General features: G+C 39.4%; 12 protein-coding genes across 26 annotated transcripts; 4 read left to right on the forward strand and 8 right to left on the reverse strand.

The window, feature by feature from the left end:
• Window positions 1–4,086: 4,086 nt before the first annotated feature.
• On the reverse strand, window positions 4,087–5,633 carry LOC135594899 (NAC domain-containing protein 79-like). Its single transcript, XM_065085407.1, has 4 exons — window positions 5,521–5,633; window positions 5,248–5,417; window positions 4,878–5,158; window positions 4,087–4,791 (listed from the first exon to the last, which is right to left on the reverse strand). Exons 1-4 carry the CDS (start codon window positions 5,571–5,573, stop codon window positions 4,240–4,242), a joined length of 1,056 nt encoding a protein of 351 aa, XP_064941479.1. The 5' UTR covers window positions 5,574–5,633; the 3' UTR covers window positions 4,087–4,239.
• Window positions 5,634–9,398: 3,765 nt separating this feature from the next.
• On the forward strand, window positions 9,399–15,647 carry LOC135595248 (protein NCA1-like). 2 transcript variants are annotated; one of them, XM_065085915.1, is made up of 8 exons: window positions 9,399–9,582; window positions 12,153–12,421; window positions 12,507–12,738; window positions 13,121–13,266; window positions 13,858–13,945; window positions 14,051–14,197; window positions 15,065–15,214; window positions 15,298–15,647. In XM_065085915.1, the coding sequence occupies exons 2-8, from the start codon at window positions 12,162–12,164 to the stop codon at window positions 15,370–15,372; spliced, it is 1,098 nt and encodes a 365-aa protein (XP_064941987.1). In that variant the 5' UTR covers window positions 9,399–9,582; window positions 12,153–12,161; the 3' UTR covers window positions 15,373–15,647. The 2 variants fall into 2 exon arrangements, with proteins under 2 accessions (XP_064941987.1, XP_064941988.1); XM_065085916.1 differs by having other exon boundaries at window positions 9,446–9,742.
• A 3,076-nt stretch (window positions 15,648–18,723) lies between these two features.
• Window positions 18,724–23,582, forward strand: LOC104000027 (zinc finger CCCH domain-containing protein 53). 4 transcript variants are annotated; one of them, XM_065085913.1, is made up of 10 exons: window positions 18,724–19,272; window positions 19,352–19,837; window positions 19,987–21,077; window positions 21,157–21,330; window positions 21,409–21,588; window positions 21,707–21,801; window positions 21,886–22,173; window positions 22,261–22,390; window positions 22,461–22,685; window positions 22,777–23,582. In XM_065085913.1, the coding sequence occupies exons 3-10, from the start codon at window positions 20,041–20,043 to the stop codon at window positions 22,808–22,810; spliced, it is 2,163 nt and encodes a 720-aa protein (XP_064941985.1). In that variant the 5' UTR covers window positions 18,724–19,272; window positions 19,352–19,837; window positions 19,987–20,040; the 3' UTR covers window positions 22,811–23,582. The 4 variants fall into 4 exon arrangements, with proteins under 4 accessions (XP_064941985.1, XP_064941984.1, XP_064941986.1 ...); XM_065085912.1 differs by having other exon boundaries at window positions 18,725–19,272; window positions 21,409–21,594; XM_065085914.1 differs by lacking the exon at window positions 18,724–19,272 and having other exon boundaries at window positions 19,452–19,837; window positions 21,409–21,594; window positions 22,461–23,582.
• Window positions 23,583–26,081: 2,499 nt separating this feature from the next.
• Window positions 26,082–35,247, reverse strand: LOC104000026 (probable NOT transcription complex subunit VIP2). Of its 7 annotated transcripts, XM_009421959.3 has the most exons (15): window positions 35,149–35,245; window positions 34,940–35,060; window positions 33,966–34,105; window positions 31,855–31,960; window positions 31,604–31,782; window positions 31,032–31,392; window positions 30,297–30,503; window positions 30,113–30,214; window positions 28,268–28,353; window positions 27,998–28,177; window positions 27,459–27,890; window positions 27,328–27,380; window positions 27,201–27,242; window positions 26,577–26,721; window positions 26,082–26,494 (listed from the first exon to the last, which is right to left on the reverse strand). In XM_009421959.3, the coding sequence occupies exons 3-15, from the start codon at window positions 34,035–34,037 to the stop codon at window positions 26,420–26,422; spliced, it is 2,040 nt and encodes a 679-aa protein (XP_009420234.2). In that variant the 5' UTR covers window positions 34,038–34,105; window positions 34,940–35,060; window positions 35,149–35,245; the 3' UTR covers window positions 26,082–26,419. The 7 variants fall into 7 exon arrangements, with proteins under 7 accessions (XP_009420234.2, XP_018675322.2, XP_009420232.2 ...); XM_018819777.2 differs by lacking the exon at window positions 34,940–35,060 and having other exon boundaries at window positions 30,297–30,500; window positions 35,149–35,247; XM_009421957.3 differs by lacking the exon at window positions 34,940–35,060 and having other exon boundaries at window positions 35,149–35,247.
• A 1,889-nt stretch (window positions 35,248–37,136) lies between these two features.
• Window positions 37,137–39,425, forward strand: LOC104000025 (L-ascorbate oxidase homolog). The gene is made up of 3 exons (XM_009421954.3): window positions 37,137–37,610; window positions 37,692–38,804; window positions 38,900–39,425. The coding sequence occupies exons 1-3, from the start codon at window positions 37,366–37,368 to the stop codon at window positions 39,195–39,197; spliced, it is 1,656 nt and encodes a 551-aa protein (XP_009420229.1). The 5' UTR covers window positions 37,137–37,365; the 3' UTR covers window positions 39,198–39,425.
• A 274-nt stretch (window positions 39,426–39,699) lies between these two features.
• On the reverse strand, window positions 39,700–46,320 carry LOC135595249 (probable galacturonosyltransferase 7). The gene is made up of 10 exons (XM_065085920.1): window positions 46,036–46,320; window positions 45,636–45,655; window positions 45,480–45,536; window positions 45,333–45,389; window positions 44,246–44,441; window positions 43,465–43,520; window positions 42,879–43,174; window positions 41,477–41,834; window positions 40,842–41,384; window positions 39,700–40,415 (listed from the first exon to the last, which is right to left on the reverse strand). Exons 1-10 carry the CDS (start codon window positions 46,178–46,180, stop codon window positions 40,131–40,133), a joined length of 2,013 nt encoding a protein of 670 aa, XP_064941992.1. The 5' UTR covers window positions 46,181–46,320; the 3' UTR covers window positions 39,700–40,130.
• Window positions 46,321–49,242: 2,922 nt separating this feature from the next.
• LOC135595250 (mediator of RNA polymerase II transcription subunit 33A-like) lies at window positions 49,243–66,677 on the reverse strand. Its single transcript, XM_065085921.1, has 12 exons — window positions 66,282–66,677; window positions 66,077–66,190; window positions 63,286–63,639; window positions 61,966–62,282; window positions 61,763–61,854; window positions 61,321–61,672; window positions 58,059–58,266; window positions 56,752–56,866; window positions 56,283–56,450; window positions 54,746–55,415; window positions 53,142–53,348; window positions 49,243–51,212 (listed from the first exon to the last, which is right to left on the reverse strand). Exons 1-12 carry the CDS (start codon window positions 66,566–66,568, stop codon window positions 50,119–50,121), a joined length of 3,978 nt encoding a protein of 1,325 aa, XP_064941993.1. The 5' UTR covers window positions 66,569–66,677; the 3' UTR covers window positions 49,243–50,118.
• Window positions 66,678–69,193: 2,516 nt separating this feature from the next.
• On the reverse strand, window positions 69,194–70,059 carry LOC135595251 (probable calcium-binding protein CML27). Its single transcript, XM_065085922.1, has one exon. It carries the CDS (start codon window positions 69,916–69,918, stop codon window positions 69,328–69,330), a length of 591 nt encoding a protein of 196 aa, XP_064941994.1. The 5' UTR covers window positions 69,919–70,059; the 3' UTR covers window positions 69,194–69,327.
• An 11,701-nt stretch (window positions 70,060–81,760) lies between these two features.
• On the reverse strand, window positions 81,761–87,031 carry LOC135581830 (putative zinc transporter At3g08650). Of its 2 annotated transcripts, none has more exons than XM_065085925.1 (6): window positions 86,705–87,031; window positions 85,479–86,137; window positions 83,559–83,843; window positions 83,145–83,273; window positions 82,884–82,981; window positions 81,761–82,736 (listed from the first exon to the last, which is right to left on the reverse strand). In XM_065085925.1, exons 2-6 carry the CDS (start codon window positions 85,944–85,946, stop codon window positions 81,923–81,925), a joined length of 1,794 nt encoding a protein of 597 aa, XP_064941997.1. In that variant the 5' UTR covers window positions 85,947–86,137; window positions 86,705–87,031; the 3' UTR covers window positions 81,761–81,922. The 2 variants fall into 2 exon arrangements, with proteins under 2 accessions (XP_064941997.1, XP_064941996.1); XM_065085924.1 differs by having other exon boundaries at window positions 85,479–86,289.
• A 479-nt stretch (window positions 87,032–87,510) lies between these two features.
• Window positions 87,511–98,173, forward strand: LOC135595252 (protein transport protein SEC23 E-like). Its single transcript, XM_065085923.1, has 12 exons — window positions 87,511–88,453; window positions 88,558–88,731; window positions 89,164–89,325; window positions 91,550–91,692; window positions 92,601–92,676; window positions 92,811–92,983; window positions 93,069–93,147; window positions 95,483–95,560; window positions 95,908–96,069; window positions 96,153–96,416; window positions 97,475–97,579; window positions 97,826–98,173. Exons 1-12 carry the CDS (start codon window positions 87,665–87,667, stop codon window positions 97,970–97,972), a joined length of 2,352 nt encoding a protein of 783 aa, XP_064941995.1. The 5' UTR covers window positions 87,511–87,664; the 3' UTR covers window positions 97,973–98,173.
• Window positions 98,174–98,465: 292 nt separating this feature from the next.
• Window positions 98,466–101,873, reverse strand: LOC135586932 (uncharacterized). Of its 3 annotated transcripts, none has more exons than XM_065085926.1 (4): window positions 101,743–101,873; window positions 101,480–101,597; window positions 99,170–99,261; window positions 98,466–98,912 (listed from the first exon to the last, which is right to left on the reverse strand). In XM_065085926.1, exons 1-4 carry the CDS (start codon window positions 101,837–101,839, stop codon window positions 98,848–98,850), a joined length of 372 nt encoding a protein of 123 aa, XP_064941998.1. In that variant the 5' UTR covers window positions 101,840–101,873; the 3' UTR covers window positions 98,466–98,847. The 3 variants fall into 3 exon arrangements, 2 of the variants coding, with proteins under 2 accessions (XP_064941998.1, XP_064941999.1); XM_065085927.1 differs by having other exon boundaries at window positions 101,730–101,871; XR_010480318.1 differs by having other exon boundaries at window positions 98,778–98,912; window positions 101,404–101,597; window positions 101,730–101,873.
• Window positions 101,874–102,363: 490 nt separating this feature from the next.
• On the reverse strand, window positions 102,364–105,488 carry LOC135595253 (uncharacterized). 2 transcript variants are annotated; one of them, XM_065085928.1, is made up of 3 exons: window positions 105,020–105,487; window positions 104,278–104,412; window positions 102,364–104,166 (listed from the first exon to the last, which is right to left on the reverse strand). In XM_065085928.1, exons 1-3 carry the CDS (start codon window positions 105,434–105,436, stop codon window positions 102,550–102,552), a joined length of 2,169 nt encoding a protein of 722 aa, XP_064942000.1. In that variant the 5' UTR covers window positions 105,437–105,487; the 3' UTR covers window positions 102,364–102,549. The 2 variants fall into 2 exon arrangements, with proteins under 2 accessions (XP_064942000.1, XP_064942001.1); XM_065085929.1 differs by lacking the exon at window positions 104,278–104,412 and having other exon boundaries at window positions 105,020–105,488.
• Window positions 105,489–124,761: the final 19,273 nt, after the last annotated feature.

A 124,761-nucleotide genomic window follows, 5' to 3' on the forward strand; every position in this document is an offset into this window, starting at 1 on the left:
CAGAAAGTGTTTTTAATGGCAATGATAAAGCCTTCGAGCAGGAATGACAAGATCATAACAAAAATTTGAACGAAACATCAGTTTGTGAAACAGTTACGTGATGCATGACATGCAATCAGACACTGAACATGGTAGAATCAAATATGGGGGACTCCGAGTAAATTGGAAAACTCATGATCATCCCTTCCCACATGTTATGATAAACAACTTCTCCAAGGCTTCTATAAATAATAAAGAGCCATGAATCTGAACATTACAAACATACCCAGAAAGTGTTTTTAATGGCAATGATAAAGCCTTTGAGCAGGAATGACAAGATCATAACAAAAATTTGAACAAAACATCAGTTTGTGAAACAGTTACGTGATGCATGACATGCAATCAGACAATGAACATGGTAGAATCAAATATGGGGGACTCCAAACAGAAGTGCTCGCTTCATGTTTTCCAAGTCACGCCAGAGGTGTGTGCATTCTGGTACCAGGAGAAATATGGCAAAAACAAATTTTATACATTAAAAGAGATAACCCAATACTACTCTATTTGGATAACAATCATATTTTGAGAAATGTACTCAATAAGAAAAACCGATCCAAATCGAGTGAATCATTCATTCAAGACTAAGTCTATAAAACAAAAAAAAAAGAAGTAAAATTTAGTGCAACAATAAGCACATGCACTTCAAACAGCTTCTCTAACTGGAACAATCCATTACTATTCATCTGCAACAAAAAAAAAAAGGGAGATTTTTCATTCACGCCCTACAGTTCTTGAAGTTATGGTTTACATTTCCTGAATTGGCATTTCTATTTGACACCCTGTGTTTGCCTATAAAATTTCCATCAACATTAGTCTTTTGGAACTTATATAACCTAAGTTAAAATAATTAATAGGTGAAAGTACCTTAAAAAGATTAAAAAAAAAAAGATATCAATCAGTCCAGCAGTATTGTCTCCCTTGTGGTTGTCAATGACAATGTTATGAAGGAACTCATGAATTTTGACGAACTAATAATAAGGCCACTCTTTGCAATCTAGGTGACCGAGGTTTGAGTTTCGGAGTTAGTTTCTCTACTTATTCTAATATATCGACCTTCCCCGGAAGGCTGGTGCATTCCGTCGAGGCACTGAATGACGCAGCAAAACCTAAAAGCCCCAATGCCTCAACTCCTCATGCATTTCTAGCCATCAACACCATGAGTTATAACACTCATTTCAGGGAGAGAAACCAGGAGCTTGTTCTGACACCAAAAATTCTGTCAAGAATCAACCTTTTTCCCCCTAAAGCAGGAAAGAAAATCTGTTGCTCGCTAGTAAAACCAGATATGGCTTCAATTCGATAAAGAACTCCAGATTTAGAAGAACATGACAAAGCACATTCTTGGTTCTTCGGTCGAATTAACAATCACCGATACATGCCAAAACCCTACTCCTTCAAACGGATTACTAAAGATAGGTTGGGATAATTACCGTGTCCGAGGATCTTGGATGTGCCAGGGCATCGACGTCTCCTTGGATCGTCGAAGAGCATCCGCAGCCAACAAGAGCGCCCAAAGCCGGATGCCACCCTTCCCGCGTCCATCGCCGCCCGCTTCGAAGGAGCCTCCGCCACCCGCGCCACTTCGCTCGGCCCATGGGCGCTCTAAGACACCTCTGTTTCGGATCCACCGACGTCTCACTTAAACAGGCTGATATGCCGATACTCGATCAGGCCCACTTCGGGTCTTAAAATTTATAGCCGTTGAGCTATCGTGGGTCCCTGTTGACGATCTGCTGGGACCCATATGTGGGTCCCCATTGCCCCAGTCAGCATGAAGGTACGTAGGCTCATCTTCACTATTATGAATAGAAAGATTTTCTTTTTACTATTAATAGTCTTAGATTTCGGATTACTAACTTTAACATTGAATGGATCGGATCGAGAAATCCCTACCAACAGTGGCATTTCAGGAACTTAATATTTCACCTTGAAAACACGTTAAATAAGCCTACATATATGAGTCCGATAATATCGAACTAATCAAAACGTCAATGATATTTTTCATCATCAATAACATAATATAAATTACTTCTAAATATTTATATATAGAGTGTGTTTTTCTCATGTTTCTTTTGTTTTTCATATTAGTTTTTTCTTATTTCCTAAGTAAAAAATAATTTTTGATAGATACGTGTAATATTATTACGTTCTTCCTTTCTCTTTTAATGGAACTCGAGTGCAGTCATTGTTCTGACGAAGTCAACGAGACTTTTAAGTTCCTTCCATTATTTCTTTCTGCACTCCTCAAAAGAAACAAAGACTCCACCGAAAGAAGTTATCTTGATCTTATCTCTTACACTAAGTTTTCTTAGTAGATGACAAAGAAACATCCCACGGGAGGGATCTTAAACGAATCTGACACGTTGTAGCAAATCTAACAGCTGTTGCCGAGATCCGAGGACACAGTCAACGCGTTTTTCCTAGGAAACGCAGTCGCAACACTTGGCAAAGCCGCACACTGAAACATGCTGTTACCGTCCCCACCACCGTAGATCTCATCTCCAATACTAAAGGAAACATGATGTTACAGTCCCCACAAGTGTAGATCTCATCTCCAAGTCTAACGATGGAGGAAAATTTCCTCATGTCGGCATCTGATCCGTTTCTTGGCGACTTTGGGATCACACAGATGTAGCACATCATTTTTTTATCTTGGAATTTGGCTGGTTAACAAATGCCAATCGAACTCTTCGATAGACCAAGCAACGCTCTACAATTTGGGTTCCAAGAGTCTTCATGCTGACTCACATCACTAAAAGAACAAGGAGAGAGGATCAAAGAGGTAGAGAGAAGACAGTTTCAGAGAACTCCTAGTCAGCCAACCTTGTTCACCTGATCAGACTGACCCCGCTCTATCCACACAGCACCCCAACACACATCACAATCCCATCACTCTTTTATGTTTTGGGTTCTTTTGCCTGCACTACAGAATTTGGTAGGTTGGTGAGTGCTCCTGATCACTGTTCACGCGGATGGTGAGACAGAGACATGGAAGAAAAGATGAGGATGAACTCAGATGAACCACCGGCACATAACGGAAGCTAAGATTCGTTTGGCTTTGTCTAGGTCTTGTTAGGTGTCAGTCCCTCATTTGAAGTCTAAGGTTCCGTCGTTCCTGCAAAAAACAATGATGCTGGAGAAAAGGACCATGAATGAGGACCACCGGACCTCCGGTTGTGGCTTGCAAGACTCATCCATGTACGTAAGCCCATCTCAGCGCGGATCTCTTGCAGCTCAGATTGTAAACTTCCATGGAGCAGTGTAGAGAGGTTGATCTCGGAGGGTGCCGTTGCGTGATCGTTTCTTGTACGCATGGCAACGTGTGCAACAATGCTTCTGTGGTCGATTCATACACCCGTGGACAGAAACCAAGGTGAGTGTCTTCTTCGTGAAGTCGCATAAAATGAGGGAAGATTGCTTCAGGGATAACTCAAAAAAGTACCAATCAGTTCTGATCTAATTATGGATGGAAAGAGCCACAAATGATTGGTCGATTGAAGGCCCCCTTCATGGAAAAAATCCCTCAAGGAAGGCAGCGAATCCATTCACTTCAGCTCATTTTTGTTATGAGGAGATTTACCAACATCACCACCTGCTTATTTGATGCATGAAAATGCATGCACAGCGTCACAGTTATTGCATGCTTTTACTGTTATCGAGAAAGGAAAAATAGCAGCTAAGTACATCGAGTCAGTGAAAGCCGAGGTGGAGTCACGATGGGCACGAGTTATGCATGGGGTTAAAAGGTACGTGAGGAGTAGGTTACTGTTTGGCGAGAATATTCCTCACTGTTTCTTCCCCGGTTTTTGATGCATGAAAGGTGGGCTGTGGCGGAAACGGCGGTTCTCCTCTTCACACCAAGTCTTCGGAAGGAACGGAAACGCTTTGCTTCGGGTGAAATGGAACGTAAGTTATCAGCCGAAGCAAATCTTGTGTTCTTTTCTGATCGGTATCTGAATTGATTCGAGAGAGGTGTGTGTGTGATGAAAGCAACAAGTAGATCCGTAAAAACAAAGGCCAGTTGATCCATGACAGAATTCCAGATAGTTGATATGACAGAATTAACATATGTTGGATGGCTCCAACAAAAGAATCGATGCTTTTACATCAGTCCTCACAATTCTCGTTCCCTCAGAATGAGTTTTGATCTCTCTGCATGATGGTGGAGCGATCAATCGAGATGCATTAATCTCAGTTGCATCAGTACTTCCAAATGTTCTCCAGATCGAGAACTGGTCGAGTCGAGGAAGGGACATCGAGGTCATCGTACACCCTCGAAGCCACCGAGGAGATCTCCGTGTTGTGGTCGGTGCTCAGCCCCGTTTCCTGAGAAGGGCAGCCCACCGACTGGTTTGAGCACTGCTCCATGTTGTAAAGCCTCCTGATGGCACACGGCGCATCAGTTCCCGTGGCTGCAAAAGCTCTCAGCATCAATGCTTCGTCCTCTCGGTGCAGATAGTTCAAGTAGCAGGAGCTCTGAGGAGGGGCCGGTGCGAAGAACGTAGGATTCGCGGGTGGATTCGTAGGAACTTGATGGCTCATCACCTGTTGGTTCTCCATGCCCATCATAGATGAGAAGCTTGCCGGAATATTCCTGAAGTCGAAGCTCTCCTCTTTGCTGCTGAAACTTGAACCGGGCCTTGTTGCACAACCGTAGAGGGGATCGATGAAAGGATCGTTTCCAAAAGACTTGATCCTGTCCAAGACAGGCACCACATCCTTGTGGAGAATCCTGCACACAACCCAGTCGTCCTGCGATCGTAGAGTTCAGATTCTTCATGCAAAGAGATAACTCTGCTGCAGGACATACACAGAAATGAAGAAGAACAGTACAGTACCTTCGCATACTTGGGGAGATGGGAGAGACATGAAGTGCCTTCGAGCCTGTACTCATGCATCACCCAGCTGGTCTTCTCTCCTTTGGGAGCCCTTCCTCTGTAGAACACAAGGGTCTTCTTCATGCCCACGAGAACTCCTCTCCCCTTAAAGATCTCCTTATCTTTTCCCGTGGCTTTCCAAAAGCCGGCCTCGGTGGCTCTGTTGGTCCTCGTGCCGGTCGGGTACTTCCTGTCCCTTTGGCAGAAGAAGTACCATTCTTTCGCTCCCATCTTTGCCCTGCCTGCGAAAAGAAGAAAGCTGGAGAACTCAACACACCAAAACAGGGGTTCAACCAGCAAAGGATCAAGGAGAAAGAGAAGGCGAGCTCACCTGGAAGATCCCACGGCTCGCACCTGTTCAAATCCACGTCCCCTATGGCTCTCGCAGAGAAGCCATGGTCGACGACCTTGGGTGAGAGGTAGTGGGTTATGATCTCTTCGTCTGTGGGGTGGAATCTGAAGCCGGGGGGCAAGTCCATGCACTCCTCCATCGCTGTACCTCTAACAACCAAGAAGACCAGAAGTGCTTGAGGATCTAAGAAAGAAGAGAAAAGAAGGGAGAGAGATGCACTTAAATAGAGGAGTTCCTGCAAGCCCAGAATACCTGATGCACAAGGCACTCCCCGCTCCCAAAGGGATGGTGTTGCCATTTTGCATGGTTGGTCAAAGTACGTAACTCCGGTACACTGATGAATCAATCCCTGGCAATCTTAATGATCGCTAGCCAAGGACACAATTGGTTGAGAGATATAATTGCTGTGATCAAGGAGATGGGAGGAGGAGTACTCGGTGCCGTATCTCTGACCATTGGAGGTGAAGAACATCTGGTAGCAAGTCATTGTTCAAAGCTTGGGGAAAACATATGCCACCAAAAGAGCTGTCAAAAGCTGTGAAAGAAATCGGCTCTTCTTCCTGCTCATGATCTGCATTTCTTCCTAAATTCTGAGTAAAATTTTGCATGTATTTGTTTGTAGCTTATAATAATACTATTAAAACGAGCAAGCGGCCAACATCAACTGTTCTTCGAGAGTTGACTTTGTCTCACCGTCCACCGTAATGATCAAAGCCAACCCTTTCACGCTGATGCCGCTCATGATGTCAATTCCCTTCTGTTTACCGAGCCCAATCTACGAGGTCAAACGATTCACCTACACACACTTATCCACGAGGTCCAACGAATCTAGCCGTCCGATTGGTGTCTCCTTCATGGATTCTCGAGTGATTGTGAGGACAGTGTTGGTGTTCTTTCAAACACCCCTTTCAGAATTAGCATGCAACAAATGCAGCCATATTGAATTGCAAGAATAGTTACATCCGTAAGTAACATCTTCATGGATAACGAATCAATTGTTCATCTCAATAGTCCCTAAACCATCCAGTCAAATCTCAAACATGATCATATTTATCAAGATAAGGCTCATTACAAATTATATATATATATATATATATATATATATATATATATATATATATATATATATATATAAAAGATTGAGAATCAAGATTATAAATCTAGTTAACTATTTGGGTACTTGAATTCGGGTTCAAACCATATTATTTGAGCACTTGATTAAACTTACTAAACTTCTATTTAAGATAATTCCAAAGATCGAAAAAAATGCATGAACTATCGAAAAGTAACTCAAATAATTTTTAATTTTTAATTTTTAAAATTAATTTAAATAATTTAGATAAATACGAATACTTACAAAAGACAAAAAAAAAAAAAAAAAAAAAAAAAGAGGAATACATTAGCATCTCTACATACGACAAAACTTCTAATCGAAAGGTCTGAGTTAGGTGAACCTCCTCTAAAAGTACATGCCGAAGCTAATGCTTCCTCCAATCTGTGGCCTTTTCCATTACCTACCACCATCTTTTGCTTTCAGCATCGGCCACGGATCATCTCCACTCGTGCTTGTTTCTAATTATCAATTACAACACACTATTCCAAGAATCCTGATGGATCAAATCACCACTGTTGGATGCCAATTTTGCGATCACGAGTGAGTTTTGAACGGTGTTCCTAAGTAAATGACATTCATGATTCGAAAAATCTTTATACCCTAGCGAAGGTATCATAATGACTCGATCCAATCTTGAATACCCAAAGTCATTTACGCAAATGCTTGGATAGTAGAAGTAGGCATCTGGTCAGGTTGGGTTCGAGCCTCGTCTTCTGAGTATGGTCTTCTCCCTTATCGAGTTGTCTGTTTCTTCATCGTCGAGTTCATGCACACAGACCAAAGTTGGATGGGGGATTTCTCGACTTGATCCCTCCGAAGTTTAAGTTAGTGTCGAGTGGAGTTAGGGGGAGTTAAGTACTCGAAGTCCTTCCCCTTTAACGTTGGTTAAATGGTCGATTTTTATACCTACAAACGAAGATCAGTCGTACATGGTCTGTTAATGGTTGTCGAATTTACGATACGTGGCGTTGACTTATACGACGCCAAACAATATGAGAGGTCCCATTCAGATTTGAGGTGTCGCATCGTGTCAGTTTGGAGCTCTTTTATTGACACTATCATAGTCGTTGATCGTTACCACGTTGACGGTGCTGGAATATGCCGTATCAATTCATTTATAATAAGCAAACATCATTTACGTACTTGATTTTGTTGCAAGTATGCCGTAGTCTTCTTATTTTTTTTCACTACCTTTTATTTTTTCTCTCACTTCTCTTATTCGTCATTTATGTGCACAACAAAAAAAGGGAATATGACAAGAATTTACGGTCTCATACTCTTTATGTAGTATTTCTTTTATGTTTCTTAGTTTTAAAATTTTAATTGAAATATATGAGGTAATTAATTGTCTATCATTCCACTAAAATATATATTTTTATATATCAGCATGTAGCACGAATCTCCAAATCCAATAACGAAGATGACTCTCGTTATTAAATCTTCTTCTATGAGAGAAGTCAATAAAAAGAAAGAAAATGTTGTTCCCTTCGATAAACAATGAGCTTACTAAGCTTTGTCGCTTGTAGTTTTTTCTTTCTTTTTTCTTCTGACATCATCAACATTATTTTAGTCAATATGTTTATGTATAACTTAAGGTAATAAATATTTAAATATAGATACCATCTTATTTTAAAAGTCTCTCTTTGGATTTTATTTTTCTAATTGGTTGGAGCAATATCCATAGGCTTATAATGTTTTTGATGTCTCCATCAAGATGAAGACAACATAAGTTTATCAAAAGAATAAAGGACTCAAGACCTAATAAAAATCAACTCATCTAGAAAAAAATTATATGATATTGAATAGGTATCTTTAGTGGTTTAGAAAAAACGGACGATATTTTTATTGACAACCCTCCTTACTATTTATAATTTTTATTTTAAAAATCTTTAATATTTTGAATATATTTATTTACAAATAAATATAAATATATTTTTTCTTCTATTCTCTTTTCTTCTTCTTCTTTTTATGTAACGAGCAACAAGTAATGTATAAACAATATCGAACTGACGTTGAGCGAGGTCTTTATTCATCTTCATCGAGTGTTAGAAGACGAGGGAAGAGAAAGGAGTGACAAATAACATCAAACCGACATTAAATGATGCTCTTATTCATTTATAAATAATATAAAGTATTATATTAAAAAATTATATGATATTGAATAGATATCTTTAGTGGTTTAGAAAAAACGGGCGATATTTTTATTGACAACCCTCCTTACTATTTATAATTTTTATTTTAAAAATCTTTAATATTTTGAATATATTTATTTACAAATAAATATAAATGTATTTTTTCTTCTATTCTCTTTTCTTCTTCTTCTTTTTATGCAACGAGCAACAAGTAATGTATAAACAATATCGAACTGACGTTGAGCGATGTCTTTATTCATCTTCATCAAGTGTTAGAAGACCAGGGAAGAGAAAGGAGTGACAAATAACATCAAACTGACATTAAATGATGCTCTTATTCATCAAGTGTTATAAGTCAGAGGGAAGAGGAAGAAGGAAACGGAGATGAGGTGAGGGGAGCATCACAGTGAGGTAGAGGGGGAGTAGATGGATAAGATTGATAATTAAGAGATTATAAATAGTAAAATAATATTTTTATCTAACAAACTCCTCAAAATAATATAAAGCATATTGAAAGATGAATCAGATTACCATTTCTCAAAATATTATAAAATTCAAAGATGATTCATCAATGAACATTTCAACTATTATAACAAATGAGAATCACCCTTTGAAAAATATAAAAAATGACATCTCCCAAAAAATATCTCTGAGAATTTATTAATCATCAAACTACTATATATAATATTTATTTTTTAAAAAATTTTGTTGGAAGGAAAAAAAAAATTTTTTATTACGATGAAGAAAAAAATTAATAAAATAACATCAAAATGGTAAATACATTAAATTATATAATATAAAAAATTCCAAGGTAATAAATAAGAATTCCTATAAATCCGGATCGAAATGGACCGAATCAAAATGTTGGGCTCGGCCGAACCCAATCTCATCACGACCCAAAATATCTCCCACAATCGAACCCTAACATCCAAAGAAATTTGTGTGGCTCCGCTTCAAACCCCATCCCCGATCCCTCATCTCCACAACAGCTCGGCCTCGTTGTTTCCCCTCGCCACCCGCGACCGCGGCGACGACTTCCTTCCCGCTGCCATCGCGCCATCGGATATAGTATCCTTCCTCCTCCTCTTCTTTTTTGTTGTCCTTTTGTGTACTCGAGGAATTTGGATCGCTGAGATTAGAGTTTGCAGCTGAGGGTGCTCCTTTTGACGTGTACTTTGCATGAGGCTGTGTCGGATCAAGAAACGACCAAGTCTTGATTTTTGCTCGAGTACTTCTCTCGGGCTATTTGTTATGTGCTGTTGATAATTTTGTATTGATAGGGATTATTAGATCGGTCTGCTTATTTCGATTCCGATGTCGATTGTTCTTCAAAGTTCTTCTCGTTGGAGCAGTTCTTTTACTCTTGGTTATGGCCTAATTAAGGTTTTAGTTAATTTGTAGTTGATTTGGGAGCTCTAAAGAGGGAAAATAACATAACCAGGTTTTTTTCCCCCTAATTGTGCTGGTTGCTTTATTTATGAGAGTAAAAAACCCTAGAAAAACTTAAATACCTAGAGAAATGTTGGATGTCTAAGAGGGAATTAAAAGAAAATCTACGAAGCAGTTTTATTAATCTTTTTTGATACTTGGTTATATTAGGTGAGGTATATTCCCTTATGCCTACGATTAGGTGTTTGTCGAATTTGATTTTGTAGACGACTTTTATGAATTTTAGCTCGGCCACTTATCCTTATATTATGTCACCGCTTTTCGATTTTTAGTATCCTGATTTTTCTCCTCTTATTCTATCATTTAATTCCTACATCATTCTCTATAAATGAACAAAACTGGTGTGCCCTTTGAATTTCTATTTAATGGTAAACTACTTATAGTGAAGCCCAAACATAAATTCTTACATTGATATAATAAACTATTAGATAATCTCACAGAAACATAACTTCTTGCTTTCATCTTCAATCCATCCACCTTGATACTTCATTAAAAGCCCCAAATAATCCAACTTGTCCCACCGATATGTTAGATGCCTACTCCATTTCTCAAGCCACACAATACCTTGACCCGAACCACCTAATTTTTCATCATCATGTTTCATATCAATAATGCGATGTTCTGGAGAATAAATATGTATCTATTGATTCTTGAGAATGCCAACAAACTTCTAGTAAGACATTACATGAAGATGTTTTGGTTTATTAAAGTCCAAGTCATTGAGATTTCCATTGACTTACTGCTACCTTCACCTCTCACAGCAACAGAAGCAGAGGGCGAGCTTCATCTTTAACGTAGAAAATCAATAATGATGCTAGTGCTCAAGGCAATCATGGAAATATGGTGGATGGAGTAAGCACAGAGCAGACAATATAGGCTAGCAGTGGTTTGGTGTTATTGTTCGAGGGTGAAGTTTGAGGACAGAGTAAAATGGTATCATTATGTTTAGTTGCTTTTAGTAATCGAGTCCTTAAAAGATCATTTCAGGAATATGAACCATCATCAAAAGGCGAGTTCTGTTGCAATTTTTAGGTGTTCGTACATTGCGTTGGAATTTCATTTAGGTAGTGTTTCTTTTTTTTTTGGGAATCGGTAATGCAGATTTCATATCCAAAAATCCTTAAATCTGCTGTATGTCATGATTATTTTGTTTCTGGGTGGTTAATCCTTCCTAAACCAAGAGATGTATATCTGTTTGGACCTGGGGACTGGGGATTGCTACCCAATCCTGGTTCACATCATTTTTATCTTATTTGCCTTATTTTTTGGGGTCTGGAGGGAAGGGCGTTCGGGTGTTGGGATTTAGGCAGCAACAAGTGGACATAAAGAGGAGAGAAAATGTGCATATAACAGTTGAAAAAGAAAACATTAAGTGTCTCTACTTATAATGAATAATTGTAGCTTTCATATCTATCATTACATACCTATTTGAAGAGAGAGATAAAAACTTATTATATGGCATGTGCCTTCTTTTTTAATGTTTCTGATTTGAGTGCATAAGCATAGGATAGAGGCAGCTGACTTGCCATGACAAGCTTGATTTTCTTTATTTTTTGATCTAGAATTTTCTGAAAACACAGGAACCAAAATCTGATTAATTTGGATGGTTGTAGATTGTAATTTGGATCAAAGCATAGAATTGTTTGATTTAGCTTGTTGGTGTTTTTAATTATGCTTAGTTAAACTATCTACAATTTGGTTTCTTTTATACATTAGTTAGTGATATATCCCTTAAACGCCCTGGAACCATCATAATTTCCCTCGTTTGGAGTACATATGGAGGTTTCTTGTCTAGTTTCTTTTATGTATAACCCCAAAAGAATAGGTGTTTGTAATTTGTTTTTGCTTTTTTAACGGTTATATAGCTCACTCCAACATCTCAAGGGTTAAGTATGAAATTTCCATTATTATGCAGGAAATGAAGCGATATTTCACTTGTACACTTACTCATACATAATATATATGCATATATGCATATATGCATACATGTACTTCATACATACACACATACATATGCACGTATACAACCTCCCACAAATTCTGCAGTACACTGCATTTACTTTTTATATGCAAGGATTTTATAGTCCTTTTTTATCAAATGCATGGATAAAGATTCTTGTCATGTTCCATCTCTCACGTCTAGGAGCAGTTTGTTTTTGCGCTAACACCATATGTTTTTCTTGGTCCAGTTGAGCAATATGAGTTCTCTTTGTCCATTTGCTAAAGGCGCTTCAGTTGGTGGTGCCTGTCCAATGAAATCTGTGAATAATGAAAAACAGCAGGCGGAAAATGAAAACAAGGGTGACGAAGAAAGCAATCCTTCTGATACAGTATCTCCTAAGTGTCCCTATGGCTTCGATTCCCATACTTTTAAACTGGGACCTCTGAGCTGCATGATTTGCCAAAGCTTGCTTTATCAAAGTAGCAAGTGTATCCCCTGCTCCCACAAATTTTGCAGGTGAGTGGTGGATACAGGTGAGAAATTTCATGTGCTTTACTCATTGAAGGATTTTATGGTTTCTTACTTTCTGACCAACTTACAGAGTATGCATATCCCGCTTTAAGGATTGCCCGCTGTGTGGTGCTGACATAGAGAAGATTGAGCCTGACACAGATCTTCAGGTTGTTGTTGATCGTTTCATTGATGGGCATGCAAGAATCAAGAGGTCGCATGGCAATGCAGATGCAACGGAAGTAAAAGATGTACCTAAGACTGTAATCTATGGTGATGTTTCTATGGAGCGAGGTGCTTTTCTAGTGCAACAAGCTATGAGGGTGAGTGGAAAATATCGTTGGCTATATAACTGTGTGTTCCAGGGCTATAGGTTCCTTTACATTGCATCATGCTTAATTAAAGTTGGTCATTTCAATTTTTCTACCCTTTTTCCTAGCATACCGAAATGCACCTAATTGCTTGGTCTTAAAACTATGTTGCCCTAGTTTTGCCCTTGCTAGGAATTTGATAGCCGTTGTAGGGGTTTCACATCCAGTTGGAGGTTGTAAAATCCTTTCAGGACCTTGTGTAAAACGATTTACAGGAAAATTTCTGAATGATAAATTGATGATTTCTTTATTAATGCTTAATGTTTTTAGATGTCACAAGGAATTATATTTTATCTGGTGAAGTGTGTAACTTTATGGCACACATCATCTGCAGGCCTTCCGTGGAAAAAATATAGAGAGTGCTAAGTCAAGACTAAGTATCTGTGCAGAGGATATCAGGGATCAGTTGCAGACATCAGGTGATACACCCGACTTATGTTCACAGCTTGGAGCTGTCCTAGGACTGCTAGGGGATTGCTGGTGTGTTTTTCTATGCCCTTAGCTTGTCTATTCTGTATTTTGCAAGTGTGCACTGTAGGAACGGTTTTTGACATATCAGAAACTTTTTGTTTGTTCATGATGAAGTCTTATTTATGGTATTTTATGATGCATTTTCAAGTATAATAATTGACGATCTAGTTTTGGAACTTTTTTCTTCCGAAGTTACATTACATGTATGCATGTTATTCATAATTATGTTTAGCGAGGCTTTAGTGAGCAGAAATGGTGTGTGGGTGGTGGTGTCATCAAATGGATATGCAATCCTATCTAGATCATTTAGATATATATGATTAAGAGAACTGTAATTCGAGTACAAGCATATGGGACTACCAAGAAGGAAATTGTTGTCACGGAGACCACTCAAACTTAGTGTAAACAAGGAATGATGTGGTGAACTCAATTATGTTTGCTTTGCTTTTTTTCCAAAACAAATTATTATTTGTTTGACAATCTTTGACCTCGGAATTGTGTTTGCGACTTCCATCTTCTCCTCATACTAAATCCACTTGGCATGTAACCACAAGTCATGCATTGCTGATCAACATCTGTAACATATCCTTGGGCCTGCAGTCGAGCAATGGGGGATGCTAGTTCAGCTGTTGGTTACTATGAAGAGAGTGTGGAATTCCTCTCAAAGCTGCCTGCCAAAGATCTTGAGGTTGTTATTTCTAGTTTTGATTAAATGTTGAGTAACTGAAAATATCATATATGAATCCCGGCTTGATGTTTATTTGAGCATTTGAAACAAGCTTCTTTTTTGTAGTTGGTGCATACACTGTCTGTTTCCTTAAATAAAATAGGAGATCTTAGATACTATGATGGAGACCTGCAATCGGCAAGAAGTTACTATGCAAAGTCTTTGGATGTTCGTCGAAATGCAGTCAAAGAGCACACAAATTTGTCTTCCCAGGTTAGCAATTATTTTGTTGGCTTAGGCTCTCCTCTTTTGTCTTGCTTTGAGGAACTAACACGTGCATGCATGCATAGGTAATTTAAATAATTATTTCTGTTCTTTCAGATTAAAGCCATCTAAATTGTGACTTACTGTCAAACATTATGAAAGTAGACAAGAGTAGACGTTTTTATACTGAACTTGATTATTTTTCTGTTTAACATTAGTTAGCAGGATTGGGAAATGCGGTTGTCATTGATAGTATGGGATTCCAGTTTGATGGAATCTTCTGAATCAGACTGTGGGATCTTTTTTTCTTTTTTATTTTATGCATCTGGATATCGGCCATGATAAATCATAGATTAGTTGGAAATTGGCCAGAAGAAATTGGCTCACAATCATCGTGATCGACTTGAATTGGACCATCCGTGAGTATCGTTTGGAGTTTGGACTGCCTTGATTGATGGGAACTCGTCTGAGATCAGTTACGTCAGTCAATTCTGATACATCCTGCTAATCCTTTTAAAAACCAGGGGGTCAGGATCTGACATGGCTGGTTGATCATGCATGCCGCATTAGTTATCACCCTTGTCGATATAAGCCCAGTTTGAGGTGCACAAATTTCTGTCACATAAAAGTAACAGAATTAAATTACTCATTTCTGCTAAAATTATTTGTGTGGACCTCTTTTATAATCAGGGTTTTTTTTTTGTTGTAAAATAATGTGAATGACATTTTATAACTAAATCGGTACCTTTTCTATTATAACATAATATAATGTGGACCTCATTTCCTTGGAGCAGGTTAATTAGTTTTCTGTAGCATCACTGTTTAACTTTTGCTTAATTCTCCAGCTTATCAATGAAGTGGCTAAATTCTTTGTAGGTTGTTGATCTGGCAATTTCTCTTGCCAAAGTTGCAGACGTGGATAGGAACCTGGGAAATGAGGATGTGGCAATAGACGGATTTAAGGAAGCAATAAGTTGGCTAGAATCCTTGAAGCTGGAACCCAGTGAAGCTGGATTAGAACCAAGGGTAGTTAGTTTTTATCTGCTTTTCACCTTCCATTCAACTCATGTTGGTTCTGATGTTCTTGGCCCCTCCCCCACTCATTGCAGCGTCAATCGGTGCTGGAATTCCTGAGCAACCAACTTGCAGAAAAAGAACCTCAACAACCTGTTGCTACCGTGTGACAAAAGGCCTCTTTATTATGTCCACCGAATCTACTGCATAGAGAAGAACAACGCGTAGCTGCTACCTGACACCTTTGTGCTGTGCATTTCTGGATTGATCAGGTGGGCTTGACACAAAACTACTAGATGGGCTTTGTCTCTATGTGGTGCATATATCTTGTTTGGTTTGTGGGCCTGTGATTTGAGTGTATACAACGAAAAGGGCCGAAATATCATGTTATTATTATGTGCCTAAAGTGTTTCCCTGGAATTTGAATAAACTTTGATTTTGATGATGACTGTAGTTGGTGGTTGATCATCCTTAGTAAGAAAACAAAGGAAAAGCATGCCCTGCCCCGGCCAGCCAGCCAGCAATCTGTACTGACAAGGATTGTGCAAATTTATTGGAGTGCCTAAAAGGCCTACAACTTTATTCCCATTCCTCTCATCGCTTTGTCAAAATGTGCTACCAAATGCATTACAGAAAACGACTCCTCACCAACACCCTCGTCCTGGATTTTCATGTAAGTAGGATCAAAGTAAGTCTGTCTAATTCCTCCCGGGGATGGACTTTGAGATCTTGACGCAGGCCTCGAGAAGAATGGCCTGCGTGAGAGAGTTCTCACATAGTTTATTGTCGACGGATGATAGATAGAGATTAAGGGCATCAGCTAAAGGCTCTCCACTTTTGATAAAAAAAAGGGATTGATTACCTGAAAGATATGCACAAAGAAATCATTCATGCAGATGGAATCATGAGCTAGCTAGCAAAAGCAGATAAAGTGGAATTATGTCCACCTAAAAAGCACAAAACATTACATTATTAACTATCTTATCTAAAGAAAAGAAAAAGAAGAGGAGAGAGAGAGAGAGAGAGAAGTGAGCTTCCATTGTCAAATCTTACTGAAAGAAAGCCTCCACAGGATGGGAAATGAGTTGTCTGCAGTACTCGGGCTGGCTGTGTTCTCTCACCCAGCCAAAAAGACTGCAGCTTTCTTCCACCCACCCACCCACCCACCTCCCTCTCCCCTCCCCTCCCTGGAGGACAGGAATAAAAGAAGAGAGAAGGAAGAAAGAAAAGCTACAGCTATTTTTGGGCGTAAAGTTCGGGTGTGACTTGCAATCCAGCTGATGCCCACATGGGAGGTTGGTTTGGCTCCTCCAGAAAACTTTCTCACCTTTTTCTAGTTAATGTTGTGCTCTGGTTACCCAAAAAAGTTGTTCCATTGGGTACCAACTCTTCTGGTCAATCAATAACAGAGAAAGCATCCACAGGAACTCCTCTTCTCCAATCCGTCGTCGAAGAGTATGTGGCTGCCAGGTGTAATGCTGACCATGAGAAGGGACCGGAAAGGTGAGAGATGGGAGTCACCTTAAAGAATTCGATTGGTTTCATAGAACCTTAACAGAGGGGGTTTTTAACTCCATAATTGTTTTTATTTCTGGTCTGACCATTCATGTTCCTGAATTATATATATGTTATGTACTGGAAGTAGGCCTTTCTACAGGATCTGGACAATGACTAGTAAGTAATCTTACGCTCTGTAAATCCTTGCCTAGATCTGGCACAGTGCTGCTTCTCTTGGCATTTTACTCTTATGATTGTTGCTCTTGTTAGCTTTTATCCCTTCTGATAGCTCTAGTTTCTGCAGCTGGGAGAGGTGGTGCCAAGGACACAGACTGACATCGTCACATGGTGCTGAATCAGTGGAGAGGCTTTGGTGGGGTTGGGAGATCCAGCTCAATCATGGCACCTTGGAGGAGCAGTATCTCTGCCTGTGAGGTATATCTCCACTACCTTGTTGATTCATTGTGGCATGAAACTCCCACTAGCAAAAGGATTCCATGGATGGAGCCACCTCTCCATGCAGAAGCTTTTCGGAGAAATCTGAAACTTTCCAATCCTTTTTCTCTCGTTAAAGGGGGAAGAGAGGTAAGAAAAGGTATGAAAGGAGGTCAGTGATACAGATAACAAAAAAGTGATGCGAGACCAGAAGCAGAACGAGAGAGAGAGAGAGAGAGAGAGAGACGCCAATAATTCAGGCAATTTGATTCTGAACTTGTGGCGAGCCTTGTTCTCTTGTCGAGATAGCTGTCTGGATCTACGAGTTGGATAGGTAGATGGATGACGATAAGTAAGTCATGTGATCTATGAGAGTGTATATGATGATCCCATAGATAATTGCTGATAGCAAGAGTCACTGATGGCGACTCTGAGACCACCACTTTTGGAGTCCAGCAAGAGAAAAGATACCCCACTAGCTTAGCTTGGGGTTCAGCAGGCATTGTTCGGTGCCCTCCGATGCTCTGAGCAAGACACAGATGGTCTTCATCTTTCAGGTTGACAAAGAAGGGACAACCTCGAACCCAATCCTGGCATCTTTTCGAGTGTTAGGTAGGCAGTTCGGGCACAGTTCCTGAGCTCCTCATCAACCAGTGGTCTTTCTTCCTTAGCCTTGTGCATCTGCCCATGTTTCAGGCACCAGCAAGCAGCGAAACTCTCGGGAATTCTTCTTCTTCTTTTGGAGACCAATCGACGACCAGCGGACAGATTAATCTTCTTCTTCTTCACTTGTTTATTCATCTTTCTTTTCTGATCCGGTAGAATGGACCCATTTGCATGTGATCTTTCCGTCATTGAAATATAGAACATGATCTACAAGTGTGAAAGACTTTGGGTGGCTTGGAAACAGCTATTGGCCATCGAGTACATTTAAGCGTCGAATGATGGAGCTCGACAAAATGTTTCAAGTGCTCTCGAAGAAGAGAACTTGTAGAATACTTAATGATCATGTCAACCGTATGCTTATTCTTATCCATTGACATGACTCCTGCCAATAATTCTAGTTTCCGATCAATAAATGTTTGATAGTATCCTTCGGAAGGACAAAAACCATCTTTACATTAAACTACTTTCGAGATGTTCTTGTGAGGATTAATCTCATCAAAGATGTCTGAAACAGATACAGAACGAGAAGACTACAAATCCATGCCTCCGTGTTCCCATCTGATCTATATATAAAACATCCCACGCTAGCTCGAGTAAGCAGCAGAGAAGCTCACGCTTGTTGGTTCCACTAAATGAAACGAGGTGTCACGGTCGAACAGTGGCAGGAGAACAGTCAGCTTGTCTCTCTCTTCTTGATTCCATTGTAGTTTTGGGCTAATGTAAATGAGTGCTCTTTACGCTAGCTCGAGTAACCTGCGGCGGAAGCTTTGCCTCCGTGGCTGCTGTCTTCTACGAGCGAGATCACTGCAGAGTTGCGAGCAAAGCTCGTCTTCTTTTCTCTGAGCTAAGGTCAATCCGAGTGTAGGTTGCGTGCCAAGCTGGGGGGGGGGGGTCGGTGATCTTTTGACGCATGGAATATACACCGGTGGGGGGTTGATCGAAGAAACCGACGTCAAGCATCCGTAGCAGCACAGTCATTGCGGCCTTCAGATTCCCAAACAGCAACAGGTCGGTGACGTTGCTTCTGTCTCCTTGAGATGGCTCGCTCTGTCCTCCTCACTGACCACACCTCTCTCTCTCTCTCTCTCTGGCCGAAGGGAACGCAGGGGTGGTAGTGACCACACCCGCCATGTGAGTGTCTCTGAAGCGCACACAGGGATCTTTTCCTCGCTTCTGTCTCGTTGGCCCCAACCCACGAGCCAATCCAGGAAAAGGAGAGGGAAAAGTCCAAGACTGCAGACACTGCCGCAAAAGGACGTAACCCCCATGCGTGCCACTGTGCATGATAACACACCGAGGCCAGTAGTAAAAGAAAAAGCTGCTACTGTTGATGGTTACTCAAGGTAGAAGCCTGACCACGGAAAGGCTGCATGGATCCACGACGAAGGCCTGAAGGGGGAGCCGGTGATTGAGCTCAGCCCCATTCCCACCTCCCCATCATTCCTCCCTAGTTCCTGAATCACCATAACAAGGTAGTGTAGCTGGCGAACACGACCATTAAGCTAATATCACGGTATCGTAGTGCGTGAAATATAATACCCTTCATCTCAGTGAAAGTAGGCAACAGCGACAACAAAAGAACAGCCACAACAGCGACAAGAGAAAGAGAGGAAGGGAGGGGGTGGAGGGGCCTGACCAGTGCAAGAAGTAGGGTCATTTGGCAGTGGGGTGGATGTGGCAGAGAGAGAGAGAGAGAGAAGAGAAAGAGAGAGAAAAGGTTCGCTGACCTGTTACAGCAGATCTAAGATCTATCCGTCCGCTCACCAGCGTCTCTCCTGTGACCAAAAGGAAGACACGGAGGGAGGGGAAGTATAGAGAGGAAAACGGGGCCATTTGCGAGTCAAGGCGAACATATGCAGGGCGAAGTAACCGCAGATGATGGCGTTGCAGCCGAAGAGGGCTCGAGAAGAAGAGAAAAAGCTGTTCGCGTCTTTGGGAACGGAGTTGGACAGTGCCTAGGAGCTGAAGCCATTTAAGAACTGCAAGTGAGAGGAGAGAGAGAGCGAGAGAGCGAGAGAGAGAGAAGCTTTCTATTGGGTGAGTGGTTTTCTCGGTACTACCAGTCATTTTGAACAGCGGCTCTCCTTTTCTGTTTGCACTTTCCTTCGTTCCGAGTTCTTTTAATGGCAGCTCCACGGAGTTTGCATCAGCTTTTAATGCTCTCACTGGTTCTTGTTCCTTTGTAGTTGATATAAGAGGAGGGTGGGAAGTGGGGATTGCTCGACTCAAGTGGCTCAATCATGGACGCCTACGAGGCGACGAGGATAGTGCTATCCAGGATCCAAAGCCTGGAACCGGAGAACGCCCCCAAGATCATGGGGCTGCTCCTGCTGCAGGAGCACGGCGAGAACGAGATGATCCGCTTGGCCTTCGGCCCGGAGACCCTCCTTCACTCCGTGGTCTTGAAAGCCAAGAAGGAGCTTGGCCTCGCGCCGCCATCCTCCGCCCCCGGCACGCCTCCCGTAGCAGGCGGCGCGGCTTCTCCCTTCCTCCTGCGCCAGAAGTCCGCCTCGCGCCTGCTCTCCGGTGGGCTTCCTCCTCCCCCGCTCACCGTATCCTCCCCCTCCTCCTGGGCTCCGCCCTCCGTGTTCTCCGGCTCTAACAGCAGCGGTGGCGGCAACGGTTTGAATGTGCCGTTAGACGAACTACTGAACTCCGACGAGCTCATTAGCCCCGGTAGTCTCGGTGTCTCGCCCTTCTATGGATGTGGCGGTGACCTCATCGATGAGTTCCGCCTCCCAGACCATCTCTCCTTCCTCGGCGACCCCACCGCTGCGGCTACTCCCAACCACTCCCTTTCCCTCGCCTCGACGCCTGGCGGCGGCGACGTGTTCCGCGCAGACATCGAGTGCCGAAGCCCCAGCAGCAACGGAGACGGTGCGCTCTTCCCTAACGGGCTGGGCTGGGGGGTCAACGGCTACCACCACCGCCGGAGCTGCTCAGCCGCGGACCTCAGCCTCGGCGACGCCGCTGCCGGGTTCGGTTGGAAGCCGTGCCTCTATTTCGCGAGAGGCTACTGCAAGAACGGCACTGCGTGCCGGTTCTTCCACGGGCTTCCGGAGGAGGCTGCTGGAACCAAGATGGACGCGGTGGTGGAGCAGCAGTGTCAGGAGCTTCTGCTGAGGTCCAAAAGCCAGAGGATCGGCGGCGCCTCGCAGCTCGTGACTTCCGCGTTCCCGTACTCTCCCACGGATTCGATGCCACCATCTCCGTCGTCGTCGTCCTCGAGCAAATGCCTCAGCTTCTTGCTTCAGCAGCAGCAAAATGACAGCCAAAGGTAGCATCTTTCTTGCATGAACTTGGTGTATGTCTACTTTACATGAATGACTCCAGACTGAGGAGGACTACTCCTACAGGGCGGCAGCAGCGGCGGCGGCGCTGATGCTGGGAGGAGAAGAGGCCCATAGGTTCATGGCCAGATCAAGAATGGAGAGAAGCGATCTGATGGGCAACCCTGGTTCGAGGCAGATCTACTTGACCTTCCCAGCTGACAGCACGTTCAGGGAAGAGGATGTCTCCAACTACTTCAGGTGGCTAATCCTTTCTCTCCATGGGCACAGTCTCATCTCTTCTGCGCAAAGTTGTAATCTTTGGTCAATGGCTTGCAGCATCTACGGGCCGGTGCAAGACGTGAGGATCCCGTACCAGCAGAAGAGGATGTTCGGCTTCGTGACCTTCGTCTACCCCGATACCGTGAAGGTGATCTTGGCCAAGGGGAACCCGCACTTCGTCCGCGATTCCCGGGTTCTCGTCAAGCCCTACAAGGAGAAGGGAAAGGTTCCCGACAAGTACAGGCACTCCTCCCTCCTCAACCTTCATCAGAACCATGTCCTCCTGTTCTTGATCCGTGCCAATGATCTCTGTCATTAACGTTCAGTGGCGGTCTCTCGCCCTCTCTCACCTCAGGAATCTGCAGCAGCAGGCTGAGAGAAGTGATCCCTCCGGGTGTACGACTCCTACCGCCATGGACGCCAGAGAAGCCTATGATCTTCAACAGCTTGGTTAGTCTTTGCTGCTTTCCTCTCTTCTTCTCCTCGTTCTCTCATTCTATTTTGTTCTGAGGGTACGTAATGGTGGTGTAACAGGAGCAAGGATGCTGTACAACAGCAGCAGCGTCAGCCAGCAGATGCTGAGAAGAAAGCTAGAGGAGCGGCAACAAGCAGCGGAGGCGCTGCAGCGAGCCATCGAGCTGCAAGGAAGGCGATTTATGGGCCTCCAATTCCTCGACCTAAACAGCAGAAGCCTCTCCTCCTCAGCCCCGGCCTGCATCAACTCCCCTTCCATCACCACCGTCACTCAATCAAGTAGCAATGTGGACAGCAGCTGCAATGGCAGCAATAGCAGCAGTAGTCAGGAGGACTCACCAACCAAAGGTGATTTAGCTTATCGAGCAATGCTCCTTGTTTCGGTGATAGTGTTCATAGCTCATTTGTTACAGTTAATCTTTGCTCTTAATGCAGACAAGTGCCTCGGAGTCGCTGCACCGGAAGAGAAGGTGAACAGTTTCCTCGGGTTACTGCACAGGAAGGCAGAGAACGAGGAGTCTGCTGGTGAGGCCAACCTCAACGAAGACGGTGATTTCCAAGAAAGGTTTGCTCGCTCTCTCTCTCTCTCTCTCTCGCTCTCTCTCTTTTCCTCTTAACGCCAAGAATGGCTGCAGTGCCGAGCATAACTTGCCTGACAGCCCATTTGCTTCACCGACCAAGTCTTCGTTCTCGCTCGACTCATTCTCCACCGTAGAAGACATGTCTGCTTCTTACATTCCAACTAATAACAGCAGCAGCAACAACAACAAGAACAATCTAATTTCCGCCACATTGCTTCCCACCACCTCTTCCTTGGACAAGTCCTCCTCATTGAGTCCATGCTTCCTCCAAATGCCAAGGTAAAAGCACTGACGGATTCATGAAGCTTGGTCTCCCACAGTTCATGCACGTAAAAGATCTGACCGCAGGCCCACTTGTGGCTGTCGCCAGGTTCTCCTCGGGCCATGGAGCAATTGGAATGTAAGCCACAGCCTCTTCCCTCTTCATCTACTGAAGACTCCACCAATAGCAGGCAACACCTAGTAAAGCAAAAAGCATAGTGGAACATAGGAAAAGAAAAGTTGCAGAATGGTTAAAGTCTCATGCTATCTTCCTTTCTTTTTCTCCTCTTCCCTTTTCCTTTCCCTTCTCCTTTTTCTTCTTCTTCTTCTTCTTCTTCTTCTTCTTCTTCTTCTTCTTCTTCTTCTTGTGATCATCTTTTAAGTGTAAGCTTTATAGTAAACCTTCCATTGGCCTCCCTATAGCCACTCAATCTTAGCGGAAGCTTGGGCATGGGAAGGCTCAGCTTCAGCAGTCTGTGAGCAATCATTCAGCTAATACACCTCCACAATACATCCCTTGCTACCACTAATCATTGCCATCGCCATAGTAGCTCTAGTTACCCATCACCACCCACCAAGAGAAGACAGCAATCTCTCATACCAAGTACAGAAACCCAAACCGTGACACAAGGCCGCACTGGTTTCTGGAGGGAATTAGGTCAGCGAAAGGGAGCAGAAGGACCACTTGGAAGTTTAGTGCCAAGGACATGAAGAGCCACAGACAGAGCTGGAGTTGTCCATGTTCTCCTCTGCCATGCCCTCTCTCTCTCTCTCTCTCTCTCTCTCTCTCTTCTCCCTTCGATGGCTTTCACTTTTACTTTTTCTTATTTTCCGTGGTGATCCAATGTAGCTGACATCACTGTAGACAGAGAAAAGGATTCATAAGAAACTACAAATAATTTCACTTCCTTTTTCTCTTTCTGGTCTTCGTTTCTGCTCTTACATGCGCTGTTGGTTGACCCCTATAGTCACTGTTGGTGACAACATACTAACTCGACAAAAAATAATCGAAAGAAACGAGTGATGATGGTTACATGGTTGAATAATCCACCGATGTGATGTGGCTACTCCCAACAGGATAAGATAAAAAGAGTGGATAAGCACAAAGCCAATGTAGAGATGACTTCCGAGGCGGAGCAGCCATTCAAACCAGCTGTGGCCGGCTGTGGTCCTCCGTGAGAGACAGGGATTTGTCTCCACTACCTACAACCCTTTGAGCTGTTCTCCATTTGAATCTCAAGTTTCACCTCATACTGAACACAATGAGATTCATAAAATCGATAGATTATAGAGAGTAAAATGTTTTTGGTAAGTGCTCAAATTATTGGGATTGGGATGTTTCGAGAGAGGTTTCCGAAGCTTCAGCATCTACCTTCAGGTTTATCCGCAAGCCATGCACTTTGCTGCTTGTGTTGATCAGACTGCTGGTGCTCAACTTTTTCTTCTACCATAAACCCAACCTTATTTGACACACCACAGATCACAACACAAGGATGGCGATTTCCGATAATTAATCACGTGCAATGCAAGTGGATGTGACGAAAGAAAAAATGGAGGCAAGTAGATGAGACCGGCACGGCACAGAATCTTGTCGACTGTTGCGTGTTCAACCAACCGATGCTTCTTCTATTACCAACCACTGCAGTAAGATTCACCTTCAAGCAACAGACGTCTTGAAACTGGTGAATTGGACGTCGAGTGACAGGCAAATCTTCAATTCAAACACATCGAATCGAAGTTCCTACCGCATCGTTCGAAACATCTCTTCCTCCGAGATGAAACAGGCAAAAGCAGAGGAACTGCCAAAGCAGGGGAGGTGTTGCCACCAATGACTACTTCCTACTCTTCCCCCAAACAAATAAGAATAAGAAGGAAGAAGAGGAGGAGGTGGAGATGCCTCGCTCTCTCTCTCTCTCTTCTTCTCCTTTGATCCTCCTTGCCGTGTTGTCTGCGTGCATGTGGTCTCTCATGTGCACTCGAGAGACGTAGTCAGAACACTGTACTTGCACATTGTCAACTAAAGTATTCATTTATCTGCTGTCCATCTTTACTTGTATTGTGCCATCCAACCAAATCGAATGAGGTTTCAGTGGCTGTATGATTTAGTGCCAAACTTGCCAATGAGAAGAAAGGATTCGGATTCAGCGGATGAAAGATTTCAATGTACAATTCTAAAAAGGCTGCAGTTGGGGGGACATGAAATGGATGCAGTCATACATGTTTGTCTAAAGGAGGGATTCATGCATGGGGGTTAGTTACGATATTGGAAAACCACCAGCATGAGATATAAAAAGGCCTTCTTGTCTTCTGTTTAACTTCTGGCAATATGAAGTTATTAGCTTTTAGGAATAATTCGTTTTTACTAAAATGAATATTACAAATGATTTCGATTCAGAGTATTCTTGGATCTCTTCGATCGATCGATCAGACCGAACCAAACTATTTTTTGAAATCGAACCACTCAGAATTAGTTCGATTTTAAAAATATACTGAACCATATTTCCATATCATAATTTTACGAATAACACAAAAGCCCAATTGCACAAATCTATTTTTGTTGTGTCAACCCATTTGAACCAAAATTCCAATTTGATTCAACCATTAATTATACTGAACCAAACCGATTCATTTGAAAAACATATATATATATATATATATATATATATATATATATATATATATATATATATATATATATATATATATATATATATATATATATATATATATATATATATATTTCATATGATTCAAAACTACAAACTTGAATCGATTCAGCTTGATAGGTCCAAATCAGACCTACCTTACCTTAAACACCCCTAATTTCATGGTTGTGTGAAGAATAATGTCACAAAGGCAGATTTGGCAATGTTAATGAAATGATGCAATATAACATTTTTTAACATCCTAAGCATGAAAAAAAGACAAGACATATGGCACAACCCATTAGCTAATTAAAATGGAGATGTGTTTCCCGATCTCGAGCAAAGTTGGGGAAATAATTACTCAAGACTTGTCCCAATAAAAAATTTCCCTGTTCATCGACTCGAATATGATATGCAAAATAACACAGGCACTTCAAATGTAAGAAAACTCTTTAAATTTCAGGCTGACTGAAGCAGGATATGCAAAATAGAATGGACAGAAAAAAAAAAAAAAAAAAAAAAACCTTCATAACAGTGAGTAAAAGTTGAGAGCCTTACCTAAAGATAGAAGAACATATTTAACAAGTAACTTGCTTTTCAGGGAAAATGACCATGATATCTTTATAAGCTGTTATAGCTAATTTAACAACCAATTAAAGAAGAGAAAAAGTATGTAAATTTTTTGAACTGAATGATCCTATCAAACCCCATCCATGCAAAAACAGCATACATATATCTTGCAACTCACACTTCTTTTTTTATTGTCCTCTAAAAGCTGCAACGATACTGAGAATATATTACTTCAACTTTCTGTGAACAATTATTCATAGTAATACAGGTCGGTAAAATTCATGATATATTCATGAATCCACCGTGTCCTCTATCTATGAGTTAAATCCCATGAATTCTCCTGCTACTCTACAGGGGGGAGAAAGTCTGAATGAGCTTTGAAGGACGCTTGATAAAAAAAATGAGGGACTGCAAGGATAAACTACTCAACTTGGCACTCTGATAAACGCTGCAATGGAGAAAAATCAAGAATAGACTGGATTGCTTTATTCTAACAGTGACAAGCATGTTTTACATGACCAAACTCTTAGGTTAATCCTAAGGGCGATCAGAAGGATCAGAAGGAAGTATTGGTTTCTTCTCCACTGCCTCGTAATGCAAAACAAAGTTCTCCTGCAGTCCAACAATTAGCGATAGTAATTAACAATCATAGGAAGTGCTAATAGAACACAGAAATAATTGGATTGTCTCAAACCTTTAGAATTGTTCCCCATGTGTTTGGATCGAAACAGTGGTACGATCCTCTTTCATATGCATGTGTCTTAACAAGAGGCTCCAAATTTGGAACTCTCACGAACCATAACTGATGCTCTTTGTGGTAGAACCATCCACGCGCATATCTGCAAAAGTTTTTGATTAAGACAATTTAAAGACAACTGAAAGCACATCCAGACAAACTTCTGATATAGACCAATAGATAAGTCGCATAGAAAATTACGTGAAAAAGAACTGGAGGTCATCTTTGTTTCGGAGGAAAGAAAAGCAGGAAACTGCATGAAATTCCATCACTCGGGACCCTACATGACTTGTTTGGTAGCTAAAAGTAAATTACTTTTTCTTTTCTCTTTTTTCCTCCTGAAGATAAGCACAATAGACTACAGTGCCATATTTTCTTTCCTTCATGAACTGGTGTCAAATTAGTCATCAAACCGTAAAGACTGATGTTTGAGGAACAGACTTGCAAGTTTGATTTTGACAATGCTTCTTGACACAAACTCTAAAACTAGTTTAGACAAATATTTATTGGGCTTCCCAAAGAATGACAAAAAACATACACCCACAGAGAGATGAAATGGAGGAGAGAAAGTGAAAGAGTTACAGTTCAGAGGCCGCATAGAGTTGATCTTCATCCTTTGGCATACTGCAAGATGGTGGAAAATACTTTTAAGGAACGACACTCGTGAAGGAAGAACACCCAAAGAAAAAAAAAAGAATGGAATACATACCTATAAAAGATGTAAAACAGGGTTGATAGCTGTAATTTTGACAAATATCCTTGCTACATCCACAATAACAGATTTAGTAAGATCATATACTCAGACGATATATTCATATTAGATTAAAAAAAAAAACTTACATGTAGAATTGGTGATGATTTGGCATGATAGCAAGTCGGAATGCAAAATTCAGGCTCCCCCTTGGCAGGCTCATCAGACCATGGAGAACCAAATGTTTTATGAAGATTATCCGAAGAGTTTAAGTTCAAACCCAAAGTAGTTAAATCAATTCCCAAAGCAAGAGATGTTAGATCTGGATCATTCATCCTAATAACACTCAACAAACCCTGCAAGCCAAACCGATCAGGAGCTAGCAGTGATCCCTGAACAGACTTTATGCTCTGATCCCTATATGACTGACTAACATCAGATATCTGTTGCAGTCGAAATTGCGATTGACTTTGTGGATGTTGATATTGCTGAATGAGCTGCTCATACACTCCCAGACCAGAAACTGGATTTGGAGAGTTTAAGGGTCTCAAGCCAACGCTAGGGGCTCCACTGTTTTGAATCTGCAAAAAGTTGAGAAACAACTCAACTGATAACAGAAATACAATCACTCAAGAACCTAATGATTAAGTTGCCTAGCAGACAAAAGCATCAGAGAGAATTAATATACCTGTGAATGGTAGTTTCCATGAGAGGATGGAAAAAAATCAGAACCATGTAACCGGAGATCTACATTGTTCCCAGGTGTAAAAGGAAGCCCACCACTACTAGCTGCAGTGGCATGCTGCTGCTGTTGCTGTCGGGTAGGTGGGTAAGTTCCTCCTAAGCTAAATCCAGCAGATCTTGCCAGCTAGTTGATGATATAACAACTATTACTGAATAAAGCAATTTTACAACCAAGGACAAGTAGATCAAATAAATTCACCAAGGTCCAACTTACAGGTAGATGTTGTGGCTGCATTGTGGAAATATTTTCATGGAGTTGTTCTTTCTGATGCAAATCCACAGAAAAGTCTGAGCTACTGCCTAAAAAGGAATGAAAAATAAATAATTATGAAACAAGAATCTTGGAAGGATACTGTAGTGGTCGATACAACCAATAGTAGGACAGTACAAACTATAGCTAAGATGTCAATGTTGAAAGCAGTTTATCGTACCAGAAAATGTATTATTCATAGTAACACTAGAGAAGTAACAAAATCCTCTGGTTTCTTTCCAGTGCAAAACCAAGAAGATAGGAACCGATGATATTGTCTTAGTGAAGATTGACCAAGTTGGATTATGTCTCATTTTTCTATATTTATTTCTTATCTCTATGTTTGTACAATTTCGTTGGGCAAGGGTGTATGTAAGTGAATGCATTTACAATCTGACAATAGAGATTAAAGGAAATTCATGCTCTATTAAAAACAGAAATATGGCTGACCAATAGTGATTAGACTTATAAAGTAGGTAAGAAGTTGTTTAATAGTGTTTATAACCAAGGAACTCCATTTCATCCTGATCGACATGTACTAACTGATATTTACTGGACGGCCCATTTCTGAGTGATCTGGGTCTAGGCATGAACTAGAACATGGACTGCCCTTCCGGGTGGTTCCGGTCCAGTACATGACTTACTGCCTAGTAAGCATATTAAATAGAGGTTCCTATCTCGTTCCATGGAATGTTATTTCGGTTGGGTGAACTGGTATGCAAACCGCCCTTATTTCGAGTGGTCCAACTCGACCCATTTTAAAAAGTAAAAGAAAAAACTTACAGTTTCCTGCTTCAATTAGGGCTCATGAATGTGAGTGTCCTTCACCGTACATGGGGAGAGCAGAACCGTGAGCTGCCGCTACCATCCATTCACGAGCCCTCTTCTCTATGCGCGGGGCGCACGGAATCACAAGCCGCCGCTGCCATTCGACATTGTCTACCTCCTTGGTATTGTCATTGGCGACTGCCACCATGTGCTGCAGATTGCAGTAAGCTTTATCCTCTTTTCCTCCTCTTCCTCCATTGCTTCCTGTTCTTCCTTCTTCTTTTTCCTCCACCGCCCCCTCTTCTTCCTTCCTATACCTTCCTCTTCCTTCCTCCATGGCCATCTGGTCCTTCCTCTTCTCCTTCTACTTCTTCTTCTTCTTTGAGTAATCGATACTGGTGATCCGTGTGTGCGTTGATATGCTTGTACCCACAGGTATGTATATGTTTGACCAGAAACCAATATGGGTCCGAACCTAAAACGATGTTCTTTGTCTAGTTCTTTTCTTATATTTTTTTTATTAGGTTACATTACCCCACCCACCTCTCTCTTCTCTCACGCTCACTTCTCTCGTGCCAGCCATGACTCTTGCTTGTTGCCTACGCCAATGGCCACCTACCACCACGCCGGTCCAACTCGTACTCCCCTCCTCACCTCTCCTTTTTTTTTTCTCCTGCTCTTCTCCTTCTCTTCCTCCCCCCTTCTCTTGGTACCATGGTCTTAATTTATTTGTTCTCAAAAATTTTTGCACCATGATACCTAAAATGAAAGTGCTCATTCAAAAGCAGTTTCACAAGTACTGGAACTTATAAATGAATAGTCTTGCTATTAAGTAAATAAATATCAAAAGTCTCAAAATGTATGAAAAACCAAATGTTGTAAAGGCTCAACAAAGAATCAGACTAAAGAAATAAATTTGCTTCTAAAAAAGCAAAATGCAGGACAAAGCATATAAAAAATGCAACAGCTAAGGAAGATATATGAATATACAACTTGTTTCTCAGGAACAACAAAAAAGTCTAGATGAAAAGGAAAAAAAACCTTTTAATCCTGGTAAAGCTGGAAAATCTTCATTTTGTATGCTAAATTCCTGATTTTGTTGGACAATGGAGCTAACACCAACCCCTTGTTTACGTGTTGCACCTAAGAATTCACAAATCAGTTGATGCTCCATTTCACAAAAATTCTGTTAAAACAATAAAGGAAACACGTCTCACTTACATACCCAATTGTCCTTGTGGGCCTCCAGCTGAACTTGGTCGTGCATTTAATTGAGGAAAATCATTCATATCAAAAGGAGAACTGTCGGCAGCATTGACATCATTCAACATTCCCATAGAGCTTAAGGGGTTATTCGCACCTTGGATTTGAGATAGAGGTCCTCCAGATATAGGATAAGAATTCCCAAGCATACCAATCATTTGTGGTGCTGCTAATAGTATAAATAGAACAATCTGTCAGTCAATCTGTTGTATATTTACAGAGTTATTTCAGTGAAATAAGTTGATGCATCAATTTTAATGAGTATTTCATAAAATCCAACATCTAGTCTAAAGCACAAATACATGTGAATATACACTCTGGTTCTACAGATAAACACACTATTCGATATTCAAGACAAAATGTTGCATAAATAGAATCATTACCAACCATTACAACAATATGAACTAATAAACCAAAGGTATCTTAGGGATCAATAACTGAACATCAAATTCTGTGGTTTGCAGTAATTTCAATAAATTTTAGTTTCGGGTAAGACTTTGCTGCAGAAGGCTGAATTTCATATTGAAAACTTCTAAATATGAATTAATAAGCCCAACTTCATGTATAGCTGCCACTATAGTATATATTAAATTTTCAAATGTTTTTGCTATAGAAGTAGACAATACAAGAGGTGCCCTAAGATGAGACTTATAAATCTTGCAAAGCCAGAAATCTGCAAGGAAATATGGAGTGTTACCTTGTTGAAGCATGCCACTGATCAGTCTATTAGATCCTTGTACACTAAGGCTCCCTGATCCACTATTAGCACCCAAGTTTACACGTGAAGATAGTCCAGGAACTGATAATCCTCCAGAGCTAATGCTTCTTCCCATATTACCACCACCAACAATGTTTCCCATGGTGCTTGCAAGTCTAGGGCCTACATTACCCAAAACTGGAGAAACTCCCAAACCAGGAACCGCACTACGATTGCCAGTGGCAGAACTTGAGGAGACACCAGTTATTGACCCACCAACTCCACTCATGTTACTGCTAAAAGCATGATTTCCAACAACATTGATACCCCCTCTATTTGTCACACCAGAGCCATGAGACATCTGCATGAAAAATGAGAATACGCAGACAAGCTTCAGTTTAACAAAATATAGACGATAAAAGAATATATAGGTCAAAAAGTAATCTTTAATATTTCACTCACTGCAGGAAGCAATATGCACATGGTTAAGCAGATTTTCACAAGATGCAGTGCATTCAAAAGACTTTTCGATGCAGATGAGTAATATGCTTATACTTCAAATTGTTCTAGACCTGAGACAATGCAACCAAAAGATTGTTGGATGCAAACCGTCCGCTAGGAATGCTTCCCCCTGGTTGTGGAACACCACCTGATGGAACACCACCGATTGCTGCATTTCTTGATACAAGTGAACCCGGCATGTTTGGCAGGTTGAAGCTTCCGTGAATGTTATGCAGCCCTTGAAGACCACCTATTATTGTACAAGTTAGCAGTTAAAAAGATTCTATCTGTTCAAGAAAGTTAACAGTCAGAATCTGCTTACTGGAGTTATGAAATCCAGGCATTGTAGCAGACTGGCCGGAAAATGATGTGGTGTAGGGTCGGCCAGTTGAGTCAGTGAGATTTGATGCTGAACCATTAAGTGTCGACTGAAACAAAAATCTCAAGTATTTTAATCAAGAAAAGCAAGGCCAGCATGCGTCCACAATTGTAAAATTATACAGGAGCAAAAAGAACAGTAGTATAGATTAGCCAATTAGCTACATATACAAACTGCCAATTAACATCACAATATATATACAGACACTCATTTTCAATAATTCCCCAATGCATTACCAATGGCATCACAAGTTTTTTTTCCAAAAAAATGCAATGATATTTCCCATAAATGGGGAGTATGCAGTGTAACACAACTCAAATCAAGGGCATGAAAGCTGGAGAAATTTTTATTACAGCAGTTAAATTGATGAGAACCTTTTGAGGTTGATCCAAGTTTCCTAGCCAAGTAAATTTAGTATACAATAAATTCAAATATTAAAACATGAAAGGCTTGTTTCAGATATTAACTTCTATGTTACTGATCACAAGTTAGGTTAACACAACCCCAATGTAAACTCTGAGGTTTCCCTAGATCATGGGCAAATCTAGAAGAAGAGGGTAACCACAATCTGTATCATGAAAATTGATTCTGGTATTGAAGGGCCAAATAAATCAATGAGCCAAGGGAAGATGATCCTTGAGTTAATAGAAAATAACGAATCTTGTAAATGAATTAAAAATAAATCAGCAAATTTTTGAGAATTTCTAGGCTTCAAAAAGTAATCTCATGCACTAGCATGTTGTTTCTTTCTCTTCCACAATCTCTTAAACATGATTAAATAAAACATGCACTCAGCTAGTATCACTAAGAAAGATGCAGAATAAGTAATCAAAGGTAAAACTAAAATGGCAGAGTCGAATACAATATACAATAGTCCAAAACCCATAACAAAGACTAGCACGTTCTAAATAATTTACATATATTGCCCATCAAAATCCATTTCTAAATAATGTAGAGTCTGTTATAGGTACTTAGAAAGCACAATATAAACTACATATATCTTGTCTAGAGAAAAGGTCAACACCTAACCTATGCTAATCCGGGAATGGAATTTGATCACAACAAAAAAATGCCATGCACTTCAAAATTTTGACAGGCCACTATGTCACATACAAGCTTCAAGCATTATAAGGATCAAATAATGGGAACTAAAAAAAAGTTTAGTGACTTACAAAGAATATAAAGCAGTGAAATATTTCATGCAGTTTCATGCATATGTGATAACAGATTTTGGGCCTTTCTGCTTGAAATGACCATGTCTAAGGAACCATATGCAATTACCAAGAAGTTGAGGTTCCCCAAGGTTATGTACGTACATCACAAGAACAAGGATATGTACAAAGGTATTAGTCTACATATATCACGCCTCAAAAGCAGGTCATCAGGAAAAAAAGTCTGCAATTCATTTGACTGAAAAAAAAAAGAGGACTTGACAAAACCATCAGAACAAGACAAAACTGAATCCAAGCAGTGGAACATAGCAGTAGCTATGTTTAAGGAAAGCATGGAAATGTCAAACACCACGTGGCACACAATGGATGAACTGGAAAGATGAAAAATCAACTTTATTCAGATCATAGTACGGCAGTATATATTGGTTATGGGGCAGCAGACATCGAATCCATTGTGAGTTCCAAAAATTAGATGGCACCATTACATGAGTGACAATGCCAACAGGAAAGGTTGACATCATAGATCTCTTTAAATGGTAAATCCAACTGGACAAGTATCTGTTAACATAGCTAAAGGCATCATCACAATCATGACAAACTGAAAACAACAAGCTAAAGTAGTTATATAAGAACTAGTACTTCATTAACTTTGAATGATCAGAATGTGATTGATAAGATCGACAAAGCTAAATGAAAATATTAATACATCCTACAATTAATTATTCATCAGGGGTATAATTACTATAACAGAAAGAAGAGACACCCAACAAATTCATATACCAAGTCTAAAGGCCTCGTGTTTTTCCTTCTGCGTCCATGCAAATAAAATTATAATCCAAGTAACATATTTTGTGAAAGCCAAAAAAGGCAGGCAGGAATTACATTTAACAGCCCAGACATTATAGTTTTGTGATAAGTGTTCAAGGAGGATTCAATTCCAGACGTAGTGCTCATTCATTATGCTGAGCAGTGACTAAAAAGTATCCAGATTTCTAATTGTTGGCTGCTATCTTTGTCCTGAGCTGAAAAGATAAAGCAAATTTTAGTTAGGAAATTAGTCAGGAACCATATGAAGCAATTTGAACTTGCAACAACTAAGTATTAATGGGAAAATTAGGCATCTCAAGTAATTACAATTGAAATGTAATGGGGATTTGCAACCTCAAAAGACAACTTTTATCAGCAGATTATAACTCAGTCAACACCTAATAAAAAATGATTCACCCTCCTAATTTTTATCCTGAGAAGTATAAATGAAGAATGCAAGAAAGACTAGTTGTTTTAAACAAAGTTTCACCATTAAGACCAACATATTTATTCAACTACAGTAACCATCTGACACACTAAAAAGACTACAAACTTAAGGTCTGCCACGAATAGTTTGAAGACTTCTCTCAAAGTATCTGCATTTTCACATTCCATAAATACCACCTCCACGTTTATACTTCCCTCGGAAAGTTTAAGCTGCTTTTGCCAGGTGCCTCTACAAAAATATATGTTTTGAACAACCAGAGCAAGACTTGGCTACAACCCAGAAAGATGGACATACACCAAGTAATAATAAGAGGCTAAGATTCATCACCGATCCCATACAAACAATGAAAAAATAATAAAATTCAAATGTTGCTCCAGGGTCCATGAAATCAACAAGCAATGTAAAGATTCGAAGATTTCATCTTTCAGCGCAAGGAAGAATAGGTTCCAATCACCTACTCAAAATACACTACTGCTGTTTAACTTTGCTTGCTTAGAATATACTCGTATTTCACGAACACCAAGAGATTGAAAAGTCTGGTTCGACAAACTAAGCCTTCAGGACTCACCAAACCAAACGACTAAAAGAGAAAAAACCCGACCTTGGTAGCTTCTATATTTCGCAAATGGGCAAAAGCACACAAGTCATGGTCGATCTAAGGGCAATCTTCTACTTTGCGGAACAACGCAGGAATGATTTAACACCCCCTTGGGATCGAAACCCTAAAGCGAGATCAATCCATCAGAAGAACATCTATTCGCGACAAGGGGACAAAGATCGAGACGCACATGGAGATGAAAAAATCAGTACCCCACGAATTCAAGGAGAGGAATGAGCTTTCCGACGCCAGAGAAGAAGAAGAGGTGGGAGTGAGGCCTCCAATCCGCGACACAGAAATGGGGGGGAGTGTACCTTTTATTAATAAAGGTAAAGAAAAGAGAGGTAAAGGCGGAAAAAAAACCGTCACGGGATCCGTCCGACCCAGATTTCCGGTTCACCGCCGGTCCATTGCGGCGGGCTCCAAGTCTTATTTACGCGAGAAGGCAGGAATGGAGTGGCCTTGACAATTGAACCGTACGAAATCGAACCGTCCGAAGCGGATGCTCTGGCGGTCCGGTTCAAGATCACTGATAGCATTCCTGGTGCTGTCGGAACCAACTCATGATGATTGTGTCTTTAGCCTTCGTGTTTGGGTTTAGAATATTGCAATTTTTGGATAATAACAAATGATGATTGTGATGATAATGACGAGTGGCTGTCAATAATTTAGTAAGGAAGGATGCGAAACAAGCCATAATAACCTTCCATAATCCATAATAATCATTAAGGTGGTGTGTCCATTGATATCGTGGATTTAGCCACATGGACACGACCCTCAACCATGTTAGCGCAAGCGTCAAATCTCGGGAGGATGACTAGTGCCACGTCAGATGTGCCACCAGAAATTCGGGACGATCGTCGCTCCTCTCTCGCGTCGTATGAGGCCGCATGAATCGACATCGTCCCGACAAGGAATGTACTGCATGGCGCCAGTTTGCACATGCCAGGCGTCGATCGTCCGGGAGTCGGTCGCCATGCGAAGATTGCGTACGATCGACCCTCAGGCACCAAAATAAAAGCCCCTGCCAACATTTGACAGGGGTAGAGGATCTTTGACAAAGAATTCCATTAATTTAATCTTTGGAGAGGTCTAAGTCGGGATTCCCCTCTCCATCCCAACCTATGTTAGTGTGCAGGAATCCGACGATGAGAAAGGCGAACGAGTTCACTAAAGAAGCGCATCTCGACGGATCTTGACTAGCGAAGATCTCATCCCTAGGATGATCTTGGACATCGCCAATTGGACTAAGCCATGTAGACTCCTAAGAACCACGACATAATAAGGTTCACCAACATCCATTATAATAATCATTACAATCTTTTATGATAATTTGGATCTTTTTCTTGAAATAAAAGGTAACATAATCGATGATTTTTCTTATTTTATTTTATATTTATTTATTATATATATTTCTATATTCAGATTATTCACATTAGATATATATATATATATATATATACATATATAATAAAAATTTCTATATTTATTTTTTTTTATATGGTGGTTTTAAGGGTAATCTAATTAATTGACATGAGATTAACTTGACAAACATTGATAATGAATAACAATTATATATATAAAATTTATTATTATTTTTCAAAAAATAAATGATGGAGACAGGATTGAGATGTTAAATCCTTTACTAGCTAAACTAGTCAACACTTTTAAGTAATATGTCAACTGAGATTTTCAACATTCAACTTTTGCTATATGAATATGATATATCAATATTTTATGAATAAAAATATGTAGATAAGATTTTTTAATATTTGATTGAAAAATATATATGGGATGACCAATAGGTTCATAAGATGTATCTCTATGGAGACATTTAAGTTGATTAGTTAATTATTACAAGTCTATGCTTCATGTGTATAGGCCACATCACCTCTGTAAACTTGGAGGGGTGAGTCGACACACCTCCTGGATTTTCGTATTCCAACTCAGATGGCGTTTACCGGTTCATGATATGACATCTGCACACGAGAGAACACCGGAATCGGAAAACTGGTTGTGCTCCAAACATCCGACAGAACGCACGCAAAAGCCTCCCTTCTCGCTTCTCCTTCCGTCGAACAAGAACAGTTCAAGCGGCAGCACGCGAAGCCCGGAGAAATGAGCGAAGAAGAGGACGCCTCCTCCATCCATCCATCTATCCATTTCCCTTATAAATATGGCCTCCCGGCGGATCCAAAACCCAAGCACCAAGCTCCACCAACCCCTCCCCATCTTCCTCCCACCCTCCCCCTCCGGCCTTCTCCTCCTCTTCCATCCTCTCTCCATATGAATTTATAGAGGTTTCAGAGAGAGGTAGGGAGATCGAGCAAAAAGTTGGTTTATTGTCGGGGAGAGAGAGAGAGAGAGAGAGAGAGAGAGAGAGAGGGGTCTGGAGATCGCCCGATAAGCTGCAGAGTAGGGAGAAGAAGATGTCGCGCATGGCGCTGTTGGCGTTGCTCTCGACCCTTCTCGCCCTGTCGGCGGTGCGCGCCGAGGACCCCTACCTCTTCTTTACGTGGAACGTCACCTACGGCACCATCGCCCCTCTCGGCGTCGCTCAGCAGGCCATCCTCATAAATGGGCAGTTCCCCGGACCCAACATCAACTCCACCACCAACAACAACATCGTCCTCAACGTCTTCAACAATCTCGATGAGCCCTTCCTGTTTACATGGTTCCTTCTCTCTCCTGCTTGAGCTTGACACCGACATTAATGAGGGATCCGCTAAGGCTTTTTCTGTGTTGTTCCCGGCAGGAACGGAATCCAGCAGAGGAAGAACTCATGGCAGGATGGCATGCCGGGAACCAACTGCCCCATCCCTCCCGGCACGAACTACACCTATCATTTCCAGGTTAAGGACCAGATCGGGAGCTTCTTCTACTTCCCCTCCCTCGGCATGCACAGGGCCGCCGGGGGCTTCGGCGGCCTCCGTATCAACAGCCGCCTCCTCATCCCCGTGCCATTTGACGACCCTGCTGACGATTACACCGTCCTCATCGGTGACTGGTACACCAAGAGCCACAAGGTCCTCGCCGGGATTCTCGACGCCGGCCGCAGCATCGGCAACCCCGCCGGCGTCCTCATGAACGGGCTCTCCGGTAAGGACGCCACCGGCAAGGACGACCCGCCGCTCTTCACCATGGAAGCCGGGAAGACGTACCGCTACCGGATCTGCAACGTCGGCTTGAAGTTGTCGCTCAACTTCCGGATTCAGGGCCACCTGATGAAGCTGGTGGAGATGGACGGGTCGCACACCGTGCAGAACGACTACGAGTCCCTCGACGTCCACGTCGGGCAATGTCTCTCCGTGCTCGTCACGGCCAACCAGGAGCCCAAGGACTACTACATGGTCGCCTCCACACGATTCACCAAGTACATGCGGACCGCGACCGGCGTCGTCCGTTACGCCGGCTCCAAAGTTCCACCATCGCCCGAGCTGCCGGCGGGGCCCGTCGGCTGGGCCTGGTCGCTCAACCAGTGGAGGTCGCTCCGGTGGAACCTCACCGCCAGCGCCGCCCGGCCCAACCCCCAGGGCTCCTACCACTACGGCAGCATCAACATCACCCGGACCATCAAGCTCGCCAGTTCCGTCGGTCTCGTCAACGGCAAGCGCCGCTTCGGGCTCAATGGCGTGTCGCATGTGGACTCCCCCACCCCGCTCAAGCTCGCCGAGTACTACGGCATCTCCGACAAGGTGTTCAAGTACGACAGCATCGGTGACGAGCCACCGGCGTCCGGCGCCAGCATCACGGTCGCTCCCAACGTCCTGAACGCCACCTACAGGGACTACATCGAGATCATCCTGGAGAATCCCGAGAGGAGCATTCAGTGCTACCATTTGGACGGCTACTCCTTCTTCGCCGCCGGGTAATCTAACCGCACTGCGGGCTTTTCGACTTTTCGAGGTGCAAGCATGAGTGTCCATGGCGGATGAACGTGGTGTTTTGACGTGTTGGTTGCAGGATGGGACACGGGAAGTGGACGCCGGCGAGCCGGAGGACCTACAATCTTCTGGACGCGGTGAGCCGGCACACGATACAGGTGTACCCGAGGTCGTGGTCAGCGATCATGCTGACGTTCGACAACGCGGGGATGTGGAGCCTGCGGTCGGAGCTGTGGGAGCGGCATTACCTGGGGCAGCAGCTCTACATCAGCGTGGTGTCGCCGGCGAGGTCCCTGAGGGATGAATACAACATGCCCGACAACACGCTGCTCTGCGGCGACGTCGTCGGCCTCCCGAAGCCACCGTCCTACGTCTAAAGCGAACGCGAGGCCGGGGATAAGCCTTCCTTCCTCTTCGTCTGTGGACAGGGACAACACATATGATCGTAATGGTGTTTGTGCTAATCGAGAGGGAGGGAAGGGGGAAAGATCCGAGAGACTAATTTGCCTGTTCTTTTGTGACATTTTCTTCTCTCGATTGGCTTGGTTCTTCTAATACTATAACAACGCTTGCTCGATCTTACCGAATTGACTGGCGTTTTGTGATGCTCTCTCTGCACTCGATTCCCCGAATCTTCTTCTATTGCTGTATCACGACTTCCCTCTATGTTACGTGTTCCCCCTCATCTTCTACATATAAAGAAAGGATAAGAAAGAAGAAACAAGACGTTCCCAACCATTGATGAATAGACATTATCTGGAAGAAGAAACAGTAGAGAAGGTTCATGACCAGCTCATACGAATGACAAGAATATGGTGAAGTCGAATCTGCACATCTGCTAATGACAAGAACAATAAAGTGGAACAAAAATTTTCCGTATACACTTGTTTGAGAAGGCAACAAAAACAAGGACTGATAGTAGAGAAGGAAAAGAATCTGCACTGCTCTACAATCCAAGTGGATACCAGTCTAATTCAAGTTGTCAAACCAAACGTAGCAGAAAGATGAGCGACAAAGCTAACCTCCATACTCGAATCATCTTCTGTAATCTTATGTTCTATCAAGATCTTTTCTCCAGTTCAGCAACTGAAAATTGAATGGCGAGCATCAGACGAACAAGTTTCAGGATCTTCAGCTCATCCGGCGACAGCTCAACGACGAGCTCTCTTCTGAAACCTAACATTGTGTTATATCCCATCCATTCAGTGTGTTGAGAAAAATTCCACAGGTATCAAATGACAGAAAACGTATCCAGCGAACTGTCCTGTCCCGGACGTACCAAAACTTCATATAGACGATGCTTTCGACGGCTATGGATTTACATTGCATTCATCCATGAACTTCTCATCCTGCGTAAGAAATTTCCTCCAGTATGTTTTGTATTTCGGAACACCAAGATCAAGCCAAGGTTTCATGTTGCCATTGTAGTGCAACGATACAGCACTCTTCATAGAATCTGCATTGACACCATAGTTGTGACCAAGCCCTGGTAAAGACCACCTTTCGCCGAGGGGATATATGAGATTCCTAAATGCGAGTAAGCTTGCTGGCAGGGCTGCAGCTCTAAGAGACACCTCATTCTTTGTCTGCTGGAACTGTAATGGACAGTGCATTTTGTTAGCTGTTAGTCTGGCAAATTGGTTCACTGAATGTATAAATCATCCACTAAATGATAAGAAAACAAGTTATTTGTAAACAGAATTACATAGGTTTCTGAGAGGAATCCAAAATGTATTTAGGTGAAATGATACAATCAGCAAATCAGGTGATAAAAGTGAAAAATAACACAATCGATGCAAGTACTTGTAAACCGATACGATCATGACCGCCTCAGATTGTGTGAAGAACATTCTATCCTGCTTTTGTCATTTCAAATGCATAAAGCATATCAAACATCAACCAAATACTAAACTTTAGATACAAAAAAAAGAACTTCTGGATTTACGTCCTTAAACGGGTTGGAATGGTAAAAGAAAAACTCAATACAGATGAAAAGGCAGATTAAAGGCTGTATCACTTACGCTTTGGAGGAGTTGAAAGTATGTCCCTGTAACATTATGCTCCCTCCACTTCTTCAAGTCAATAATATTCAGTCCTGACATCCAAACACAAGATTTTGCGTCATAGCTGTTTCTGCCCAGAAATTTTTTGAGTTGACCCAGTCTCAATCCACAGAACTCAACAGCACCATTAACTTTTCCTTCCAAGTTAAGGTCCCATAGTGGTGATAAATCACGCTGAACAACCACATCATCATCCAAAACCACCACCTTCTTCAGATTCTTGAACATATCTGGAAGAAGAAAGTGAGAGTGACCAAAAACTGCCATGTATTCTGTACTCATATGTGCAGCTAATTGATCAGTTTTATGAACAGAAACACGAAATTCCTCAGACATTGATAGCTTTTCCAGGCCAGTTATATGAAGGTATTTCAGATTAAGTTCTTCAAAATTGATGACAAGAACGGTTGCCGCTTTGTAAGAATTTCTGTCAAACCAGATCTTCATCGCATAATAATTTTGTGCATCCGTTACAACATTAAAGACCATATTTTGATTGACCTATTGCAACATCAACAGAAAAGTCATAAGAGCTAGAACATCAAGTAGCTTATATAGTATTTTCCCCTGCTATGAAGATAAGTTATACGCACCTCAGAGTTCATTATTGTTGAATTGATAGTAACTGCAGCTGCAATAATATTTTTAGAGAAAATAACAAAATGCATCAATTTTGGGCTGTCAAGTCTATTATGATGGGACTTCTTGGTATCCATCGAAAACGATTGAAAGAACTCTACTGTCAATCTCATGGACAAGCAATGAAGACTTTTGGGCATGGTCTGAACACTAAGGTGATAGAGGAATGCGCTTTGTTTCATATGAAAAGTAGCTTCATCCTCGGTAAGATCCAATATTTGCCTTAGTTTCTTGTCAATATTGTTGCAATTTACAGTGCACCCTTTAGCTCTTGCAATTGTCTGCTCCATCTTCTGTATCTTGTTTTCCACACTGAAAGAGAAGACAAGCTGCTATTAATTCTCTAAGGAATCAGTAGCAAGTTAAAGAAGATCATAGATGCTATTTATAGCATCCTTGAAACTATTATGCTTGCAGGGCTAGAGCTGCAATGCCAATTCATTGAGAATAACAGATTACCTGCAGATCTTTTGTCCACAGATCCCATATTCAGTTAATAGAAGCAAATTCTAATACTATATTTTTTACTGTCTAGATCAATAAAACCTAAAAGCAACAACAACAATTTTAATGAATTCAAATTCTGACATTGTTCTTTCATCTTTGCTACGATTTTTTTTTTCTACAGCATGAAACCATAACATCCACCTATCTGGGGGGTCTTTTCTATAATTCCACTAAGACCAGCCCAATAGCAGATACTACTTAAAAGTGATTTCATGTGCAAAGGGACACTAGCGATAATAAGGGTAGATGTGAACTCACTATTTAGAGACTAGTTAAGGGTAAAAAGATAATCCTAACAAGAGGATTCAACTCATGCTTTCAAAGCTATTATATTTCATCTTTTTGAGACGAATTAGGCTTTTTCCAACGAGCAAACAAGAGGAAATTTGAATAAACCTGGTCAAAGTTCAACAACTAGGAAATATGTTTCCCCAAAATTCCATTCAATTTATTGAGGTGGTAACATATTAAAGCTGGTCCCTTAATATATTTAAAGCTAACTCACACAAAGCACATGCAGCGATTCATATTATGGCTAAATATAAAAACTAATATTTATGGTGATGGAAAGCTGAGATCGATACTGAAGAGATATTAAGAGAAGACCATGCTTGCCACACTCAGTTTGAGCATGCCTTGCCAGACACATGAAAACAGGGTCAATGGCAAGCAGACGAGTCCTTGAGTCAGACATAATTGAGAACTTGGATTCATTATATCTTTTTTAATATCAACATATGGTAAATACAAACACAGAAATTTGAAAGTTATATGGAAAATCCAAAGAGCATATGCAAAATTTAACAAATAAAAAGGTTAAAACATCAACACATTACCAAAAACACTTACAATTTTGGAAGGTCAGCATCCACAGTGACTACACTAAGCATGCGTTCATGATCTTGTATATTCTGCTTTAGATCACGTGATAACTTTTGTTGTCCATGAAGTTTTGCAATGCTTGGATAGTAAGCTCTAGCAACAAAAAGCTGATCTTTGAGTTTCTTCACAGCAGAATCCTTCAACACTGCTTTATGCTCTGTGGACCATAGACAATAGCTCCCGAATTCAAGCTGACAATATTTCCTGGTTTCCTCACGACATCCACCTTCAGCATCACTCTTCTTGTCATCCCAGGTACCATGCTGTGGGGAGAATCTGAGTCATACAGAAAGCACCAGAATGCAAAATAATGGACAAGATAAATGGTTGCTTGTTTAGATTGATTTTAGTGAAATAGCATGTCATTAAACTCTCGTAGTGCCAGTTAATTTATAATATATGCGAAGAATTTAATTTACTGGTATTGCGAAAGAGAGACTTCAGTAGATAGATGAAACGTATGTGCCATCATAAGTATCGTAAACCTCATTTCAATTTCTCAGAATAATGCAATTAACTCATGTGAACATAATGATTTGTTTTCTCAACTAACCTTTGTACGCAAATTTAAAAGTGATTCTGATGGAACTGCTCGTGGTACAGGCAGAACTGCAGAAAATAAATATTTTGGATTAGTCAATAGCCTTAGAATAATAAATAGGCGCAAGAAAAGCAAAGCATAAAGTAAAAAAACATAAAATTTCCTGATGAACTATTACACAACTAGTGTACATGGAACAACCAATACGTTAGAGTTTAGGCCAATAAATCACTGTCTTATAAATTTGCATGACCAAGAAACAGAAAACTCTTGTTTCAGCTGGCACATTTGTCTACAATTATTGCCTGATCCATAGAAAAGATCATGAATATTTAGCATAGTTAAAGAGTCTCTTGTTACTGGATCTGTTCTCTTGCAGCAACCATCCTTAAGTTTCAATCATATATCTTAAGAAAAAAGATCGGTAACCACCTGCCCAAGGTGCACTTGCCCACTCAAATCCTCAAAAAAATACCTCAAGGGTTCAGATAAGTTTTGCAGTTCTTATTCATCAAATTCAAAATTCCTAAATTTCTACTTACATTGCCTTCTGAATATGTCTAAAGCAACTTCACAAGAAAAGCCTTCAATTCTTAAGAAAAAAGATTGCCAACCACCTGCCCAAGGTGCACTTCTACACTCAAATTCTCAAAACAATACCTCAAGGGTTCAAATAAGTTTTGCAGTTTTTATGCACCAAATTCTAAATTTTTATTTATACTACCTCGGTACCTCCTGAAAATGACTAAGGCAACTTCACAAAGAAAACCCTGCGGTATTTAATGCTGCATACCTTTTGGGTGCGAAATGATGACTTCTTGTTTATAGTAGGTAATAGTGTTCTGTAATTCAGAGGGAGAAGTCATGTCCATTGCTTGTGAGTTGGAACTAAAATCCTTCCCTGCCACAATCAGTTTCTCAGTGGCGCTTATGACAGGTTTCTTGTTCAAGAGGTCACCAGTTTTGGAGATGTGGTTCCCAGTAACATCCTGACAAAAACAGAGGCATAGCTGCTTTTAAGAAAAATCCAATGAGCCCAAATATTGATGATATCAAAAATATCAATTCATATCAAGGACTCGAAAGATTCTAGTAGCACGCAGCTGCAATTCATCTTACAGATTACGCAGATGGCTAAGATGACTCAATAAATTGCAGATTAGATAACCGAGAACACCTAGATAAAACTTTAAAGGGCTTTTGTTCAAGTAGAATAATGGGAAGCAAGCATAATGAGAAGCCAAAACAGGAGTTTAACCTACACTATCCCATCAGCATGAGAAATGATGAATTTTCAAGAGAATACAAAATGATCACTATCAGAAGTAAATATAGAAGCACATTAACAGTATACAACTGTGTTTTATCGACTCTGGCTCACAAAATCAAGATAAGACATCGGGAGTCCTTAATAATTAGGTTCATGAATTGAAAGCAATAAAATATGATCAAGATTAGGTTCAAAGCAATAAAATATGACCCAATCAACTTTCCAATCGAAAGACTGTCCAGGAATCTGCAACATCAGGAACAGAGTATGGTTCAATGGTGTCTGAGATCTTTCTGGACCCGTAACTCTGGGCCAATTTCACAGAACAAAAAAAATATGTTGGCCTGCCACACAGGTAGTTAACAAATGAAGCGCATGCATTACAACAACTGCTCAACATTTGTTTCGGAAGATAGATGATTAAGTTACGAATGTCACCATTAATGCTTAGTTCTAAGCTCAAGCTTGAAAAAAGAAAAAGTACATTAAGGCCTAACAGTTAGCAGTTGAATCTTGCATTATCAAGTTCATCAGATATAGAACTTCCCACTGAAAAAGGAAAACCACCACGCCAGTGGTTTATAAACATTTCTAGAAAGCCAAAAGCAACCTTTGAGAACATGGGTCCAAATCTTTTGACGCGATTCTCGATCCTTGACCCATCACCCTGATACAAGTTGAACAGAAACAAGTTGAAGAAAGTATAGTGGTATGTCTCTACCAAGTGAAGTAGTAAAATGGTGAGAGATCAATTAACCTTGGAAGAAGAAGTACCAACACCATCCAGATGACCAAATTTCGGAAAGCTAGTTTCCTGTGTGGCCAATGACAATTACAAACATTCACCATTTGCCGAACGATAACCATCAACCTGAGAATAATCGAGTCTTTTATATTCCGGAGAGAAGCTTACCGAAGGCAGGCGATCATAACCTGCACAAAGTAACAAAAAGCGACAGAGATGAAAAAGCTGCAATGGCATTACAATAGTAATAGTACCAAAAACGGTCGACGTGCAGTTCGATCGCCATCCAACTTAATTCCCCAATTCGATAAACCAAAACCGTAAAATCCTTTCCCATCGCGAACCAAATCCACCAGCAAAGACAAAGATCCAAGCGCCACAGCCCCAATGCAGATCAATCGACCCTCTCCCGCCACTCCACCGCGACAACACAACGGAGCGGCATCCCGCGAAGAGTCTTAGGGTCTGAAGATGGCAGGAGAGAGAGAGAGAGAGAGAGAGAGAGAGAGAGAGAGAGAGAGAGAGAGAGAGAGAGAGAGAGAAGAAAGGAGTGAAGTGGGCGACTCACCAGAGGGGAAGCGGTTGTGGAGGCCGAGGAGGAAGGCGAGTGGAACGAGGAGAGAGAATAAGACGAGGACGAGCACCGCCGAGGCGGGCGCGCGCCACCGTCGCTTCACCGACGGAATGGTGGAGACGGCCACGAAGCCTTTCATCGCCTCCTCCTCCGCCGCCGCTGCCCCTTTGTTCCTCTTCTTCTTCTTCTACTTGTTGTTGTTGTTATTGTTCTTCTTCTTCTGCTCCTCCCGTCCTCCCTCTCCCTCACGCTCTTCAACTACTTGTCGACGAAGTATGTTTCTGATGATGCACTTCGATTTCGCCAACGAAAGGCAAAGCAAAAGGTCGGAAGACAAGGACAGAAAACAGCGGTAGAGTGTGGAGCGGGGCCGGCGTGACTTACTTAGCACCCTCCCTGTATTTATTATGTATCTTCATTTTGACTATTTTAGTGGAGAAAATAAAATAGTAAGGCCTTTCTTTTATCATCCTTCCCTCGTCACATCAACCCAACCCCTCACTGTACAGGGACAAGAAAGTACAGCCAGCCGACGACGGAAACGTAGAACGTGGTGGTGGGGAAGCAGAAAGCCATGCAGAAGATAATGATTGTGTCCTAAATTAAATTACGTTCGCTGGGTGTAGGAATCGCGCGGGTACGGCGGTGGGAGAGAGCAGTAATCATGGAAAGGAAGGAAAGCAGTCTGCTTCCCTCGGTGGGATTTCTTTTCTCAAAGCAGAGTGCTTTGTTGTCGCAGCAACAGATGCTGCTGCGTGTCTCAATCCCACTTTATGACAATTTTCCAGTACGATTCTGTGCACCGTCCTCGTCGTCAGAATTCTCTGCTTCTGAGATGACGACGACATGTCATGCTCTCTTTTGAGTGTTCGTTCCGAGTCACTAGCCGTTGGAGCTCGCCGTCGCGATCCCTGCGCCAGAGGTGTTGGATTTCTCGGGGTCGGTGGAGCGCTCGACGCGTAAATCCATGCGACTGCAATCCCTGCGCCGGAGGTGTCGGATTTCTTGGGGTCGGTGGAGATACTCGACGCGTAAATCCATGCGACTGAAAGGTGGCGAAGTTGATCCGAGTCAGTCACGTTGGACGGTGATCGGAGGAGCGTCTGATAAGATAAACCAACCAAATTAAGCTGAAGCTATGTGAGACAGACGTCTTGTACTGTCCATGAATAACTTCGGTGAGTTATTATGTTTTTCTTTTTTTTTTTTAAGATTTAAAGTATTATTAATTAAAAAAAATTAGGATTTTCTTTTAAAAAAATAAATTAGTTATAAGAAGTTCAATGTAATTTTTTATTTTTTTCACTATGATTCCTTCTTTTTCTGTTTGGTTTGATCTTATATTAGTAGTATATGATAATACTTGCAAATGATATTTTTATTTCTTCATATGGTATCAAAGCTATAATTATGGTAATTTATATTTCAAAATTTTTTTAGTGAAGATGATATATTTTTTTTTACTATAGATTATAATAGTCTAAGTTGAAGATACGGAAGACTTGTTTAGAGTCATATCCGGAAAGATCTATGAGATGCAGTTGGTGTGAATGTAAGAACAACATTAGATTTTGCAAATGGAGATGAAGGACATTAAATGTAAAACATAAATTTGTGTTAAAGAGATATATTTCTCATTATCCCTTTGAACACTGATTGTAATTTCCTAATACTTTTTGAAGATAAAAAATTTGTGTTAAGAGATATCACTCTTAGATACATAAGAGCATATTTCTGATGTACGAATGAAATATTATATTATTTATAATCTTTGAAAATAATATGTTTTTTATATTACATCTATTCAACAAGTAGAGTTAAAAAATCTTTTTTCCCTAAACCAATTGTTGATCTTCACACTTTCTTCACTAAACTGATAAAAATTCTAAGTGATATATATATATATTCTTTTTCACTTTAAATGATATGTAATCTTCACTAAACCATCCTTAGTGATATATAATCTTTTTTCCCTAAACCAAGTGAAAAAGAATATAATTTTTTTCACACTTTTTAAAGTAAGGGTGAATCTGCTGCAAGCAAAAGAGAAATGACCCAAGCGAGTGGGTCCACTACTCGTTTCAATGTTAGTGTAGTGGGACACTGCAACGTGGCAGTCTGGTCCTACCGGTAAGCAACTTTGTCCCTCTGTTGTAAATCTGTGGTGCTGCTGTTCTTTTTGAAGTAGACGACGACCAAGTAAGTCTTCTTCCTCCTTGCTTTCACTTCTTCTTCCCTCGTTATGTAAAAACACTTTTTATCAGTGTCACGTGATCCAGATGATCCACCACCCACCTGAAAGGCAGAGCCAAATGTAGCTGCCATGTCAAGTTGCACGTACAGTCCAATAAATAAGGTCTCTGTTTCCTTCCCTCCTGCCTCATTTTGACATCAGATCATCATCACCTTCGGATGCTGCAACATTTGCTTGCAACCTTTCAGTTTCCCTTTATCGGGTTAGGCAAAGCACTGATGTGATCCTCCTAACTAAGGTTTTGAGGTTAGTGGTACTCGATGGTAACCAAAGGGGAACAAAAAAAAGAAAAGAAAAGAAAAATCGCTGGGTCTCGCCCCTCTTGCCTTTGCGGCAGCCGATGAGGAGGTTCTGACCGACCACAGATAGAAGGCTTCCCCGGACAGCCCATTCGGATCTCTATGTTCGTGTCGCAGCGAAGGGATCCGTGGGCATGGCCGGAACAAATGTGATTCGAGTGATACTAATTCAAATGTAATGTTGCAGAAAGAAAGATTGCGCTCTACTTCGATAAATGTAGCCTAAAACTCTAATATGTCAATCTCTTTGGAGTCGGGTGCGTTTAGAAATATGCAATGTGGGTCTAATGTATAATAATTTCAGAAAAATTTCAAATTATATGATGCTATCCAAAACCACAAGATTTGATTGATGCGTTCTATAAGATGAAATTTATTTTCTTTCTTATTTTAATTTTTTTAATATTTATTTATATGATTATATTTTATATTTATTATATAAAATTTCTTCTTTTTTTATAAGATTATATATATATAATTTATTAATTTAAATTATATATGTATATTTATTTTTTAATAAATACTAAAAATATTTTAGAAAGAGTAAGTTTGTTGTATAATATTTAAAATATAATTTTACAAAATAAAACTTACGTCAATACATATTTAAATATAATTTTCATCTACTGTTTGTTACAATATTTAATGTATTAAGAACAACTACACATTCATTCAAATATGTTTCTTCACATGTACATTAAAAATTACGAATGTGTTTCCAATCGCAATCGAGGAGATGATCATTTTTGCGGATGTTACAATCATGATGATGCTTAGGTCTGATTGCACCACATACATATATATAGCTTAGGTTTGTTCCCCTACCTCCGGCTTTATGATTCACGATCGCCTTCGTCCCGAGCTGGGCACGATGGCGATGAAGAAGTTGACAAGACCAGATGAACAATTACTTCCCATCAGTAGCATCAACCATCTATCGTAGCAGTGTCCAGAACCAACTATTGCCTTGCCTTGTTGACACACACAAGAGGGGTGAAATTTTTACGGTGCTGGAGCAAATGTCGCATTGGGCAATGCTCATATGGATCCATCCATCCCACGGCATCGATGCTCATGACATGATAACCAAGCAATTTTTGACCGGCAGGCAATCTTCCTGATCAAGATTGGTCCAGAATCCAACTCGCTTATTTACATGATGTGTGTCTGCTAAATACCAAGCGTTGAACCACACACTCAGTTCTCTGCTTGTAGCTGCAAGGTAGCGTCGAGTTAAACACGGAACACACGGACAGATGTTGTCGCACTGCCACTAGCTGCAAAGTACCATCCAGTTCCACACCAGATGCGCACAGATGTCGTTGCAACTGATGCCTGCTTCTATTGCCAGTAAAGAAATTTCTTGCACTGATATTGATGACATCTATCGTATCTCGTGCATCAAAGACAACAAGGTGGTACGATACGGAATCCTGGTTCAACAACCTGTGTTGTGCCAAAATCTGCTCGTCTGGAGTGGAGGGCAGCAGGACCAGACAAACTACTATCCACAAGTGAAACGGATCACAACACGGATTCCACCACTGCTGTCACGGCCGAGGGACCACCTAGCTCAAGGAGCGATAGAGCCATATCAAACTCTTGCCAACCCCTGAGACCGCTGGCCAATTTATGCAAAGCCTCCTGCTTTGCCTCCAGCACCCATGCTGGTGCAAAGTTCACCAGCAAGCCCACAAAGCATGACACGTACGCCTTCCATATTGCTGGATCACACCCAAGAATTATATTGCCCTCCATGGCACCAGCTACAAAGTCCATGTGGATCCCAATCACCCGGGCTCGCATCGACGAGAACACTGATGTGTACACTGGGGATGTATTTCCAACTCCCCAAACAAAAGCCCCACATATGATCAGCATGTAGGCCATAACGTAGCCTTGCAGGATATTGGATACTGTCTCAGTTCCACCTAGCTTCTCTGCTCCGGCTGATAACAGCAGCGTCGGCAAGGTCTCCTCATACATTATCTGCACAAACTGCACCCCGCCCGCAACAAACAGTAGGCTTGCCCCCAGTGTTGCCACATGTTGTACTCCCGATATAGCAGAGACAAGAGATATGCGGCTTGATTTCAGGCGGGTAGGTCCATTGGAGCTCCATTTGGTTCCTAATTTGTGTGCCCACTCAATGACCAGCTTGAAAATCACCTTGTTGACAAAATGAATGTCAGGAAAGTTTCGACATGTTCGGAGGTAGAGGAAACCTGGTGCCACTGGGAGCCGAACACCCTGGTCAGACATATATCGACCCAGAAGTCCATTAACTCCTCGATCGGCTGTCATGTGAGATCCTCCAGCAACTGAGGGACCTAAAAATGAGGAGAAGCAGCTCCTAATCAGCTGCACAACAGCATCCTTCTCCCTCGAGAAGGGAGAACGTGAGCAGGATAGGACAATGAAATCATGCCACCTTCGCACCTTCTGAGTCCACAAGGCTCCTATGATTGGCATGCTTGGCCAGGTGCAGCCTGTTGCACAGTTCTCAAGAGCCTGACCAACAACTCCATGGATGTACTCTGAACTCTTCTCGAGCTTAAATGTTATCGTCAAGCTTACGAGAGCAGCCATTGGTAGTGGGAGCATTGGTGGCAACCCTCCTGCCAGAAATGGTCAAATTAGTACTGCCTAGCATTCAACACAAACGTTTATATAAGTAGCTCCTCATTCAATACATTAAATCAAATCATATGATGTAAGCTTATGAATGCATAATGAGACACCTAGTCTCCAGCTTCCTACGTACAGCGTGGTTAGATAAGAGGAAACAAAAGAATAGGCATAAACGACATTGAGAGGAACATATATATATATATATATATATATATATATATATATATATATATATATATACATACATACATAAATATATATATATATCAAGATTCTAAATACTGGTCTGATAGGGGATAACATATAATATACCCATCTGAACCACAGGGTATTATTGAATACAATAATTAAACAATAATTAAAGAAACAAGATAATCTTTCTAGCAGCATAAATGAAATTTCTAACAACATCTCCCGGAACAAGTAGACACTAAAGCAATCTAATTGATATGTGAGTTGAGCAAACTTAACTTGAGAGCATCAACTGTATAGGTTACTAAATGACAAATTTGTACATGCAATATTTGCATTCAACTAACACAATTGTGCTGCTAGTACCAGTCAGTATTTAAATTTTTATTTCATTTTTCATTAAAACCAAACACTGTAGACTTTACTAGACACTATAAATAAATATCTAGATACTCTTAGTTTAACTAAGAATATTGCTTTGTACATAATTCAATGGTGAAAAAAAATCAATTTGGCTGAATCCAAAAGAATTGGAACTTTACAGCTTTTTGTTATTGTTGTAGACACCAGACAATATGGTTCGATATACCAAGCAGTATATTGGTACCAGTAACCAAATCCTATATCGGACAAAAATTAAATCCTTCATAAGCATGGTGTCCAAAGAAAGTGGTGCAAGAAGACAATCCATATTAGAAGAATGCTGTATTTATATGGTTGCTTCAATGTTCCTTGCAGGCTACATGTTATACTTCTAAAAGAATTATTCAATCATTGATGTACAGAACATTTCAATGTGATTCCTTCTTTTATTCTACAGAGACATAGTTACCTTCTTCTCACTGTAAGCATTTTAGTTAAAGAGTTGTGTAAGTTAGGTTTTACCATCATCAAGTCCTATCAAAATCAGAAATATTTTATTTGTCATAAAATTGCAGCAAAGGTCAACAGGAGTTTGATGGAAGACATATGGTACTTCCAGTAAAAGATGATGCAGTAAAAGCAGTACCTACTTGTATCAAAACCCCTCATTTAAAGCATATAGAAAGTTATGTTTTACCAAGACTTACAAGTGCATTCATTCAAACAACTGTTATCAGGTATATCTGTGAATTTGTCCTCATTTAACAAGCCAATTAAATTGTTTCCAAGTACTTGATTGAAGGACACCAAAATCAAAGAGCTTGCTGGATGCCATTTCTTCTATAAAAGTACAGTTATTTCAGAGGCTTTCTTTATTTTCCTTTGGGTTTACAATATTCAAAGATTTCAACACGTGTGACAATGAAATCATTCAGATGTCTGGACTCTGAATGGCCCTTTTCTATGGACATTTCATCACTGTTTCAGACGGTAACTTGTCAAATGGTGTGTTGAACAACTTTGCACTATAAGAATACCAATCACGCACAACTTTAATGAGTGTGGTGTAACACCACTTGCTAGATAACAACCTAGTGCACCAAGAAAAACCAAGTTAGAAATTACTTGTGTCATTCGTGAATAATATCTTTTATGATGTTTCAGCTTCTTATTCTTATCTTTGCCTTATTGACACAATATGAAAGAAACTGATCAAGTTGCCCACTTCAATCTTAATTTAAATCAGTTATTGACCAAATGCAGGTGAATTAAAATAAAGTAAAAGAAAGTAGCTCATAATTAAAGTAGAACAAGCAAATACATATAAAGCAAGATAATAGAATAAAGAATAAAACACATACGAGGATAACAGCTGTTAATATGAACCCCAGCAGAGGCAAGTATTTCCTTTACTTCAGATTCGATAGATAGAAGAGTCGGAGCAGGGCTAGGCCAATCAGTCCCATTCATTGGAACTGGTTTCCAAATACCACGAGTAATCTCCGCTGAAAAGTAGCTAATGATAGTAGCAATAGAAGCTGGTAGAAAATCCACAAGATCTCTCAAACCTACATAAGTTGGGAGGTTAGTGTAGGCAAGTACAATATAAAACAAAAAGGAAACTTAGCAGAGATATTATATGACTAATTGTTTAGTTACTATCTGATACTTCCTACTACAAAAGAAGCTTACAGCAACTGAAGAAAGAGATGCTTTCATCTTCATTGGTGTACTCTTCTGAGTTCTGACCGACGAAAATCATAGGCTCTTCTTACATACCCCCATATGGATATAAACATTCATATATGCACGGTATTTAAGCGAATATATTTAATATGACTCAATCCTTCTTTTATTATCATAATTTTGACTTTACTCGACAATCGAGCTGCTAAACAAGAGAAATTGGAGTGAAGCTTGTAGAATATAATAAACCAATTCTATATCCTTCAATTTAGTTCTTTCTTAGTCCAACTGCTGTTATTTTTCAACAACTGTTAGGAGATGATATTGGCTTGACAATGAGCATAGTTTTATGCAATTCATCTTATTGAACTATTTTTCAAATTTTGAGGCAATGGTGGCTAAACTGGCAATCATCTATTTTATGGACCCTTAACATAGAACTCAAGCAGCCTTGGAGATCAAATGAATGAGGGTAACCCAGATCCTCATCATTTAAAATAGCAGATCCTTTCAGGTGTAACAAGTTCAAGTCCCCGTTGAAGTAACAAAACTTCAGCCAAATAGTCCAAGGTCACCAAGATTATAAAGCAACACAATGAAAAGTTACAAGATGCCTTATCTTACTCGCAGATACTTTAGTTTAACCCAGATCCTCATAATTTATTTTTTCTTGTATAATTCAGAACTTTGGGTGGAATACTTGGAGGCAAGTACTCAAGTTAGCCAAAATTGAACTCCACAAGCCTGATAGAAACTCAAACTGGTATGATGATCAGACTATGTGCTTGTATGATTGGTGTCAATTAACACAAAAAATCACCCCATGCCAGTTAACATGAGCTCTGTGCTAAGTTATTACAATGCTGCCCTCAACATGCCAAACAGAGCAGTGACTATATGAGCAGGTGCACAAACCAAAATTCAAATGCATGTGCTGCCAACGACGTAAGTCACGTAACTAAAGATGATAGCATTGCATGCCAAACATGTACACTCTTACACTAGGATTAAATAATTTCTAGTTTCATGATCAATAACTGCTTGAAGTTATGTACGTCTGGAAGAATTTCTATATCGTCATTCTACCGTTGTCATTTTCATGGCTCTTTTAAACAAATTGTTAGGATGTCCTGTTTGCAATACACATTAAACTTCCCACAAACAGAATATATTGGTACTTGGAAGAATGGAAAAATAGCTACGTGACTTAGAACACCAAGAATGAAGAATAGGCAAATGCAAAAGCATGGGAAAAAATCGACAAATAAGTGCATCAAACCTGTAGTCAAGTCTCTGGAGGAAAGCCTTCCATGAGCACATGCAGTCAAAACAGCTTCAAGAACAAATGGAATAGCTCCTAGAATCTCCCATCCAGGAAGCATTGGCCTTTGTAAAGAATCTTCTGTCATATTTACAGGTGATCCACTTATGCTGCTACTGGAGTTTGATGAGGGATTACCAGAAACAGGTCCATTTTTAGACATTTTCCGATAAATCATGTTCAAAATCTTATTAGCAGTCTGATGCACTGGGTCTTTGTTGCACAGACCAGAAAGAATTGAGGCTATGCAAGCCTGATTCTGGAAGTACCAAGCTCGAAGTTTTGGAAATGAGTCAATATAAACTGGCCGACGTGGTGATGCATTAAACGAACCCATATTATTCCCTGTTCTATTCATAGCAGATGAGTTCTGCAAAGCAATACGACTGTTGCGCATCAACAAGAGATAGTCTAAGGTTAATTCCATCTTTATGGAGCCTCGACCTGCTTGGCAGAGCTCCTGAGGGGGTTTGTAAAATTTCCACAGTCGAAGAAGAAAGAGGAATGCACACGAGAAGACCGAGTAAACAGAAGTTTCCTCAGAAGTTCTCGACTTATGACTGGAAAGAGGTGACAGTGACCCAAAGACCTCACAAAGCGGCATTAAAGCTGCTGCAACTTCTGGAATCTGAAGATGCCAAAAAATTTACATTAGTAATATGGAGCAAATTATGAGGGACATTTAGGCACAAACTATTGCAAAATGGTTGTGCAGTCCCACTGTATTGACGAAAACCGAATACATGTATATATCTAATCATCTTGTGCATTCACATGGGAATAAAGAAAAGCACCAATGGTAGATCAACAAAAAAATTCTTATCTTTCATATGTTTTCAAAATATCTCGAAAAAAACAACATTTTTACAGAAAAAGGACCACGATAATTCTGAACAAAACCTGGAAGTCTAGAAGTAACATTACTAAATCACCATCACTAAGTAATGAATACCAATAATAAATGATACACTAAAAGTAGATCTATAACAAGTACTTTGTAAAGTCAGTTCTGCCATGTGAAATTTCTTTCCCAAATTGACCTTCTATACTTGCAGAAGCTCCAAACATGTATTTAAAACTTGTTCTGGTTTCTTAAATGCAAATCCAAATCACATATACATCCACAAGTGCATATGACATGATTGACTATAAGAAAAACCAAGACATGATGTGAGTGAATCATAGTTCCTAGATTTACTATTGTTGTGTCATATTTATTGTGTTTGAATTATACTCTAAACATGGTTTACTGATGGAGTAATACATACAATACCAAACAAAATGATCTATTAGTTCATAAAAAATGACCAGAACCTACAGTTCATATTACACATTTGACTTAATAATCAACTACATCAAAACAATAACAGCATACATCATAGACATATTTTGTATAAAATTGTTAATCATGTTCAGAATTTCCAAAAAATTAAAGATGAATTAACAAATTGGTTCCAAGTAGTAGATAAATGTATTCTCAGAAGGCTTTACTCACCATGCCATGTAAAGAAAGAATATGAACGATGTCCACACCAGAAACTCCAAACAAAATGGCACTGAGCACAGGCATGTGACCAATCAAATAATTCTCAGCTGCAGATGCTGAAGAATCAGGAGGCATAGGAAGAGATAGCAATTTGACCACAAAAAACACAACATGTTCCTGAAGCAATAAAAAAAGACAATTAGAAGCACAGACAAAAATGAAGTTCATAAAGTACAAACCAATTTGAATAAGGTTAACAGCTCAACACCAGCTAAGGTTTTTGGGGCAAGCACAAATAAATAGAGCCAAAATATCCCAAGGAAATTGATAGCCATTAACACATCTAAACCATAGAAACTTCTTACAACAGTACCTCCCTAATCCTTAATAAAAATTACTCAGTGAAATAACTAAATATAATTTTCAATCAATGGTTAGAAGTGCATATAATAAATGAAAAGATATATAAGTGAACTACCTGGACATTCCAACCACATACTAGGGATGCGGCACATAAAATTTTTGCAGCTGCTAATTTTTCTTCTTCTGATCCATTGACTGCAATATGGTACATTTTCTCCACTTCCACTAAACTACAGAGCAGCAAAATAAGTCCATGAGTCTGATTATTACAAATTTAAGACCACTAAAGTTGATAATATTATAGTGAATTGAGCTTGAATACCTTTAATAATAAAAACAATAACATTATGTTGGCACTGTAATCAGGATTACAGGCTATGGAACCATATAAAATCAAGATGGTTAAATGCAATTTTATCATATAAATAAGAAGATGACTAACTAATTAGGAGTATCAAGCATCTATACACGATATAGTACTAATGTGCACAGTGCAAAGAGATGCTAAATTCAAATGTTTTGGAATTTAGCATATCCTTCTTCATCCATCTAGTTTGCTTTCTTTATACTTTCCTCAATATTATAGTGAATTGAGCTTGAATACCTTTAATAATAAAAACAATAACATTATGTTGGCGCTGTAATCAGGATTACAGGCTATGGAACCATATAAAATCAAGATGGTTAAATACAATTTTATCATATAAATAAGAAGATGACTAACTAATTAGGAGTATCAAGCATCTATACATGATATAGTACTAATGTGCACAGTGCAAAGAGATGCTAAATTCAAATGTTTTGGAATTTAGCATATCCTTCTTCATCCATCTAGTTTGCTTTCTTTATACTTTCCTTAATTTTCTTTTCCTCATTTTTTTCTTTCACAACAAATTGGCATATCCTCTTGTTTGTCAACAACATAACAGGGAACTATAGCAAGATTGACAGGATTAGTTAGTCTACCCTGATAGCTTGTCTTAAACATGTTGTGACCAGGTGGTTGGCATCATGAACAGACCTTCTGCATTTGGAGGAAATCTGCTCTTGAAGATGTGTCAGGTTCACATGACACAAGTGGCACGTGTGCCAGACCTCTTCCTTGAATAAAGCACATCTTGCCATCAGAAGAGGTCTCTTCGAATTACGGTACTAAACTGATTATTTCTAACTTCTAAGTTTAAACAATACATTTGAATTCAAGGCCTTTAAACATCTCTGCAGTTTGCTGCCCATATAATGCAGAAATCAACAACAATAAGGTACAAAGATGGCGCCAAAACATTTCACAGCACAAGGCCATAAGCATGTCAGTTCATATATCAACAAGAACTACTGTTACAGTCAGGGCATGACTGTAACTAATCAATGCAGTACTGTCATCACTGATCAGGTTAATCTACGAGGAATTGTTTAGAGTACCTTGTTGCAGGAGTCACCATAAGAGAGTTTTTCAAAGAATCAGTCAGTGGAGCTCCCTCAAGGAAGGTTGACCAAGAAGAATCTTGAAATGAAGTTGGATCTTTTGATGACACAGATGGAACAACATATCCAGGCCAAAAGTAAGCAGATGTATCAATCAAATTTCTTGCAATACAGGCTTCAACAATTAGATGCAGCATGTTTCCAACTGCATGTGTATAGAAAAGGAACAATCATAACACTTCTTCAAGTAGTCCACAGGTATAGAGTGCTACTTAACCAATGTATAGCATGGAAAAGCTAAGTTAGCATTAGTTTATCATATGTAGCTCCATGGAATGAGATGCCGCATACAATTTTAAAGGTTTAAAGCATGGTCTGCAGTACCGGACCATACCGCCCGGTACGGGCGGTACGTACCGGTCCGACGGGCTTCCGGTACGCGGACCATCTGTTACGGTCCTACACTGTAGCAACACTGTATCACTGTAGTAGTGCTACAGTGCTCGGCACGCCTAAATATACCGAGCGATACACCTGGATATACCGTACTGTACCGGTACCGAGCCCAGGTCGAAACTCCGGTACGGTACGGTATTACGGACCTTGGTTTAAAGGATCATGTTCAGGATTGATCACAATATTTAGGATCGTGAATGGCCATAGGATTCAGGATCCGGATAATCTTAAAGCAATTAAACCTAGTTCTGAGACAGATTATTCACTTCAATGAACATAAATTGGTTGAAGGAAGCCTTGAAATCGATAAAAACAACTCAAATCTTGCTAAAACCAGCCAGAACTATCCACAACCATTCAGAGTCAATCAGAATCTAGCAAGGATCAGCAGGAACTGCATAAAACCCAACTAGAAATACAATGAACTTGTAGTGATCACTCAAACCCACTTAAAACACGCACAATCAGCTCAAACCTGTTCAGTCCAACCAATCCCAAGAGAACTCAGAAAAATCAGGATCAGAGACAATTAATCCATATCAGGATTGGCCCATCTTATGAAGCAGTTTATAACTTTACAAGAATTGTCTCATATCTAATATGGTTTGATACATAGGAAAAAGGAGTAATCAAAGCTCCATAAAGAAAACTGAGTGAATACTTGGATTGAAGTTTTCATCAACTACTGTTAGCAGAGTAGGCATACTCAACCCAGGAATTGGTATAAGCAAATTCATATTGAATCCGGAAACCAGTAATGAAACTATTTACAACATCAAGATTAATGGACATGTTTCTTTTTGCTTCAAAAGCCCAAACCGATTCAAAGCAGGTTTATCATGAGCTTCACTCTAGACAAGCTAGAAAGCAAACATATTCTATCTTTTTTAGTCCATATTATTATCTAAATTATCTTTCACTTTTCAATTTGAAAATAATTTAACATAAATTATTAATAATGATGCAAACTTCAGAATGCTTGCAGATCTTAAAGAAAATCTTTGACCTAGATTGGATATCCAAAAGTTCTGATCTCGTTAACATGTGAATTATAGTTTGTCATCTAACTGCACCCTTAAAAGTATAACAAACAAGATTTTCTACTGTCTCTGAAGTTCATAGCTATTTTGTTCTTTTAAACATAAAACTAGTAACTTAAAAGCAGGGATCCGAACTGGAGCTTCAGGTCTGACATGTACTTTGTTTGGCCTAACCACTTACAGGTCAGATAGTGTTTGGATCACCACACTTTTTCCTTGTTAGTTCGCTCAACTCAAAATGAACAAAGACCTGTATTTTACAATGTAATGTGGCCTGACAGCATTTAGGATACAAAATTTTGAGGGTCTGATCAGATGTATACCTCTTGAATATTCAGATGACTGGACCTAAATTTGAGCGACCTGACCAGTTCTTATCCTACTGTAAGTAACAGACTGAAATTTAAAGAATAAGGAAAATTTTGAAAACTATATGAATGGTATCTTTTGTAACTTACAAAATTGCAAATGAATAGTCTTACATATTGTATATTCAATTACTCTCAGTCTCAGTACAGTCCAACTAAAGGTCTAAAGTTGCATCTAGGCATGACCCTATCTCTATTGCTAAAAAGTAATCATAAAAAATAGTGAGTTGCTACGATGGTCATAACCAAATAGATGGTGTAAATTGACATAAAGTAGAACATAAAACAAACACTCCAACTGTTCATTGCTTCACATCTCAAACACGATAACTCTCAAGATATATTATTTTTTATCTTTTGTTATTTATGTATGACAATCTAAAGGGTGCTAATGTTTAAAGAATCGAAAATAGAGTTGGTAATAAGAAAAAAAGGACAAAACATACAGGGAAATATTCCATAATGCTCCAATATCATCAAATTCTCATCATCTTGGGTTTGGTTGATTATGGATGATTAAGGGAAAGTATTAGAGAAAGAGCTTTATAGATTACGTAATGGAGGAACTTAGAGTGGTAGGATAACTAGGGAAGAAATCTCTAGAAAGATAGAAATAGATAATTTCTTGTACTCACTCTAAGTTCTATGAACTCACTTTTGGGAAAACATATTGGCCTCACACCAGTTACACATAATGCAGAAAAGAAACTCATTTATTCATTTATCAAGTCTTCAATACAATTCCTCCCCTTTTTTATTTTTTGAAGTAAAAGAACACAAAAAAGTAAAAAGTAAAAATACAACTAAGAGATTTACATCAAGGTAAATTAATTGTTCACTCTTTTCTTATTTAAGGAAGATAAATTTTCGAATTTGTATTGAAAAATAATCTGCTGTTTCATAGGCTTCCATCTCTTTTTTTAAAACAATAAAACTTATTGAAACAATATCTTCATCAAAAGTAACTTTTTATTTCTTTTACTTTTCCTCATTGACTACCTCTTTTATTTTTCTTGAACAATCTAGAAAACTAAAGTAGAAAAATAGGAGGCGATGGCAAGTGGCAACTTATGATTCTAACAAAAACTCTCTCTAAACTATTAAAAATAAGAAATTTGAATAGGCTTTTTTTTTCACAACTAGTGTAGACTAAAAGGTGTTCCAATGTCCATCAATTCTCTAGATAAACTCCTATAATGGTGAAAACAAGCATAATATTTCTGGAAAAAAGTACACACTCATGCAATTAAGCAAGAAAAAAGTGTAACCTTCAATTAACAGAATCCTATAACAGTAAAAAACTTGATTCATAAAAAATATAAAGCCAAAGTCTGTTCTCACTGCTGCATTTATCATTCAGATGAAGATAATAAAAAATTATCAAGACAAACAAACCTGCTTTTATAGAACAATCATTAAGGTTGCTATTCCCAGCCTTGAAATTATAAACAAAGACTGCTGCTTTTGTAGCTGCACTATTAGCAACATTGACAACCGATGGAGGAGGTGAGAGAAGTGCTGAAAATTGTCCCAGTATCTTAAGGGATGATATCAATGCATGCCTTCTAACTGCAAATTTATTTCCTTCATTTCCAAATGAATTACTTCTCAAAAATCCATTGCTAAAAGGATAAGGTGTTTCATTCTCTTCCTTCACAACAGCAGCGACTGCCAAGGGGACGATAGAAAGCAGCATGCATAATCGTGCATCAAGGTGAGGTATTGGTCCTTCTATAGGCTCACGATCCTAGAAGTGCACATATTTGCAAATGCAAGAATATAAATTAAATTTCTATAGCAAATATAATTGTATGCATAAAAACAGAATTTTCTCAACTCGTTGCACAAGTCGGAGCGCTGAAAGCCAAAGAGTTTGAAATGTCTCCTGCCAGCTTGCCTGGTTAATTACTTGCAGTGTCTTGGTCAATTCTGTTTAATTAAACAGTCTTAAATTTTCTTATAATAGAACAGATATGCATATTTGGAAAAGGAGTAAAACAAAAAAAGGAGACAGAATGAAACAAAAGAGACAACTAGAACCTGTAAGAATCTCAACAGCAGATATAGCATATAGATGCTTCCCATCCATTGCATTCTCCATAAAAATATCAACAGGTATCCAACAAGCACCTCTTCCAGCACCATGACTGTTGCATGGATTCAAGCTATATGACCCAGCATCAGCTAGAGCTCCAAGAAGTTGATGCTTATTCAGAAGGAATTCCCCATTTACTGCACTATTTATATTTGTGAACAACTTATCCAAAATATGACTCACTGATAATAAACTCTCTGATTTTGATCTATTGGCATCAATAGTTTGGAGTCTCTGAAGTAGGCCATTGAACAGCTCAGGCCTGTGCTTGGAAGAATTTTTTTCAATCAGTAGTAAACACCTCAAAATAATTTCTTATATTAAATTATTAATCTCCACAAATCTCTTAGGATTATAGATTAAAATTAGTTATCACTTAAAATGCCCTGATCACAAACATCCAATGTCATCAGAGTTGTAGTTAAATAGATATCCATGAGTAGCAAACATCACAACTTTACCAGTTAAACATAGGGAATCAATAGAACTCCCAAGATTGATGAACTCCCAAGTATGGGGCAAGGAAAGGTCAGCAGACAGGGAGTTTTTTAAAATGGACTAATCAATAGAAAAAAGGATAAAATAGTTGGATCTCATGTCAGTAGCTATTATCTAAAATAAGTAGGAACCTAGTGGTTATTGGATTCATATTACTATTCATAAAAATGTGCCATGGTCTAATACTGCCTTCTAGAGGATGGAGTTACATTAGCACCAATCACAAGCAGGAGGTGAAAAAAGTTGTCCTGATCACTATGAAAAATCACAAGAAAAATCATGACACCAAGCAAGTTTGATATAGTGTATCAGCTGATGATGATTAACTTAGTTACTGGAGGGAGATTCACCCATGGGAAGAAATGAGCAACTACACTTAAGAGCCATCACAAGACCTAAGGAATGTCCCTCTATTGGAGCAAAGGGTGCTCATCTTGACTAGGTTTTCCAAGATAATCTATGTCCCTCTATTAGGCCTACTGTGACTACTGCTTAAATGAGAAAATTGGGCAAGTGATCACCACCATTGCTCTCATGGAAATAGAAAGTGAACTAGCCTTTGTAACAGATGCTATCATCCTATGTAGAAATTAATTAGTCAAAAATTTTAACATAATGGAAATTTTTTTTCCCATTTTCCTCCAAGACAGTGTTGGAATCCTTCTCCCTTCTCAATGTTAACATCAGAAACCATAAGCAGTTAAACTACAATATACAGTAAAAGTCATACTGATGAAGAAAGCATAAAAGCATAAGACGGTACATACATGTTGATACGAATAAGATGAAGAAAAGCTTTGGCCTTTTTATTTGAAGAAACTTTTTCAGCCACCTCAATAGCCATTAAAGCATTAGTCCTACGTAACTTGTCATGATGCTCATTTCTCCTCTCATTTGAATTCTCCTTAACATCGACCTGCATTGTTTGTTCTCCTCCACTAGCATATGCACAGCCATGTTTGTCTGCAGACACCAATTGGGGACCACAATCTTCAATTGTACAATCCATCAAGCTGGTGATGATATTCAAAATGAACAAAACAATTGCATGCCCAAAATCCATTTGTTGAACTCCATATGTATATGAAAGTTGTAAAGCAGCATCAATAGATTTTGCAATCCTGCAAAATGGACAATATTGTAAAGGATCAAAGGCTGAGGCTATAAATTCACTTATTCAAAAGTCACACTTTAGCCATGAAGAGGAAGGATATGAATCCACATTAAAAGGAAGCCAAGGAATTACATAAACACCAGAACAGCCTTACGGACCACAGAGTTAACATCTTTATGAGATGCTTACAGTAAACAAGTACACAATAAACACACGAACGGGCAAGTAGTGCTAACTTGATAAGCATGTCAAACTTATGTCAATAGTAAAGTATTTCAACCCTTAATCCTCTATTTTTGTTCCTCATCTATCTGTTACATTGTATACTATTTCCGCCTTCATTATTCTGCCATTTGACAAAACCACAAGCAAGCCCATGCAATAACGCATAATGTTTTCTAGTGTGTTTCCTGATGATGCAAGCAGGGATTGAGCAGCATCAGTATATGGCACTTGATAAAGGATATAAATAGGAACAGATTAAATTTGTCGCTTTTGCATGATGGTGAAGTGTCTCAAATAACCGGGGGTGACTACACTAGGAGGGTTCATCATAGAAACCCATAATGCATTTTGCTGAGGGCTTGTCCCTTAGACCAAAAAAAGATGGGACATCCAATTTCTCTTCACTAAAACCTCCTTTTCCTTAACCAATTTTTTTCTTTATGTTTCTAGTCCATCAATAACTATCAGTTAACTTTCTTCAACCCGAGTTCTCTTCTATTTACTTATACATCTAGAGCATTCTTCTCTCTACACATCATGTTGCATATTTATCATATCTTCAGAAGAATCCATCCTATTAGCAGCACAAGGAAATATTTCTTGGACAGATGTTACTAATAGAAAATACTATCTAAGTAACTAAAGCTCAAAGTTGTTTCCACTAGATAAGTCATTTCCTGACTTCAAATATAGTTAATAAACCCTGCATTTTTTTTCCTTGAAAGAATTAGACGTCTCACCTTAAATTCCATTTCTCAAAACATACAAGAAAATATCCAACTTTCCAACAAAAATCATCGACTCCCCTTTTTCAGAAAAGGAAAATTGCATAACACCCCACCAAGTTATTGATTTTCATTTTTATTTCTACAAATTTGAGTTTAACAAGTATATCCTAGCAAAACCAAAAACTTACATCAATGCTACTCTAGTTAACCTCCATTAGTTGATTGGCATATGACTCTTTAAAGTGACATTACACCCTTAACAAGCCCCATTATGATGGTATTAGTTATAAGGGCATTTTAGGTACTTTAACCATTTATATATTTTTAATTCAAACTAACAATTGATAATAACTAGTTTCTTGGATAGATGATAATGTAATGGTATATGTGGATGATCTTAACATTTGGAAGGGACAGATATATATATAAAACCTATAGGGGTAACAATGTCATTAAAATTGGATATTTCTATTGGCAACCATTTTTGCTATTTATAACCTTGTTTTAAGAATCTTTAATATTCCTAAGATACCCTTATGTAAATGAACATAAACGTCATCAACTTATCACTTAATTCTAACAAACTCTTCAACTCCTTCCATACAATTTTTCCTTCCCCTTCTTCTTCTTCTCCTAATGTAATGGTATATGTGGATGATCTTAACATTTGGAAGGGATATATATATATATATATAACCTATAGGGGTAACAATGTCATTAAAATTGGAGATTTCTATTGGCAACCATTTTTGCTATTTATAACCTCGTTTTAAGAATCTTTAATATTCCTAAGATACCCTTATGTAAATGAACATAAACGTCATCAACTTATCACTTAATTCTAACAAACTCTTCAACTCCTTCCATACAATTTTTCCTTCCCCTTCTTCTTCTTCTCCTAATTGCTGGAGCATCTTTCATCGTCAGTTATGCAAAATGACAAGAAAACGAGCAATAATCAAATGGGATGATCTGACGATCGAAGAGGAAGAGGTGGAAATATATATTTTTTTTAATGCTTGTTAGATCGATTTAATGATTTTAGGGCTTAAGATGTCAGATTACCAAAAGATGATATTCCGAGCATTTCTACAACATCTTGAAAGATGTCATCTTCTGGGTTAGTATGCATCAACCCAAAAGATATCAAATTTCAGGCCATCTTTTGGCGTTATAGGAAATAAGGGTATGATTGGTAATTGAAGGATTATATTTAGTAAAATTATATATATATATATATATATATATATATATATATATATATATATATATATATATATATATATATATATTAAGATGGTTGCAGGGGTTGCCAATGGCAAAAAGGGATTGCCAGTGGCAATCTCCTTTAAATTTTGCAAAGATAGATATTCAAAAAGCCCTTTTAGAAAATTAGATCCTTGACAAGTAAATTCCAAAAGCAATACTAATCCGGAAGCCAAATACTCACTTGTCTCAAACGAAAACTACCTAAAAGAGCCAAGAACTCACTTATCTCTACAGGATCCACCAGCCTCGATGGAGAGTGAGGAAACGGCATACCGGCTCACGAGATCAAGGTAAAGCCGGTAGGCCTCCGGCTGCGCCCATCGACGAGGGATCACCCTGAACTCATCAAGATACGAGAAACATGTGAGAAAAATAAAGGAATCGAGAATCGAAAACGATCAGGTAGATCACAGGATCCGATCCATGCCTGGGCTTGAGGAGAGCTAGGGTATGGATGGGGGAGACGACCCGACACGACATCGCCTGGTCGAGCAGCTTCCACATGGACGGGGTGTTGTTGGCGAAGCAAAGGTTGGAGACTAGGACGTGCGCTAGCTCGGGGTTGGGGAGCCCTAGGCCGGCCTCCTGGACGCACCGCGCCGCCTCTACCGCCCGCAGCAGCGGCGGGTCGCCCCGCTCCTCCGACGCCTTCACCGTCGCCATGACGCGCCGCTCCAGTTCAGCAGCCGTGTCCCCACTCTCACCCACCTCCATCGATGTCCCTCTCTCTCCGTCTCTCTATCTCTCTCGCCTTCTCCTTCTATGAGTCGGCGCTGTGGAAGAGATAACGGTAGAGGCGGAGCGCCTGCGAGAGGGAAATGACATGGAAACGCCCGAGGCTTATTTAAATGACTACGATAGCGGGTCCCATCTCTCCCCAGCGACGATGACCGTCAGATCGGTCGTCTTGATGAAACTTGATCGCGTGAACGAGAAGGAAGATATCCGAACCGACCGATGGCCAGCTACCCAACGGGGGTTGTTTTCGGTACGGGTGTGGTGGTCCCGCCAGTAAGTGAGAGAGCTGCCCCTGTTGGGTACTTTTGGGATGGTCAATGTAAACTGCAATGGAAAACTGAGGTTGTTTGGTCTTCCAATCAAACTGACTTCGGTGGCGTCGGTCAATTTGTAAGCTTTGATTTAATCGTTAACCGATTCTTAACGGTATGTATCCAACGCAACGCCTGACAGAAAAAGACAAAATCAATCGAGTAGTTTTCACATTTATCCCTTCAAAATGAATGGCATGGATAAATAAATTGCTCATTTATTCTTGCAAAATTACCGATGTACTTAATTAGTAGGATTGCCATGTTAGAACTTCAATAGACATTAATTCCTCCTTAATTGACATTAATTCTCCTTAATTGACATTCAACGGAAGTTTTATGCCCGACGGTCAGAAAAATCCAGTGGAGAAAGAATGTTAAGGCTCAGTCATGAGAATTAACAGTAAGAAATTTAAAAGGCGCTTCTAATTTGCTGCAGTCACAGTAATAGGAAAATTGAGCTGTTGGCCGACGCCGTCTCATCGCTGCTGCTGCTGCAGCGGGTGGGTCTCCTATCGTCAGGTGATGGAGACGCGTGGGTTTGACTAAGAATTCCTTCCTTTCTTCTGGAAGGGAAGGCGGCAAAGAAAAGGTGTTGTTGCGTGGGGTGAGAAGGACCGGTGCAGTGCGTGGCTGGAAACAACGCGACCGTGGGAAATGGTTTAGTGTTGGGTAGAAACGAAGGTCGGAGTGGAGAGTTTGAAGCACCGGTGGCACCAACCTCTCTTGGGTGTCATTTAAGTTGAATTCAGGTATGGGATGGAAGAGAAGGCGAGGATGAGAAATTAAGGCAAACCATTGACAAGTCCACCACCAAGTCAATGGGTTGACTATTAGGAGAAATCGACTTCTAATCCCTTACGTTTTGGAGCGTGTGGGTGCTAATATGTTTAACCTATACCGCTTTCGTGTCAAGACGGATAATCTTGAGCTAGTGCAAATGTTTGACCATACAATATTGATCCCTTGGTTGATGGCTGTATAATATCTGAAATGATCCATCCTTCTTCTAACTAAACAGTTCAATGTTTTTAGATCGGATTCACTGATATCATTAGATAATTAAACTACTCTATCCACACGCTTGGGCGACACTCTGCTCGAGGAGGAGGACAATAATGCTGACTCGATGTGCGCTGACATCACCCGCTCTCAGATAACGACTTCATCGTTGCCTGACCCCGCACGCTTGGTCGAGGCAGAGGAGGACGACGACCGAGGCTCGCCCATACCCTACGGCAGTTCGGTTCTCCACGCAACGCCAACGACAATGTTAGACGCCATTAGAGGTACGGTCCTGCTCCTGCAGGCAGGCACATCAGGTAACACCAAACTTACCTATAAATACCCCAAAGTTCTAAATGAATGGGAGAGCACTTCTTCATACAAAAACCCCCTCCGCACCCACTGACTTGATGGTCGAAGGGGTCGGGCCGAGCTTCCGACCCGACCTGTGTGCAGGTGCAAGAACGGGGTCGCCTCTTCCCGGCGCTGCGGCGAAGCTTTCCTTCCGACGCGACATCCCGACCGGACCACCGTAATCGGCCACCGAGAGATCTCGAGAGACGCCGCGTAAGATCCCCGACATTCGGACCCCCAACCAAGCCACGTCGGCCCCGAGGCCACGGCATAAAGTTGTTTACACTAACACTCAAGATTCCTCTTACCAACGGATATTTTTTTTACTTTTAGATCTATATCTTAATTCAAGATTCCTCTTACCAACTAAAATAATAATAATAAATCTATTCTAACCAACTTAAAATGAAAATGAATTGAGATTATAAACTTATAATCATGGAATCGATTCGATCATATCATAATAGAATAATGTACATTAAAGATGATATATATAAATATAAATAAGATTGAAGAACAATGTTAATTTACTTGTATGAACGAACGATTTTACTGTAATTATATATTGGAAAAAAAGAGTGAATAGAGATGTGACTTGATGGGACGCGAGTAAAGCCTCTCGCATTCCGCTGCCATCCTAATCGAGTGGGTATCTTGCAACACACGTCAAACTTGTGATAGGTGCAGATGCCATGAATGAGAGGGGAGGGGCTCATTGACCGTGTGCTCAAGCACATGGTCGGAGCATGTTGCGTTGAGCAGCGCATCAGATCTAAACCTATATATCGAACAGGATTCGAACCATTCATTCTATGCTCGATCAACTTGTGGGCACAAATTGTTGGAGCATGGAACGTTGACCTAAAGATCGAGATAGGTCAATTCCGTGAGACAGAAGCCACAGGAGGATTAGGGAAACAAAAGCCAAAAAGAAAGAAAAAGAGATATATTGTCCTTGGGCCTCATTCTTACCGTCAGATTCTACTTCAATGGTCCCTGATGGAGAGTGGAATAGATCACTTGCGGTAATTAGCAAGGAGAAGTGGATGGATCATGGGCCGTTGATCAGGCGCCCCAGACGGTGATGCCCTGCATCATATGCTTAAACTCCCCGAAATCGACCCGGCCGTCGGAATTCTGATCGACGGAGCAGATCATCTCTTGGACCCGGGCGATGCTCCGCCCCTCCGGTAGCCCCAGCTTGGCGAGCACCGCCTGGAGCTCTGCCGCCGAGATGAAGCCGTCCCCGTCCTCGTCGAACACCCGGAATGCCTCCCTCATGTCTTCCTCCACCGTCCCCTCCTCCCCTTCCCTTTCTTCCTCCATGGCAGCGGGGCCGCCGAAGAGCGCGTCGCCGAGGGCTCGGTGGAGGGCATCGAAGTCCTCGAAGGCCAGGCCGGCGCGGCCGGTGGGGATGTAGGCGGCGACGGTGGATCTGAGATCGTCGGCGTCGGCGTCGGCGCCGAGGCCGAGGCGGTCGAGGGCGAGTGCGAGCTCCTCGATGGTGATCTCCCCGTCGCCGTTCTGGTCGAAGAGATCGAAGATGCGGCGGAGGCGCAGGGTGTTGAGGCTCTGAGTCCGGAGCCGAAAGGAGGAAGACGGCCGGCCGAGGGTCGGTGTCGGCAGGCGGGTGTCGGCGGCGATCCCTCCTTCCATGGCTCCTTCACGGGTGGGTTCGGGCCCGTTGACGACGGGACGAGACTTTGGGAAGACGGGGCGGGGAGAAACCAGCGGTGGTGGTGGGGATTTATATAGAGCGACCAAAACCGTGGGAAGGCCGCGTGAACCGTCGTCGGCAACGGCTTATAGGGAAGAAGCCGTTGCCGCGTGAACCGTCGTCGGCAACGGCTTCTTCCCTATAATAATTTCTGATTATTTTTTGGTAATATTATGAATATATATATATATATATATATTATATAATTTAACTTTAACATATATGAAATTGAAAAGCTTAAATTTAGGGATCTTTAAAGGTACATAATATTAAGGAGAAACACATTATTTTCGTATATCACAAGAAAAAAAATATATTAACACCTCATTTTTCAACTTTTATATTTTTAATTTTTTTTTCTGAAATATCTTATGCTATTCAATGCGTTGAATTGAACCCTCTCACTATTTTGGTCTATGGTGGCTTGTCGGCCAATTTAATGAGTTTGTCTCGCGTGGAAGTTTGGTAACCAATGACAGTGATGCTTTTTGAACATATGTCAAACATTAATCAATGTTTTTCATCTCCTTGGAATTAAATGTCACCACCAAAGATAAGGAACTATCTATAAATAAAAAAAAAACTCAATTAACATTATTTAAAAAAGATTTATATGTTAAATCACCAACAAATCCAAATCTAATTCAATCAGACTGTTGTTATAACATTTGCATTGAAACTCCGAGGACTATAATCTTTTTTTTTTCTCAACATAGAAAAGAACATTTGGGAACATAATTTCTTAACTCCTGGAAAGGGGAAGCGCAAGTTGGAAGATTTACATGTCGTCGGAGGAACTGCTCGTCTTCTTGCACGCGGGTTCGATGACGAGGAGCTTAAAGAAGACAAAAAATTAAGGATTCTTTCCGAAAGCGGATTTGGTTGCATCTATCAGGACAATCTCTTCTTTTGACTAACCACAGTGACATCTATGACCATCTACAACCAGTTCTCGATGAATAGCAGAAACTCTGATTAGGTTGTGATCTCTGTTGATAGACATCTTCAATTTGAGAGGTGGGATTGAAGAAGCTATCTGGAGAGGAGCTACGTTTACTGATCTTATAGAGTTTCGCAGGAAGACTCAACCAAGTTCATCCGGCTCAGAGATATGGTATACAGATATCTTGTAGAATTAATTGATAAATTTTATTTATTTAGGTGATAAGTATTTATATAGATTTTTCTCGAATCACGTAATCAAATTAATTATTCAAGTCCGTGATTGACCCTCAAATCGTAGATTAATCGAGGACGCAAGAAATGCAAGGATATCATTCTATGTGTCTTTATCATCATCTTATATCATGCTCGTATAAGATTGAGTTTCTATCTATGATATCGATCTTGGATCGATATAACTAATATCTCCTACGAGCAAGAGGTTCTATAAGAGAGTATGTTAGTTGATCATAAGTATTTACGTGAGAAACATGTCGTTGATGTTTGACAACTTGATCTCTAACGAAGTGGAATTCGATGACAATATGTTTCGTGCATGAGTGGAACACTAGAATGACACATAGGTATATGACATTAATATTATCACAGTATATTGTAGGAGTATATTGAAAGATGATATTAAGTTTCTGTAACAGATTGGTGACCCAGTTGAGTTTTGCAGTGGTAGTGGCGATGGTGAATATTATGATTGTTTTCTATTTCTTGAAACTCCAACCGATTGTATTTGCTCCAAAGAGATAATATAGGCTGATATAGATATTCTATCATCAATATTGTCTGCCCAATTAGCATCAACAAATGCATGAAAATGAAATGATAAGTGTTTATATATAAAAAAAAATCCATGATTGAGTCCCTTTTAGATATTGTAGGACTTGTTTTACTATAGATTAATACGTACTATAGTGCTAATGCATAAATTATAATAATTTATTGACTACAAATGAGATGTCAAGTACTTGTTCATATTGTGTGAGACTACAAATGAGGCTATCACCATATAATTTAAATGATTCAGTAGTAAAAAGTGAGGTGACTATTTTTTTTGGCATTCTGCATATTCATTTTTGATAGTAGATCTCAAATATCCTTTTTTTTGAGATAGGAAAAGTTCAGAAGATGTGAATGTTGCTTCTACTCCTAAAAAGTAGTTTAAGATTTATAAATCTTTAATGGAGAATTGATCTTTTAATTACTTATAGAATTATTTGATCTCCATAGGATTATTGTCTATAGTGATAATATCATCTACATACATTAGTAGATATATAGTACTTCCCTTTTGTTGTCATAGAAGTAACGACGTGTCAAACTTGAAGTTGATAAAGTCAATTGACATAAAAAACAAGTCAAGTTCAGTATACTAAGCTCTTGAAACTTGGTAAAATCCATAAATAGTTTTTTATAGTTTACAAACATGGCATTAATATTGAGGGTGGATAAAAACAAGAGGTTACTACATAAAAACATCTTCAATTAATGTCTCATATAAAAAAGTATTATTAATATTCAATTGAAGAATGTGCTAATCTTGAGCGATAACTAAACCTAAGATGAGCTGAATTATTATCGATTTAATAATTAAACTGAATGTTTCTATAAAGTCAACACCTAGTCATTGGTAAAACCTTTTGGCCACTAGATGTGTTTTATATCTGACAATAGAATCATTTTGGTTTCACTTAATTCGAAAGATCCATCTATACTCAATGATAAAATGGTATAAAGGTCCACGTGGTATTATAGAGTAGAGCATCACATTTTTCACACATGACTTGATACTAATACGAAGATTTTTAAGTTTGAGTGATGATTATAAGTTCAATAAGTTCAAGTGGAGAGTTTATGGTAGCATGAAAGTCAAGGATTTGACGTAATTTGAAGATGTCATTTTAGGAGCGTGTTGTCATTTGATGTTTAGGCGTGATGGTATTATTAGATTGTGTTAGAGATCTGAGAATTGGTGGAGAGTAATTACATATATCTGATCAAGCTAATACACTTTGGTATCACTTAGTCGAGGAGAGACAAAGATCATTTGTGGTGTTGAGGGTATTGCATCATCAGGTATTACAAGGTGAATTTATGAAGAAGTAGGTGGAGAAGTTATAGAGAGGGTGAGGTGCTGTTAAATTAGATTGATAAGGGAGTATATATCTTAAGGAGAACTATTGGTTGATATGATAAGATATATGTTTGTGAGGATTTGAGATATACTCATATGAATCTAGTGATGTATGATTATTATAGTGGCTTGCATTCTAAAGGCCATGGTTTTGGAAGGAAAAAAGTAAACTCGACAAAAATAACATGACATGATATAAAGACTTTTTGAATTTAAGGACCATAGCACCAAAAAGCATTATGTCTAAGAGAGTATTCTATGAAGATACAAGGCTTAGATCTTGGTGTTAACCTATGTGAAGTATAGGGGATTAGCGAGGGATAATATAAACAACCAAATACTTTAAGTTTTTGAATGTTTGAGAGTTTATAAAATAATTTTTCAAATGGTAACTAGTGTTGTAAAATTGGGGTGATCATGCAATTAATGAAGTAGACCGCAGTTTGAAAGGTTATTAACTAAAATATTGGTGGCATAGAGGCTTGGTGTAAAAGGGTGAAACTAGTTTCAACTATATGTCGATGTTTTCGTTCTGTAAAGCCAACTAATTGAGGTGTTTGAGGTGGTAACTTGAGATGTTCTATACCACAGGATGAGAGGTAGGTTTTGAGAGCTTGGTATTCACCTCTTCCATTAGAGTAAACTATTTTAATAGTAGATTGAAAGAAGTTCTTAACCATCTTTCTAAAGTGAGTAAAGATTGTGATGACTTCATATTTATGTTTGAGAGGGTATAACCATATATATCTAGTAAAATAATCTACAAAAATAACATAAAATTTGAAATTGTCAAAAGAAGTTATCAGGACAAGGTTTGGACATTAGTGTAGATAACTTCAAATGATTTAGAGTAATATATTGAAGACATTCTAAAAGGTAGTATATGACTTTTATTACTAAGACAAGTATTTGTTACAATTCTAATTAATTTGAAAATTGAAAAAGAGTAACGAGAAAGTAACTATTGTTGAATGGAGAATGATAGATGACCAAGGTGATAATGTCATACATCGTTTGGAGCAACAACTAAAGTAAGAGTGATTGATTGGGTAATTTATGAAGCTAATGACCACTCATAGTTATTGACTTTATTATAGTTTCAGTCGAAGGATGCCTTTGTTCTCAAATCCTTTACAAAAAATAAGTTAAGAAAGAAGTCAATAAAGGTGTTGTTTTGTTTACAGAATTAAAAAATAGAAATGAGGTTCTTTTTAATATGATGTGCACACAAATATCATCGAGTGTAAAAGTATTAGTATTCGAATTAAGTGCTATGGAATCGGTGCGAGTAATAGAGATTCCATTACTATTTCTAATGGTGATGTCTTCGTTACCTCTATAATCGTTATGGATGAATAAGTTTGATGTCTTCATTACTATGGGAGGGTAGCATGACCGTGACCATAGGAGGGTAAAGGGGTCATAGAGGTTGGCCCACAGAGAATTGTAGCCATCGAAGGAGGAGCAACAACAAATCTAAGGAGGCGATGAACAAGACAATGACATTCTCGAGGTAGATGGAGGGCAATGTAACCTTCTTATTGGATTAGAAGACATTGAACCATGTCAAGGTGAGGGAGTGGATGTGAGATTGGTTGGAAGCAGGGTTCTATGATGACAATGGCGATTAGTCTCCTTCAATTGGTCTCCTTTGGTGCTGAAGTAATAGCAATGACAACAAAGAGAATAGGTCTATGAGTAAGATGTTACAATCTAAGAAAGACTATCAAGCAAAATAGTGAAACCAACAAATTTATGAGAGATTTGGCATAGGAGAAGGATCACCAAGAAGAGAAAATCGACGATAGTTTAACGGAGAAGAAGGATTACTGTTATTGGACAATAAAGAAGGGAAAGTCTTACTCGAAGAGGGGCTTTGATACTATGTAAAATTAAAAAAAATATATTATGAAAGAGATAAATTTTATTTATTGAAGCGTCGAACATTTAAGGGAGAGATTTTTTTCAATCAGCACTCAAATTACATGATCAAATCAATTATTTAAATCTATGATTGATCATCAAATTATAAATTAATTAAAAATTAAAAAAAATATTATTCTATATGTGTCTCATGAATTCGAAAAAAGGATTATGGCAACTATCTTATTTGCACAAAAAGCTGGAGAAATATGCTTAAATCACTTGGTAGGAAAAAGGGACATGAGTGGTGCAGTTTGCAGGTTTACCTTCTCATCTATTCCATTGTCACTATCAAGCATTTCGATCATATATATATATACATATATATATAAGCGTACTGTACACTCCATAAAAAGGCAGTTCCAGTCCGGTGCACAGATTACGTGTAGGAAACTTAGCTTTTCACGACGAGGATGAGAAAGAAGATACAGAGTGAGCTGAGTAGGCAATTCATCATACAGAGTGAGCTGCAATTAACTGCACCAATGCCACACACATTTGGTTCTATCTACAAAATAAAGTATAAAGAAGTAGACAAATGTCGAGAATTTCAATTGTAAGTATTTGTGCAAACATCAATGATTACATGATTCTATTTAATTAAGTAAAATATACTATGAATATAATTAAATTTTGATTACGATTATTTTTTAATAAAAAATAAATTTAATTATGATAGTATTTCTTAATAGATGATTTTAATGGGAAGAATTCTCCTAATTAATTTATTTAGATTTTTTATTCTCATCTATAAATAAATAATATCTCTTAAGGATTAAAAACATAATAAAACACACAAAATGTGATACTCAAATAGGTGGATACAGGAGACATGATGCATGATAATTATTGAGATATTACATATTTTTTTCTCGTATCATTTTAATTACGTGAAGGATAGGAAGGGAAAAGAAGATAAGTCTAATTCTCCTTGTAAATCGGTATCGCTATAACTTTAGAATTCGATAACGGTGTGCTCGTAGATCAAATAAAAACTTTCTGAATGACATCAAAATACATATCGTAAATTTTGATATAGTATTATTTGTTTTTAGATTCTGATATTAAAATTTTTCACATAATAATAAGTATATTGATAGTTTTTAATTTTTATACTTACACCAATATGAATAGAAACATAAAAAAAAGGAGACCAATTGGTACCATAGACCATTCATGTATGAATATATATATATATATATATATATATATATATATATATATATATATATATATATATATTTATTTATTTATAATGAGGCTGAGATCGATAATTAACATTTATAATCACATTAGAATATGTGCCGAGGCTTACTTCAAACTATGCTGAGAAGTAAAATAAATCAGGGCAACTATGTGAAAGAAGTATAATCCTTTTCTTATATAGAACTCGATAACATCAGAACGTCTTGTCCTCAAACCAATTTATAGATAAGAAAGGAAGTCGACCTTTTTAACTCAGAAATTTAGAGTGAAAGATGTATAGGCAATTTATTTCCTGCTTAATTGTTTGATTGATGATGATGTTTGTTTCACAAGCCAAGTATAGGATAAGGATAAAAGATCCGCAGAAACTTCACTTAATGCCATTATCTTCGCTATATAATCCAATAAAACAGCATAAATGACAAAAGTAATCGTACCTAACAAATGCTGGTTTGATGAAGATTAGCAAGAAGAACAAGAAGAAGAATGCAACTATTCATCCGACCCATCTTGCTGCTGCTCATCATCATCCGAGCTTTTCCTACCAACTGGCGAGGCAGATTCCAGCACAAAGGATGATGACAAAGTCACCTAACGAACAACGTAATTACGCCCGTATCTCCTCCGATGAAATCAGCTCGCTCGAAACACCAGCGCGATTAGAACTCCCACTATTCCATTCCCGAAGCAATAATATGACACATCGCGTCACTGCTGACAAGATGAGAAGCTTATTGTTTTATTTATTAAGATAATCTATATTTATATAGATTTTGGGGAATAAATTTTTTTCAATCGTATATTTAAATTATGTACCCAAATCTGTAATTAATTCTCATATGATAGATTGACTAAGGATGTAAGAATGTAAGGTCATTTCATATTTGTCTTTATCATGCTCCCGTAAAATTAAAAATTGAGCTTTCGTCAATGATGTCAATATTGAATCGATGCAACTGAAATATCATGTGAGCGAAAGATTTTACGAGGAAATCTACTAATTAGTCAAAAGTATAAATGTGAGAAATACGTAGTTGATGTCTGACAACATATAGTTGATCAAAAGTATAATATCTAATAAATTGGAAATCGATGATAATGTGTTTCATGTGTGAGTGGAACACTAGATTGGCGCATAAGTAGGTGACACCAATATTATCATAGTATATTGAAAGAGTAGATTAGGAGATGATACCAAGTTCAGATTGGCGACTTAGTTAAATTCTATAGTGATAGTAGTGATGATTCGATATTCAACTTCAGTAGTGGATCTTACGACTTTTTTTTTCTCGAAACTCCAATTGATCAGATTTGTCTCAAAAAAGATAATATAGGCTGACATAGATATTCTATCTTTAGTGTTGCTTACTCAATCAATATCGGTGAAAGCATTAAGGTAAGTGATAAATGTTTACGAAGAAGTCTATGGTTGAGAGTCTATTTAAGATATCTTAAGACACATTTTAGTGTAGACCAATGCACAATTAAGGGCCAATATATGAATTATGATAATTTATTGACTTCAAATGAGATGTTTAGATGTGTGAGAGATAAATACTGTAAAAAAACTAAATATTTATCGGCACTGTGTGGGATCCATAGTATAGCTATCGTCATATAATTTAAATAATTTTAGTGGTGGAGAGTGGGGGTAAGCTATACTCATATGAACCCAATAATTGATGGTTATTGTAGTAGCCCGTATTACTGAAAGAGAAAGATTTTAGAAAGGAAAGATGGACTTAATAAAAATAACATGATGTGATACAATGACCTTGAGTTTTAGGATCATAGTATCGAAAAGTATTATGTTCAAGGGAATACTTGATGAAGATATAAGGCTTCGATCTTGGTGTTAACTTATGTGAAGTATAGAGGCATAACAAGAGATATTTTAAACATCCAAATACTTTAAGTTTTTGAAGGTTTGAGATTTTATGAAATAGTTTTTCAAACGATGACTGATGTTGTAGGATTGGAATGAGCATGTGGTTAATGAAATAGACTACAGTACGAAAGGCTACTAACTAAATGATTATTGGCATAGAGGTTTAGGATAGGAGGGTAAGACTGGTTTTAACTATGTGCTAGTGTCTTCGTTCGATAGAGGCAACTAGTTGAGGTGTGTGTGATAATGACTTAATATATTTTATACCACATGATGTAAGGAAAATTGTTAGAGCTTGGTATTCATCTCCTAAATTGTTTTAATGGTAGATTGGAAGAAGTTCTCGACTACCTTTCTAAAATAAGTAGAGATTGTGATGACTCTAGATTTATGTTTGAGAGAGTATAAATATATATATTTAGTAAAATAATATACGAAAATAAATAAAATATGAAATTATCAAAGGAAGTGGTGGGGTAGGGTCTTAGACATTAGTATATATAATTTCATATAAGTGGTTTAAAGTAGGGTATGAAAGATGTTCTAAAAGATAGTATGCGACTTTTATTACTAAGAGAAGCATCGCAATGAGTTGCAATTCTATTTGATTTAAAAGATGGAAGGAAGTAACAAGAAATTAGATATTATTGAATGGAGGATGATAGATGACTAAGGCGGCGATGCCTAACATCGATTGGAGCAGTGATTGAAGCAAGACCGATTAGCTAGGTGATTTATGAATCTAACAACTACTCATACATGTTATCTTTATTTTGGCATTGGACCAAGGATGCCCCTATACTTAAATTCTTTATAAGAAACGAGTTAGGGAAGAATTCAATAGATGCATTATTTTATTTATAGAATTGAGAAATAGAAATAAGATTTCTTTTAATATGAGATATATATATAAAATATCATCAAGTGTGAAAGTGTTTGTATGTGAATTAAGTATCATGGAACCAGTATGAGTAATAGGGATTATGTTACCATTACCAACGATGATATCTTCATTGCCTTTATAGTCATTGTGGATGAATAAGTTTTGCAAATCAGAAGTGATATGATGAGAAGCACTATAGTCAACAATCCAATTGTTTGAATGAGTAGTTGAAGTAGTCATGATATTTACTTGAGGTTAATTAGGTATAGTAGTAGGTCTGGGGGAGACTAACAAACTTTTACTGTGTCTAATTTTGTCACATAGCTAGTAGTTGACTTTTTGTTGATTATCATTGTTGGGATGCCAAAACTATTAATAGTTGTAGTTGAAATTATTTCTCGAGTTGTTTGGATTGAAGTTGCTATCATGGTTGGAGAGTGATAGTGTAATGGAGGATGATGACTCTATGTGTTATCTATGTTTCTAGGAAAAAAATTGTTAGGTCCTTTATTGAAGTTTTTGTTGCTTTGATTTTTCTTTGTTTTAAATTTTTTTTATTGAATTAAGTTGTTATGGTTGATCTCGTCATCATTTTTTCTCATTTCAGATATATTTAATGATCAACTAATTTGTTATATAGTTTTTCAAATGATATTGGTGAGTCATGCCCAAATTACTACCACTAGTTCCTTATATTCATCTCTTAAGTAATTGAGAGTATGAATGATGACTTCTTTATCACTTAGGGAATAACTTATTAAAATCAAGTTATATATAATAACTTTTAAATTTTACATATAATCAGTAATAATACTTCTCTCTTGTGTTGTTTTTATCAAAATAAATAAAAGACTTAGCATGTGAGTGCTAGAGCGATTGGTGAGGATAGTTTGTAACTTGGACTATGCTTTTACTGTAGTGCTACATAAATAGATTATTGGTGCTATGGATCTAACAATTAAGGCTTAAATTGCTTGTAAAATAAGATAATCTTATCGGAGTTATAATTATAGTTAGGATTTACCATTGAGACGGGTTCTCCTAGTATTTGGTCTTTTCTTATGGACAACTAAGAGAACTATCGATGTAGCCTAATAGATCATACTTAGGAGGTTTGTGAATTGTGCTTATCAAATGCATAGTTGCTTCTTTCAAATGCATTAACAGATATAAATCTTATAAATTGTGATGGATTATTATTTCCTAAGTAAATAAAAATTGAAGCAACTGATGATCTGGTATACGATGGAGGAGATATAGAGAAGGCCCTTCTTTTTATAGTGGTAGTGAGGGCAGTGGTAATGATGGAGTCGCAAGAGAGAAGATTGTAGATATGTGATGGTAGTGGTAATGCATAAATTTGGGAGGAAGAAAATTACATATCTATGTTGAATATTGCAGATTGGGATGAAGATCACCGAGCAAAGCAATCAACGATAATGATTGGTGTTTTGCGACAGGTAGAGGAGAACAATCGCCAAGTTGTTTGCTAAGCGATGTGATTCATCATTGAAAAGGAGCCCTAGATATGAGATCTACATTGAAAGAGGCATTTGAGGACATCAACAAAGTTAGCAGTGATGTTTGTGGCCAATAAAGGTCGATGACTAGTTATAGAGATTACGAGGACAACTACGATGATAGTCATGTAATTGATGTAAAAGTAGGTGAGATTCTTGCGGAGGCAGGAGGTGGCGTCCGTGAGGGAATCTGAGCAAGAGAAGGCAAAGCGATCGACGAGCTTCGACCATGGGCAACAGTTGGGGAGGGAGTGGTGGATGGAGTTGGAAAGGCGGGAGAGGAAGAGGTGGAAGGCTAGGGTTATTATCGGGGCCTCTAAAGAGGCAATGACGACAAGGATGCTCAAGGCAATTGTGGATAGGGCTTGTCGACGTTAAGGAAGATGAGGGAGGAGGCTCACTTGAGGAACTCCAATAATAGTACAAATAATTAAGAGAAAGGGATTGCTGTTGCAGCGATAGTAGTAGTGACAATAGATGACAAGGAGATTGCATTGCTAGGTAGATTAGCGAGTTCCAATAGGGAAGAGATAAGGGGAGGAAGGAAAGAAAGCCTTTTGTTTGAAGCAAGAGAGTTATGATATCATGAAGAATTAAGAAGTTTATTTTTTTATTTATTAAGATAATATATGTTTATAAGGAATGCACTCAATTATGTACTTAAATTATATAATCAAATCATATACTTAAATATATGATTGATTGAGGATATAAGAAATGTAAGATTATCACTTCATATTTGGATTTTTTATTATACCCATAGATCTCTCGCCATGGGAAGAATGGCCATGTAGCACACCGTCGATTGATCGAGTTCTCTCTCTCTCTCTCTCTCTCTCTCTCTATTCGAAAGCATCGGATGGATGCAACATAAACCCGATCAAGCGCCAGATGTGTTCAAGATTGAGACGGGCATCGAAGATATGTACAGAAATCCATAAGACTTTAACTTGCTGGAGATCGAGTCTGGTTTAGAGTGGTCCCATTACATCTAACAAAATTATTATCAAACCAATGAGTTGCCAACATATAACGATGAATTTGTATACGTTGGGTATTGTTTTAATAGAAAAATAGCTAATAAAAAATAATTTAATAATGCTTTATTCCATCTTTCCTATCAAAAATAGAAGAAAAAGCACACGTTATTTCATCTACGATGCAATGTCAGCATCTGAACAAAATAAGATCAACTTTCTTATACGCTGACAGTTACTTCAATCATGTTTAATCCTTACAACCTCATACCATGGTAAATTTGATGGAAAAAAAAAATCCAAAAGGCACATCTTCATTACTAATCATCTTAATATATCTTCATGTTTTCTTTCCTTCAAAATCCAATGGCCACAACAGTTAATTTGTCTGCACACAAATCACCACATACTATATAGAGAAAAGAGAGTCCAACACCACTCTTGAGGTTCACAACCAGCTATGTGACAGCCTCGGGAGCAGAGTTGCAGTAAGGGGTGTGCAAACAAACCAGTCTGGTGGACATCAAACACAGAGATGCAAATCCAAGCCCCATGAGGAACCCATATGTGCTCTTCCTTGCTTCCAGTCTCAATGCTCGCAGTAGTATCCTGCCAAAACTAGGAACCAGTGCTCCACAGGCGAAGACCATCCAATAGTCAAGGCCGTTGTAGTCGATGCCCGCAAGTATAGCTCCGATCGCCGAGGTTGGACCTGCGAGTCCAGTCAAGGCCGATGCAGCTAAGGCTCCTCGCCAGCTATCAGTGGCTCCGAAGATACAACTTGCAACAGCTGCACCTCGGGGGAGCCCATGCAGTGATACTGGAAGAACCATGTGACGGCCGAGTCCATAAGCCTTCGGGGCTGCCACACCCAAAGCAAGCCCCTCTGCCAAGGCATGTAGTGAGATAGCTCCACATGCAAAAAATGATTGCAGAGTGATTGCACTGATGGAAAAACCAGATGAAAATGCAATGTCATTGACGGAGGCCTTCCTGCGACGAACAAGCCTCGGGATGCAAGCTGTGGCCATGTGGTAGAATGCAGAGCCAGCTGCGAGGAAGAATGACAAGGAAAGGAACCCAATCTTCGATGACATAAGTAGTTGTAGGGGCCTCCATATAGCAAGAAGAAATGCTATTCCAGAAGCCACACCTATGAGAAGCGAATGTTGCAGGTAGAAAGCCAGAGCAAAAGCAACAAGGATGATGCCACCCAGCAATGGTCCAAGACCAAAAAGTAGCGATACTAAAAAGCCAGAGGTGTCCTCAGAGCTGCAATAAGATGAATGAGATTTTTCTCTCATTTTACCGTGACACTAACGCATGCTACTAGTCAAATACTTATACCAGTCTTTAATTAAAAATAAAAAACTAAAAGATCAAGTCAAGGGATTAGACCTATAACATCTGAACACTAACCTGTGGCTGTGGCTAAAACCTTGGAGCACTGTGCTTAAGGTTTCCATGAATGCTACAGCAAGGGTACCCGCAGAAGCAACTTGAGAAGGAACTGCTTCCTGGAACAGCAAAATGGAAGCAACAAATAACAAGCTGATAGCATTTTAACTGATATACATCAATCCTGAATTATCCATGCATGGAATCTTGCACTTCACTCAGTAGTTACTAGCATCATCTGATAAGCATACTGAACTAAAGACTCACCAATTAATTAATTACCTTGAAAGCATCAGGAAGAACTTCTGCAATCACCATCCAGATCATGCAGCCAGCAGCAAAGCCCGTACAGAAAGGCAGGACTTTATGGAATGTATCAGCACAAAGGAAAGATGGGACAGCAACAATGGGCTAAAGGTTCAAGAGAAAAAAAAAGAAAGAGGTTTCAACTTATGCTTCCTAAAAAAAGGTACTCAGTAGAAAATATAAGAAACAAGATAAAAGAAACAGGAAGACTTCACATCATATGTTGCCACGTGTCCATTGGTATCAATTCTAAACTAGAAATTGAACAGTAAGAGTTTTATCTTATAACTCCAAAATCTTTCCAAAACGAACAAGTGACTAAATTTACTATGTCCGTAGTTTGTGCACAATCACATAAAATTAACAAGAAAAACGAGGCTGATTATTTACCTGTGGCAAGGATGTTATGACACTCCACAACATTGCATTGTGCGGAGAAACCCCTCGTGATGCAAGTACCATGCTTACAGCCAAGCCTTCAGGTATATTATGGACTGCTATGGCTAACGTCACCAAAAGACCTTGAGATAATCCTTTTGGGCCAGCAAAAGATACCCCAACACCAGAGCCCTCGCCAAACGAATGAAGAGTCATTATTCCAACAACAAGAATAACTTTACTTGCATCAGCACCTTTGATATCCAACATGCTTACCTCTCCATATTGTTCAAGGAACTGCATGTGTGGTAGTACATAGTCTTAATATATTTAGATGCAGGCCTAAGCAAATCATAAGTCATGAAATTTCTTCTAAATATAACGGTGTGTGACAGACCATTAAGAAGGGAGATGATTCAAAATACTTGTCCAAATTGATAATGCAATTAGGTACAACCATGTTGTTCACATGCACCAAATAGTATTCTAATGAAAGCAATCAACTTACGACATAGAAAGAACTCATAGCCCATCCATAAAGCGTTAAAGGCAAACTAATATTTCAAAAAGAAAATCATTATGGATATGAGTTTCAAACGAGAATATGAGATGAAACTTGCTTCAAAATATATGGTTATCAAGGGAAATCAAATGCTCCGAGAGCTAGTATAAGATATATTGAGTCTTCACTTTGCTGTTTACTGAATCTCAATTTATATATTCATTATCTTCAAGTATACAAGTTGATGACACCCCTTTGTAAAGATAAGGATTGTCTTTTGAAAAAAGACTTTAATTTCAGTTCATGTTTTCTCTACCACTATATTCGAACCCCATTTATCTAAAAGGACCAAGTATGATGAGGAACAAGAAACTAAAGTCTTCATATTCCAATTGCACTGCATGAGAAAGTGTACCTTCCACCCAAATTCGAAGTTGCTCTTATGGTTTCTTTTAAAACTATTTTATGATTATTCATCAGAAACCAGCCTAAGTTAATTTCTGGATACTAGGTGGGTGTTGGATCTGAACAATAGTTCAATCCAATCTCAGATGGCCAATAGTGCTGCTCTGCAGATGTTAAAGCAAAAAAGTAAGAAAAAAAGAGAACAGAAAATAACTCTATAAATCTGTAGCCTCCTTTCCTTTAATTCTAAAAGAAAAATATACAAACATATTTTCTTTAATTGTGCCACTTCTTTTTTAACCCAACCAACGGGACACCTGAATCAGAACTCCATAAGGAAAAATCCTCTGTGCGGTTTGTTCATCTTTTTGGTAACTACAGAGCAAACATAAAATGGTTAGATTAATCAATAAGGAAAGTCAAGAACTCACTTGAATTTGATGCCTAATCTAAGTCATCTTAGGTTTCTAACATTAAAAAGAAAAGGAATGATCATCAGACTCCATTTTAAAAGAATTATATACAGAATATAATTCAAAACTGATCAACTACCTAATCCACACCAAAGCTAAAAAGGACCCAAGCCTAACTGAACAAAATTAAAATTTGCCAAGTGCTTTTCTAGTCTGATTCAATTGTAAATGTGGCTCTTGTTCGGTGGTTCTCTGTCATTTTTTGCATCAATCATACTCTCATGTTAGCTTGAAGAAGGCATTACATAATTATCCAAGTAACAAGAATATAGATTAAACATCTTCGAACTGTATAACTAAATTTCAGTGCACAAACCCAACAACATATATGAGAGATGATATAAAGTAAGATTCTTCACCTACATAATGCTTTTTATCAGTTCATTTTCCTCAGGACTGCAAAGCAAATGATCAACAAATGCAGAAAAGATAACAAAGATAAGCAAGTAACTAAATTAACAGAATAAATATCCATGATAAAAGATAGTAGATATATTCGTGATATTTGCTCTTCATGAAAAGAAAGAAATGGGAAAAAACACAACATCTTACCTTCTTACAAAGCAAAATGAAGATTCCACCAGCTAAAATCCCCAAAACCACCCAGTTTCCACTACCATAGATCTGTCCTTCTTGTATTAGATCAAAGCTTGCAGCAAGCATCACTCCAGCAGCCAAACCATTACAAACACCCGCATATTGCGGCTCTAATTCTACAAAGAAGAATGGAACTGAACCTAAACCCGTTGCTGCAGCCATGGCAAGTGTAAGCCATGCAACAGTTGACACTGAAACTCTGCTATTACCAACTCTCCTGTCATCGAAACCTTGGAAACTTCCTTCAGAGCTATCAAATCCAGCAATTTTGCCAGTTCCATCAATGACTACATTTTCTAGGTTTCTCTGAGGAGCTGTTCGAATTCTTTTTACAATTGCCTTCTCAGACTCAGCAATGCAGGAAGCATTCAGAAAAACAGAAACAAGCAGTACCACTAGCAGGCCTCTACACAGTGAGGCCATCTGTTGCAATGTACCAAAATCAACAAACTATATCCTGCTTGATTTTAGGCGCCAAAGATTCCAAAGCAAGCAAGCAAATAAGTTTCTTTAGTTACTCCATAATCAGGTATTAGGATGTCCAACAGATATAACTCTTAAGTCACCAATCTGAATTTTGAATAGTTGTCATTTCCGACTAGTCTGAATCATTCCTAAAGGATGTCAGAGTTCGTGATCATCAGCATAACCATGCTATCAGCGAGTTAGATAAAGAATATGAAGGACTAAGGTCACAAGGATCTTTACGACTGCAGAACAACTGCCATGATTCTGAAGGCATTCGACAATACTAGTTCACAGCAAACTGTAAAAGAAGATAAACAACTCAAGAAAAAAACAATAGAAAAAGAAAAAAAAAAGAACAAAAGAAAGACCAATGACTTACACGAACAAAAAACATTAAATAAGAAGGCGCAAAAACTAAAAATTCATCACGCACAAAACGCAAGATGCAAGCTGAATTTTGAGATCTACCAGTATTAATCAACACCAAGATCACAGTAAAAGAGCTGCACTTTACAACGAAATCAACCCCAAAGAATCACCCTTTCATCACCACCTTCCAGATTGAAGAGAATGAAAATATTAAGGTCGCCGACCACCAAAAGGAGTTCCAAATGAACGCGATGCCCTCGTTAAACCGAAAACAAACCGAACCCTAATTTCCAATCTCGTCGAACGCAAAAAAAGGAAGGAAGAATCGCATAAGGGCAAATTACCTTAAACAGAACTCCAGAAATTCCGGCAAAATCATATACAATTTTTCGACCCGAAAGAGAGGAAACCCAACACTAAATAGGACGCCGGCCTCCAATCCTCAACCGATCGACACAAGATACGCATTTCCTTTGTGTAGGACGGGCATCGGAGATGGAATTGCGAGTCGAGTATTGTGATTGACGAATTAATCGGCCGAATGATCTCGTATAGGATAGCGGCCGATCCTTCCTGATGCGTCAATCCAAATAACGTGCGATGACGGAGACGGAGATGGGAAGGCACGAAACTAAGGTGGGTGGCGCACGCGGTTTTACTAAGCGGGCTGAAACGAGCAGCTCCGATGTTTCAGAAAACCGCTTACGTTACGCGCAAGAGGTGTGAAAAAACTCGGATCAGATCCAACAGTCCATTTATCCGACCCGATAGTGCGTTATGGGAGCAACATTCGACAATATCTAACTTAAGAAGGCCGACTTGGTTGGGCCGACCCGAGCCCTTAACCGCGTTGCCCGCGTATGATCCCGATCTCATCCGGTCGACCGGAGTGATGTAGATGGTTCGGCTGGATCGCCTCCGTGGTTTATTTTCCCGGGTCGGTTCTTAATAACTCCATTTGATCACTTTGGATGTGCGTGCGTAAATGTGAGAAACTAGCATCCAAATCTAACCCAGAGTCGGGTTAAATCGATTTTATGTTCGGTCCAGTTTCCTATGAGTTCGACCGAACCGCTACTCGATCGGACAAAAGAAGAAACGAAACGATAAAGGTCAAATGGATTTCTCTTTTTACCTTATTATCCCCATTTTGCTCCCAGAATTACGATCTCCAATCCTTCTTCTTCCCGTGATATTTTCGATCCCACCCTCAGATCGCCTCTGCCCCTCCGCTCGTAAACGTCGCCGGCGATCGATCGTCGTCCGTCCCTGTTGTCATAGCGACCACCGCATCCGACGCGTCCATGGCGGAGGACCTCGCCGTAGGCGGAGGCGGCGCCGCCGTCGCTCCTGACCCCGACGGCCCAGACGGCGTCCGCATGACCTGGAACTCTTGGCCCCGATCCAAGGTGGAGGCGAGCAAGTGCGTGGTCCCCGTCGCCGCCTCCGTCGCCCCGATCCGCTCCTCCCCCTCCCTCGTCGTTCTCCCCTACTCCCCGCTCCGCTGCAAGCCGCCTTGCGCGGCCGTCCTCAACCCCTTTGCCCGCGTCGACTTCGCCGCCAAGATCTGGATCTGCCCCTTCTGCTTCTCCCGCAACCACTTTCCTCCGCACTACGCTGGAATCAGCGAGGCCAACGTTCCCGGTGAGCTTTATCCCCAGTGCACCACTGTTGAGTACGCCCCACCGCCACTCGACGCCGCCGCCCCGCCGCTGCCACCCGTATTTCTTTTCGTCCTCGACACCTGCCTGATTGAGGAGGAACTCGGGTTCGTCAAGTCCGCCATGCGCCGTGCCATCGGATTGCTGCCCGACCAGGCCCTCGTAGGGCTCATCACCTTCGGTACCCAGGTCCACCTCCACGAGCTGGGCTTTGCGGATATGTCGAAGATCTACGTGTTCCGGGGAACGAAAGAGATCCCGAAAGAGCAGATCTTGGATCAGTTGGGGCTTTCCGCCTCGGGGGTTCGCCATGGTGCCGTAGCCGGAGCGCCAGGGTACCCGAAGGGACCCCAAGCAAATGGGTTTCATCCATCGACGTCTGTAAACAGATTCTTGCTTCCAACATCCGACTGTGAATACACCCTCAATTCTGTGAGATTTTTTATCTCTCTGCGCATTTTAGTTCAATTGGTACCTTATTTATGTCTTCTGTGCTAATAGTTTGGTTTTTCCCCTTTGATTTTGTTTTACTCCAGTTGCTGGATGAGTTACATATGGATCAGTGGCCGGTGGAAGCCGGGAATCGTCCTTTGCGGTGTACAGGAGTTGCCCTCAGTGTAGCGGCTGGTCTTCTGGGTGCATGTAGTGCTGGTACTGGTGCCCGCATCATAGCTTTAGTTGGCGGGCCATGTACTATTGGTCCTGGAATGGTAAAATATTATACTCTGTTGATGCATCCTTCTTGGTTCTTTTGATGTTGTATTTGGAAAAAGAAACTAGATCTGATTTTATATTCTTATAGATTATTTTTTTGGTTATACATGTTGATTGAGTCAGTGTTGGTTTCTGAAATTTACATGCGAAGCTTTTTAACTGTTCTATATCCTGGAACTATTATAACTCTGAACTAATGACTATGTAATATTGACTAAAATCACTTGTCAGTGCTACAAGATAGTATGTTTTTCCAATGTCTGATATTTTACTAGTGAGCATAGTTTCTAGATAGGCTGGTGTGATTTAAAATAAATGTTTATATCATGTTATTTTGGTGTCTCCAGAACTTATATTTGTTTCCTAGTACCTGAGCAGTTAATTTTTCTCTTTTAAGCAATGGAACTTACTGTATATGTGATTGGCAGATTGTGTCAAAAGATCTATCGGAGCCAGTGCGTTCACATAAAGACCTTGATAAAGATGCTGCTCCACATTTCCACAAAGCTGTTAAATTTTATGATAATCTTGCCAAGCAGCTGGTTAACCAGGGTCATGTCTTGGACCTTTTCGCTTCAGCACTTGATCAGGTCAGTGTTGCTGTTGGTTGTCCCAGTAGGACATTTTTAATTATTCAATCAGCTGTATATATGCATTACAGATGGTTGGTAACAGAAAGATTGATTACCAAATGATAACATCATGAGTAGTTGGTCATTTTGTTTTTTTTCTCTAGACAAGTAAGAGATGTTCACCACTGGCCTGTCATACATGTCAGAATGCTTTTATAGCATTAAGATTTTATGTCTTCCAGTTTTATAGTCACTATGAACCTGGATTTATTTTTTAAAGGTCTGGGATTGATACTCAACTGTCTGAGTTTGTTGATGATCAGTTTTTTTAAGATCTAAAGCTAACGTCAGTTTCATGAGGTGCAACATCTAAAGAAATGCCTAGATGATATATGACATATGTGCTTTAATTGACGACTGAAAACATGACCAAGATAGGTATTTAAAGATTTGCAGTGGATGAGGAAACAAAAAATGCTTAATGGCTTCAAGAGAGGGATCTTGGTGATATCTCCTATTATCTCGTATTAGTTTTTATTGATGCAGTCAGATTCAGGATTTTGTGTAAGTAATTTGAAGGAGTTATTTGTTTATGATGCCATGATCCTGGTTGGTTTGCTGAAATGAGGCATTAATTATTACAAAATTTATCTAGTATCATTTTGTATTGTAGAAGTCCTACAAGGCTTTAGATATTTAGGGTTTCCAAAGAAGTGCAATGTAAGTAGTAAGTTGAAAATTTATTAATTACCTCATTTGACATGAAGAAATATATGGAGGCTAGAAACAGATCTAGATACTACTTTTGTCCACAGTAGACCAGAAAACTTGGAGAACTTAACTGGCGTTAACTGGTTTTGGTAATGTAGGAAACATTTTCTCTTGGTTCTAGTGTGGTAAAGAAAGAATATTTTTTTTAGGTTCTTGGAAAATGATATCAAGAAGGATAATATAGTAACAGCAGCATCAAAGCGTTACATGAATCTTTTACTCTTAGAGAACAATGTTTTGGACCCACCTGACCACAAAACCTATTATGTTGATTTAGGAACCTAGAAAATTGCATTCTAAGTTTGACTTTAGTTAACATGTAAACTTTATCTAATTGAACCACAACAAGTTTCTTCAGTCAATCTACACTCCCACATGTTTAATTCTTTAAATTGTTTTATCTATATCATTTTAGTGTAACCTTAAATTTGCTAAAAGTTGATTTGGAACCTTGTTATTAAGAAGATGGAATGTGATAATATGCACTTTGGCTTTAGTTTTGAGTTCAGACTAAAATGTGTTGTAGTCGAGATTGCAATTTCAATTAGGTCTTTGCCACATGACTCATCTTTTCATTGATGGATGTCCTGACTGTTCATCTCAAGTAGTTAAAGTGAGTAAATGTGCTTAGGATGCATGCAAATGGAATATCTCATGCATTACATGCTGTCATTCCAACGTCAATAAAGTTTTAAAAGAATCACTAGATTTGGAATATATCAACTCCACTTCCAAACCTGACAACATTGACCATAGTTGGAAAGTTCAGTCCTTTGTTCTTTTATCAAGATACTATTTGTTTTCTTATGATGGAAACTTGCTGTTCTGGGATATTGGCTTGGTTTCAGTTGCAAGTATGAGCCTATTATAGGTTTGGCATGTTTAAAATTAATTAATCAAATGCAAGGGAAATGATTTATAGGAAAGGTTGGTTGAACCACATTAATTTGCCAAGTAAAACTTCTGTCTAGTTAAAAATAACTGTGACATCTTAGTGAACTTCTAATTAGTACAGGGACTGTTTGAACTTCCGAAGCAAAGAAATCAAATATTTCAGGTTACCACAAATTTAAGAGTGCAATTTGCAGATTTCCCTCGTCGTCCAAGGTTTACAGGAATGTGATATTGTTTGCAAAACACTCAAATGCTTAATTTCATGTTTCTCCCAGATCGGCAGCACGTGCTATTGTTATTGTTATGCCTTTTTGTAACCAGTTGGCTTGCAGATATACAATGGACAGCTAGGTGTCTCTTTCATCACATATGTGCACATAGACAAACATGCATTCTTGAATGCCTGCCTTCCTGCATGTGGACTCACACAACACACAAGTCCATTTTTCACATTTTGAACACCAAAAAAACAAAGAAGTGCTATTCCTGAAGTTATTCTTGATTATTGGAATGCCAACCCATTGTTCCTGATTCAAGTGCTAAAATCATTTTCTTTATCCTTTGGATGCATGCCTAGGTTGGGGTTGCAGAGATGAAAGTAGCAGTTGAAAGAACTGGTGGACTGGTTGTCCTCGCCGAAAGTTTTGGACATTCAGTTTTTAAAGATTCTTTTAAGCAGATTTTTGAGGATGGCGAGCAGTCGCTTGGCCTTTCTTTTAAGTAAGTTGGTTGTGTTCTTCCCCATTATTGTAAAAGTTATGTACCACCTTCATTTTTCACTTATCTATGTTTTCAGAAATTTGATCATGTGATTGTGTATTGACGATCAAGCTGTCTCTAAATTTTTTAGTCCAAAGACACCATGGAAATTTTAGAAAATATCAAAAAAGAAGCCATTAAAAAGTAGTTAAAACCCAAAAAGAAGAGACTCTCCTCACAAAATAGTAGAGATATAGCAAGTTTGGTGCAAACATCTGCATTACCAATCTCTGTTGACAGGCTTATTGGTAGTAAGAAGTTACTCTGCAGAACATTTTTTATTACTCTGATTCTGCTGCATGAGCTTCTTCTAGATTACTCATAAAGCTTCATTGGATATGCATAGTTTCATTTGGTTTCATCCTTAAAAGTTTCTTCTACCTTTGAGTCTGAAACTCAATCCTTTTATTTTAACTAATGTGTGTTAATCATATTAATTTGCAATAGAGCACTCATTGACATTTGATGTAAATGCAAGATTGACTTAATGCTTTCTTTTTGTTAGTGATTCAATCAGATACTGCTAGATTTGTTTCCCTGAGACTGTTCATTGTCTTTTATATATAGCTTCTCTTCCTGATGGAAAGCTAGTTAACAATATATATTTAGTTTTATGGTTCATCCATCCCATCAATCATCCAGTTCCTAACACACCTCTCATGGCCATGTTTGACGTGTCTGGTTTTAATTTTCCCTTTTACCTCCTTATAAAGCATAGTCAGTTAACCCAAGGATGGAGAAATTGCTTTTCTTTTTGGCTTCATTTGGTAAATTATTTTTACTATTGCCGTTATATTCCTGTACACTAATATATTCTTCAAGGCATACAATTATGTACTAAATCTGTGATACTTCCTTTTTAATGCCAGTGGCACACTTGAGATCAATTGCTCAAAGGACATCAAAATTCAGGGAATTATTGGACCATGTACATCTTTGGAGAAGGTTGTCCTACCCAATGGCTAAAATTTTATTGAATGACCCTGGCATGAAATACATGTTCAAATGGACTTTTCTGTGAGGAAAATCAAAACTTCCTTTTCTAACGAATGCAATTCTGACTCGTTGGACTCTTGCAGAAGGGCGCTGTTTGTGCTGACACTGTTGTAGGCCAAGGGAATACAACTTCATGGAAGATGTGTGGTCTTGATAGAAGTACTTGTTTGACTGTATTCTTTGATATTTCACCTAGTGAACGCTCAAATCAACCTGGAATTCCGAACCCACAATTATATGTACAATTCTTAACAAAGTATGATTTTTTTTCAACTATTTTATTGATTTCCTTTTTTACTGCAGATCTTATTAATTATCAATGTGATGATCCTTTCTTGTAGCTATCAGAACCCTGAAGGCCAAATGAGGTTAAGGGTTACAACAATTACTAGGACATGGGTGGATGGTTCCAACACAGAGGTTAGTTGTGGAATAGCTGTTGTATATTTTATCTGATTTTACATCAATTGATAATGATGGGTGAAATTTTGTTTCAAGATAATATGATGCCAAATTTGCATTGAAGCATGAGCTGATCATGATTGATTTTGGAACATTTACTTTTCCAGAACTTTTTTATGCAATTTTCTTTACTTATGGAATGTGAATATGGAACAAACTGGGAAAATTCTGGAGATGTAGAAATTTTTGTTAGGAATAAGTGTGATGTAGTACTTGCTTTTTTACAACATGACTTGATGAGATAATTGATCCATTAACTTGTTAAGCATGAACCAATGGTTTATGATGATAGTCCATTCATCAAATCCTTTACGCATTTACTTAAATATTCTCCCATCGTGATCTCTCCCTTTTTGGATTTATATCCTCATCAAGGACTAACATAGTCCAAAACTAAATGGTGCATATGAGCCTAACTAGCGGTGGCTCCATGATGTAGTGTGTCTCTAGGTTCGTCCATGAGTAGTCCGATTAGGCCATCACTATGCCCAAAATTAGATTGGTCTTAATACCATTTACATGACTTCTCCTAATGAGATAACTAACTTGTTGAAGTTGAATCATTGGACCAAAATGCTTAAGCCAAATTAATAACAGTGTATCCATCTGACCCTTTATAACACTATTTTAAATCTCGTCCAATTTCCAATGTGGGACTAAACATAGGGTGTCGCTAATAAATTATAAGAAGAAAGATGGATCAGGTCATCCTAGATTGATAAAATGGAGAAATATACTCCAAGTGCCACCAAAATACCATTATTATGAGAAAATGCTACAGTTTGCAATATGCATTTGTTCTGATTTTCACTTTTTACATTCAGCTTCACATATAGAGATGCATGAGTTACAAGTCTGAGTCTAGGATTGGTTTGATATCAAATTTCTCATGTTTTCAATATTTAGAAACTAAACTGAAGTTAGTTTTAGGAACAGCTCTGATGTCTTTCCTACCAACAAAATATAATTCTTCCTTAACCTTCGCAAACTTAGCATGCTGATATGCGGAACTATGTTGCAAGCAAATTTGATATACCTAACAATTTTTTGCATTTTGTTTCTGATAAGAAGTTTGCTATGAGAGGTAAGTTTCTGTTAGCATTTTGGGCAGTTAGGTTATGTGAGGTAATAATTTGTTTATTTCTTTTAAATTTGTCCTCCAAATATAGTCAAGCGAGCAAATAATTCATCATAAATGAGGACCTTTGTCATGCAGTTTGGTATGTGGCTGCACATAATGCATTGAGGTTCGATCCAAAGGTGGACTTGACATTTTACTCTTGCAACGTTAATTGCAAATTTTTCAGCTAACAAAATAAGTGAACTTCATGAGTCTCAGGCCTGCCTGGGCTATTCTGTTTCCTTAATGTTGCTTCATGCAGTATTTTGTTTCATGCCTTAGGTTGGCCAATTTAGCCTCCAAGGATTATGGTTGTCATTTATTTCCTTTTCTTAAAATTGTCATTTCTTTGAACTTTTGTTGAATTGTATGTGTCTGTTGTGCAATTTTGGACCTTTGACTACCCCTAGGCTACTCATGGGTACCTACTTCTTTGCTTTTTATCTATGGTATCTTGGGCCTTTCTGTGGTCCTCATGTTTTCTCTTTTCACTTCAGATACCCTCGTATGTTAAATGTCCAGGTCATGCACAAGAAACCGTATGTATGACAGGGATGGATGTTTAATTTGTGTTAGTTCACATCTGCAATTATGGAACTGACCACACTGGTTAGGACAAAAACATGTGGAACAAAGTACAAACCAAGGTTCATTGTATCATAGTATATCATCCGGTATGGGTGGTACATACTGGTCCGATGGAAGAATGGTATAGGCGGGACATACTAGTTTGTCGGTATGCCCCATTATACAACGTGTCAGTACATCGATATGGTTATGTAAATACCATACTGATAGCCGGTCGGTATATCGGTACGGACCAGTAAGGCGAACCATAGTACAGACTTCAAGGTTCTGCACACTACTATGTCATGCCACTGTATCTGCACCAGGATAGTGCAGTATCAATTCGGTGCACCATGATTGGCTATTGGGTTTGCCTTTGGATAGTCAGGTTATATTGAAATATGCATGCTAGATTAAACTTGTTCCTGATATAGTAGGTTTAGGTCAATGTTACTTGATTATCTTTCTCTTGAATTCAGTCAGTTTCAGTTCCACAGGTAATGTGAAAATTTGCTTCTTTTGTTTAACAATTTTTTGCTGTTGATTATGGCTTAAAAGAGCATGATTACACTTAATTTCTTATCTAGAATGGTACTGCTTGTGCAGGAATTAGTTGAAGGGTTTGACCAGGAAACTGCAGCTGTTGTTTTAGCAAGATATATCTCCTTGAAAATGGAGATGGAGGTAAGCACGACTTAAGTGCGATCGAAGTTTCAGTGTTAAGATCACTTGCCAAAATCCTTGATTTATTGTAATCATAGTTGGTGAAGTTTATATTCTTGCTTGACATTTATTTTGTTGTGATTTCTGTGTGCATTAACAAATGTTATATGTAAAACCGTCTGTTGCCAGATTGTTGTGATGAAGTTTCTTTTCCTACTTTCTCTAGTTATGTGCAAGTTAGATTATATTGTTCAAGTTAAGTAACAAATTTAGCATACATGTTTTGAGATAATAGATTCTGAATATTAAAAACTTTACATCAGCATTCTGCGTTTGTTTTATTTCATAACAATAAGCTCTCTTTTCAGGAAGAGTTTGATGCAACACGATGGTTGGATAGATCTCTTATCCGTCTCTGCTCACGGTTTGGTAATTACAGAAAAGATGACCCTTCATCATTTACACTACATCCGAATTTCTCAATACTACCACAGTTCATCTTTAATTTACGGCGTTCGCAGTTTGTTCAGGTACTATATTGCATGGTCATCAGAGGTAAATTTTACTGTATTATACAGTTATCTTAAACTTATTTTACATTGTTTTGCCACAGGTTTTTAACAATAGCCCTGATGAGACTGCATATTTCCGTATGTTGTTGAATCGAGAGAGTGTCTCCAATTCTGTTGTCATGATCCAGCCTTCACTGATTTCTTATTCTTTTAATTCGCCTCCTACTCCTGCACTGTTAGATGTTGCATCTATATCTGCAGACCGTATTCTATTGCTCGATTCTTATTTCAGCATTGTAATTTTTCATGGTATGACCATTGCTCAGTGGCGCAATATGGGCTACCAGAATCAGCCAGAGCATCAGGTAATTCTATGGAATTATCATGTTGATTACTCATTGACGTTCTCCTCAGAGATTGATTTCTCAGATGTTTTAGTGCATTAGTTTTACTTATGTGTAATTTATTAGGTCAACTTTAGTTCCATATCTGTAATTCTTATGTGGGAATTTTCTCAACCCTTGCGGCATCAAACAAAAAAAATTAGCAGCACAATATGGACAGTGTTTGACCTGTTATTTTCCAGAGAAATGTCCATAACCTGCTACTTTCCAGCAAAGCATTAAACATTATCATCTGACTTCATTATTGATCTTAGTGCTGCTGCCATCTGAAACTGAACTGTCATTTGATAATCATGGCAATATGATAAGACTCGGTTGTTCATCATTAGATTGCTCTCTTAGCCTGTGATAAAGTCCTTTATCTGCATTATGCCACATCTATATGTTTGAATGTGTCAGCAAGAGTACAAATTATCCATTTCTTCTAGCACAATCCATACAATGTTTTTGATTATGCGAAGCCTCCAAAGAACTGAAGCTTAATTTTTTTGGTAAACTGTTTGAGCTATCATAGCAATTTACTGTGATGATCGTCCACGTCCAATATTTTCCCATCAAGAAGTCTGTCCCACCTGTGAGTCCACAACAGGTCTATTTGTTGTAATTTTCTCTTGTATCTAATGTTTTTTGTACATCACCTTGTTTACAAAATCAAGAACCTTGAGCTGTTAATGGTTGTTCACCCTGCTTCGACTGGAAAGTGCTTATTCTCAGCTATGGTATCCTCTCAGAAATTACAAGACAACTGCTGAGTGATTATGCTGGTGCTATTCTTATGCCATGAAGACCTAGTAACAAAGATTTTTTAACATATTGAAAAATGATTGTTTAGCATGAACGAGGTAGGTTTTGATGTTGAAGGTGCCACTTGCACCGGCAAAGGCAAAACTATAACAAGCTCCCAGATTGATTTCCTTTTACAAGCATCTAGGTTTTATGGAATATCTCTTCTTCATTAAGGTCATTTTATCAGATAAATAGTTTATTGATGAATTTTTGTATTTTTCTGTCGTTTACAGGCCTTTGCTCTGCTATTACAAGCACCGAACGATGATGCTCAAATGATTATCAGAGAGCGGTTCCCTGTTCCCAGATTAGTTATCTGCGATCAGCATGGTTCCCAGGTCCGTATAAGTTTTAGCTGTCCTTAACTTGGTATTGCAAGACCTTAATTGCTTATACCTTAGTCGAAGGAATTGCCACATGATGTCTACAATGAGTGTGATACCTTGTCAATGGTGTTAAATAAGCTGACATTATCAACCTAATATAAACAAATCCCATGATGGTGTGGTCTAGCAAATTTAGGGAGACCTATTTTGTTAAGTGTACCGAGGCTGATGACTGAATTGGCTTTGTTTCCTCTGCAGGCAAGATTTTTATTGGCCAAGTTGAACCCATCAGCCACATATAACTCTGCCCAGGAGGTAGTTCCGGGGAGTGATGTCATCTTTACCGATGATGTCAGCCTTCGAGTTTTCTGCGAGCATCTTCAGAGGCTGGCTGTTCAGTCATGAGGAATTGGAATTGGAAACCCGTTTCTTTTTTCTCTTTTCTGTTATGCTTCTTTTGTTCCCAGGTGTCTTATTTAATTTTGGTTTGGAAGTAAAATATTGGTGTGCTCAATGTCTCTCCTTTACTTTTCCAATCATATTTAACTTCTATGCCAAGCCAGTTTGATGTTAATTGGCTAATAATAAGGTTCGAGTATGATCTAATTCTTTTTCCTCTTGGGTGATGCACCAGCCTTTCCTGCAAAAGAGTAACGACATTCCATCGCTGGCTTCTCTGAAGAATCGAGTTGGTCGACTTTTCTGGGTCTAATAATCTTTGTAATGTAGTGACTAAGCTGGAATACCAAAGGAGGTTTATTTAATATGTTAGATTATATGATATACACTTTATTGTTTCGCATTTTATTTATGAATGTTACTCGATGGGTAGTATTGACTTGGAAGATGTTTGGGTTGCTTGCGATTAGAAATGCTTGTATGCAGAGATCGCTGCAGGTAAAAGCAAATACCGCAAGTAATAATTGCAGATGCAGATGTTTGGAGACTTACAATGGCATGAGCCATATGATTGCAAGTGTTGCAATAAAGATTAACACAATCCTCAAAATGAGACAGTAAACACCATCAGTAATAACAACTAGTTATGATTCAAGAACCTAAAATGCCAAGCCAACTCACTGAAGCTAATCGTGCCCGCAAAGCTAACAAGAAATATCTGGTGCTCAAATCATCTCAATGCCCGTTTTGGTGGACAGGTAAAGATCGACACCCATTCAACAGTTTCTACGTCATCTTTGCCAGAAGCAAATTCAACAATGGTTTGCATATTAGAAAGCCTGGAAAATCATGAACATTGTGTTGCTAGGAATGATATAGCATCATACATTACTTTGCTTGTACAACTTCGTATCCAGAACTTGCTTCCCACACATTGCACACACACCTGAATAAAAAAAAAGGATGAAGTTAAACAAAGAACTCCAAGATTGATTTGTTACAAGATAAAAGGTATGGTGAAGATCATCAACTCATGAAAGCTTTTTGTCTGATAATGAGATTGATTACTCAATCTAGACTACATGCACAAGAAACTAAAGCTTGTGAATTCTAGTGCATGTGGATGGATGTCTTGGATACAAAACTATGAGATGGATTCATCCTGAAGAGAACCCATCAAACTAAAATCATCGGATCCCTTACCTTTAGAGTATGCACAAGTATGACAATATTTTGCATCCTGGTGCACTTGTTGTTTGCATATTATGCACTTAGTATTTCCATACGGTGTCCACCTGGGAAATAACAAATATCTCAGAGTCAGTTCATAACACAAGAGTCTTATAACGTGGTAAAGCAAATAACAAATACATTTAAAACAGATGGCGATGCCTACTGAAATGAGAAGCTACATAATGCCAGCATAATATCCTACCGGTTATTAGTAAATCATGATGGATCAAATTTTTGAAAGAAGAACAACTTTATGGCACAAAACGTTAGTACTTAATGAAAAAGACTGTTGAACATCTACTCCATAATATGCATGAATAACCTCTAGCTAACGCACCTATACAACATACAAGGGGTTAATTATGTTAAACATATGTATGCTTTGGAGAGCTCCTCTCATCTAAACGAATCGGAGTTGCATGCTTTACTAGCAGTGAGAATCACTATACCTATAAACTACTTTGTCCACCATGTCCATGTCGCTTTAAACTCCCTTCTTGATGAAGAAACCATAAATGTATTTGGCTCATGCCGTTGCAAGCCTATCAGGGCATACTTTTCACACATAACTCAGCCCCAATTAGCATGACAAGCATTAGTACCTTCACAAGATATGTAAAGGATCATAACTACAGCTAATGCGGTTATCGACAGTTGAAGCTCAATCGAGTCTGGAGATATCAAAGGAAACACAACCCTTGTTGATGCAAGGGGTTAATTATGTTAAACATATGTATGCTTTGGAGAGCTCCTCTCATCTAAACAAATCGGAGTTGCATGCTTTACTAGCAGTGAGAATCACCATACCTATAAACTACTTTTGTCCACCCGGTCCATTTCTCTTTAAATCCCCTTCTTGATGTAGAAACCATAAATGTATTTGGCTCATGCCGTTGCAAGCCTATCAGGGCATACTTTTCACACATAACTCAGCCCCAATTAGCATGACAAGCATTAGTACCTTCACAAGATATGTAAAGGATCATAACTACAGCTAATGCAGTTATCGACAGTTGAAGCTCAATCGAGTCTGGAGATATCAAAGGAAACACAACCCTTGTTGATGCAAGGGGTTAATTATGTTAAATATATGTATGCTTTGGAGAGCTCCTCTCATCTAAACAAATCGGAGTTGCATGCTTTACTAGCAGTGAGAATCACCATACCTATAAACTACTTTTGTCCACCCGGTCCATTTCTCTTTAAATCACCTTCTTGATGAAGAAACCATAAATGTATTTGGCTCATGCCGTTGCAAGCCTATCAGGGCATACTTTTCACACATAACTCAGCCCCAATTAGCATGACAAGATTTAGTACCTTCACAAGATATGTAAAAGATCATAACTACAACTAATGCAGCTATCGGCAGTTGAAGATCAATCGAGTCTGGAGATATCAAAGGAAACACAACCCTTGTTGATGCAAGGGGTTAATTATGTTAAATATATGTATGCTTAGCAGAGCTCCCCTCATCTAAACAAATTGAAGTTGTGTGCTCTACTCGCAGTGAGAATCACTATACCTATAAACTACTTTATCCACCATGTCCATGTCTCTTTAAAATGTAGAAACCATAAATGTATTTGGCTCATGCCATTGCAAGCCTATCAGGGCATACTTTTCACACATAACTCAGCCCCAATTAGCATGACAAGCATTAGTACCTTCACAAGATATGTAAAAGATCATAACTACAACTAATGCAGCTATTGGCAGTTGAAGCTCAATCAAGTCCGGAGATATCAAAGGAAACACAACCTACAAAGAGGGAAACGAAAGAGGGCAAATCCCTAAAAAAAATGTTTTATCTTGTCTGATTCCTTATCTCCATAAGTCTTTGTTCTCTCTTGGCCTCATTAAATGACACCAACAATTTAGAATGACTTCTTATAAACCAAATTAGGGTTTCGAACCTACCTCGGTTGAAGGCGAACAGATTAACACGACGGATGGTGTAACTTAGAGTCAAAGGCAAGATGACCTTTGCATCAATCCTCTTCTTTTACACGATTAATCGAAAGAATGAAGCTAGTAGAAACGTTCTGTACCATCAAATCTACGATCTACAGCAATCCTCCAAAAGCGCATCAAAAATCAAAATGGAATTTTGATCAACGCCGAACCAGCAACTAGCAAAAGAAGCAACTTGTACGAGAGGAAGACAAAAATCACGAATCAAACGAGCAAGAAACCTTAATTACCAGAACAAAGAATGAGGGTTTCCACGAGAACCGGAACCTAAGAAGCGAAGGAAGGATCGAAGGAGAGACCAGGGACCTGTTCTTCCTGGAGAGGAGCTTGTTCTCGTTGATCTTTCGTCCGCCGCTCTCGGTGGTGTTGCTGGCCCCCTCCTTCCACTTGTCCGGAACGATCACCTTGGCCAGCTTCTTCTCGCCTGCAAAGAGAGCGATCGGACGACGAATACAACATCATCAGCTCAAAATTAAGAAAAAAAGGAAAGATCAGAACTTTGGGGCTTTGTAGAGAGAAGGGAAAGGAGAGCGAGGAAGAAGAGAGAGCACCGTACACTTCTCACACACCATGGTCACTATTCACCGATGGCAGAAAGGGACGGCCGAGGAGAACTCCGAGATAAAACGTTGTGTAGTGTACCGCCAGAGATGTAGAGAGATCCATTCCACGAATCTTAAAGTGGAAAACACCATGCGGTCTTCTGAGTCCGAGCATTTCACGAATCTTGAAGTGAAAACCCAAGTTGCGTGATTTGGGTGCTCGTATCGGTGCAATGATCGATCGGGCACTTCGAGTCGATATGTTCGCAAATCTTAAAGCGACAATCTTGTGCTCGATGTGCAGTGGTGCATTATTCATTTAATTAAACCTTTTCAAGTGATTCGATGCTTTCTTTGGAGTGATTTGATGTTTTCCACATGCTTATTTCGATGCATGCTTATTAAGACCAAACAGTGCGCATGAACAACAAAATCCAAATTAATGATGTTGAAATAGCCCAATAGTTCTGTAAGGATGCAAATGATCAATCACCATGGCATTCTCACCGATGAAGTTGGAACATTTCTAGACATGATCGGTTTTGAACTTGATTTGCTTTGCTGGCTCAGAGACATTATTACTTACTAAACAATATACTTGTCTTGACAGCATCTACAGCAGCAATATAAGTTCTAACAAAAGCTCCATGCTAAATTGCTTAATCAGATAGAATAATAGACAGCTAGAGGCTACAGAAGTTACAAAGAGGCACTGCTCAAGCCCATACAGCAACGTGCATGAGATTTCATGGAGAGATGATATTGAAGTCTGCCTTAACAAAGGAAAACATTCTTGGCTTGGTGGCCAAGAATGTGTTTTATCAAATAAACATTCTAAGTTTTCTGTTTAAGGACGTGCCGCAGCTGAATCTTTTGGCTCCCCATCCTTGCCTCCAGTAGCTTCGCCTTTAGCCCGTGCTTCTGATCGCTTCGTGGCCATTCGATGCACCCCTTCGTTCCGCGAGGAATGTGAGAATTCAGTAAGTCGGGAGAGTTTAAGTGTCCTATGCTTCTTGGGCTCAAACCAGCTTCAACCAACCCCATGTCAGGAGATAGATTTCCATTGGAGATCCTTCCATCTGGTCTTCCATTTGTATACTCAGCTGAAAGCTTCTTGTACTCTTCACAATTATTTGAAGCCAGGGGGGTTCCAGTGGATATCCTTCCATTTGACAGCGACCTTTTCTTAAGGTCTTCAACATTATCATGTGCTGATGATCTCCAAAGCCTACATATTGAAGACACCTTCTTTCTTGATTTTGCATTTGTAGTAGAAACCTCTATGATTTCATTGTTTAGTTTGTTGTTACCATTCTCCTTCAACTCCGTTTCGCTTACTGAAGCATAGCTTTGTTTACAGTAATCATTGACAGATGGTTCGCTCCCATCATGTGAATTGCTTGAGCCTTGTTCCTCGGCTTGACTAACTGTTTCCCAGTCGCTTTCATCTTCATCATCATTGCTATCTATCATCTCATGTGCATGCTGCTTTGTTGGATGTTCTAGAAAGACATCTGTCCCAGGACTCGCTGTGTTAACCTTGGAGGCATGGCTTCTAGGGCTATAAACACAGCAAGGTTTGATGTCTCTCGCATTAGTTTCTTGTCTTGGCTGGAGTTCTTCAATGACGGCATAAATGTCTTCTGAAGCAAGTGGTGGCTGGTAAGAGAACTCTTGTATCACTTCAATATTTACCAAGTCTGCTTTTCCTTTAAGTAACTCAGCCTCTTTCATTGATGCAAAGTCCGAATCTTTAGTCATTCTTGCAGCCAAAAATGCTTCTAACTCTGCTTTTAGGTCCCTCAGCTCTGAATATTTCTCCTCAAGAGTAAGCTTTGCATCAATTAATTTCATCTGAACCCTTTCTTCACGCCATACCTCGGCCATCTGCAACATCTTCTTCTCGTCTTCAGCTTCTTCTTGTATCTTCATCGCTTCCATCTTCAGAGATTCAATTTCAGCCTTGTCCTCGCCAATCTCCTTCGCAAGCTCATCACAAACCTCTTCAACAAGTTCACGAGCTTTGCGTTCTTTCTCATAGTCCTGCAAGAGCTGCTTTGCAGTTAATTTGGCCTCAGCAAGCTCACTGACCAGCTTACCATGGATGATCTCCGTTCTTTGCCGCTTTTTCCTCTCTTTGCCAAGGTCGGCCTTCATTGCCTCAATTATAGCTCTAAATTTCTCATGCTCCCTGCTCCGCCACGATTCTTTCTCCTCAGCAAGCCTGTTCAAGAATTGATCCAGCTTTTTCTTTGCCAATTTACGTTCTCTCTCAAGCTCACTGATGCGGGCACGAGCCCTTTCAAGCTCAGTCCGTAGAGAAGAAACAGTCGAAACTGTGTTCAGTTCCTGGTCTTCAAGAAGCTTCAGGTGACGGTAGAATCGGTAGACCTCCTCCGTGGTCATTGAGCTCCCAGGGTCCCATTTAGTTGCCTTCTCCATTGCAGAACTCTGAAATCCAACAGACCGTTCCAGATGAGTAGCATCAATCAAAGTGACACAGAATACTGGTGAAAAAGAAAAGGGCAAAACGTCAACGAATTTATAAGAATAATGGATTACCTTGTGGAAATCACCATACTTGGGACTTAAGACAGACACAGGACTGGCATGCCCATTCTTCCTATTCTTATTAACATGGAGGTCGGTGCTAAGGGGATTATAAAACAACTGAACTTCTTGATACCCAGGAACAAGCTGCAAAGTAGAAAGGAGGGATGCAAGTCAATGAACAATAACATTCAAACATCCCAAGTGCAAGATAGCATCTTCAGAAAGGACGGCAAGTATCATAACTTGAAGACCTGTACAACAACTAGTAATCACAAGTATGGGTGTTGGGACCAAGCCTGCGTCTCATGCCATTGATCAGGTGAGAGCAACTAGTGACCAAATAGATCAGGAATTTGGAATGAAGCTGACTATATTACAGATGGATCTAGTCCTACTAATTGCTTGAGTTCCTGTAATGATGAAAATAGCAAGGTATCAAGAACATGTTGGTAAAAGAAAGATGTATAGTTCTTTTAGAGGACAATTTATCCATGTTTGCAACCGAATCATCGACTATCAAGAATCGAAGGAAAAAAGGGTTCTATTTGTTCTTTTGAAGGGATTTCGAAGATATTTTAATGGTCTCATCTTGGAAGGTTTTGAACAATCTGAACAAGAACAGCTCCAAGTCCAGCACAGAGTGTGCCGCCAAAATGTGAGCTTCTGACAAGAATCAACCAAATTTCTAATAGAGAAAAAGAAACCCTAGAAACAAAACTTCGAAGGGATGGCAATCTTGGTGTTATCGTACCTCAGGACCTAGAGGAACCCGCCGTCTTTCCCCTCCGCCGCCGCGGCCGCCTCCATCAGCTCCCAGAGGCCGCAGGTGCCAGATCCCAGCCGCGAGCTTCCTCGCGGAGATGCGGGTCGGTGGTGGCGGAACGCCGGGGCCGACGTCCTGGACCTTACGGCCGGGTTCCGACGGGGGTTTCTCGCTGAACTTCCAGCGAAGCAGGGGGGTGGCGGGGCCGCTCCTCCTCCCGCCGGAAGCAGCGCCGCATCTTCTCGGGCGGGCCCCGGCAGCAGCGCGGGGCAATGCGGGGCTCCGTACACGGCGGCGCAGTTGGGGCTTCAGCGACGGTTGTAGATCGGAGTCCAGTGGCGGCGCCAGGGCTCTGGAGAAGAGGATTCCCGGGAGGCGATTGGCGGCGGAGGAGGAGGCCGGCATCGCCTCAAGAACGTTATTCCCACAGCATCAAAAAGAGAGAGAGAGAGAGAGAGTGTGTGTGTGTGTGTGTGTGTGTGCGTGAGATCGGGCAACAGCGAAAGCGACATGGGAAGCATTGCTGGCAACGTTTACCAACTATCCGAAATTACGAAATTACCCAAATGATGAATAAAAGAAAAGGAAATTTGTATCGAGAAATCTTTTAAATGAATTTGGAATCAAATATTATTTATTCATTTATTCGTAATAAATATCATGACATATATTTTTGTAAAATAAGACAATTACACACATAAACGGCCATTACAGTCCTTATAATTTTAAATGATCGGATACAGACACATGCCATGAGAAATCTTTTGAAAGATATTTATCGCCGAACCATATCCGAATAACTTTGTTTATTTAAGTATTCATTTAAATACTCATATGATTGACTGCTCTGTTCACTGGACACGCATTCACATGCTGTCTTCGTGATCTTTCCATTAATATACATACGTATCTCTCGGCCCGTGCAGCGTATACGTTCCACGATCGAAGGCCACTTTTACGTTTCCTCATCCTGGTCGGTCGTACGCGTCGGATTCCAAATGGCCTAATTTGCTGTATGGTGATGTGCGTGACTCAGAAAGCGGCGTCGACGAGCGGGAAGGAATCCGAGGGAGAGAGATTGGGAAAGGATCTCGGGAGGCGAGATCTCGTCTCGCCACGTCATCTCGGGCCATTTAGCTACGCGACACGGCGGGGCATGCAGTGTCCTCCGGGCCCCACGATGATTGGTGGGTCAACGGCCACGCGGGCGGTCGGTCGGTCGGTCGGAATGAGGATAAATAAATCGAAGCAAAAATTTTCTTTTGACAAAAGTAATTAAATTTAAAATGTAGACACAATCGTTGTAACTCAAACATACATATATACTGAAGTTGACTAAAAAGAATAATTTCTAATTTGCAATAATAACCATTAAAAAGTGATTGCTTTCTTATTATGATGATAATACTATTTATATATGAGTGGTTATTTAACTTCAATTTTTTGAATTTAGAGAAACTATGATAGAAATCATAGAATCTGCTGCTTCTATTGATGGGAGCTCCATATTCTCATTCTCATACGAGTCTCTCGATAGAATATTTTTGTAGGGGGTTTGGAGAATCTGAACATATCGACTACTTTATAAAAAATGAAGAGATCATGAATTCTCCAACAAAGTGTCAACTGATGCGCTTTATATATAATTAACAATTCTAGGAATATATAGCTGAGACGAGAAATCTGAAGGGAAGCTAACAAAAGTTTGATATCAACAATGATCCCACAGAAGGACCAAAGAGTTCTTGAAGAGCCACTGACAGTGTGTGTTAGTGCTCGGGAGTCAGTTTGGAGCCACAGGTGCTTCCAATTGTTGATCTCAGCATGCTTCGATGCCTCAGACATTGTTAGATTGTCAGCTTTACCGACAACAGTAGTAAGAGAAGATGAGGTTGAAGCAACTGGGAAGGAAAAGATGAAGCCCCCCATTGATCAGGAATCAAAGAACTGAGATCGGATACCAATGTTATCTTGGAGAAGATTATAAAATAAAATAATAACAGGGCATTCAAGGAATATGTGAGAGGCAGAATCTCTAAGCAGCTTGCAGACAAAGCAAGTGTCAAGTTGATGGTGGACTAAGTGAGCAAAAAGATTTAGAGGTTGGAAGTCTATTTAGGATAACTTCCAAATAAAAAGTTTTAACCTTTAGAGAGAGGCTAAATTGCTACAGTGCTTTCTAGCCTCTCTAGCCCTCCTTTTTTATCTGTTTTTAGAAACTGATAAATGGATAGAGATCCAAAAAGATGATACTAAAATAGAGTTAAAAAATTTAATTTTATAAGATTAAAAATTAGGAGATAGAGAGAGATTTTATTATAAAATAAAGTAAGACACTCGTAGAAAAGATCTTTTATGATCCTATCTCCTCCTCGAGGACGAAGGTAGAGTAGGAAAACGTTTTCACAAAAGTTATAAAAAGAAAAAAAAATAATATCAATGAGAATAGTATTATAAAATTATTTTTTTAATCTTTAGTGTCATTTTTTATACGTGATAGCACATGTAGTATTTTCCTCAATAGAATCGAAATGAATTAAATATTTTACTTTCATAAATATAAGAATCCTAATATAATTTTTAAAAGTGTGAGGATCTAGATGTTAAAAGTAACTAATTATATAGATAATCTATAATTAGACCTGATAGAGATCATAGAATATGCTTATATTAAAATATCTCATGATTTTTAAAATAAGATGAATCTTTATAGGATTTAGATGACCTTTGACGAAGGATCAAAAGATAGAAATTTTTTTTTTATTGTGCCTGATGACATTTGGGATGAGATGAACACGAGACTCGAAAAAACTATATAATATATTCCAACCAGAGGAAAATAAGATAGTCGAGTTATAGTTACTACTCGTAATCAAATAGTAGCATAATCTTTGAAGTCAAGAGAGGGAATGAAGGGCTTACAAGATGATAAATTTTGGAAGTTTATTAGATGTCGTCCATTTGGTAATGTGAATCCACATAATCATCCTAAATTAGAATTAATCGATAAGTAAATAGTGAGCAACTTGGGAGGTGTCGCTGCAGAGACCGTAGGAGGTGTGATTTAGTCCTGAAGGGAGGAGAAACATCGGAGAGTGGTATCGGGAACTAAGTTATGCCAAGAGGAAGAAAAGGAAGATGGAAATCTGTCGTCTCTGAGATCGAGTCATGATCACTTGCCTGCCCGCACACCTCCAACGGTGCTTTATTTATTTATTTATTTATTCTTTATTTTAAACCAAACAGTAATCTATTTAAATCATACCAGGAGGACGGGAGTTCTCTCCATCATAGGTTAACAACATTACAGAACTCAACTAAGGAGTTCTCCTCTATGGGCTGACAGCCCATAAGTTCAGTCGACTTTAATAGCCCATAAGGACAACAGAGATTATTCTCAACCAGTGTTCTCATCTCAAGTTAGATCAGATCTACAATAGATTCTTGCTATAATTACTTGGGGAGAATTTAGATATTGTGCATAGTGACGTAATCCTTGTATCCCAATTATTCTCTTGTGATTTTTGCTTGGGTTTTGGGCAAAAGACTGATATTTGTATATTCATTATTCTTATAGTGGATTATCTCTAGTTTGCCCCATGGTTTTTACCCTTTAAGTTGGAGGGGTTTTCTATGTAAATCTTGGTATTCTATTTGATTGTAATTTTATTTATTTTCGTTACGTGTTACGGCCTGCTTATATTTATTCGTATACAAAAGTTTGGTTCTTCTTTATATCCCATCAACTGGTATTAGAACAGAGTTTTGGTGATTTAATTTTTATGTTTAAACATGGAGATCGATAGTGTTTTTCATAGGATTAGGTTGAATTGAAATAATTGGATGATATAAAAACCAAGAATGGAAGAACTCTTATATTGCAAAGATTTGTATGGACTTTTGCAAGGGGATAATGCAAAGCCCGCAACTATGACAGATGATGAGTGGAAGAGGTTAGACCGAAAAATAGTTAGGTTTATTCGATAGTGGCTCGATGACAATGTCTTTCACCATATTTCTATTGAAAGTTCTGCATATTCTCTTTGGAAAAAGTTGGAAGGTCTCTATGAAAGAAAAACTGTTGGCAACAAAGTTTTCTTGATTAGAATACTTGTAAACCTGAAATATAAATAGGGTGTTTCTATTGTTAAGCATTTGAATGAAATGCAGAGTATCACTAACCAGTTATCATTTATGAAAAATATCTCTTAATGATGAGTTGTAGGCATTGTTACTTCTCAGTTCATTACTAGAAAGTTGGGAGACACTAATAGTTTCCCTTAGTAATTCTACACCAGATGGTGTTGTCACCATGAGTCAAGTAACAAGCAACTTGTTGAACGAGGAGTTCAGAAGAAAGAATTCGGTAATATTTTAGAATGAGTCACAAGCACTTATCTCAGAGAACAAAGGAAGGTCAAAGTTCAAGGATATAAGCAGTTCACGCAATAGTAGAAGCAAGTCAAGATCAAAAAAGAATATTGTTTGCTATAATTATGGTGAGAAAGGATATTACAAGAACCCATGCAAGCAACCTAAGAAGAGCAAGAAAAAGGAAAAAGAAGTGGAGTCTACAGAGTCAACTATGATGATTTAATTTTGTCTATAGTGCAAAGTGGTGATTATTTAATTTTGTCTCCTTATGATGATATTTTTTCTTGTGTGTCAGGATCTTAAGTGGGTGATTGATACAAGTGCTTCTTATCATACTACACCACGGAGGGAGTTTTTTGCTACATACAAGTCTGAAAATTTTGATATTATCAAGATGAGAAACTATGACACGATAAACATCATTGGCATGAGTGATATTCACATAAAGACCAACCTTGGCTGCAAGTCAGTGCTTAAGGATATAAGACATATGGTTGAATTAAGGCTGAATTTAATTTCAGTTGTAAAGCTAGAAGATGAAGAGTATGATAGCATATTTCACAAAGAGCAATGGAAGCTCAGTAAAGATTCTCTTATTATAGCAAGTGGAAAGAAATGTCACACCTTATACAAGTTGTAGGCCAAAGCTTGTGGTGAGTAACTGAATGCTATAGAAAAAGACTTCAGCATAGAGTTGTGGCATAGGCGATTGGGACACATGAATGAGAAGAGGTTGCAAGTTCTTTCTAAGAGAGAGGCAGACCTCAGAGGTACACATCTAACCCTTATATTGATTGTTTGGCTAATAAACAACACAAAGTTTCATTTTTTAGTCCTGTTTTATCTAGAAAAATACATGCCTTAAATCATGTTTATACAAATGTATGTAGTCCTTTGAAGACAAAAACTCATGGTGGATCTGTTAATGTTCTTAGTATTAGTGGTGCACTTTATTTTGTCACTTTTATAGATGATTTTTCTAGGAAAGTTTGGGTCTATGTTATGAAGACTAAAGATCAGGTTATTAATGTCTTCAAAGAGTTTCATACTAGAGTTGAAAGGGAGACAGAAAGATAATTGAAATGCATAAGATCATATAATGGTGATGAATATATAGGATTGTTTAATGATTATTGCAGGTCACATAACATCCAACATGAGATGATAATTCCTGGTACACCTCGGCATAATGCTATTGCAGAGAGAATGAACCGCACTAGCATAGAAAAGATCAGATGCATGCTTTCATATGCTAAGATATCCAAAAAGTTTTGGGATGAGGCTTTGAGGATTGCAATTGATGTGATTAACTTGTCATCATGTACAATCCAAGATGGTGATATTGCAAATCATATATAGTCAGGGAAAGATGTTTCCTACAAGCATTTGAGAGCGTTTGGTTATCGTACATTTGCATATATTCTAGACAATGAGAGGTCCAAGTTGGATGGTAAGACTAAATAATGTATTTTTCTTGGTTACTCACATGATCAGTTTGGTTACAGGCTTTGGGATCCAGAAAAGCAGAAGGTGTTTAGAAGTAGAGATGTGGTCTTCTTTGAGGATCAAACCTTTGAGGATTTGAAGAAGAAGGCACCAGCCAAGACTTCTACAGAATGATTAGCATATTGTGACCCAGTTACTCCTCCGGTATATCAGGGTGATAGGGGAGATATGCAGGAAGATGGTGTAGAGTCCGATGTTAATCTACCTACAGGACATATTGAGCAAGAAGAAGTTAGAGAGCAACTTCCCGTAGAACCTCAGTTGAGAAGATCTTCTAGATAACGTCAACCTTCAGAAGATACTATACAGATGAGTATGTGATGCTTATTAATGCAGGTGAACTAGATAGTTATAGTTGAAAGTGAGTAAAAAAAGAAGTGGTTTGTTGCTATTCAGGAAGAGATGTATGCTCTTCAGAAGAACCACACATATGATTTGGTGCAATTGTCAAAGGGAATGAGGGCCTTGAAGAACAAGTCAGTTTTTAAGTTGAAGACTCAAGAATATTGTTCTTGCTAGTCAAATGTGCCCTACAAGCCAATCACGTGAGTGATGGCATGTGTGACTTGACACACAGTTTTTTTTCTTATTATATTTTAGAATTTATCACTTTATATTGCTTGTTGCATATATATATATATATATATTTATATATATGTCCTTGGATCTATGCAATGTGAATCAGATCGTGATGAGATCATGATAATGAGACTGATTCGTCTTTAAACACAAATCTTAAATAATCTCAATCATAGGTTACTCGAGAGAGACATCGAGATAACCGGATAGACTGGTATGTTATATACATATCCATATAATGGATGATGTTGGTCTCATAGATACTCATGTGGGGACACTAGAGATACAATACAAGTGCTCATTGGGGAATGAGTTCACTGATTGATTAGCTTACGAAATGTTGAATGGTTGATGATACCTTATTATCAAACATAGATTCTGTAGTCTCAATGGTGTATTTGGTCCTTAGACTTGAGACACCAAGGATGTCCTGTATGAGTGCTCCACTCTTTGATACTAGACTTATAGGTTTGGATGTCTCAGATCTAGTACAATCAGTCATCGCGAGTGGTAGTTAACCTTACGAGGGCTATTGAGTGTCGATCGATGATCATCCACTCTCGGTGTCATGAGAGGAATGTCTCATGTATTCTTGCTCAGACAAATCCCTAGCCAGGGTCATTTGGATTGAGAGAGAAAGAGTTCTCCGGGAGAATCCGATTAGAGCAAGACTCGAGTAGAAACCGTATGGGTCTGACAACACCATGTCCGGTATACGGTCTCTGGGATATTAGATGGATGAGGGACTATAGGTACATTGTAACTGAGGACAAATATGTCCAATGAATTGGATTCCCCTGTATCGTCAAGGGATTATGGTGTAGTGACCTAGTACGTCTGTAGTCGATGAGTTGAGTGAATTATTTTGGAGATAATAATTCATGTAGTGATCTAGTACGTCTGTAGTCGATGAGTTGAGTGAATTATTTTGGAGATAATAATTCACTAAGCCAGAAGGAGTTCTGATAGGTATGACTCACGGCTAGCTCGATATTGAGCCTAGAGGGTTACACACATATGGTAGGTGTTATGATGAGTAGATGTTCGAGTATGAGATCTCCGCCGGAGCCCCTATCTTATTGGATCCTATAAATGAGATCCAATAAGAGCCCATGAGAGATTATTGGATAGAGATCCACTAATCTAAGAGGTTTAGGTAGTTGGATAGAAATTCAATACCCAATAGGGTAGGATCCATTAGGGTTAAGTTGATAGGAGACCTCTATAAATAGGAGGGAACTAGTGGTTCATAGGCTAGAGTCTTTGCATGTCTTTCCTATTCTCCACCCTCTCTCCACCTCAGAGTAGGCCTGGAGTTTTGAGGAGCATCGTCGTAGCCCTACTATGTGGATCACCACTAGAAAGGAGAGCGCTTGACCTTCTTCATCATTTCCTAGAGATCTGTAAGAATTTAGGGATATACGATCTCCCTGGGTAACACAATCTATCTCACATGTGGTTTTCTATTTCACGGATTTTTGTGCATTAATCTTCGTACGACGACGAACATATCTTTGGGAATTGAGAATTTTGTTTTCTGTTTTTCCATTGCGCATATGCTATGGCCCCCAAGATGTCCCAACAATGATATCAGAGCCAGGTTGTTCGTGCGAAAGATTGGTTTTGAACTATGTGTGTTATGTTTTATGAGGAATTTTATCATCAAAATCGTTGACGACAAAGGCGACAAAGGGCAGCAACTGTTGTTACCTTATTGCCCATGTAAAAGTGGCCAAAGGCTGCTTGCAGCCTTGGCATCTGTGTGTAGGCAGCTAGCGGCCTGCCTACTGTTAGGATCGAGAGCACTAAGAGGGGGGGGGGGTGAATTAGTGCAGCGGAAATCTTATAGCGATTAAAAACGAAAGCTGCGTTCGTTCGATAAAAGATTATTATGATGCAAAAGCCGATTTACAGTTTGTATCTAAGTGCAGTTTGCGCAGTTTGCATCTAAATGCAGTTTTGCGTCTAAATGCAGTTTGCGTCTAAATGCATATTGCGTCTAAGCGCAGTTTGCATCTAGGCGCAGTTTGCGTCTAAGCGCAGATTGCGTCTAAGCGCAGTTTGCGTCTAAACACAGTTTGTGTCTAAACACTGTTTGCGTCTAAGCGCAGTTTGCGTCTAAACACAGTTTGCGTCTAAGCGCAGTTGGCGTTTAAGCGTAGTTTGTGTCTAAGCGCATTTTACGTCTAAACGCAGTTTGCGTCTAAACACAGTTTACGTCTAAACACAGTTTACGTCTAAACGCAATTTGCGTCTAAACGCAGTTGGCGTCTAAGCGCAGATGACAGTTTGCAGTTATAAATGGAATCAAGACGTAAACGTAAACTGCACAGAAACTCGTTCGTAAAAGCGCAGACGACAGTTTGCAGTTATAAATGGAATCAAGACGTAAACGTAAACTGCACAGAAACTCGTTCGTAAGAGCGCAGAAGACAGTTCGCAGTTATAAACAGATTCAAGACGTAAATGTAAGCTGCAATGTAAAGATCGTACGAAAACACCTTTTTACGTCTGAATGCAGATTCAGAAAGATTAGAACTTAGAAACTTGTTCGTAAAAGCGCAGAGAGCAGTGGCTATGTAGGAGGTTTGCAGTAATGATAAAGTGCTCAAAATAAACGCAAACGAGAGATTTAGAGTGGTTCGGTCAGTCTTGACCTACTCCACTTTTGGCTTCCTCCACCGGCGAGGTCACCGACGTCAACTAGAGGCCTTCCTTCAATAGGCGAAGGCCAACTGCCCTTTTACAGTTTCTCTCCTTTTGACGGGCTCAGGAGACAACCCTTACAGGTCCTTTCTCTCCTCTCTTTACAACTCAAGACTTGAAGAACAGAAAATAGGAGAACTTTAGGACTTTACACAAATTTGAGCTCTTAGAGTCACTGAAAAGATCAAGAATTCGGTGTGGATCTGTATCTTTTCAGTGCTGAATGGGTGGGGTATTTATAGGCCCCAACCCAATTCAAATTTAGAGCTCAAAATGATCAAATCCCGGAATTCCGGGATCAGGCGGTTGCACCTCTTGACTGGAGAGGTTGCACCGCCTGGTAGAGCTCGAAGACTGAGCCCAGGCGGTGCCACCTCTTGACTGAGGCGGTTGCACCTCTCTGCCAGAGCTCGAAGACCGAGCTCAGGCGGTGCCACCTCTCTGTCAGGGAGGTTGCACCGCCCAGTCTTGCTCGAAGACTGAGCTCAGGCGGTGCCACCTCCTGGCTGGGGAGGTTGCACCGCCCAGTCTCGCTGGGAGGCTTAGCCTAGGCGGTGCCACCTCCTGGCTGGGGCGGTGCCACCTCTTTCACTATTTCAGCTCACTTGGTTTGGCTCCAAACTTGGCCCAAACCAGTCCGAACTTGGGCCTAATTGGCCCCTACTTGGGTTATAGGATTAACACCTAATCTTAACCCTAATTAATGTGCTAACTATGATTTTAAAGACATTTTCTAAGCTATTACAAAGTCCGCAAGTCAAGACTTCTTCTGGCGAGCTTCCGGCAAACTTCCGGCGGTCTTCCGATGAACTCTCGGAAACCATTCTGCGGACTCCCGGCAAGCTCCTAGACTTCACGATTTGTTCTTAGCAAGTTCCAACGAGCTTCTTCGGCAAGCTCCGATCTTTCTCGGCGAGCTCCGCGAACTCCCAACGAACCTTCCGGCGAGCTTCCGAAAAAACCTTCGACAAGCTCCCAACTCATTCTCGGCTAGTTCCGGTAGCATTCCCGACGAACCTTCGGACTTCCGTCGAACTCTCGAACTCGCAACAAATCCTTCGCGCTTGACTCCGACACTTTGTTTCGCTTTATGTCTTCATCGTTATCATAGTTAATCCTGCACAATTAAAACAAAAACTTCGATCGAGACAATTAATCCTAAGCAATTAACCAAGTTGTCCGGCATGTCATTGGTCCCTCGACGCTTCGTCTGATTCTTCGGCGCATCGTCCTCTCCTGCGGCCTATTGCCCAATCGGCCAGTTGACTCCGCAACTCCGATATCCTTGGCACAATAACCGCTCTTCTTGGCCCGATGCCCGAGTCCATTGCCCGAAGCCTTCTGTCGATACGTCAACCGATCTACCGGCCCGACGTCCAATCTTCTGACATGTTCCTCCGGCACAACATGATTTTCCTGCTTTAATTGTCTCATCCTGATCAAAGCATCCTGCGTCACTCAAAACGCATATTAAATCATAAACATATATCAAGTAGTTTCATCATCAAAATACGAGATTCAACACCTACAGTAGGCCGCGAGCACTGTTGCCCGCAAGGGCGGGCACTGCACTACAAGGGGCGACCCCTGTGGGCTCTGCCCCAGCAAGGGGTAGTGCTTGCGGGTGCTACGCCAACTGGTAGAACTATCGGCAAGGGCGGTAGGCCCGCAGGGGCGTCGCTCGGAGGGGCAGCATCGCTTGCGGGCGTTGCCCCACAGGCATAACTGCCCACCGAGGCTGCGGTGCCTGTAGGGGCGCCCACCTGCAGAGGCGGCATCGCCCGCAAGCAAGGGCAACACCCCCGCCCCCCGCAGCACAGGCTGCCATCGGTAGGGTGGCAACAGTGATGACAGTAGGGGAGAGGGAGAAGGGCATTAGGTTTTTGGGCAAAAAGATATTTTTGCCCCTGTGAATCTAAGAAATTCTCATTCTATCCTTTTATATAAATTATGAAAAAAACCCTTAGAATTCAAAAATTCCTTACATATCCTTGATTTATAAAAATATTAATTAATTAAAAAGTTTTATTAATTATTATTATTTTTATTATTATCTAGTAGTCCTACATTATGATAATTTATACATGTGATGTATGATGTGTGGATGGATAATCATGGACTGTGTGATGTGTATACTTGTGATTATTATTATTGCGACTTGTGAGCCTCTATTATATTTATCGTTTATTATCAGGTCTGCTTGCCTATAATTAAGTTGTAATCACACGAGGAGACGCAACAAGAGCATGGAAGCGATAGCGGGACCTACGAGACGGACAATCGTGATGCATGGAGATGCGTCGAGATGCCGATAGAAACGACGAGGACGAGATGAATAATCATAGGGCATGAAGATATACCGTTGCATAGATAGATCTTGATGTGAGTGATTAGACCCACTGGCTTGGGCCTAATCACATTAGGCTATGGTCCATGATCATATACTATGATTGCTCATGTGATGTATGATTGTTTATACACTTACTAGATATTTTTATGTATATTTGCATGCGATGTAGATATATATTAAATATGTATGTATGTGACATGTCATATTAAGAGACCAAATCAAAGAAACCCCTCTCTCAATAATATTAAGTCAGTAAACGTGAGGCAATTAGATTGATTCACGTGGCCTTCTATCGTTATAGGTAGGGACTGATTCTCGGTGTAGGTTGAGTTGGTTGAGTCCCTCAAGGCTCACCTATATCGTGATTCGCTATATTGCCTACAACATAGAGATTTCACCGATAACCTGAGGACATGGTATGCTTGGTCGAGTCCCTTGAGGGTATATCATCGAATCAAACTTATCTTGTAATGATGGTGTTGACTTAACCGAACATCATAGTTGGTCAAATCCCTCAAGACCATGGTGATTCGGAGGCTGAACAGGATGGGAATCACAAGAAGTTGTGATCGACAAGAGTTGCCCACCTTTCGGGCTTAGTGTGATTGGTCAAGTCGCTCGAGGTTACACTAAGACGCTGATTGGATCTCAATTCCCGCTAGAAGTCTGCTGGAGACTTCCGTTTCACGTGCTGAGGGTGTCGCGTGACTTGCTAGTAAAATAGTGAGAGAATATTAAGATAAAAGTACATATCTTGATTGTTTATTTTTATAAAATCTACATGTTATTTATTTCTGCTGCATCTTTATTTTCAGAAAATGTCGCTTTCAAATCCCTTATGTGGCATACTTGATGTCAACTGCCTTACTGGTCCAAATTATACGGATTGGCTCCGCAACTTGAGAATTGTTCTCACAGTGGAGAAAATTGCATACGTCCTTAATACAGTGATGCCTACGCTTGAGGAAGGGGCAAGCGAGGATGAGATCGCTTGCTACGTGAAGTACATTGATGACTCCACTCTTGCTTAGTGTTACATGTTGGGCTTCATGACTCTTGAGTTACAAAGACAACATGAAAAGATGGATGCCAAATCCATCCTCATATATGTCCGTAAACTATTTAAGGAACAGGGAAGGACTCAACGATATGAGATATCCAAGAGCCTCTTCCGCGCTAGGATGACTAAGGAGACACCGGTTCAAAACCATGTCCTATAGATGATTGAGTGGACAGAGAAACTCATAGGTCTAGGAATGGTCCTAAAGGATAATATGTGTGTGGACATTGTGCTTCAGTCCCTACCAGATTTCTTTTCATAGTTCATAATGAATTTTAATATGAACAAGCTTGAGATGACTCTCCTGAAGCTCCTCAATATGTTGAGGGAGGCAGAGAGCACTATTAAAAAAGAGAAACTAGTTCTCTACACTAGTGAGACCAGAAAGAAAAGGAATATAGAAAAGTCCCTTAAGAAGGGCAAGGACAAGAGCAGACCAAGTAAAGCAAAGGTTGCTAAAAGGCACCTGACAAAGGACAAAGGCCAATGCTTGCACTACGGAAAATATGGGCACTGAAAGAGGAACTACAAAGAATACCTTGTAGAGAGGGTGAAATAGAAGCTTGAAGAAGCTTCAGGTACATTCATGATTAATCTCTAGTTGTCAAATTTTTTATGATAGTGCATGGTATTAGATACCGGTAGTGCTTATCACATCTGTAATTTATTGCAAATTCTGACAAAGTCTAGGAGATGACATAAGGATCTTTTCATAATGGTTTATTTATGCTAGATACTGCTCCACATATCATGAATGTAAGTGCGTCCAAGAGGAAATGAGATGAGGTGAACAATGCATACTTGTGGCATTGTAGGCTAGGTCACATTCATGAGGGAATGATTCAAAAGTTGCTAAAGGATAGATATCTAGATCCATTCGACTACGAGTCATATGCAACTTACGAGCTTTGTTTTCGTGAAAAACTAACCAACTCTCTATTTAGTGGAACTGGAGAAAGAGCCACCGAATTACTAGAACTCACATATAGTAATATATGTGACCCATGCCAACTAATGTCATTGATAGTTACTCATACTTCATTACCTTTACTAATGATTTCTGAATGTATGGATATGTGTACTTAATGAAGTACAAGTCTGAGGCATTTGAGAAATTTAGAGAGTATAAGAATGAAGTAGAGAACCAGACTGGAAAGAATATCAAGACTCTTCAATCAGATCGAGGAGGTGAGTACTTAAGTACAGAGTTTACTCAATTCCTCAAGGACCATGAGATTCTATCCCAATGGATACCTCCTTATACACCTCAGCTCAATGGTGTATCTGAAAGGAGAAATTGTACGTTGTTAGATATGGTACGGTCCATGATAAGTTTTGCTGACCTATCCATCTCATTATGGGGATATGCCCTAGAGATTGTAACTTACCTTCTGAGTAGAGTTCAAACTAAGTCGGTAGTGTCTACACCATATAAGATATAGAAAGGGAAGAAGTCCGATCTTAAGGTTATTTTGGGGCTACTTTGCCCACGTTAAATATATAACCTTGATAAGTTGGAATCAAGAGCAGAGCGGTGCAAGTTCGTGGGATACCCCAAGGAAACTTATGGGTATTATTTCTATCATCTCAAGGACCAAAAGGTCTTTGTAGCCAAGAGAACGGTGTTCCTTAAGAAGGAACGCATTCTTGGTGGAGATAGTAGGAGCATGATAGAGTTGAGCGAGGTTAGAGAACCTAGTTCAAGCACCACTCTATAGCCCGAGTCTATTCAGGTACCTAACACACAAGTTCCAACTTTATGTAGGTCCGACAGAGTATCCTATCCTCCTGAGAGACATGTGGGACATATTAAAGGAGAGGATGTTGAGGATATTAATCATCAAACCTACGAGGAGGCTATTATGAGTATAGACTGAAGTGGCAAGAAGCCATGAATTCTGAGATGGATTCCATGTACTCCAACAAGGTTTGAAACTTAGTTGATGTACCCGAGGGTATTGTACCCATCGGTTGCAAGTGGATCTTTAAAAAAAAGATCGGAGTAGATGGAAAGGTAGAGACATATAAAGCAAGGCTAGTGGCTAAGGGGTATCGTCAAAGACAATATGTTGACTGTGATGAAACATTCTCACCTGTAGCCATGCTAAAATCCATCTGAATTCTATTAGCTATTGCAACACACTATGATTATGAGATCTGGCAGATGGATGTGAAAATTACATTCCTCAATGGGAACATCAAGGAGGTGTATATGATACAACCTAAGGGATTCGTGTCCAAGGACTGTCTAGAGAAGGTGTGCAGATTGCTTAGATCTCTTTATGGACTAAAGCAAGCTTCCCGAAGTTGGAACATAAGATTTGATAAGGCAATCAAATCTTATGACTTCGTTAAGAACGAAGATAAGCCTTGTGTCTACAGGAAGGTAAGTGGGAGCGCTATCACCTTCTTATGACATCCTAATCATTAGGAATGATGTAGGAATGCTATCCACAGTAAAGGCTTGGTTATCTAGACACTTCTCCATGAAGGACTTAGAGGAAGCATCATATATCTTGGGGATTTAGATCTATATAGATAGATCTAAGAGGATGCTTGGCTTATCCTAGTCTAGGTACATAAACACCATTGTTAAAAGGTTTGACATGAAAAATTCCAAGAGATGTCTCATACCGATGAGACATTGGATATCACTTTCTAGGAGTATATCCCCAAAAACTTTTGAAAAAAGGGCGAACATGGATAGGATACCTTATGCCTTAGCAATAGGGTCTATCATGTATGACATGCTATGTACCAGGCTTGATATAGCGCATGCTCTGAGTGTCACGAGCAAATATCAGGTGGATCCAGGCTTGAAGCACTAGAAAGCAATAAAGTGTATCCTTAAGTACTTGAGAAGGATTAAAGATCTTTTACTAGTATATGAAGGTAGTAGCCTCGGGGTTGAAGGGTACACAGACTCGAGTTTTTAGTCCGATGTCGATGATAGCAAGTCGAATTCGGGATATGTGTACACCATGAATGGAGGAGCAGTGTGTTGGAATAGTTTCAAGCAAGATACTACTATTGACTCGACCATAAAGGCGGAGTACATTGTTGTAGCAAAGGAGGGAGTATGGACGAAGAAGTTCATCATAGATCTGAGAGTCGTGCTGGGTAGCGAGGAGTCGATTTCTTTATATTACGATAATTACAAGGTGATTGCTCAAACAAGGGAACTCGGGTCTCATCAGAAGTTTTCTGAGAAGGTTCCAGCCTATTAGAGATATCGTGACCCATAGAGATGTACTAGAGGAAAGAGTTCCATTCGAAGATAACATTGTAGATCTAGTGACAAAGTCATTGTCTCAAATTGTCTTTGAGCATCACAGGGGTCTAATGGGGATTAGACACATAGGTGATTGGCTTTTAGGTCAAGTGAGAGATTGAGTGAGTGATGACATATGTGCCGTACAAGCCAATCACGTGAGTGATGACACATGTGACTTGACACGATATATATATATACACATGTTCTTGGATCTGTGCAATAAGAATCAAATCGTGATAAGATCATGATAATAAGACCGATTTACCTTTAAACACATATCCTAAATAATCTCGGTCATAGATTACTCGAGAGGGACATCGAGATAACCGGACAGACTGGTGTGTTGTATACCCGTCTATGATGGATGCAGTTGGTCTCATAGTTGCTCATGTGGGGACACTAAGGGTACAATATAGGTGCTCATTGGGGAATGAGTTCACTGATTGATCCGCTTACGGAATATTGAATGATTGATGATACCTTATTGTCAGACAATGATTCTATAGTCCTAGTGGTGTATCTGGTCCTTAGACTTGAGACACCAAAGATGTCTTGTATGAGTGCTCCACTCTTTGATACCAAACTTATAGGTTTGAATGTCTCAAATCTAGTACAGCTGGTCATCAAGAGTGGTAGTCAACCTTACAAGGGCTATTGAGTGTCGATAGAGGATCATCTACTCTCGATGTCATGAGAGGAATGTCCTATGTGTTTTTGCTCAAATAAATCCCTGGCCAGGGTTATTCGGATTGAGAGAGAAAGAGTTCTCCGGGAGAATTCGATTATAACAAGACTTAAGTAGAAACCGTGTGGGTTTGACAACACCATGCCCGGTATACGGTCTCTGGGATATTAGATGGATGAGGGACTATAGGTACATGGTAACTGAGAACAGATAGGTCCAATGGATTAGATTCCCTTGTATAGTCTAGGGATTGCGACGTAGTGGCATAGTACGTCCGTAGTTGATGAGTTGAGTGAATTATTACGAAGATAATAATTCACTGAGCCAGAAAGAGTTCTGACATGTATGACTCACGGCCAGCTCGATATTGGGCCTAGAGGGTCACACACATATAGTAGGCATTGCGATGAGTAGAGGTTCGGATGTGAGATATCCACCGGAGCCCCTATCTTTTTGGATATCCAATAAGCCCCTGAATTATTGGATTCTTGAGATCCAATAAAAGCCCATGAGAGATTATTAGATAGAGATCCACTAATCTAAGAGGCTTGGGTAGTTGGATGGAGATCCAATACTCAATAGGGCAGGATCCATTAGAGTTAAGTTGATAGGGGACCTCTATAAATAGGAGAGAACTAGTGGTTCATAGGCTAGAGCCTTTGCTTGCCTCTCCTATTCTCCTCCCCCTCTCCACCTCAAAGCAGACTTGGAGTTTTGAGGAGCATTGTCGCAGCCTTGCTATGTGGATCACCGCTAGAGAGGAGGGCACTTGACCTCCTTCACCCTCTCCTAGATATCTGTAGGGATTCAGGGATATACGATCTCCCTAAGTAACACAATCTATCTCACTTGTGGTTTTCTATTTCATAGATTTTTACGCACTAATCTTCGCACAATGACGAATATATCTTTGGAAATTGGAGATTTTGTTTTCTGTTCTTCCACTACGCATGTGGTGTCGCCCCCAAGATTTCCCAACAGTTCTCAACTAAAGTACAAAGCTAGATTAGTTATGAAAGGCTTTGGTCAAAAGAAATGTATTGACTTTAAAAAGATTTTTTCTTATATTATTAAAATATCTTATATTCGTGTTGTTTTTGGTATTGCTGCTAGCTAGGACTTGGAGGTTGAGCAGTTAGATGTGAAGACAACTTTCCTTCATGGTGATTTGGAGGCGGGAATTTATAGAAGGCTTCAAAGTCAAAGGTAAAGAGAATTTTGTCTATAAATTAAAGAAGAGCTTGTATGGGCTGAAGTAAGCTCCAAGACATTGGTATAGAAAGTTTGATTCATTTATAACTAAAAATTGATATAAAAGAACGACTTCAGATCATTGTGTATACATCAAACGGTTTGATGAGGATTTTATTTTTCCTTACTTTATGTTGATGACATGCTTATTCTTGGGAAATATATATCTACAATTGATAGGTTAAAGAAGGAACTGAGCGAGTCTTTTACAATTAAGGACATGGGGTTAGCAAAGCAAATACTAGGCATACAGATTTTTCATGACAGAAAAAACAAGAAGATTTGGTTATCATAGGAGAAATACATTGAGAATGTATTAAAAAGGTTCAGTATGAGCAATGCAAAGCCAGTTGATTCTCCTCTTGCAGGTCACTTCAAGTTGTGCTCAGAACAAAATCCATCAAGTGATGGTTCCTCAAGTTTCAGCAGTTGGAAGTTTAATGTACGCGATGATATGTACAAGGCCGGACATCACATATGCAGTGAGTGTTACTAACATATTTCTTGCAAATCCAAGCAAAGAGCACTGGGCAACAATAAAGTATATCTTTAGATATCTCAAAGAGAGCTATAAGATTTGTTTAAGCTTTGGAGATGAACCACCTGTGTTGACAGGTTATACAGATGCAAATATGACAAGAGATATTGATACAAGGAGGTCCACATCAGGTTTTGTACTTACTTTTGTAGGAGGAGCTGTGTTATGATAATCCAAATTGTAAAGGTGTATTACTCTCTCCACCATAGAGGTAGAATATATTGCTACTACAGAGATTTATAAAGAAATGTTATGGATGAAAGAATTCTTATAAGAATTGGGACTAAAATAGAAAAACTATATAGTGAATTGTGACAGTCAGAGTGCCATCCATTTGTGTAAGAACTCAACTTTTCATTCCAAATCAAAGCATATAGATGTCAGATACCACTATATTCGAAATGTATTTGAAGAGAAGCAGTTTCAACTTTAGAAAATTCACACAAATAACAACGGAGCAAACATATTGACAAAGACCTTACCAAAAGAAAGACAGGAGATATATCGACAGCTGGTCAACATGGCTTCGCATTGAGGAGTCATGGGACAACCTCCCTTATAAGCTGAAGGGAGAGGTTGTTGGGCTGACAACCCACAAGTATAGCCCATAGTGGGCTTTAACAACTCATAGTGGGCTTTAACAGCCCATAGCCCACCCCTTTTTGAACCTAAACGAAGGAAAAATTATAGTAGCAAGGGCAGAAAACTATAGCAGTAACATGATTAAAAAAGAAGAGAAAACGATAGAAAAATAAGAGAATGAAAGGGAAGAAGACAAGGACAATATAGAGAGACTGTTATCAATCATCTAGGCAGTGTTCTCATCTAATGTTATATTAGATCTACAGTAGATTCTTGTTGTGATTACTTAGGGAGAATTTGGATATTGTATACAGTGACGTAATCCTTGTATCCCAGTTATTCTCTTGTGATTGTTGCTTGGGTTTTAAAAAAAATATTGAGATTTATATATTTATTATTTTTATATTAGATTAAATCTGATTTATCCCGTTGAGGGATTTTTCATTTGAATCTTAGTATTCTATTTGATTATGTGTATTTATTTGTATATAAAAGTTTAACTCTTTCTTTATATCACATCACTATAGAAGTTCACGGCATGAGTGACGTTCTCCTCTCTTTGCGTTCTCCTCTCTTTCGTAGAATAGAGGTTAACGACAGCATATAGAAATCAACCGAGGAGTTCTCCTCTCTATAGAGGATAAAGGTTAACAACAGCATACAGAAATCACCATAACAGCATACAGGCAGCAGTCCCGTTAGAGTCACGAATAACGAATCTAATGCCACCTTGACTATCAACCCATGACCGCATCGATACTAAGTTCGAATCAATTCAAGTTAGGTGTAATCATCCATTTGGCCGAATTCCTGCATCTCCCTATG

The sequence above is a fragment of the Musa acuminata genome, chromosome BXJ1-10, assembly GCF_036884655.1.
Source record: "Musa acuminata AAA Group cultivar baxijiao chromosome BXJ1-10, Cavendish_Baxijiao_AAA, whole genome shotgun sequence".
Classification (NCBI taxonomy): domain Eukaryota; kingdom Viridiplantae; phylum Streptophyta; class Magnoliopsida; order Zingiberales; family Musaceae; genus Musa; species Musa acuminata.

Excerpts from the sequence above, each read along its gene's own strand:
- LOC135594899 (XM_065085407.1), bottom strand. The coding sequence starts at position 5,573 with ATGCAAAATGGCAACACCATCCCTTTGGGAGCGGGGAGTGCCTTGTGC. Across the intron at positions 5,159-5,247 it reads CGAGCCGTGGGATCTTCCAG|GCAGGGCAAAGATGGGAGCG; the intron begins GTGAGCTCGCCT and ends TTCTTTTCGCAG. Across the intron at positions 4,792-4,877 it reads ATCTCCCCAAGTATGCGAAG|GACGACTGGGTTGTGTGCAG; the intron begins GTACTGTACTGT and ends CTACGATCGCAG.
- LOC135595248 (XM_065085915.1), top strand. The coding sequence starts at position 12,162 with ATGAGTTCTCTTTGTCCATTTGCTAAAGGCGCTTCAGTTGGTGGTGCC. Across the intron at positions 13,946-14,050 it reads TGCCTGCCAAAGATCTTGAG|TTGGTGCATACACTGTCTGT; the intron begins GTTGTTATTTCT and ends TCTTTTTTGTAG. Across the intron at positions 14,198-15,064 it reads ACACAAATTTGTCTTCCCAG|GTTGTTGATCTGGCAATTTC; the intron begins GTTAGCAATTAT and ends AATTCTTTGTAG.
- LOC104000027 (XM_065085912.1), top strand. The coding sequence starts at position 20,041 with ATGGACGCCTACGAGGCGACGAGGATAGTGCTATCCAGGATCCAAAGC. Across the intron at positions 21,331-21,408 it reads GATGTCTCCAACTACTTCAG|CATCTACGGGCCGGTGCAAG; the intron begins GTGGCTAATCCT and ends AATGGCTTGCAG. Across the intron at positions 21,595-21,706 it reads AAGGTTCCCGACAAGTACAG|GAATCTGCAGCAGCAGGCTG; the intron begins GCACTCCTCCCT and ends CTCTCACCTCAG.
- LOC104000026 (XM_009421957.3), bottom strand. The coding sequence starts at position 34,037 with ATGAGCACTACGTCTGGAATTGAATCCTCCTTGAACACTTATCACAAA. Across the intron at positions 28,354-30,112 it reads AGCTTTACCAGGATTAAAAG|GCAGTAGCTCAGACTTTTCT; the intron begins GTTTTTTTTCCT and ends ATTCCTTTTTAG. Across the intron at positions 26,495-26,576 it reads CATGGGGAACAATTCTAAAG|GAGAACTTTGTTTTGCATTA; the intron begins GTTTGAGACAAT and ends GTTGGACTGCAG.
- LOC104000025 (XM_009421954.3), top strand. The coding sequence starts at position 37,366 with ATGTCGCGCATGGCGCTGTTGGCGTTGCTCTCGACCCTTCTCGCCCTG. Across the intron at positions 37,611-37,691 it reads GAGCCCTTCCTGTTTACATG|GAACGGAATCCAGCAGAGGA; the intron begins GTTCCTTCTCTC and ends TGTTCCCGGCAG. Across the intron at positions 38,805-38,899 it reads TACTCCTTCTTCGCCGCCGG|GATGGGACACGGGAAGTGGA; the intron begins GTAATCTAACCG and ends TGTTGGTTGCAG.
- LOC135595249 (XM_065085920.1), bottom strand. The coding sequence starts at position 46,180 with ATGAAAGGCTTCGTGGCCGTCTCCACCATTCCGTCGGTGAAGCGACGG. Across the intron at positions 41,835-42,878 it reads GATGCTGACCTTCCAAAATT|TGTGGAAAACAAGATACAGA; the intron begins GTAAGTGTTTTT and ends CTTCTCTTTCAG. Across the intron at positions 41,385-41,476 it reads CAACAATAATGAACTCTGAG|GTCAATCAAAATATGGTCTT; the intron begins GTGCGTATAACT and ends ATGTTGCAATAG.
- LOC135595250 (XM_065085921.1), bottom strand. The coding sequence starts at position 66,568 with ATGGAGGTGGGTGAGAGTGGGGACACGGCTGCTGAACTGGAGCGGCGC. Across the intron at positions 62,283-63,285 it reads CATCTTATTCGTATCAACAT|GCCTGAGCTGTTCAATGGCC; the intron begins GTATGTACCGTC and ends TTCCAAGCACAG. Across the intron at positions 53,349-54,745 it reads CTCCAGAGACTTGACTACAG|GTTTGAGAGATCTTGTGGAT; the intron begins GTTTGATGCACT and ends CAACTTATGTAG.
- LOC135595251 (XM_065085922.1), bottom strand. The coding sequence starts at position 69,918 with ATGGAAGGAGGGATCGCCGCCGACACCCGCCTGCCGACACCGACCCTC.
- LOC135581830 (XM_065085925.1), bottom strand. The coding sequence starts at position 85,946 with ATGGCCTCACTGTGTAGAGGCCTGCTAGTGGTACTGCTTGTTTCTGTT. Across the intron at positions 83,844-85,478 it reads TCATTTTGCTTTGTAAGAAG|TTCCTTGAACAATATGGAGA; the intron begins GTAAGATGTTGT and ends CCACACATGCAG. Across the intron at positions 82,737-82,883 it reads GGTTTTAGCCACAGCCACAG|CTCTGAGGACACCTCTGGCT; the intron begins GTTAGTGTTCAG and ends ATCTTATTGCAG.
- LOC135595252 (XM_065085923.1), top strand. The coding sequence starts at position 87,665 with ATGGCGGAGGACCTCGCCGTAGGCGGAGGCGGCGCCGCCGTCGCTCCT. Across the intron at positions 91,693-92,600 it reads TCGCTTGGCCTTTCTTTTAA|TGGCACACTTGAGATCAATT; the intron begins GTAAGTTGGTTG and ends TTTTAATGCCAG. Across the intron at positions 95,561-95,907 it reads CCTTGAAAATGGAGATGGAG|GAAGAGTTTGATGCAACACG; the intron begins GTAAGCACGACT and ends CTCTCTTTTCAG.
- LOC135586932 (XM_065085926.1), bottom strand. The coding sequence starts at position 101,839 with ATGGATCTCTCTACATCTCTGGCGGTACACTACACAACGTTTTATCTC. Across the intron at positions 101,598-101,742 it reads ATCGGTGAATAGTGACCATG|GCGAGAAGAAGCTGGCCAAG; the intron begins GTGTGTGAGAAG and ends CTCTCTTTGCAG. Across the intron at positions 98,913-99,169 it reads TACTTGTGCATACTCTAAAG|GTGTGTGTGCAATGTGTGGG; the intron begins GTAAGGGATCCG and ends TTTTTTATTCAG.
- LOC135595253 (XM_065085928.1), bottom strand. The coding sequence starts at position 105,436 with ATGCCGGCCTCCTCCTCCGCCGCCAATCGCCTCCCGGGAATCCTCTTC. Across the intron at positions 104,413-105,019 it reads GGGTTCCTCTAGGTCCTGAG|CTTGTTCCTGGGTATCAAGA; the intron begins GTACGATAACAC and ends TCTACTTTGCAG. Across the intron at positions 104,167-104,277 it reads AGTATGGTGATTTCCACAAG|AGTTCTGCAATGGAGAAGGC; the intron begins GTAATCCATTAT and ends GTTGGATTTCAG.